The 105,201-nt window shown below is 47.1% G+C and overlaps 6 protein-coding genes and 1 long non-coding RNA gene across 11 annotated transcripts; 2 read left to right on the top strand and 5 right to left on the bottom strand.

Moving 5' to 3' along the window:
* Positions 1-2,381: 2,381 nt before the first annotated feature.
* SUMO2 (small ubiquitin like modifier 2) lies at positions 2,382-15,593 on the bottom strand. Its single transcript, XM_036269494.1, has 4 exons — positions 15,426-15,593; positions 13,721-13,852; positions 6,533-6,604; positions 2,382-3,048 (listed from the first exon to the last, which is right to left on the bottom strand). The coding sequence occupies exons 1-4, from the start codon at positions 15,444-15,446 to the stop codon at positions 2,986-2,988; spliced, it is 288 nt and encodes a 95-aa protein (XP_036125387.1). The 5' UTR covers positions 15,447-15,593; the 3' UTR covers positions 2,382-2,985.
* An 11,987-nt stretch (positions 15,594-27,580) lies between these two features.
* Positions 27,581-56,789, top strand: NUP85 (nucleoporin 85). The gene is made up of 19 exons (XM_036269452.1): positions 27,581-27,687; positions 31,929-32,022; positions 32,563-32,725; positions 34,354-34,424; positions 35,237-35,280; positions 38,189-38,258; positions 40,032-40,153; positions 41,805-41,939; positions 42,041-42,163; positions 42,366-42,497; positions 42,740-42,846; positions 51,915-51,998; positions 52,144-52,209; positions 52,410-52,561; positions 53,694-53,811; positions 53,915-54,015; positions 55,643-55,794; positions 56,122-56,223; positions 56,602-56,789. Exons 1-19 carry the CDS (start codon positions 27,655-27,657, stop codon positions 56,701-56,703), a joined length of 1,971 nt encoding a protein of 656 aa, XP_036125345.1. The 5' UTR covers positions 27,581-27,654; the 3' UTR covers positions 56,704-56,789.
* Positions 41,366-43,842, bottom strand: LOC118634725. The gene is made up of 4 exons (XR_004960393.1): positions 43,652-43,842; positions 42,146-42,271; positions 41,693-41,912; positions 41,366-41,447 (listed from the first exon to the last, which is right to left on the bottom strand). It is a non-coding gene; the product is annotated as an uncharacterized LOC118634725 (long non-coding RNA).
* On the bottom strand, positions 55,717-72,525 carry GGA3 (golgi associated, gamma adaptin ear containing, ARF binding protein 3). Of its 3 annotated transcripts, none has more exons than XM_036269451.1 (17): positions 72,427-72,525; positions 65,782-65,866; positions 65,582-65,657; positions 64,237-64,335; positions 63,400-63,523; positions 63,016-63,119; positions 62,801-62,881; positions 62,354-62,491; positions 61,731-61,812; positions 61,511-61,627; positions 60,959-61,201; positions 60,539-60,609; positions 59,998-60,314; positions 59,608-59,831; positions 59,152-59,321; positions 58,890-59,000; positions 55,717-55,776 (listed from the first exon to the last, which is right to left on the bottom strand). In XM_036269451.1, the coding sequence occupies exons 1-17, from the start codon at positions 72,464-72,466 to the stop codon at positions 55,771-55,773; spliced, it is 2,088 nt and encodes a 695-aa protein (XP_036125344.1). In that variant the 5' UTR covers positions 72,467-72,525; the 3' UTR covers positions 55,717-55,770. The 3 variants fall into 3 exon arrangements, with proteins under 3 accessions (XP_036125344.1, XP_036125342.1, XP_036125343.1); XM_036269449.1 differs by lacking the exon at positions 55,717-55,776 and adding an exon at positions 57,073-58,674; XM_036269450.1 differs by lacking the exons at positions 55,717-55,776; positions 64,237-64,335 and adding an exon at positions 57,073-58,674.
* Positions 72,526-72,573: 48 nt separating this feature from the next.
* MRPS7 (mitochondrial ribosomal protein S7) lies at positions 72,574-75,710 on the top strand. Its single transcript, XM_036269456.1, has 5 exons — positions 72,574-72,867; positions 73,371-73,562; positions 73,647-73,710; positions 74,111-74,278; positions 75,087-75,710. Exons 1-5 carry the CDS (start codon positions 72,785-72,787, stop codon positions 75,306-75,308), a joined length of 729 nt encoding a protein of 242 aa, XP_036125349.1. The 5' UTR covers positions 72,574-72,784; the 3' UTR covers positions 75,309-75,710.
* Positions 75,627-78,559, bottom strand: MIF4GD (MIF4G domain containing). Its single transcript, XM_036269457.1, has 5 exons — positions 78,452-78,559; positions 77,479-77,588; positions 77,126-77,281; positions 76,943-77,035; positions 75,627-76,378 (listed from the first exon to the last, which is right to left on the bottom strand). The coding sequence occupies exons 1-5, from the start codon at positions 78,531-78,533 to the stop codon at positions 76,151-76,153; spliced, it is 669 nt and encodes a 222-aa protein (XP_036125350.1). The 5' UTR covers positions 78,534-78,559; the 3' UTR covers positions 75,627-76,150.
* Positions 78,560-82,042: 3,483 nt separating this feature from the next.
* On the bottom strand, positions 82,043-93,358 carry SLC25A19 (solute carrier family 25 member 19). 3 transcript variants are annotated; one of them, XM_036269454.1, is made up of 8 exons: positions 92,948-93,358; positions 92,709-92,800; positions 90,706-90,875; positions 90,360-90,515; positions 88,896-89,066; positions 83,855-84,038; positions 82,867-82,997; positions 82,043-82,258 (listed from the first exon to the last, which is right to left on the bottom strand). In XM_036269454.1, the coding sequence occupies exons 3-8, from the start codon at positions 90,835-90,837 to the stop codon at positions 82,070-82,072; spliced, it is 963 nt and encodes a 320-aa protein (XP_036125347.1). In that variant the 5' UTR covers positions 90,838-90,875; positions 92,709-92,800; positions 92,948-93,358; the 3' UTR covers positions 82,043-82,069. The 3 variants fall into 3 exon arrangements, with proteins under 3 accessions (XP_036125347.1, XP_036125346.1, XP_036125348.1); XM_036269453.1 differs by having other exon boundaries at positions 92,749-92,800; XM_036269455.1 differs by having other exon boundaries at positions 82,867-82,969; positions 92,749-92,800.
* Between the last annotated feature and the right edge of the window lie 11,843 nt (positions 93,359-105,201).

Here is a 105,201-nt window from a genome sequence, read left to right as displayed (position 1 = left end):
ACCTCCTACATGCTCCCCACTGGCGATTTGGCCCACAACCTGGGCATGTGCCCTGACCAGGAATTGAACTAGTGACCTCTTGGTGCATGGGTCAATGCTCAACCACTGGGCCACACCAGCCAAGCAATAAAAACATATTAAAAAAATAATAAGCTGGTGTGGCTCAATGGTTAGGGTTGACCCGTGCACCAAGAGGTCACCAGTTTGATTCCTGGTCAAGGCACATGCCCAGATTGTGGGCCCGATCACCAGTGGAGGGGCATGTAGGAGGCAGCCAATCAATGTTGTTTCATTGATGTGTCTATCTCTCTCTTTCCCCCTCTCCCTTCCTCTAAGAAAGAAAAAAAAATTTTAATAATAAAACAAAAGTAGCATCATCCTAACTCTAAATAACCCTCAGCAGCACAGCTGGCCCTCCAATACACCATACACCCCACACACAAAGACCTTGGAAATCTTTCCAATAGGCCACCTTAATTTCCTGGGATTTCACTGTCCACCTGCTGGTGTCAAAATCCCCAACATAATTCTACACTTTCCCCCCAAGTCTCCCATTTCTCCTCAAAATGTTTATTCATTCCCATCTTCTATTCATTCTCATTAAATTAATGTGAGGGCAGCCAGAGTTTACCTAAATTGTTAGAACAGTTAATCAAAATAGCATCACAAGTCCCATCATTTTAATGTCCCCTGCCAAGCCAAAAAATATGCAAAAATTACTTTTAACAACTCAAACAATTTTACTTATGTTAAATGGGCAAGAGCAACAATCAAGAAAAGTTCATTTAAGAACAAAAATATGGGGTAAACACTGACCCAAATATGAATAAACTACAACATACTACATTTCCCTCTGGCTTCTATGTTTTAAATGTTTTTATTGACTTTTTTTTAGAGCGAGCGAAAGGGAGAAATAGAAACATTGATTGGCTGCCACCTGCACGCCCCCTACTACTGGGGATCAAGCCCACAACCCAGGCATGTACCCTGACCAGGAACTGAACCAGGACCTCTCCATGGGACAATGCTCAATCCACTGAGCCACACAGGCCAGGCTCCCTCCCTCTGGCTCTTTTAATTCTACCAAGTTTTTCTACTATGAAGGAATTCATTTTAAACTTTATCTTCCCCTAACAGGGCAAAAACTTATAGTATTTGTTAATAAATTCCTCCAACTGAAGAACCCAGTTCAAGACCCCTTCCATAATAAAGTTCTCTGACTTAAATTTAAATTCTAACTTTAGTTTTAGGACACCACAAAATTCCACTATTTAATAGTACCTAGAACAGCAAGTCGAAAGAATTGTACTTACCTGATCCCTTCTAAGAATTCTTGGGGGCAGGCTTCCTACAGTCTCACAATATAAATTATAAAAATAGGTAGGTAGCAAAATAAAAGTTGCTGATTCAAGATTAACTCATATACATAATAGAGCCAAAAATCTACAGAATTCCTATTTCTGGGAAAGCTCATTCACCATGGACATGGGGAATGTAAAAAAAAAAAAAAATATATATATATATATATATATTGCAAGTACAGTGAATTAAGTGAATAACAAGGCATTATATATATAGCACATAGGGACTTGATCCAAAAAAACCACATTGATGGATGAGAATTTGGTTTCTTGAGAACCAGTACTGAAGAATTCAATTGTAATTTAATTGGAATTAACAGGTAGCAGGAAAACCTGTATCTCTAGTTAGTTTTCTAACCATCTAGCTGTGTGACAACCCTTTGGATCTGTTTCCTCATCTATAAAAACGAGTTAGAATTAGATAATCTTTTGTATCTATAATTGCCTTAGGTAGCAATTATAGAAAAAAAATACTTCAGAGTAATTCTACACATCATAACCTTTTTTTTTTTTTGCTGGTAAAGTTGCGTATTTGGAATTACCTAAGCTTTTTGAACAAAGAGGAGGCTGAAACATCTGTTGTTAGCCATTTATATAACTTTGTCACTCTGTTTTACACAAGTCTGTCAGAAATAAAAAGTAGCTTTCGATAATAAAGATTAAAAAAGTAAAATAGCCTAGCTGGTGTGGCTCAGGGGATTGAGCGTTGTACCATGGACTGAGAGGTTCTGGTTCAATTCCTGGTCAGGACACATGCTTGGGTTGTGGGCTCGATCCCCACTAGGGGGCATGCAGGAAGCAGCCGACAGATGTTTCTAACTCTCTCTCTAAAAAAATCAATAAAAACATATTTTAAAAATAAATATATAAAGTAAAATTAGAAAAAAAGAATTAAAAGAAAATAAAACAAAAAGCTCTATTTCTTTCTTGAAATGTTAGTTCTAGGAAACCTATTGGTGTCATGCTTTTTCCTAAATTTCAATTTTCTTATTTAATACTCCTCAGAATAAAGAAAACAGCTCATTTTAAACAAGAAGTTTATTTAAACAACAAGACGCTTGACTTGAAGGGAAAACTATCTAGGATTCATTTCTTTTAGAGTAATTTACCCCTACTTAAAGACAGATTGCCCTACATGTAACAGCTACGTACAAAAAAGTTATAAAATTGTCCTTGGTTTTACAATGATAAATGAAAAACATTAAAATTCTCCAATCAAACAAGGTATGCAAGGATTTTTATGTTGTTCTTTTTTTTGTTAAACAGTGAGAGCAAAATAACTTACTGGAATATAAAGATAAGAGCTGAATGAGCATGCCACTAATGGAGAAAGGGGGTATTTTCACAGAACCAGTATTTTCCCCCGTCCCATCTCCATTTGATGTCGATCAAAACATACCATTGGCCATTTAGTTAAAAAAAAAAAAAAAAAAATGCAAATGTTTGTGCACATACATCAGTTACTTTATGTACAATAAAGGAATGGGGAAGGGGAAAATGAAAGAATAGAGAAAACTATACTGTAGTAGTCAGATGTGTTGAAACCAAATTGCAGTTTTCTAATTGAGAATGTCTTCTTGGTCTGGAGGAACAGAGTTCTGGAGTAAAGTAGCAGGTTCCCTTTTTAGTAGACACCTCCTGTCTGCTGCTGGAACACATCAATTGTATCTTCATCCTCCATTTCCAACTAGCATAAAGGAGAAAAAAACAAATTAAAAGCCACTGATTATTCAGCTCTTAAAATTTGTAACTATCAGACCACAATATCCTGAAAAACTGCACAAGTTTCACCTAATCCCAATGTTGACTATTTTAGATATCCCAGAGACTTATTTAGCTCATCAGCCTTAGGTTTAAGTAATTTTTCACTTGTTCTTTTTTAAGGATTATAGAAAACAGGTTTTAAGTTAAAAGCTGAATGTGTCTGAGTTAAACCATCTCTTTCACTACGGTGAAAAGGATCTCATTGCTATATTGTTTAGATGCGCAAAAGACTGGAAATAACCTAAATGTCAATACAAACCCAGAGAAATATGATGCATTCATAATGAAATATCACATAGCTGTTATGCATGTGTAGAAATAGAAATGTCTCTAGGATACTACTATTAGGCTAAAATCAAAATTTAAGCCTGGCCAGTATGGCTCAGTGGATTAAGCATCATCCCATAAATTGAGAGGTTGCAGTTCGATTCCTGGTTGCCAGCTAGATCCCCAATAGGGGGTAGGAGGCAGCCGATCGATGCTTCTCTCTCACATCAATGTTTCTATCTTTCTCCCTCTTCCTTTCTGTCTAAAAAAATCAGTAAAAAAAAAAAAAAATTTAAGTCTGGCCGGTATGGCTCACTGGCTGAGCATCGACCCCATGCACCAAGAGGTCGCTGATTTGATTCCTGGTCAGGGCACATGCCCAGGTTGTGGGCCCGATCCCCAGTGGGGAGCAAGCAGGAGGCGGCCAATCAATGTTCTCTCTCATCGATGTTTCTACCTCTCTCCTAAATCAATAAGAAAAAATAAAAACAAAACAAAAACATTTTTTAAAAATTAAAAAAAGCCTGGCCAGTGTGGCTCAGTGGATAGAGCATCATCCCATGAACTGAGAGATCCTACTTCGATTCCCAGTCAGGGCATATGCCTAGGTTGCAGGCTCAATCCCCAGTAGGGGGCATACAGGAGGCAGCCGATTGATGTTCCTCTCACTTAAAAAAAAAAAAAATCAATAAAAATGTAAAAAAGGTAAATAAGAGTGTGTGTGTGTATCTATAACATAAATATACCCTTACCTATGCACAAAACAGTGGCTACCTCTATGCAGTAAGGGAATGGGCAAGAAGAAACTTGTTTGCTTTGTAAGACCTTATTATGCTGACAATTACCAATGAGAATTTCTTTCTAAAATTGGTAGTTTGGGTCCAGCTGGTGTCACTCAGTGGTTGAGCATCAACCCATGCACCAAAAGGTCACTGATTTGATTCCTGGTCAGGACACATGCCCAGGTGTGGGCCAGATCCCCAGTGGGGAGCATATAGGAGGTGGCCAATTGATGTTCTCTCTCATCAATGTCTTTCTCTCTCCCTCTCACTTCCTCTCTCTCTAAAACCAATAAAGAGCCCTGGCTGGTTTGGCTCAGTGGTTGGAGCGTCGGCCTGCGGTCTGGAGAGACCCGGGTTCGGTTCCCACTAAGGAAGCATACCTCGGTTGCAGTTTGTCCCGGCCCTGTTTGGGTCGTGTGGGTGGCAGCCACTTGATGTGTCCCTTTCGCATCGATGTTTCTCTCTCTCTCTCTCTCTCTCTCTCTCTCTCTCTCTCTCTCTCCCTCCCTCCCTCCCTCCCTCCCTCCCACTCTATCTGAGCAAAATATCAAAAAATGTCCTCAGGTGAGGATAAAAATAAATAAATAAATAAAACCAATAAAGAAAAAGATAAATAAAAATGGGTAATTTTTAAGATAAAACAACCTTGAGCATCTAAAGACAAGGAAATTGTTTCTAATGAAGTTCAAATATACTCTAAGTAGAGCTAAGGCATTAAAATTGGCTGATAAGATTTTCAAATTACAATTCTTCTATTTACTATTGGGAAAACAATTCTAAAACAAATCAATTTCATTCTAAAATGAATTCAATTATAAATTCAATAATGCAGTTCTGAAAAAATTCCTCCTCACAGTTTAATATTTGCACCTAGCATGGCAGACAAGCCTCAGAACTATTTTCTGGTGGAAGGTGAGGGCTTCATAAGACAGAAAATACATTTTAATCATCAGAGTTTAGCATAATGGATTCTTTTAAAACCATCAAAACAGGACTTCAGCCCTGGCCAGTTTGGCTCAGTGGTTGAGCGTCAGCCTGAGAACCAGAGTCCTGGGTTCGGTTTCCAAGAGGGGCAAACAGCACCAAAACAAACAAACAAACAAAAAAACAGGATTTCAGCCTATCTTACTGAAATAAAACTACTGGAATGTTAAATTTTATAGTGAAACTTTAAATGCCTTCAAAGGAGCCCTGGCCAGTTTGGCTCAGCGATTAGAGCGTCGGCCTGAAGTCCTGAGAAACCCGGGTTCGGTTCCCGCTAAGAGCATGTACCTATCGGTTGCAGTTTGTTCCCGGCCCTGGTTGGGTCCTGCAGGTGGCAGCCACTCGATGTGTCCCTTTCACATCGATGTTTCTCCATCTCTCCCTCCCACTCTATCTGAACAAAAAAATGGAAAAATGTCCGCAGGTGAGGATAAAAAAAAAAAAAAAAAAAGAATAAATGCCTCCAAAGGAGAAAAGAACCTTTTCTCTTTCATCAAGAGAATTCAACTCCTCCTTGTGGTAATGGACTGTAATTGCCTCTTAGAGACTCACCAATGAAATTTCTTCAGAATATTCTTCACTCAAGTATAACTCATAAAGTATTTCAAAATTTTGAAGATTATCAACAAAACCACAATCTTGATGTGCTGTTTCACTCGTACCATATTTATCACTTTCTGGTTTTAATGGGATGATAGGAAATTTCAAAAATACATAGGCTCTAATTTAAATTTCTAAACTGCAAGTCTTAATTGGATCTTGAAAAGGTAAAAAGAGCTTCTGCAATAGAAGACAGCCCTGGAGATCTCTTAAAAAATGACACAACAAATGACGTGACAGTTAAAGAGATAAAGGGATCATACAGCTTCACCTTTTGCAGTGAGGGTCTGGAAAGCCACCTATTGTCAAGAGCCCTCCCTCTCAAACTAAGCTACCAGGAGACTTGTAGTGACAGCCATTAATTCTCTTTAGTTCACAAGGATGGATAAAAGAATTCAGCATGTGAGTTAAAATGGTCAGGATCAAAAGCCAACTACTGGTTCACAGAACCTAGGTATGATCAAGAGCTACAGCAACCAAAACAAGGAAAACATTCTGAAGAAATGGACAATAGGAAAAGAATGGATTAAAGTAACTAAATGACCTATTAGTTTTACTGAATGATAACCAGATATTTTAAAACCACTGGCATTTACTCAATCTATTTCTATGTTTTTCTTTCTGTTCCCATTTGATCATTTTTTACAAGCTTTGAATTGTGGTAAAGAACTATAGATCAACAACTAAAAGTTCACAAATAAACAAAGCGGTTGAGAAAATTACAAAAAAAACCCAAACACATTTTTTCTCTAGTTCACACAAAGAGATTCTTACCTGTGCAGGTGTGTCTGTTTCATTGATTGGCTGCCCGTCAAATCGGAATCTGATCTGCCTCATCGACAAACCCTGAACAAGAGTTTAAAAGCAGTAAGAATGCAAAGAAACAATAATAAAACTGTATGCATATTTAGCTACGGATGTATTAAGAGATCTAAATAAATGATCATCAATATGCTACTAACATTCCTATGTGGGTAAAAAGATTTGGGATGACTCATTTTCTTTAAACTATGTTTGATTTTCTTTGGAAAAAATGTTTCTAAAAGGTCCTCTTTAAAAAACCTGTATTGCTCTTGAGACCATGTATTTCAAGCTTGAATAGATCATACCTTGAGTCAAACAAGGCATTAAAATGAGTAAGATACTGAAAGGAAATTTGAAGTAACAAATCCACACATCCAATAGTCCTCAATGCATGTTAAAGAGATCAAGCATTACCTTCCCGACACAGGGGTAAGAAAAAGGGGAAAGGAACAAAGCAGTGAAGCTGTTGGTAACTGCAGCCAAATGAAGACAAGATAGAAAAATAAAGTATCTTTCAAAGTATGCTGTAAGTATATTAACTTGAAAGATAGCTTTCTAGAAAGCATCTTACAGTTACTCCTTTATCACACTCATGTATTATAATTGTTACACAAACTCCATACTTCAATAAATATTTTTTTAAATCCTCACCAGAGGACAAATGGATATATATAGACAGATTTTTTTGAGGGTGAGGAGGGAGAGAGACACATGGATCTACGGCCTCCGGCACACTCTGACCCACCCCAACATGGGATGGAACCTGTGACCTTTCAGTATAAGGGACAACACTCCAGTTTACTGAGCCCCATTAGCCAGGGCTCCATTGATATTTAAGAGAAAAATTAAACTGAGTTCACCTGATTCCCTTAAAAAAGATTTGCTGAAAATGTCTTTAAAACTACCTGTAACATGAAGATCCTATTACTTTCCTTTAAAACGCTAACCTTTGACACATACCACTTTCAGACAGCCCTTGCCTGTTTTGAGGAATGCAAGCAATCCTCCACCAGGTAGGTGACATCCACAACCTTAATTCCTCATCACTTTCCATTTTAATTAGCGATTACACAGACCTAGAATTCGATGCCAAGCATCAATTACCAAGTATATATTTACACTCTATTGAAGACTTCTTGTTTGAACAAAATACTACGCACCTTGTATATGCTGGTTTCTTCCTTTACTACAATCAGTGGGTAAGGCCATAAAGTCAATGGTGCAGCCATTGAAAATAGGTGTGTGTGGGGGGCAGGGCCAGAACATAAGCAGACTGTATTCCTTTATATTTTTAATCTTTCACTCTAGCATGTTTTTGTTTTGTTTTGTTTAACTCTCAACCAAGAATATTATTCTACCAACTTTTAGATAGAGTAGAAGGGATGGAGGGAGAGACACATCAGCTGCTTGCCTCCTGCATGACCCCGCCCAGGACTGAGGATATAACCTACAACTCATTGATCCAAGACATTGCTGAATCAAACCATCCAGGGCCCAAGCATGTTTTTTTTTTATTGATTTGAGAAACATTAATGTGAGAAACATCTGTATGCACCCCAACTGGGGATCAAATCTGCAACCTTTTGGTGTATGGGACGATGCTTTAACAAACTGAGCCACCCAGCCAGGGCTGTATTCCTTTATTAGCACCTGTTTATACACTTTTCCTCACTAATAAAAGATTTTGCTACAGAGTGAAAGTCCACAATTCAGAAAACTTGTAAAGACTCCATAAACCATGTAAATTCAAACCAGGAATTTACATTAAACCAGTATTTCAGCTCTTCTAAATAAATCCCACCCCTGAGCTTTAGAGTTGTGCGAGCTCATTGATCTCTTTGGGTCCACTTTCTCATTTCACAAAAATGAATTCAAATAAACCAATAAACCTATGCTGAAACCAACTGACATTCCAGGAAATGATGTTAGGTAAAGCCACACTAGAATGGAAAAGTATGCTTTCGATATGTTACCTAAAGGCTATGTGGCTGACTTAAAGTAGGCAAACCCTAATTCTGCATGTGAATGAAAAATTTATTTATGAACAATCTCTGGAGATATTAGTTTGAATGTTCTCTATCATTGCACAAGCTTTATTGAACATGCTCAATATGCCAGGTACTGGTCTAGGCTCTAGACTCTAGAGAAACAGTGAACAAAAAGGCCCTATGCTCATGGAGTTTACATTTTAGTCAAGAGACAAATACAGACAGTGCTCAATGAAAAGGGGGTGGGGGGACCGAATGAGAAGATTGCGGGAGAAGGAGCTCTCTGAATTAACCAGAGAAGTCTCCAAGGTACTAACTTAGCAGGAATGGAAAAAAAGGGTTGAGGGCTCAGCAATATCCAATAGAAATATAATGTGAGCCACATATGCATTTTAAATGTTCTAATTGCCACATAAAAAGTAAAACTTTAATATTTTAATTCAGCCTATTCAAAATATAATTTCACCATGTAATCAACATTTCAAAAATTGAGATTTTTTTCTTTTCATATTGAGTTTTCAAAATCTACTGGATGTTACATTTTACAGTACATCTCAATTTGGATTGGCCACATTTCAAGTAGTAAATAGTCACATGTGGTTTGTGGCTACTATGCTGGACAGCACAGGTTTAAGAGAACAGAATTCATTCACGGCTTATATGAGTTAGGAAGCATAACCAAGGATGACTCCAAGGTTTTGACCTCACCACTGGATGTCCAACAGTGCTATTTACAGAGTGGGGACACCAGAGAAAGAGACTTCTAGGAGTAAAATCAAGAGTTCTCTCTTGTATGTTTAGTTTGAGATGCCTGTTAGACATCCACTGAAACTCCAGACATAGAATACCAAGTGAGTTCATTACAAAGTAAATATGAGCTTTCAATTAATCTTGATAGGAAATCCTTGATCAAGAATTCTCAACTGCCGCCCTGGCCGGTTTGGCTCAGCGGTTGGAGCATCAGCCTGCAGACCAGAGAGTCCCGGGTTCGGTTCCCGCTAGGGTCACATAGCAAAAAAAAAAAAAAAAAAAAAAATCTCAATTGCCAAAAAACTTAAACTATGCAAATTAGATTGGGTAAGTATTTTAGTCTTTTGATAGCCTGTACCTACAATTTAAAAGCAAGGATTCAGCACAATTAGGTGATACTTCAATTCCCTCTTCCTTAGAATGCAAGTTCATTTGAAACAGAAACAGGGATATTGTTTCACTCAAAACTCCAAAGTTATTCCCAATTTAAGAAAATGGATACATCTATACAAACCCTTTCTGAACCTTATCTTCAAACTATATTTGCATTCCCCGATACTCAGTGGAATTATTTCTTTATGGATTACCAGTGCTTATTTTTCCTCTAGTGCAAATTAAGAGTGATCCTAAGAAGTGTAGTCAAATATAAGCCCAATAATTGAAAAACAATCAAGGAAAACTACTGCTCCGGGCACATGCCCTAATTATGGGCTCAATCCCCAGTAGAAGGCGTGCTGGAGGCAGCCTTATCAATGTTTCTCTCTCATCAATGTTTCTATTTCTCTCCCTCACCCTTCCTCTTTTTGGAATCAATAACAATACTAACAAAAAAAATTGACTGACCCACTAACTTGATCCTACAGGATAATCTCCCATAAAGATAATCTGGAATATAGATATGCTTTGTGTTGTTTTTTCCTGGCACACAGTATAATGTCCCAGCACATGGTAGGCACCTGGCAATTATCAGATAAATAAAAAGCTCCTTCCAGGGTCCCTACAAAAAATATGGGAAGTCTTAATTTGTTTAAGTGTTAGAAAAATGTGACCGTTTTATCTTCCTTTATTGAAGTGAGAGAGGAATAGGGAGAGAGAGAAACATTGAGAACATTGTTGGCTGTCTCCTGCATGCCCTCCAGTGGGGATCGGGCCCACAACCTGGGCATGCCCTGATCGGGAATTGAACCGGCCACCTCTTGGTGCATGGGTCAATGCTCAACCACTGAGCCACACTGGCCGGCTCAATTTTAGCTTTTAAATGGTCACATACGGCCCAGTGGGTGTGGCTCAGTTGAGTGTGGACCCATGTACCAAGAGGTCGTCAGTTCAGTTCCCGGTCAGGACACATGCCCAGGTCGTGGGCCTGATCCCCAGTGGGGGGCCATGCAGGAGGCTGCCAATCAATGTTCTTTCTAATCAATGTTTCTATCTCTTTCTCCCTCTCCTTTCCTCTCTCTAAAAATTAATAGACAAAAAAAATTTTTTTTGGTACATGCCCTTAGTGGGAACTGAAACCGGGACTCTCCGGTCTGAAGGCCAACGCTCCAAGCGCTGAGCCAAACCAGCCAGGGCAAGACAAAAAAATTTAAATGGTCACATCCGGCTGGTGTGGCTCAGTGGTTAAGCGTCGACCCATATACCAAGAGGTCGCCAGTTTGATTCCTGGTCAGGGCACATGCCCAGGTTGTGGGCCTAGTCCCCAGTAGGGGGCATGCAGGAGGCGGCCGGTCAATGTTCTAAAATTAATAAAGAAAAAGATTCCCCCATAACCTGAAGGGAAACTCATGTTCAAATACGAAGGATGCCATTACAAAAAAAAAAAAATCTTTGGCACAATTAACAAGTACATGTTCACTAACCGTTAGAAGGATTTCACCAAAACTCTTCAAATAGGAGTATAGTGAGCCCTGGCCAGTTTGGTTCAGTGTCGGCCTGTGGTCCAGAGACCCAGGTTCGGTTCCCACTAAGGGCATGTACCTCGGTTGCAGTTTGTCCCCGGCCCTGGTTAGGTCATACGGGTGGTGGCCACTCGAAGTGTCCCTTTCATGTCAATGTTTCTCTCTCTCCCTCTCCCACTCTGAAAAAAGAATGGAAAAATGTCCTCGGGTGAGGATAAAAGAGCATAGTGAAGCCCTGGCCGGGTAACTCAGTTGGTCAGAGTATAGTCCTCATATGCCAAGGAGGCAGGTTCGATCCCCAGTCAGGGCACACACAAGAACCAACCAAGGAATGCATAAATAAGTGGAACAACAAATCGATGTTTCTCTCTCTCTCAAATCAATAAAAAGAAAATTTTTTTTAAAAAAAGAGTGTACTGAAGATACTATCTTTGTAAGGATCTGTAAGTTCACACATAAAGATAAAGAATTACAAGCACAGTATTCTCTTATTATAAGTACATTAGTCATAAGGTTTCAAACTCAAAAAAAGAATTTTTACCTTCAGTTTCTTTCAAATGCCCTTATATCTCATGGAGGAAACGTTAATTTTCAACTCAAACTCAATTTCCCAATCTCTATAGGTTTAAGCCTTATTCTTTTTTGAGCCTATTTTTAGGACAATTTGCAATGTAAGAAGTTTTTTTAGTCTAAAAGAAACTATTTTTCTCAATGTTTATATATTATATATTCAGGGTTGAACAATAAAAATACTTCAGCCCTGGCCAGGTAGCTCAGTTGGTTAGAACGTCACCCTGATACGCCAAAGTTGTGGGTTTGATCCTCAGTCAGGGCACACAAAAGAATCAACCAATTAATGCATCAATAAGTGGAACAAATCTATGCTTCTCTCTCCCTCCCCCTTCCTGTCTCTCTAAAAATCAATAAATACAAATTTAAAAAAGAGCCCCGGACACACCCTGGCCAGTTTGGCTCAGCAGTTAGAGTGTCAGCCCAAGAACCAAAGAGTCTTAGGTTCCATTCCAATCAAGGGCACATACCTCAGTTTGGTGGGGTCGTGTAGGAGGCAGCCAGTTGATGTGTGTGTCTCACATTAATGTTTCTCTCTCTCTCTCTCCTTCCCTCCTTCCCACTCTATATAAAAATCAATGGGCCCTGGCCAGTTTGGTTCAGCGGTTGAGTGTCAGCCTGCAGACCAGAGTCCTGGGTTTGGTTCCCGCTAGGGGCACACACCACCAAAAAAAAAAAAAAAAATCAATGGAAAAATATCCTAGAGTGAGGATGAAGAGATGCCTGGCTGGTGTGGCTCAGTGGCTGAGTCAACCCCGTGCACTCAGAGATCGCTGGTTCAGTTCCCGGTCAGGGCACGTATCCAGGTTGTGGGCCAAATCCCAAGTGGGGGATAAGCAGGGGACAGCCAGTCAATGTTCTCTCTCATTGATGTTTCTCTCTCTCTCTCTAAAATCAATGAAGAAAAAAAAAGAAAAGAAAAGTACTTCTGCCAGGTTATTGTTGTATTTAACTGATCTAGGTACCTGAACTTTTATTATGCTTGGCTCAGGTTAAATTTCTTGACCTCCACTATTAGTGTAAAAAGAAAATACCGAAATTATACATGCTTCAAGAAAACTGCAACGTCCACAAACTCACAATTGTATTTCAAAAGTGGTTAAAACACTCAAAATAGTTTTAACATAAATTTTAAATGGCCTGGCTGGTGTGGTTCAATGGATTGAGCATCGTCCCATGGACTGAGAGGTCCCGGTTTGATTCTGGTCAGGGCACATGCCGGGGTTTCGGGCTCGATGACCAGTAGGGGGCATGCAGGAGGCAGCTGACTGATGTTTTTCTCTCATTGATGTTTCTATCTATCTCTCTAAAAATAAAAATCAATAAAAACCTTTTTTTAAAAAAAAACGAAATTTTAGTCCAGCCGGTGTGTCTCAGTGGTTGAGCCCCAACCCATGCACCAAGAGGTCGCTGGTTTGATTCCAGGTCAGGGCACATGCCCAGGGTCTGGGCCCGATCCCCAGTGGGGGGCATGCAGGAGGCGGCCAATCAATGTTCTTTCATTGACATCTCTATTTCTCTCTCCCTCTCCCTTCTTCTAAAAATAGGAACTTTAAACAGATAAAAAATGAGCCTGACAAGTAATTTTACCATGTTCACTCTTATTTTCTTATGTCACACCTATGCACCCAGAGGTCGCTGGTTTGGTCCACGGTCAGGGCACATACCCAGGTTGTGGACCAAATCTTAGAAACAACCATGTGTTGTGAGTATAATTTGATGCATTTGTGGCATAAGACTAGAATCATACATTAACCAACCCACCCTAAGGGTTTTCATGAAGAATCAACATACTAAGTGTATGATAAAACTGATGTCAAGTAAGTGCAGATTCATTCCACCAAAGTCAATCTATTTATTATGCTAGTCTAGTTTCTATTCTCATGAAAATAAGGTTTGTTTTTTATTTAAATAAGTTTTATTCAGTGAAAGTTCACATGTCAGTTCCTCACCTGTCGTTCACAATAGGCTTTCATTAGTTTACTAAGTGGTGTATGCCTCTTAATCTTAAACTGCACCACAGAACCATCCTGCCCCGCCACCTTCAAATTAATATGATCGTTGTTCTCAGTCTTGACTCCTTCCTGTTGAAAGAAAAATAAAAGTATAATTTGGAAAATGTGAAAAACACCTTTTAAAGCAGCCACAGCCCAAGTTGCTTTAGAAATCAACAGGTTTCTCATTCTGTGTGATAAAAGAGCATATAGCTGTTTTCAGCTGCTTAAATCAATATGAAAAAATGAGAAATTCTAAAGAGACGATATTAAATAGCTGCCACAGACACAGAAAAGAAGCCTCATGCAATACTATCAGTGGCAACAACAGATTTTTAAAGACGGGTCCCACTCAAATTATACAGTGCTCTCCTGAATTGTCTGAAATGGCATATTTTATGCCACTTTCAAAATCCATCTTTTCCCTAAAAAATTTAAAAACAAGCATCCTTTCTCTTATCAAAGTGCTTGCTTTAAGTACAGAATGCAGGGGAACAAAATCTAGAGCTTGCAATACAAAACTCATTACAATTCTCTTGTTAAAGTTACCAAACTCGGTTTTCTAACTTAAATCTCAAGCTACACTAACAAAACCTAATTGAGGAAAATCCGATTGTCTCTGCAGCAGCGGTAGTAACTCAGACCCACTCTTAACGTTCGCCTACATCAGCGGCTTCATTTTGTTTATTTTTAGTTAAGAGCTCCTATTCTCCCCTCCCCTTTGCTGACATGAGTCAAATACAGTTTATTCCAGGTCTTCTTGCAGATTTCAACCCAATCTGAAGTTCACCAAAGTCAAATGTAGAAAGAACGCTGTAGTCCCTAAAGCACCCCGGAAAGGACGGGGAGGGTGTCACAAAACCAACCAAGAAAAGTGCCGTGTGCCCCAGTCCTCACGGGAAAAGCCTCCTGGCGCCTCAAAACCTCGTTGAAAAGTTAAGCCCTACGAAGTCTCTCTGCTGTACGTCTGCCCCCAACTTCTCGAAACCACATGGTCTCCGCAGGGTAGAGGTTATTTGACACCCAAGGAAAAGCCCCTGCCCATCCCCCCCGGGACCTGAGGCCATTAAAGTGGGAAATACTCCCCGGGAATCCCCGGCCCCTCACGACCGCCCGAGGGGCATCCGGCTCCCTAGCCTTCGGCAGCCCATTGATTCGCCCCGAACCCTCACCGGGCCACGGCCGCCTGGGGCAGGGGTCCCCGGACGCCCGCGGTCCCCATCCCTGAGGGGGGAAGTCCCGGACGAAGGGAACTCCCCGCCACCGCGGAGGCGGCAACAGCCGCCGCAGGTCGCACGGGGTCCGCGGAGGGTGGGGACACCGCGCGCCCCAACGCCCCTCCTCATGCGCGCCCGCCCGGCCGGGCCCGAGAAGCCCCGCTCGCAGCCGTTGGCCTGCGGGAGTCCGCGATCCGCCCGCCCAACTCGCGCCCGGCGCGCACTCCGAGGCGGCCGGGGGCGGGGGAGGGCCGCGGAGCCTCCTCCGGCGCGGGAGGGAGGAAGAGGGGAGGGAGGAAAATGGCGCGGAACGCCCGGGCCTGAGCCGCGGCCGGCCCGTGAGGGGCCCGGGAAGGCGCGGGGAGTCCGCGGTGGCGCGGGCCGGTCTCCGGCCCGTGCCGTGACTCCGCCGCGAGGCGAGGCGAGGCGGCCGGCGCCGAACTCACCTTGGGCTTTTCGTCGGCCATGGCGAGCGCCGGAGTCTCCTCAGCTGCCGCTTCACAAAAGAGGTACCAGGTCCGCACCAAACGAGCACACAAGCAGCTCCAGGAGCGGCAGAAGAAGGAGGCGGCAGCGGTGGAGGAGGGAGAGGGCGCGCGCACGTTGTGCGCTCCCTCCCCCCACCCTGCGTGCGCGAGCACGAGCCACCGGGGCTTCCTATTGGCTGCCGCCTCGCGGGAGCGCGCAACGCTTACATAACCACCCCCGCCCCCCCGCCCCGCGCTGCCCCGGCCTGGGCCCGGCGCCTGCCAGGCCGGCGGGAAGAGGCGCGGACACGCGCACCCGGCCCGCCGCGGGGGCGCGCCTGCTCTGGGCGGGGCTGTATTGTCCTTCTGTGGTGGAGCTTAATCAAAATGGCTTCCAGCTGGTCCTCGTTGAGGACGAGGCGGCTTAAGGCCTGGACGTGAGACACACGCCGGGGAAGGCAGACTGGACGAGGAAGGGGGAGCCTATATCACAACCCCAGCACGAGGTTCTGGGGGGAGAGGAAAAAAAATACAAACCTTTGTTCATTGGCCCAAATGCAGTTTTCCCCATGGTTAGGGGAACATCACACTTCCTCTCAGTCAGCTTCTCATCCTTCCAGTTTTAAAACTTCAGCCTCAACCCCCTTCCCACCAAGTCCTGCTCAGTGCGGCGATCACCAACGCGTGCTGGGAATCCCACACTTGGGCTGGCAGGAAAACGTTCATCCTACCAGCTCCTTCCTCGTGGCCTGGCTCCCGGCCTCCGAGGAAACAGGATCCTCAGAGAACTACCCAGTATCGAGTTTCCAGTCCGGTCGATCATTTCCTCTTCCGTCCGGTTAAAAGAGAGAAGTAGGTCCCTCCTGTTTTAAGAACAGATCCTGGCATCTGGGCAGTGGGTTCCCCGCAACCTCGGCAGGCTTGATTATTCCCTTTGTCCCCGTATGTTCTTCCACTCCAACGTCAGCAAGAAAATGACTCAATTCTATTTCCATCAGAAGTTACCACCATCTCTCTACCCATTCCTGGCCAAACATCTTTAAAAACGTCCATGCCAGCTGTCTCACTCCCTCGCCTCCCACTCACTCCTCGGCCCACTGCAAGCTGGCGCTGTCCCCGCGCCCCGCGAACGCGGCTCACAGGTCGCGCAGGCTGGGGATCCGTGTGCCTGCCAGTCATCGCTCTTGCTCCCTCCCTGCGGCTGGACTGTGGCTCTGGTCTGTCCATCATTCCTTTGCATTTTTTTCCTTCCTCAGCCTTCCCCTTACATGTTGCTTGGGTTGTGTTCTAGACCCGTTCTCTTACCATTCTAGTCTCTATCCTGGGATGGTTTCACCCTCTCCTATTACCATCTATTTGTTAATGATGCTCAAATCTGTTATTTCTAGCCTAGATCTTTCTCTAAGCTTCCAACCTATAAATCCAACTGACTTCTGAACATGTCCACTTGGATGTCCCAGAGGCACCTCAAACTCAGCCAAATCTCAACTAAAATTTCTCACTCGACCTTCCCTGACCTGCCACTCTCCATCATTCCTGATTTGGCCAATGGCACAGCATTAAAACAGTGCTCCAAGCCAGAAGGGGGGCATCCTTGACTCCTCCCTGCTTTCACACACTCACCATACAATCCGCCTCCAAGTCTTGTCTATTCTGCCTTCTGATACCTACCAAACATGTCTCCTTTTCTTTAGCCTTTGTCCAGTCTCTGGGTTAGGCAATATTTGCTGGGCTTCCAGCTGGTCCTCCATGGGAAAGCGGAGGCTTAAAGCCAGTAATATAGACTGAGGAAGGCAGAATCATCAGGGGAGCAGGGAAAGCCTAAGTTCAAGTCAGCTCTCCCCAGGGTTACCGCATTCCTCTCCTAACTGGTCTTTTTGTTTTAAGGTAAGTCCCACTTGTACTTGAATATTTAAGTGAATCAGAATCAACTAGGATGTTGATTTAAATACATGGTTTGGGGCCCTGGCCAGTTTGGCTCAGTGGTTAAACATCAGCCTTTGGATTGAAGGGTCATGGGTTGGATTCTGGTTGAGGGCATGAACCTGAGTTGCAGGTTTGAACACCAATCCTGGCCAGGGTCATGCAAGAGGCAACCAATCAATGTGTCTCTCTTACATGGATGTTTCTCTCTCTCTCTCTCCCTCCCTCACTCCCTTCCACTGTCTCTAGAAATCAATGAAAAAATATCTTTGGGTGAGGATTAATAACAACAAAAAATAAATAAATAAAATGCATGTTCTTGGGCACTGTGGTTCTGGGATCCCTCCTGTTTAACAAACTTCCCTGGTGATGCTTAAGCACACTCAAGTCTGAGAACCACAAACCATTCTAAAATAAAAACAAAATAAGTTTCTGCCACTTTCTGGTTCAGTGGCAATCATCTGCCTTATAGGACAAATTCAAAAATTTTTATAAGACCTACAAAGCCCTTTAAGAGCTAATCCAACCCTGGCCAGTTTGGCTCAGTGGCTGGAGCCTCGGCCTGCGGACCAGAGAGTCCCGGGTTCGGATCCCGCTAGGGGCACATACCAAAAAAAAAGAAAAAAATTTTTTTTAAAAAAGAGCTAATCCAGCCCTGGCCAGGTAGATCAGTTAATTAGAGTGTTGTCCCTGATACACCAAGTTTTGGAGGTCAATCCTTGGTCAGAGTACATATAGGAATCAACCAATGAATGCATAAATAAGTGGAACAACAAACTGGTTGGTCTCTCTCTCTCTTTTTCTCTCTCCCTTCCTTCCTTTTTTCCTTCCTTCCTCTCTTTCTCTCTCTCTCAAAAAAAAACAAACAAACTGAAAAGTAATCTAGGTCAAATATTCTAGCTCTTTCTCATCATTTCTTCCTGGAAGTCTCTGCTTCTTTGGTCATAGTCAATTAGATGGATTCTTTTTTTTTTTTTAATCCTTACCCGAGGGCATTTTTCCATTTTTTGTTCAGATAGAGTGGGAGGGAGAGAGAGGGAGAGAGAGAGAGAGAGAAACATCGACGTGAAAGGGACACATTGAGTGGCCACCCGCATGACCAACCAGGGCCAGGGACAAACTACAACCGAGGTACGCGCCCTTAGCGGGCACAGAAACCGGGTCTCTCTGGACCGCAGGCCGATGCTCTAAGCACTGAGCCAAAGAGAAACATTGATGTGAAGGGACACATCGAGTGGCTGCCACCCGCATGACCAACCAGGGCCGGGGACAAACTGCAACCGAGGTGCCCTTAGCGGGAACCGAACCCAGGTCTCTCTGTACCGCAGGCAGACGCTCCAACCGCTGAGCCAAACCCGCCAGGGCTGGATTCTTAAATGTACCCGCTCTCTCTCAACTCTGAGCTTTTGTCCGTTGCAGGTGCTCAAAGGTTCAGTGAATGCATGAATAAACTGAAACTGTCACTATGTGAAGTTCCTGTCTAGGCATTGAGCAGACAAAGTCCCTGACTCAAATAACAGTTTGGTGGGGTTAGGTAGGAAATACACAAGAAGTGAAAGGGGAAGAAAATAAATTGCCATGTGTCAGGCACTGCATGGGGATTTAACTAACATTAGCTCATTTTCTCCTTAAACAAACCCTTGTATGCTAATGTAGTATTTATGTGCTACTGAGTCTCAAAGGAATTAAGTGACTGCATCACACAGCTGGCATGTAGTGTTGATTGAGCTCCTACTGTGTGCCAGGGAATGAACATACTGGGTGCTGTGCCAGGTACTGTAGAGAAAGAAAAAGTCCTGAATCTAGGTCTTCTGTTGCCATCATACACCTTCCCAGTCTTTTTTTTTGTGGTACGTGCCCCTAGCAGGAACCGAACCCGGGACTCTCTGGTCCGCAGGCTGACGCTCAACTGCTGAGCCAAACTGGCCAGGGATCTTCCCAGTCTTGTAGGACTGCAGAACCATTGAAGAGGAATGACCATCATTAATATGTGGGGACTTTCAGTAATCAAATGCTTGTTTTAGTTGTTAACTGTGAGCTTCTGGGTGATGGGTGTGTCCTACAATATCCTCCCTCTGCAAAGTTAGGCTAAATTACCTTCAGGCAATGGAGGAGTTCCTATAAAAAGTAGTAAAACATATTCAAATATGTGAGCAATACATATTCCAATGGCAAACTGGAATTCTGTGAGCTGAGCCTAGGGGATCTAGTAAAATCATATACTGGGAGTCTCCAATTTCCAGGAGAAAAAAAAATGTGTGAAAAGACAGAAATTTTCCAACATTAAGTTTCTCCCTCCATCATTTTTTTTTTTTTGGTACGTGCCCAAAGCGGGAACCGAACCCAGGACTCTCTGGTCCGCAGGCCAATGCTCCAACTGCTGAGCCAAACTGGCCAGGGCTACCTCCATCATTTTTAAAAACTGGCTTTAGAGAGAGAAATATCATTGATTTGTTGTTGTTCCACTCATTTATTTATTTTAAATCCTCACCCAAGGACATGTTTATTGATTTTTAGAGAGAGAGGAAGGGAGAGAAGCATTGATATGAGAGAGTACATCGATTAGTTGCCTTCTGTACATGCCCCGACTGGGGATCAAACCCAAAACCTAGGTATGTGCCCTGACTGGAAATTGAACCTGCAACCTTTGGGTGCATGGGACAAAACTCCAAGTAACTGAGCCACACTGGCCAGGGCTATTGTTTAGCTCATTTATGCATTCACTGGTTGCTTCCTGTGTGTGTCCTGATCAGAGACTGAACCCGCAACCCTGACCTATCTGGACAACATTCCAACCAACTGAGCTACCTTGCCAGGGCTCCCTCCATCATTTTTATAGGGGTGAGAAAGGGGATGGCTGTGCACTGGGAAAGGGTGCTTTGGGAAAAAAGTGCAAGCAGTACTATATACAGAAAAGAGTGGTGGCAGATATTGAGAAGTAGTACATATTAATTAACTATTATGTGGAGATTTTGCATCCAGCCCTTAATCCTCAGAAAAGCATGTGTTATTATTATCCCCATTTTACAGATGAAGAAAGTGAGACACAGAGAGCTTGGACAACTTGCTCACCCAGCTTAAAGTGGCAGAGCCAGTATCACAATGAACTCAGGATTTCTGACTCTGAGCCCAGCACCTAGTTATTGTAGCACTGCATACAGGCCCCTGAGAGAGAAGACAGACAGACAGACAAACAAAATATCTCAGAATAGTGTCAGGAACACCAGTCAAGCTGTTTTGACTTAAATTTTTCTGCATTTATCTTCAGATAGAGCAGGAGGGAGGGAGGGAGGGAGGAAGAGTGAGAGAGAAACACCGATGTAAGGATGTGAGAGAGACACATCGAGTGGTTGCCACCCACATGACCCCAACCGGGGCCCGGGGACAAACTGCAACCGAGGTACATGCCCTTAGTGGGAACCGAACCTGGGACTCTCTGATCTGTGGGCCAGTGCTCTAACCGCTGAGCCAAACCAGCCCAAGCTTGACTTAAATTTTTGTTTGGATTTTTCTCTCAGCAGAATGGAACTTCCAAAGGAAGCTGAGACCTGTCTGTCTTGTTTACAGTTTTATTTCCAGCACTTTGTATCAGTTCCTGGATCCTAATGGGCCAGTAAAGGAATGAATGAGGAAAGAGTTGTGCAATGAGCAGTTTTCACCATGAGGGTTTAACCAAGAACTTAGGCAAGAAAGGCCTAGTTTTTCTAGAACTCTAATTAAATGCCAATAACTGGTGTTAGAAGTAGAGGGTAAGAATAGGTGAATCATCCAGAATGTACTCCTCTGGGTCAGATGCCAAAGAAAAAAACAACATTCCACCTGGCTGGTGTGGCTTACGGGTTGAGCATCAACCCATGCACCAAGAGGTCCCAGGTTTGATTCCTGGTCAGGGCACATGCCCAGGTTGTGAGCCAAATCCCCAGTGGGAGGCATGCAGGAGGCAGCCAATCGATGTTCTCTCTCATCGATGTTTCTCTCACTCTCCTTTCCTCTATCTCTAAAATCAAGAAAGAAAAAAAATATATATTTTTTATCCTCACCCAAGGATATTTTTCCATTTTTTGTTCAGATAGAGTGGGAGAGAAGAGAGGAAAAGAGAGAGAGAAAAAAAAACATCGACGTGAAAGGGACACATAGAGTGGCTGCCACCTGCACGACCAACCATGGCCGGGGACAAACTGCAACCGAGGTACGTGCCCTTAGCAGGAACTGAACCTGGGTCTCTCTGGACCACTGGCCGACGCTCTAACCACTGAACCAAACCGGCCAGGGCAAGAAAAAAAATTTTTGTTTTCATTTTTTTTTTTCTGTCTTTCAAATCTCAGAGCAGCTGCTGGACAGGGCGGGTAATTAGAAATCCTTATTTATTTATTTATTTATTTATTTTTATCCTCCCCGAGGACCTTTAAGTCCATCCCAGTCCCAGGACAGGGTCTCTCTTTTTTTTTTTCTTTTTCTTTTTTGGTACGTGCCCCTAGCGGGAACCGAAGCCGGGGCTCTCTGGTCCCCAGGCCGACGCTCCAAACGCTGAGCCACACCGGCCAGGGCAAGAAAAAATATTTTTAAAAAACATTCCTAGCCCTGGCCAGTTTGGCTCAGCGGTTAGATCGTCGGCCTGCGGTCCGGAGAGACCCGGGTTCGGTTCCTGCTAAGGGCACGTACCTCGGTTGCAGTTTGTCCCCGGCCCTGGTTGGTCGTGTGGGTGGCAGCCACTCAATGTGTCCCTTTCGCGTCGATGTTTCTCTCTCTCTCTCTCTTCCTCTCTCCTTCCCACTCTATCTGAACAAAAAAGTGGAAGAGGTGTCCACAGATGAGGATTAAAAAAACAAAACAAAAAAACCCAACATTCCTAGTTCAGGAAAACAAGAAGCACAGTCTGTTTAGAGCTTTAAATCCTTGCCAAAACCCTTAAGAAACACATAACCAGCCCTGGCCAGTTTGGCTCAGCAGTTGAGCGTCAGCCTGCGGACCAGAGAGTCCCGGGTTCGGTTCCCGCTAGGGACACGTACCACAAAAAAGAAACAAAAGAAACACATAACTGAATTTATAATGGAGATGACTAATGAGTAATTTGTGTCACCAAATTTCCTTCAGGTTCTAAGGTTAGTTCAGTACTTGAGCTTACTGTGAAGACTTCTGAGACAGGCTAGTAAGCCAGGACAAGTAGAATAGGGAAACAGACAAATAAACAGCAGTTTGCAACCATCTAGAAAATCTAGATGATAAGCAGGTTACAGCCACCTAGTAAATCCTATCTTCCCTAAAACAAGAACACTTAAGAGTAAATGGTTTGCACTTCTCCCCAACCAGAGAGTAAATAGCTTAAAGCACCCTAGTCAGGGAGACAGAAGAAATTCAATTAGTGCCATTTGCCAACCACACCCAAGGACAGATGAAGAGAAGAGAATAAACCTCATTTTGGTACACCAGCATAAAGTTGATGAATATTCTATTGAAATCCTCCCCTAAGGACTCAGTCTTTAAAACTCCTTAAAACAAAGGTCCCAGCACACGCCCAGGAGCATGGCTGGGCCTGTCCCCACCATCTTTCCCCACAGCCGTGCACCTCCTAAACTCTAAGGAACCCCACAAGGCTTGCAACCAGGGCAGCAATGGGCAGTGGCAGTTCAGCCCAAGCAAACCCCCTGAACCTGTCCTCAAGGCTTCCTTTTCTCTGACTTCTCAGTGAGCCAAAGCAGACCAGCCTAGACTCACCACCCCAGCCCTTCCTTGTAGCATTGTCACCAGCTTTAATAAATGTCCTCTGAGCCCTGGCTGGTTTGGCTTAAAGGTCAGAGCATCAGCCTACAGTCTGGAGAGACCCGGGTTTGGTTCCCGTGAAGGGCAAGTACCTCGGTTGCAGTTTGTCCCCGGCCCTGGTTGGGTCATGGGGTGGCAACCACTTGACGTGTCCCTTTCGTGTCTTTTGTGTCGATGTTTCTCTCTCCCCCCCCCCCCACTCTATCTGAACAAAATACCGAAAAATGTCCTCGGGTGAGGATAAAATAATAAAAATAAATGTTCTCTAAAATTCACCTGGATTTGTGTTGTGAAACTTCCTGCAGGAAGAACCCATACACTACCAGCTGGCCCTGTGCAGACCCATTCAGGGCCAGGTCCCCTTTGCAGTAACCCTGCAGGAACACTGAATAATGGGGAGAGGGAGAAGAATACTGAATACTGAATTCCTGAATACTTCAGGAAATCTGGAGGCAGAATGCTAATGTAAAAACTTGCCAGTTTTCTCTCCTTGAATCATGGCAAAATGGGACCCAAGATTTGCACCAGCAGTCATACCAAGAACCTGGTATAAGTGTCAGCTGGGGTATAAAAGGTAGGGAAAGCCCTGGCCAGTTTTGCTCAGCGGTTAGAGCGTAGGCCTGCGGTCCGGAGAGACCCGGGTTCGGTTTCCGCTAAGGGTGTGTACCTCGGTTGCAGTTTGTACCGGCCCTGGTTGGGTTGTGTGGGTGGCAGCCACTTGATGTGTCCCTTTCACGTCGATGTTTTTTTTTTTTCTCTCTCTCTCCCTCCCATCCCACTCTATCTGAACAGAAAATGGAAAAATGTCCTTGGGTGAGGATAAAAAAAAAAGTATGGAAATAGTGTTCTATTTCCTAACAACATACATACACTGAATATTAACATATATGTCGTACAAATATACTTAGAGAATGGTCCTGTAACCTTTTTTTTTAATCCTCATCCGAGGACATTTTTGCATTTATCTTCAGTTAGAGCAGGAGGGAGAGAGGGAGGAGAGAGAGACACACATTGAGTGGCTGCCACCCACACGACCCCAACCGGGGCTGAGGACAAATTGCAACCAAGGCACGTGCCCTTAGCAGAACCGAATCTGGGCCTCTCTGGTCCTTGGGCCGACACTCTAACCGCTGAGCCAAACCGGCCAGGGTGAAAAAATTTATTTTTAAATAAATTTTTCTGATTATAAGAATAATGCTCCTCATTTCTGCTAGTCTTTTTTTTCTAAATATTTAAAAATGCCTTTTTTTTTTAACAAAATCGGTAACTGTAAACAAAATTTTATAAAATTTTGCAAGTTATTTTTTTCTTTTTCTTTCTTGTTTTTTACAGTTACCTTTTAATGATTACATAAGCCTCTCTAGCTGTTTCCTTTCTTTGGTGATTATTTAAAATGTCCCTCTTGATTATTTCCTGGAAGAACAATTATGGGTACAAAAGGTGAACATTTTATTTTATTTTTAGTTTTTTTAATATATGTTTTTATTATTGATTTTTTTTAGAGAGGGATGAAGGGAGAGAAAGAAACATCAATGTGAGAGAGAAACAGCTGCCTCCTGCACCCTCCTGAGCCCAAAACCTGGGCATGTGTCTTTGGACCAAGAATCAAACTGGGAACTCTCAAGACCATGGGAAGATGCTCAATCCACTAAGCCACACTGGCCGGGCCAAAACTTCTTGACATTTTAAAACTTCTTGACTTTCCCATATTCTTATCAGTCTTAATAGTTCTTCAAAATAGGTAAATAATATCTCACTGATACTATATTTACTTGTCCATTCCTCTATTCCACTATGGTTGAACGTCTATGCAAGTAGCTCTTAACAGGGTTGATCTTGCCCCCTAGGGGACATTAAGAATATCTGAGACATTTTTGTTTGTCACAGTTGTTGAGGGGTATTACACATAGAATTATCAGGCCCAAAATGTCAACAGTGTGGGGGCTGAGAAATTTTGGTTGTTTTATATATATTATATATACATATATATAGGTTATATATGATATGATATAAATCACTTATCAAAATTCACATACCTTCTGTGTTTTGAAATTATTTGAAATAAAATTTCAAGAGAGGACTTACTGGGTCAAAGTATATAAATATTTCCATGCCTCTTGATAATCAACTACCTTGTTTTCCAAAATTATTATATCTCTTGAAATGATTATGTATTTATTTTTCTGCAGCATCGGTTTTACTAGAATGCATTAAATGCATCCACTTAGCCCTGGCCAGTTTGGCTCAGCGGTTGGAGCGTTGGCCTGTGGATCAGAGAGTGCTGGGTTTGGTTCCTGCTAGGGGCATGTACCAAAAAAAAAAAAAAAAACCAAACAAATAAATAAATAAATGCATCCACTCAGCCCTTTACAAAAAACACATCTCTAGTATAGTTCCTATAGCTTGATCTGAGAATAATTGTAAGTTTGGCTTGGGAGTGACAGTGATTTCTGGTTTGACTCATGCAATAGGTTGTTTTGTCTTAGGTGATTTTTATTTGATTCCAGAAATATTTTACTCTTTTTGTCTTCCTGGAGTTCTGATATACCTCAAGTTCAAGTGTCTCCTGCATAACTGAAGACTCTCCAGAGTAGATACAGGAATTCCAGAGTTAAACAACCAATCTGGGGAGAGGAGGAGCTTGTGAAGTGGTGAGAAAAAAAGATTTGTATGCTGATTGTTTGTTTTCCCAAATTATTCCTTTAGGATTCTCTCTCTCTCTCTTTTTTTTTTCAAGAGAGGGGTGGAGGTGAAAGAGGGTACATGGGGGATAAATGGTGATGGAAAAAAATTATAAAATAAAGGGGGGGGGGGAGAGGATACAAGTCCTGGCCAGGTGCTCACTTGGTGAGAGTGTCTTCCAGATAAGCCAAGGTTGCTGGTTCAATCCTCGGTCAGGGCACATACAAGAATCAACCAATGAATGAATGAATGCAGAAATAAGTGGAAAACAAATCAATGGTCTTCTCTCTCCAAAAATCAATCAATTAAAAACAAATATTTTAAAGGAACATGAATGCATAATTTCTTATACTTCATAGCCCCACCATTGGTGTCAGAAACACTCAGATCAATGAGACTCTTAAACATTTAGAAAATGCAGCAAGACGGATGGCAGAAGCGTGGAGTTTTGTGCAAAATTACATTAAATTTCACCCTAGGGATGGCTGTCTTAAGAGAGAGGGATTTGGATGAAATTGTGATAACCACAAGATTTTCCTTTACTTAACAATTTGTACCTCAAAAGAACTATCTGGTTGACAAGATCTTCCTACCACTCTAAGTCATCTTATTTTCACCAGTTCAAATAGGTCGTTCAGAGTAACCTCAGGGAAAGAACCGTTTCCCCAACTAAAATACTGAAAATTTGTCGTTTTCAGATCAAATTTTTCTTAACGAAGCTGCTACATTTTCAGGTCCAGTTTCCCAAGGCTTACTTTCAAATTCCGAATTATCCTCAGTTAGTTAAAAAAGTTGTTTATTTGGCTCTGGCAGGTTTGGCTCAGCGGTTAGAGCGACGGCCTGCGTCCAGAGACCCCAGGGTGGGTTCCCGCTAAGGGCGTGTGCCTAGGTTGCGGTTTGTCCCGGCCCTCGTTGGTCGTGGGGGTGGCGGCCACTCGATGTGTCCCTTTCACATCGATGTTTCTCTCTCCCTCCCTCTCTGAACAAAAAAATGTCCTCAGGTGATAAAAAAAAAAGTTGCTTATTTGGAACCCGTACTACTCTCTCCCTTATATTTGTAAATATGGCATTTACACAATAAATTCCTTTAACTTAATGGGGGCACTTACTGTGTTCCATTAACAAGACCCAGTATTCTCTGATTGCTTTTTTTTTCTGCTTTTCTTTGTTGAACAAACCAGTATTTTAATTTAAGCAAACCCAGCTGTCTCGATTTCACAGTTGTTTTAGCTGCATCAATTTTGTCCGCTTGCTTCTGGAGCGTTTTGGGGTGGGAGTTGGCAGCGACTGCCTTCGTACACAAGCTTGATGGGCCGACGGGGCCCGGGGAAGGGACTCCCTTGCCCTGGACACCACTCGGAGAAGCCGCTATGACGACGGTAACCTGCAGACCAACAAGGCGCGAGAAAAGCCAGCGTGAAGACAAGTCATGACCTCGTCCAAGCCCGGAGCAGACCCAGCCCTCGCCCCACAGCGGCAAGCGCGCGCAGGCGCAGCCGCGCCACCACCGCTCCCGCCGTCTCCTGGGGCCTTCTCCCTGACCGGCGCCGGGCTGTCCGCGGCGGCGCCTGAGCAGGCGGGAGGGTTTCTCCGAGGACAGACCGCCTCTGGCGTTGTTTATCCTGAAGTGTTGTGGATGCCAGGAAGGAAGGAATCGTGTAGCGTGCCACAGAGGGGTGGTCGTAGCTGAGAAGAGAGTTCCCTGCAGCGTTGGGGATTTGGAGTTGCAGGCAGTGCAAGAGGTGCTCGGGCGGGGTCCTCTGTCTCAGTGGGCTCAGAGCGGGAGGCCGGAGCCGGGAGCTTTGCTGGCCCTGCGAGTTCCAGGCACCTGAGTTGCGGCGCTATGGAGGAGCTCGATGGCGAGCCGATAGTCACTGTAAGGGCGTCCTCAAGAGTCTTGCTTCGTCCTTGCGGTCCAAGGATTTAGGTTGCTTCGTCACTGCAGGCTTGTCTCCCTCCTGCCGCTCGCAAGGCACCTGTCCCTTTCTTTAAGCTCAATTTGCACTGTCCGGAGGTCACATTAACTGGGTGGTCGAGTTAGGGTCACAGTGGTCGCTGGGTTTTTGCTACCAGGTATATTTAGAATACCTGGCCCCACAGGCCTCACTCCGTCCCTCTCTGTCCCTTGACTCCCCGCCTTCCTGCTTCCCTCGTTTTCCCCGTTGGGCTAATGCTCCTACTGAGCGCGCTTGGACTAAGCAGAGTAATTGGGGCTTTTTTCTTCCAGTCGAGCTAAGCTTCACATCGCAGCGCCTTAAGCTTGGTTTTGTGCTTGTAGTGCTGTATGTGCCCAAGGTTTACTCAACGTATTTATTCTCTCGGGAGACTATTTCTGTTTTTATTGCTCTGTTTGCTTTCAGTTTGATCTGAACTCTTAAGAGAGTATGTCAAGTGTTGCTGATCTGTGATGTTTTAGATACGAATACTTACCATTCCCCCAACCTGGAATGCTCTTCTCTTATCTCCTGCTCATTTTTCAAATGCAAGCTCCAGCGGCCTCTGCCTTAAAAAAGCCTTCTCTGACCTCCCTGACTAGGTCAAATAGCTCTGCCCGCTATAGGCTTGTTCGGCATCTCTTTGCTCTTGGTAACCTATTAACCCCACGAAACTGCAGGCTGCCTGACCGTTTGTTTTTGCTTTTTAGAAATTTGAGGTGCTTTCAGTTTTTAGCTAAAGCCATCAGATTGCAAAGCAGTGTCTGACAAAACAAAAAATTGAAAATCAGGGTAATTTCAAAGCTAAGTGGACAAAAGGAGGCATGAGATTTTAAGTAGCAGTTAATATGGGTTGTTATGCTCTATAAAACTTACTTCTCTCTTTTTAAGTTAAAAAAAATTTTTTTTTGCCTTTTTTGATTTTAGAGAGAAAGGAAGGGAGAGGGAGAGAGGTAGAAACATGGGAGAAAGATGGGAGAAAACATCCTGCATGCCCCCCACTGGGGATTTGGTTCACAACCTGGGCATGTGCCCTGACCGGGAATTGAACCTGCCGACCTCCCTCTTGGTGCAGGGTCGACGCTCAACCACTGAGCCACACCAGCTGGGCTATAAAGTACTTTAAATATGAAATATCCATTAAGGACTATGTCAGTGTTTGCGGGGAGAAAATTCAGATTATTAGAATCACTGGAACTTTTCAAACTTTCCCTCTGCTATGTCAGAATTTTTGGATGGGTGAACCTTCCCAGTGCCTTGTGCTACCCTGGAGGGCCACTACTTTGCATTTGAGCCATGATAATGAGCCATGCATTTACAAATGGAGTTAAGATTATCTAAACTTTATTTTGATTCTGGTAGTGACAACTGACTTGCAATAACCCAACTTTATATTGGTAGGAAAGTGGTTGGCTTTGTAGGCACAGTCTCACATAGGGGTATTTCCTTGGTGTAACTCCTCAGTCTAGAGTCTGAACCTCAACTCTAAGTTCAAACTCAGTCATGTCTGTATTTTAGGGTTAAACTGCATTTTGGGCTTACTGTAAATATACTCAAAAGACTGATGAAAAATCCTGAATACTATTAAGTCAATCTTCATGGGAGTTGTGCCTGCTGTTCATAGCTGCTTCCTATTATCAGGGAACATGAGGCCAACTAGTAATTAGCAGATTTAAGGACATTTATCTGTAGATTCAAAGTAGAAATAATATTCTCGAGTAATTTTTCTAGACTAGTGGTCTCCTTTTGGTTCAAGGGCTCTTAAGAAATGTAAGTTTTAGTTTTTGTTGTCTTTTTTGTTTGTTTGTTTCCAGTTAAATACCTAAAAGTAGAATTGCTGGTTTATAGAACAGATAGAAACATATTTGCTAAAATGAACTGTCAAGCCCTGGCTGTTTTGGCTTGGTAGTTAGAGCATCAGCCCTTGGACCAAGTGGGTTCGATTCTGGCCAGGGCATGTACCTGGGTTTCGGTTCATCCCCGGCCCTGGTTGGGTCATTAGGAGGTAACCAGTCGATGTGGCTCTATCATATCGATGTTTCTCTCTGTCTCTCTCTCTCCTGCTCTATCTGATTATAAATAAAAAAGTATCCTCATGTGAGGAATAAAAAATTAAAATGAACTGTCAATTCTCCAAAGTGCTTATACCATTTTTTTTTTAATCCTCACCTGAGGACATTTTTTGCATTTATCTTCAGATAGAGGGGGAGGAAGAGAGAGACACATCGAGCGGTTGCCATTCACGTGACCCCAACCAGTGCCGGGGACAAACTGCAACCGAGATACGTGCCCTTAGCGGGAACTGAACCTGGGCCTCTAGTCCACAGGCCAACGCTCTAACCGCTGAGCCAAACCAGCCAGGGCTTATACCATTTTTTTAATACCAGCAAAGTGTGAGAGTTCTAGTTTTTCCATATCCTCAACTCTGTGTGGTGTCTTTAATTTTACCTGTTTCCATTCTAGTGGGTATATGAAAGGTAACTCAGTTTGATTTGTATTTCTTAATGATAAAAGATATTGAACATATATTTTTTGTGCTTGTATATTGTTTTACAGCTTTGGTGAAGTATGTGTTAAAATCTTTTGCCCTTTTGGCTACTGGGTTGTCACTTTTATTAACGAATTGTAAGAGTTCTTTATATATCTGGATATCAAATATGTTTTGCAGATATTTCCTCCCAGTCTTTGTCTTGCCTTTTCATTTTCTTAACAGTATCTTTGGAAGAGCAGAAGTTTTTAATTTTGGTGAAGTCCAATTTATAAATTTTTTGCTATGTTTTAAAAATACGTTTTTATTGATTTTTATTTTATTTTTTTAAAGAGAGAGGGATAGAGAAATAGAAACTTCGATGTGAGAGAAACATCAGTCTGCTGCCTCCTGCACGCCCCCTACTGGGTATTGAACCTGAAACCCTGGCCTATGCCCTGTGCCTGGTGCCTTATGTCCTGTGCCCCGTGCCCTGTGCCCCGTGCCCTGACTGGGAATCGAACCAGGACCTGTCAGTCCATGGGACAATGCTCAATCCACGGAGCCACACCAAGCCACACTGGCCAGGCTATAACTTTTTTTTTTTTATAGAGCGGGAGAGAGAGATAGAAACATCGATAAGAGAGAACATTGATGGACCGCCTCCTGCATGCCCCCCACCGGGGATTGGGCCCATAACCTGGGCATGTGCCCTGATAGGAAATCAAACCTATGACTTCTTGGTGCATGGGTCAGCGCTCAACCACTGAGCCACACCAGCAGGGCTATAAATTTTTTCTATAGTTTATAGTTAATGGTTTTTTAAAAATCTTCACCTGAGTTTCCGTTTATCTTTAGATAGATAGAATGGGAGGGATGGAGGGAGACTGAGAGAGCAAGAGAGAGAGAGACACACACACACACACACACACACACACCCCGACTGATCCTCTCCCACATGACCCCGACCAGGGCTGCACTCAGTTGTGCCCTTGACCTTAACCGAACCCACAACTCTTTTTTCCGAGGGCAGACACTGTAATCGCTGAGCCAAATGGGCCAGGGTATATAGTTTATGCTTTTTGTGTCCTATATACCTTTGCTTACTTTAAGGTCAGAAAGATTTTCCTACTATGCTTTTCAAGTTTAATAGACTTTTGCTCTACATTTGTGTCTGTGACTAATTTTTAGTGAATTTTTATTTGGTATGAGGTTCATTTTTGCATATGGAAACCCCTTTATTCCAGCACCATTATGTTTAATGCTTCCCCCTTGCCTGACCTACTCATTCATTAAGAGTCTGCTACCTTTGGCTTAGCATATCTTCATTTTTCTTACTGTTTGTGTATTGGTTTTCCTTGGTAGACCACTAGCTTTTGGAGGGCAGAGACTGTAGTACACATTGCTATATTCTTCAAACCCAGCATAGAAAAAGGTTTAGCTGTGGCCGGTTTGGCTCAGTGGTTGGAACACTGGCCCGTGGACCAGAGTGTCCCAGGTTCAGTTCCTGCTAAGGGCACGTACCTCGGTTGCATTTGTCCCTGGCCCCGGTTGGGGTCGTGTGGGTGGCAACCACTCGATGTGTCTCTCCCACATTGATGTTTCTTTCTCTCACTTCTTCTCTCCCTCCCACTTTATCTGAAGATAAATGCAAGAAGAGTGTTCCCAGGTGAGTATTAAAAAAGAATAACATTTCTGTGCCTTATTTTTCACTAGTTGATTCCAGGAGTGAATTCCAAGAAGAAACAAATGTGTTTTGACTGGGGTCCAGGGGAGATGCTTGTGTGTGAAACCTCCTTCAACAAAAAAGGTAGTTATTCTTATTTTTTTCTTCCAGATTATCTGTTTTGGTACATTAATTTTTTTTTTTCTTTCAGATTTCACTAGCTGAGGCATGATATAGTTGAACTTATTTTGGACCATTTTCATATTTGAAACTTTATCTGTTTAAGATTTTCATTGATTTATGAGACCTGGCATATGTTGAGTCCAAGGAAAAAAATTAACAGTAGTCTTCCTGGTGTTAAAGAAGGATTTTATTTAAAAAAAATTTTTTTTCCTTTATTGATTTTAGAGAGAGAGGAAGGGAGAGGGAGAGAGAGATAGAAACATCGATGAGAGAGAACATCGACCGGCCACCCCGTACATGCCCCCCACTGGGGGTTTGGCCCACAACCTGGGTATGTGCCCTGACTGGGAATTGAACTGGCGATCTCCTAGTGCATGGGTCAGTGCTCAGCTACTGAGCCACACTGGCTGGGCTAGAGACCTAAAAATTTTATAGTGGGTTCTTTTTGAGGGTGAAAGTGGTATTATTATTATTATTATTATTATTGCTATTTTGCTTCAGGAAAATCAGAGATGGTGCCAGGCTGCCCCTTTATCTATATCATCCAGAAAGATATAGATGTTTACTCTCAAATCTTGAGAAAACTCTTCAATGAATCCCATGGAATCTTTGTGGGCCTCCAGAGAATTGAAGAAGAATTGACTGGAAAATCCAGAAAAGCTCAGTAAGTAGGCTGCTAATAAGTGCTAAAGTACACAACTAATTTTTGAAAAGTCAGACGAAATGCATTTTTGATCTTTTGCGTGATGGATGGATCTCCTAGAGAAATAAGGCTGGTTCTACTCCAGCCTCTGCACTGGACAGCCTAAGTGGTCAAAGGTGGAAATGTCTTACAGGGAATGTGCAAATGGTGTTGATTGACTTGCTGCCTTGATAAGGTTTTTTTGTTTATATTCCCACTCATTTACTCTCAGAGAAAAAAATTTAGACCAAGTAAGCGCCTGAGTCATTGAATGCGGTCCCACTATTAATATAAAAATTAATTTTATTTTATCTTTATATTATTCTCAAGGCATGTTTTTGGCAAGAGACCAGAAATCTATTGCTGTTTATAGACTAGGATTGTTTGAGGTGTGATTCATGAGTTAACTGCATCAATGACAGGTACTTGATTTTGATGATCTGAGCCCCACCTCAGATCATCAAAATCAAAATTTCTGTGGCTGTATCCTGACATCTTCAGGTGAAGCTTAAGCACAGCAGAGTTTTAGAACCCCTGTTAGGTTTTAATTGGCATCCATTCATATGGTTAGGCATGGGCAGTGTTGGTATTTGTATTGAAAACACCAAAAAAAAAAAAAAAGAAAACACCCAGTTCTGCCCTGGCTGGTTTTGCTCAGCAGTTAGAGTGTAGGCCAGCCGACTGAAGGGTCGTGGGTTCAATTCCAGTCAATGGCATGTATCTGGGTTGCAAGTTTGATACATGGACCTGGTTGGGGTTGTGTAAGAGGCAACCAATCTGTGTGTCTCTCATGCATCGATGTTTTTCTCTCTCTCTCTCTCTTTCCTTCCCTCCCTCTCTTCCATTCTATCTGAAAATCAATGGGAAAATGTCCTCAGGCCCCCATCTCAGATTTTTAAAAAAGAAAGAAAACACCCAATGTTTTCCTTCTCCTGGGTGTCCTCTTTTTTAATCCTCACCTGAGGACATGCTTAGAGAGAGGAAGGGAGAGAGAGAAAGGGAGGTGGGTTGAGAGAGAAAGAAAGGAAAACATTGATGTGAGAAACATCTATCAGTTGGCTTTCTGTATGTGCCCCGACTGGGGGTGAAACCCGCAACCCATTTATTTGCCCTGACCAGAAATTGAACTGGCAACCTTTTCATGCATTGGACGTTGCTCAAGCAACTGAGCCACTCTGCTTTCTTTTTTTTTTCAATATTTTTTTTCCTGTATTGATTTTCCATAGAGAGGAAAGAGAGAGAGAGAGAGAGAGAGAGAGAGAGAGAGAGAAACATCGATGATGAGAGAGAACATCGATTGGCCGTCTCCCGCATGCCCCCCACTGGGGATTGTGTCCACAACCTGAGCATGTGTCCTGACTGGGAATCAAACAGGTGACCTCTTTATTGGTAATCATTTTAGAAATAAATCAGTATGGACTCATAGATACTTATTTTATTTCATGTGTTATATTTTACTTATTTTGTTGCTCAGCTTTTTCCCACTTTGGCCATTAGTAGCTCCTTCAACTTGTCTCCTGTCTTTTGACCAGCTCCTATCACCAATTCTGTCTTAATGTTATCATAAGATATTCCAGGCTCATCTTGTATGTCATGTAATTTTTTTCTAGGTTGGTTCGAGTGAGTAAAAATTACCGATCAGTCATAAGAGCATGCATGGAGGAAATGCACCAGGCTGCAAGTAAGGATTTTGTGTGTGTGTATGTGATAGTAATAGAAGTATTTATCTGGCTATAAATACTACAGGGAAAAATCTGATTGATATTCCAGTTCAAAACTCTTACTTTCCTGTCTTACTTAATTTGTTGTCAATCATCTTTAGTATATTTTTCAAGTTAGAACATACAGAATTGATAGGTATAAGGCTAAAGGGCCAAATTAAGTGGGGGTTTTTTTTCCTTCAAATTAAGGATTTTTGAAAATCGCATTCTCCGTTCTTTTACTTTGGTGATTTCAAGTCACCAGGTCCACGAGAGCTGCGTGACTCCTGGATGTCAGGTAGTTTGTATGACCTGGTGGTCTCAATGTTTGTTATGTTGTGATTGTGCTGCTGCCTCCTTTTTTTTTAAGGAGATCGTTTTTTGTTTTTGTTTTTTTTAATATGTTTTTATTGATTTTTTTGGAAGAGAGAGATAAACATCAATGTGAGAAACATTGATCAGCTGTCTCCAGCACGTCCCCCACAGGGGATCGACCCATAAAACTGGGCATGTGCCCTGACTGGGAATTGAACTGGTGACCTCTTGGTTCATGTGACACGCTTAGCCAGCTGAACTACGCCGGCTAGGTAAATGTGCTGCTCTAACTTCAGGGTCTTGGTTTGAGAATCATTGATCTACAACAAAAAGATATGAAGCATTTAAAAAAAATCTATAGTGAAAGTGGCGGTTATTAGAAAAAACAAAGGCACAAGCCACAGAACCTGGCATGTGAGGTTGTAGCAATAAGAATGAAAGTTCCATTGCTCACTTAAAATGTTTTGTGTTTTGTTAGTTGCTGCTAAAGATCCAGCCTACGGCCACCGGTTCAGTAGCCAGGTAAAAGCCCTGCCTTCGTTGTTGCTGGCATTATGTCTTTCTGCCTCCTTGTCACCCCTGGGTGGCTTTACAATCACCCTTTGTTGCGGAACTATTCTTTCCAGGTAGACAGGCACTCCTTGGGGTGGTGGGGATTGTCTTAAACTTCCTAGTGCCCCTTCAAGGCCTAGCACATTGAAACAAAGGATGTGCTTGATAAATACTGTGCTTGTTATGAGTTTTCAATTCTTATGGGAAATATAAATCCTAACCACGTGTCACCTGAGATTGCCGAGCTTTTGGAACCACTGCTAAGTGTCATAAACTGTACTCAACTTATGAAACCAGCATTTTACTGAGCTGCAAGTTCTTTTTTTTTAACTCTCACCCGAGGATATTTTTCATTGATTTTTAGATAGAGTGGAAGGGAGGGAGGGAGAGAGGGGAAAGAGAGAGAGAGAAAGAGACAAACATCGATGTGAGAGAGACACATCCATTGGTTGTCTGCTGCATGACCCGAAACCGAGGTATGTGCCCTTGACCCAGGAATCCAACCTGCGACCTTTTAGTCCACAGGCTGATGCTCTCATCGCTGAACCAAACCGGTCAGGGCTGAGCTTTAAGTTCTGATACTTTAGCTTAAGGAGCTGGAAGAGGGCTTAAAGAATTCTCTTTTTGCCCTGGCTGGTTTGGCTCAGCGGTTAGAGTGTCGGCCTGCAGTCCAGAGAGACCCGGGTTCAGTTCCCACTAAGGGCACATACCTCGGTTGCAGTTTGTCCCCAGCCCTGGTTAGGGTTGTGCGGGAGGCAGCCACTTGATGTGTCCTTTTCACGTTGATGTTTCTCTTTCTCTCTCTTCCTCTCTCTCCCTCCCACTCTATCTGAAAAAAAAGGAAAACTGTCCTTGGGTGAGGATGAAAAAAGAAAAAAAGAATTCTCTTTTTACCTGTCCTACCATGCACCCAACGGTCGCCGATTTGATTCTCGGTCAGGGCACATGCCCAGGTTGTGGGCCGATCCCCAGTGGGGGAGGCAAGAGGTGGCCAATCGATTTTCTCATCGATGTTTCTATCTGTCTCTCTCCCTTCTCTCTTTCAAATCAATGAAAAAGAAATTAAATAATTTTCTTTTTGTGGTAGTCTTTAAAAAAATATTTTTATTTTTTGATTACAGTTGACATTCAGTATTATTTTATATTAGTTTCAGGTATACAGCATGGTGGTAAGAAATTTATTTAATTTATGAAGTGATTCCTCCAATAAGTCTAGTACCCACCTGGCACCATACATAGTTATTACAATATTATTAAATACATTCCCTATGCTGTACTTTATGATAGGATCTAGATACTGTTCAAACCCAGTAGTTTATAGGGACTGATGCACTGTCTCTGAAGTCAGCAAAGCATTTATTTTTCCTTATGAATAAGCTATTCTGTGTTTGTGCACAGAAGGAAGGTGGGGAAGGGAAGAATGTATATTGTTCAGGGCAGGTTTATTTTTGGGTCTTATATTGGGTTGCTTTCTCATAGAATATTTCCTAAACTCCATTCCCTTGAATATCAACTTCATAATTTTTGCTTTATTTACATATATATATTTAAAAAATTTTTTTTCCTTTATTGATTTTTAGAGAGAAAAGGAGAGGGAAAGAGAGATGGAAACATCGATGGAATAGAACATCGCTTGGCTGCCTCCTACATGCCTCCCACTGGGGATTTGGCCCACAACTTGGGCATGTGCCCTGACCAGGAATTGAACCGGTGACCTCTTGGTGCATGGGTTAACACTCAACTACTGAGCCACACCAGCCAAGCTATATATATTTTTTTAATTAATTTTTTTAATTACAGATGTCCCTCCTTTTCCCCCCTTTGACACCTTCCTCCCCGATCCTGCCTCCCATGTATATATATATGTTTTTTCTCTTTCTTACATTTTTTATTGATTTTTTTTAGAAAGAGAGGAAGGGAGAGAGGTACAAACATCATTTGGCTGCGTCCTGCACGCCTCACACTGGGGATCAAGCCTGTAACCAGGGCATGTGCCCTCTCTGGGAATCGAACTAGGGCCTCTCAATCCATGGGACGATACTCAGTCCACTGAGCCACACTGGCCAGGCACATATATATGTTTCTCATAATATTATTTACTGAATATTTTTCTAATAATTGTCTTCTTTATTATATAAATAAAGCCTCTTCCTGAACCATACTATTCATCAGGATCATGTGTGTGATGAGCTAGTTATTTAAAAAAATTTTTTTTCCTTTATTGACTTCAGAGAAGAAGAGAGAGATAGAAACATCGATGAGGAAAAACATCGATTGGCTGCCTCCTACATGTCCCCCACTGGGGATCGGGGCCACAACATGGGCATGTGCCCTGATTAGGAATCAAACTGGCGACCTCTTGGTGCATGGGTCAATGCTAAACCATTGAGCCACACCGGCCAGGTTGTAATTTTTTAGATATGTTTTTATTGATTTTCGAGAGAGGGGAAGGGGTAGAGAGATAGGAAGGGGTAGAGAGAGAAACATTGATGTGAGAGAGAAACATCAATTGATTGCCTCCCATATGCACCCCGTCTGGGAACTGAACCCGAAACTTGGGCATGTATCCTGACCAGGAATTGAACTGGCAAGCTCTCGGTGAACAGGTGAAACTCAACCAACTGAGTCACTCAGGCCAGGGCAGTTATTTTTTTCTAGTGCACATTACACTAAGACCACGACCATTAAAGTAAAAAAAATGTTAGTTCATTTCCCGCCCCCTAAAATTCTGTTAGTGGCTGTGGGAAACCCTGCCATAGGAATACTCAGTAAATGTTGACCATCGTGTGATTCAAGTCTTGCTTTGTTCCCTTGCTCTACGAGTAGCCCCTAGGGATGTTCACAGTCAGTGAGCACTCTGTCTCCAATTCTTCCTTAGGTCTCCATCTTGTCGGCAATGGAGCTCATTTGGAACCTTTGTGAGATTCTTTTTATTGAAGTTGCCCCAGGTGAGCATGTACTCATTCTGTCAACATCATAGGTGTCCCCTGCCCTTTCCTCTGGTTTTTCTTGTGTTGTGATGAGTGTTTTGTTGCCTAGAATGCTTTTTTCATTAACACAGCTGTCAGAAAGCATTATGTGACAGCCAGACGCCTGTCGTTTTGTCAGGTGCTGCAGAAAGAATTAGATAGAGTGCCTGCCAGTAACCTCAGATGATAGGCAAATGACCCTTGAAAAACACCAAGAAAATAAACATTAAACTAGTGTGTGAAAGGGGTTGTTGTCGATAGTTTTATTCTGGACTGATCAGGCTTTAGAAAGTTCTCGGAGAAGCTAGGGGAGAGGCACAGGTGCTTCCTCATAGCCTGTAGAAGCAGCTAACCCTGCCAACACCTCGATGTCAGATTTCTAGCCTCCAGAAGTGTGAGACCAATTTCTGCTGTTAAAAGAAAAAAAAAGGGCCCTGACCTGTTAGGCTCAGCAGTTGGAGCGTTGGCTTGCAGACCAGAGAGTCCCAGGTTCGGTTCCCGCTAAGGGCACTTACCTCGGTTGCAGTTTGTCCCCGGCCCTGGTTGGGGTCGTGTGGGTGACAACCAGTCGATGTGTCTCTCTCACATCGATGTTTCTCTCTCTTACTCCCTCTCTTTCTCTCATTCTATCTGAAGATAAATGCAAAAGTGTCCTCGGGTGAGGATTTAAAAAAAAAAAAGGAAACGAAAAAGAAAGTTTTAGGGGTATAACGAGGGGTTAGGATGTGGGGGGCAGTCACTTTGAGAATTCTGTTACTAATGATTGGGGCAGGGACAACCCTGTGCAATTACTGTCTGCTTCGAATTCTGTTGACCTTGAGTTAAATTGTGGTCAGTACAGTTTCCTGGCTTCAGTGGATGCTCTGTGGAATTGTTACAGACTTTTTTTTGTTTCTTTTAATGGTCTATGTTTGCTCTTATTCTTGAATAAGTGTTAAAAATCTCTGTGTAGTCATAGCTATTTATTCATTCTCCTGCTAAAGGACAGAGCAACTTGAAAATAAAATTTGATTTTTTTTTTTTTTAATTATTATTTTTTATTTATTTTTATTTTTTATTTTTATTTTTTATCCTCACCTGAGGACATTTTTCCATTTTTTGTTCAGGTAGAGTGGGAGGGAGAGAGAGGAACAGAGAGAGAGGAGAGAAACATCGATGTGAAGGGACACATCGAGTGGCTGCCACCCGCACGACCAACCAGGGCCGGGGACAAACTACAACCGAGGTACATGCCCTTAGCGGGAACCGAACCCGGGTCTCTCCAGACCGCAGGCCGACGCTCTAACCGCTGAGCCAAACCGGCCAGGGCTAAAATTTGATTTTTGTATGCCTCTCTCCAGTAGATTTCTGAGGGCCATCAATATGTTTTTATTCTTTTTTTTATCCTCACCTGAGAACACTTTTCCATTTTTTGTTCAGATAGAGTGGGAGGGAGAGAGAGAAAGAGAGAGAGAGAGACATTGACATGAAAGGGGCACATCAAGTGGTTACCACCCAGACGACCCAACCAGGGCCGGGGACAAACTGCAACCATGGTACGTGCCCTTAGCGGGAACCGAACCTGGGACTCTCTGGTCTGCAGGTCGACCCTCTAACCGCTGGGCCAAACTGGCCAGGGCACCTTTGCTCATTTAAGAGGGGTCAATCATTTCCTACAAAGCTTGTCTGCCCTTCATTCTCTGCGTTATGGGAAAGCAGGATTTGCTGCTCATGAAGCTGAGGTCTTGTGCGTGACGAGATTCTCTCCCCCAGCTGGTCCCCTCCTCCTCCACCTCCTTGACTGGGTCCGACTGCACGTGTGCGAAGTGGACAGTATGATGGCAGATGTTCTGGGCAGTGAGAACCCAAGCAAACATGAGAGCTTCTGGAACTTGGTAAGGACCCAGTGCAGGCTGGGCCCCCCTTTCTCCCACTTCACGTCTGGTTTTCCTCAGTGCTCACAGGCGGGCTGGGGGCTGCTAACTGATCCTCGTGCGCTTGGCCTGGCTCCACGTGTCTGTGATCATCGCAACGCCCTTAGATCTGTTCTTCCCTGCTCCAGGGAGAGTTTAGAATTGTTATCAGTAATAAAGTAATGCTTTGTAGACCTTCCACTGAGAAGGGAAATTTGGCTTCTTTGTGCATCTAAGGGAGAGAAGACGTGAAGATGATACAAAGTCGATGATTGGGGCTGGGGCATCAACGTAAATGAGCTTGAAGGGTTGTTTTGAGATGATAGAATGTTCTAAAATGATTGTGATGGTGCCAAACTCTGCAAACTTACTAGAACTCATTGAATTATACACTTAAATAGGTGAATGTTCATAGTGTATAAATTATAACTCAATAAAGCTTTTACAAACTAAAAGACTGATGATCCCAAAGTTATTTTGGATTATCCATTTGGAAGTCATCATGTGTGCCAAAGGTGTGTGTACGTGTGTGCATGTATTCTCTGCCGGTGAGAGCAGTATTTTTTCCATTCACCTCCACTGATCTGTGACCCAGATGGGAGGGAGCAAGGAGGGGGTTGCCAGTTGACGCGAATAATGGAATATTGATTACATTTATAGAATCTGAAATTCAGGTCAAGAGTTGTTGCCTTTGATGCTGTTTGTGGGCCTTTTTGTCCAGGAGATCTGTGCAGCAAGGAGGGAGCCTTTGCTCAGGAGTATTGGGCCCAGGTTTTGAGTCTCTAATTCATTCTTTCACTGAGATGTTTATTTTTTTCTTTATTGACTTATTTTTTATTTTTTTAATCCTCATCTGAGGACATTTTTTCCATTTATCTTTAAATAGAGTGGAGGGAAGGGGGGGGGAGAGAGAGAGAGAAACATCAACATTAGAGAGACACATTGACTGGTTGCCTCCCTCACGACCCCGGACAAACCATAACTGAGGTCTGTGCCCTTGGCTGGAATCGAACCCGCAACCTTTTGGTGTATGGGAGGATGCTCAACCCACTGAGCCAGCTGGCCAGTCTTTAGTACTATGCTTGGGTGCCCAACAAAAAGCAAAAAATGCAAACAAAACCTTGGCACTGAACAGATTGTGAAAAAGACCCTTGTTTAGTGTGAGAGCTGATACAAGAAGGCAGAGCACTACCTTGTTTGTTCACCTGCAGATGTGCTTGTCAGGTGACTCAGATGATTTTGCTGCGCACTTGTTCACAAGTGATGGTGACAGCACCTTGAGGGGTTACAGGTAAATTTTAGCAAGTAGGCAAATTTACAGACAGAGACTTTGAATAAAGAGGATTGATTGCACTTGTGTCAAGGGTATGTATATATTCCTGTGTATATTTGAACTAAGACTTTTATGAGCCAATACTTTATTTGATGCACTGTGGTATTTTTTTTAAGTTGGTCACATCCTGTAATGGGTTGAAAAGCATGGTTCAGGTTAAAACCAAGAGACTGGATGAGCTAGATTACCTCTGGAGGGAAGAAATCATCATGCTTTCCCAAAGCTAAGAAGCCAAAGCTAGGCTGAGGGGATGGCTTCTGGGCCTCCCATGGATGCTCATATTCTTGGGTGTCCCTCCAGGTGACCATCTTGGTGCTGCAGGGCCGGCTGGACGAAGCCCGACAGATGCTCTCCAAGGAAGCTGACAGCAGCCCCACCTCTGCAGGCATGTGCCGAATCTTGGGGGACCTGATGAGGACAATGCCTGTTCTCAGTGTACGTGGGAGCAGCCCTGCTCTGTGGGTCATGGGATATGAGTTCATTATTGCGCATAAGGGGTTCATGTGATGATGGTGTCTGACTGCATCTCCCCTCAGCCTGGTAACACGCAGACCCTGACAGAGCTGGAGCTCAAGTGGCAGCACTGGCATGAGGAGTGTGAGCGGCACCTCCAGGACGGCACATTCGCCTCCAGCCCTCACCTGGAGTCTCTCTGCAAGGTGGGAGCTGGTCCAGTTCAGGGTCCACGATGTCTCCCCTTAAGGATTGTGGTATCCCGCCCAGTGCAGGCAGAAACGTGGTCCTCCCTGGCCGGGGCTCTCCATTCTCTGCAAAGGAAAGAGCTTTCAGACCCACTCTCGCTGAGATCAGGAGAGTTGTAGAGAGCTCCCCCGGAGCTCAGGGAAACGCCTCTCTCCTCAGATCATGTTGGGAGATGAAGCTGCCTTGTTGGAACAGAAGGAGCTTCTGAGTAACTGGTATCATTTCCTAGTGACCCGGCTCCTGTATTCTCATCCCACAGTAAAACCCATTGATCTGCACTTCTATGCCCAGGTGAGTCAGCTCCATCGGGTGGGGGTGGGGAGTAGGGGTCCTGGGGTTCTGCTCCCTGCTGGGTCATTTTCAGTGTGTGGCCTCTTTGAAGTGAGCCTCCCTGGAGAACCGGAAGGGGTTTTCCTTTGGCTTTTTTGAAGGACCCCATCACCCTTCCCCAGGGTTCCCTTCACAGCAGTCCTGCCAACCCCCTTGAGTCTCTGCTTCCATCCAGAGATTGAGTGGGTCACACCTTTCCACAGTCCAGCCTTGACCTGTTTCTGGGAGGTGAGAGCAGCCCAGAACCCCTGGACAACATCCTGATGGCAGCCTTCGAGTTTGACATCCACCAGGTGATCAAGGAGTGCAGGTAGGGCTGCTGCGCCACCAGCACTCTAACCGTCTCGGTGTGGGAATCACTGGCATTAAGTACAGTCACAGTGTTGTGCAGCTGTCACCACCATCCTTGTCTAGAGTGTCCTGTTCCTTGCTGGTGTCTTAATCTTCTTCCCGCAGACCTGCTTCCCTCCCAGCCACGTGTGGACAGATAATGGCTTCTCTCTGGACAAGCTTGGGGGACTTCCTGAAGCTTGAGGGCTGCCATGTTTATAACAATTTCCATGTTATTTACTTAAAATAACATGGCAGGGCCCTGGCTGGTTTTGCTCAGTGGTTAGCGCATCGGCCTGTGGACCAAAGAGTCTCAGGTTCGATTCTGGTCAAGGGCATGTACGTCGGTTGTGGTTCGGTCCCCGGCCCTGGTCAGGGTCGTGTGGGAGGCAACCAGTCGATGTGTCCCTCTCACATCGATGTTTTTCTCTCTGTCTCTCTCCCCCTCCCACACTATCTGAAAATAAATGGAAAAATATCTTCAAGTGAGGATTTAGGAAAAAAATAATAATAATAATGTGGCAGGAAATTACTTTGATATTTAAAAGCCAGCCTATTACATGGAACCCAGTGGACATGAAGCCACCTTGGAGGACAGTACTTCTCAACACTCTAATAAGCCAACCCTCCCGCACCACGGGGCTCCTGGCTGGTCTGTTCAGAGCAGATACTCTGCACCACCCTCTCCCCACAGGAGTCTCATCATTGTGATGAACCTTCAGTGAGGCAGGAAAGGGAGTGTCAAACAAGAATGAAGGTAAAGCTTTCCAGAAATTTCCATGTACCTTCTTTCTGTGCAGCCTGGACAAGTGGGTGTTGCACTCAAGACTCCCAGAGGGAGAAGGTGGGAACAGCAGCAAATGGCCTAGCTCAGGTGTCAGGTGGATTCTAGTCGACGTGGTCACTGAGACGGTCCCCTCCTGCTGCGTGCTTTCATGTTTTAGTCAAAAAGAAGCAGGGCTTCAAGAAATGATCCTAGATTTAGAGAAGTGGGTTTTGTGTCAATATATATATATTTTTATAGACCTGTAAACATAGGGACTTTAGTTGAGCTGAAAGATGACACACGGAGTTTGGCTGATGGCAGGTGTGGGGGGCACCTGCATGGGGGGGTTAGTGACAATAACTTAAGGCGCACACCTCATCATTTGGCCTTGTCAGGGTTTCTGCCTGTAATTTGAAATAATAGGCATTCCTAAACACATTGCCTGTTACCGCGGTGGATTATTCCACCAGGGCTTCCTTCATAGCCACATCTGGATTTTTAGGAACAAAATTGATTTGAGCCCTCACCGGTTTGGCTCAGCAGTAGAGGGTCAGCCCATGGACCAGAGTCTCAGGTTCAATTCCCGGTCAGTGGCACGTACCTGGGTTGCAGGTTCGATCACTGGCCTCGGTCGGGGATGTGTAGGAGGCAACCAATCCATGTGTCTCTCCCTCCGTCTCTTCCACTCTATCTGAAAATCAAAGGAGCCTGGCCAGTGTGGCTCAGAGGTTGAGCGTCGACCCATGCACCAAGAGGTTGCTGGTTCGATTCCAAAGTCAAGGCACATGCCCAGGTTGTGGGCTAAATTCCCAGTGAGGGCATGCAGGAGGCGGCCAATCGATCTCCTCTCTCATCATGTTTCTCTCTCTCTAGTATCAGTAAAGAAAAAAAGTTTTTAAATAAATAAAAATCAAAGGAAAAATAGTCTCAGGTGAGGATCGACAACAGATTTGAGCAGAACAAGGAGGAAAGACAATGAAAGGGAAAGCACCCGCTCTTTTCAGTGACAGAGGAAGAAAGAGAAGCGCCGGTCAGGAGGGGTGGCTTCTGTTTGTTTGTTTATTTTTTATCCTTACCCAAGGACATTTTTCCATTTTCTGTTCAGGTAGAGTGGGAGGGAGAGAGAGGGAGAGAGAGAGAGAGAAACATCGACGTGAAAGGGACACATCGAGTGGCCGCCACCCGCACGACCCAACCAGGGCCGGGGACAAACTGCAGCCAAGGTACATGCCCTTAGTGGGAACCGAACCCGGGTCTCTCAGGACCGCAGGCTGACGCTCTAACCACTGAGCCAAACTGGCCAGGGCAAGGGGTGGCTTTTATAAACTTCACAGGAAACGGCATCACCCTCATGCCACTTACACAGGGAAAAGGTCAGGCTCACAACCCCTCAGTCTGGGCACCTCTCTGCCCCTGGCAACAGGAGAGGACCTGAGGTTTTTCTGTTGGCTCTGAATCGTCGAGCTTGGGGTTTCTCTGATCAGGAAGCCGTTTCCTACCCTATTCCGAAAGAGGCCCAGAAAGCAAGTCCCAGGACCTCATCCGGGGAACTGGAAGAAGGGCCGCAGTATCTTCAGAAAGAGTAGCAGACTCTAGAAATGCGCCCTCCTGGACGGGAAGGGTTGGATTCGGCGTCTTGCGAGCACTTGGTTTCTCGTGGTTTGTACCAGTTAGACCCAGGATTGGTTCCTAGGGCGTGGAGTGCATCTGTCTGAAGTTAGGCCCAGTGGGCTGGTGGCCTAGGGAAGCCTTGCTGCTGTGTGTGAATTCAGCTGGGTTCATGACGATGCTGGGAAAGGGGAACCAGAGGAGTCCTTTCTAGCGGCACCAGAAAGGAGAGTTCTACAGGGGCACCTGCTCCCCCCCGTGTGTCAACTAGGCCAGACACGGAGGGGCAGAAAGGGCTGGAGGAATCCTACAATAGCATAAAGGCTCATGGAGGCCCCTGCTGAAGGGCCCCGTGTTTGCCTGTTATCTCCATGGATGAAAGGAGAAGTCGGGGTCTTCTAAGGGTTCATTTCCTCCCCTCTGGCCTGCAACTTCCCCTGAAAGCTAGTTCTTCTCACTCCAGCAAAAGAAAATAGGGAGGTGGGCAAGATGACAGCTTCCCGGTGCCTTTAAAGTCCGCCGCAGGAAAAGACTAAAACAAAAAACAGGTCTTCCTCCAAAAAGTAAGAGATCCAATTTATTATTATTTTTAAAAATTTATTTTTCCTTTATTGATTTTAGAGAGAGAGAAAGTGAGAGGGAGAGAGAGAGAGATAGAAACATCAGTGAGAAAGAACATGGATTGGCCGCCTCCTACACACCCCCACTGGAGATCGGGCCCACACCCCAGGCATGTGCCCTGACCAGCAATCAAACCTGGGACCTCTTGGTGCGTGGGTCGATGCTTAACCACTGAGCCACACCGCTGGACGAGATCCAATTTAATATGCACCTAATCAGAATCGCCTTGCCTGCAGGGAGCACAGACCCCACGCCCATTTATGGGAGGTTCGCAGCTGCAGAGCCACCCAAAGGAAGTTACAGGGGCTGGGGTAAGGGGACAGCAGCAGCCCCAGTGCAGGACAGTCCACTGGGGGGCTATAGTTGTTTCCTCTCGGTAGGGCCTTCACCATGGCTAGTCTTCCAGGCTCCAGAGTTCCTTTTCCAGCAGAGGCCACTCCATAGTTGTTAATTAAGCCTTCCTTGACCATCTTGGAACAACGAGGCTGTTTGCTTGTTCTGTGTAGAGGCTACTCAGAATTCTCCACTATAGTCCATCCAGTGTGGCTCAGTGGATTGAGCGCTTGTCCCATGGACTGAGAGGTCCCTGTTCAGTTTCTGGCCAGGGCACATGCTTGGGTTGTAGGCTTGATTCCCAGTGTGGGGTGTGCAGGAGGCAGCCGATCGATGTTTCTCAATCACATGGATGTTTCTATCTCTCTCTCCTTCCCTTTCTCTCTGAAAAATCAATAAAACCATATTTAAAAAAAAAAAAGAATTCTCCATTACATGTGTGTGATGATCCAAAATCTGTTGACTAGACTTGCCCAGCCTTGCAGGGAGACCTTTTAGCTATGTCCAGTCTGCATCTGTCCAGTCTCGGTCACTCCAGCTGTCGTAGTTCTGTGCCTTCCGTGGTTGATGCCATGCAGCCTGGGGAGACGCTCGGAGCTCTGCAGACGAGCATGTGGTGGTTCTCTCTGCTCTGGGTCCTCCGCAGCCACCTTGCTGGCTGTCTCACCACAGCCATAGTTAGATAGTTGGGTGACAGCAAGTGTTCTGGGGGCTGAGATGTCATTTCCCTTCCCCCAGTCCACTCCCTCCCATCTTTTTTTTTTTTAAAGTGTAATTCTTTCAACATTTATTGGGCATTTATTATGTGCTATACACTGTACCAAACTTACTTTGAGATTGCAGCACTTTTTTCTTGTGGGTAATTGACAATCTAGACCAGATGTTATTGGACCCTGTAAGGATTCTGTATTCCATTGGAAAGTCAGGGAAAGCTTTTTTAAGGAGTCTGTGCTCAAGCTGTGTCTTGAAAAGTCCAGTGAAGCACAGCAGAAAAGGATGCTCTTCAGGCAGAGAAAAGCATTGAGGAAAGCACGGGCAGGGAAGAAATGGCCTGTTACCTGCTTAAGAAACTGTAGATACCTTCTTCGATCCGAAAGGCTCAGGCGAGCGATGGGCTGAAGTGGCAGGTAGGAAAGGAGTCAGATTATCAAGGACTAAATATACTATTCCCGGTAGTTGTTTTTTTAATCTTTATCTGAGGGTTTTATTCCATTTATCATCAGAGTGGGAGGGGAGAGAGAAAAATACACATCGATTGGCTGTCTCCCACACGACCCCGGCCAGGGCCAGGGACTGAACCGCAACCAAGGTACATGCTCTTGACCAGAATCAAACGTGACTCTTTGGTCTACGGGCTGAGCCCCAACCGCTGAGCAAAACTGTCCAGGGCCAGGTAGTTTTGATTTTATCAAAATGGGGTCGCTAAGTATTTTCAGCAGGGTAATGCCATAAAATTTGTATTTGAGAACAAGAAATCTAGAGTATGGAGGACAGCAAGGTTGGTAGCTGGGAGACCAGTCCTAAGGCCCATACAGTCGTCCATGTGGAAAGTGGTGATAATAACAGTTAATATTTATTAGGCTAAGTGCTTTTATGGATTATTTCATTTTTTCTTGCAACAAACCTTTGAGGTAGGTGCTGTTATTTCATGCTTATCTTACAAATGTGGAAAGTGAGCCCTGGTAAAGTCACCCTGCCAGCTAACAAGGGGCATTATGGGTATTTGTACCCAAAGCCTTTTGCCAAATTCTATATTGTTTACTGACTTCTTAAGCACCAACCAGTCTGTCAAGATACCCTATTACTCAGTTTCAGAGCGAATTTCACAACCAGCTACTTCTCACTCCACAACTTCCCTGGCCCAGCCACAGTTATTATTACCTGAACTACATTACAGGTGGCTCCTCACTGGCTTCCCCCTTGTCACCTGTTTCTGTGTTGTCCATCCTCACAGAGTAATCTATTTTTTTAAAATATGTTTTTATTTTTTAGAGAGAGGAAGGGAGGGAGAAAGAGAAACATTGATCAGTTGCTTCCTGCACCCTGACCGGGGATTGAACCCGCAACCTGGACATGTACCCTGACCAGGAATCAGATCGGCAACCTTTCAGGGCACGGGGTGACATTCACCCAGCTGAGCCACACTAGCCAGGGCTGAGTAAACCCTGTCACTCCTGCGCACTGTCCCAGGCCTCCCATCACAGGGCCTGCGCGAGCTCCGTTCTGGAGCGGGAGTAGGACCAGCCCGTGCTCCATCCCGGAGCCTCTCACTGCTGTCTCCTCTGTCTCTGGGCTGATTCTCCCCCTTGTTCCCCGTGGCAGCTGCCCTGTCCTCAGCCCTCTGCGCACTGTCCCAGGCCTCCCGTCACAGGGCCTGCGTGAGCTCCGTTCTGGAGCGGGAGTAGGACCAGCCCGTGCTCCATCCCGGAGCTTCTCAGCTGCTTCCTCTGTCTCTGGGCTGACTCTCCCCTTGTTCCCCGTGGCAGCTGCCCTGTCCTCAGCCCTCTGCGCACTGACCACTCTCTTTCGACTGATTGCCTGTAGGAACTTTCTCCAGGGGGAGGGAATGTGCGTGCACCGTGTATGTGGGGAGGTGACTTGTGTGTACATCTTCTCATTTTACTCTTTCTCAGTTAGATGCTATTTTATTTTTCTTAGGACTGGTCATTATTGATTTTTATCTATTATTTTTGAGTTTTTCACAACTTAAATCTCTGAAAATAGCTTCAGAGTCTCCAAGCACTGCATTGACAGTTGTGATTCCTCCACTTTGACAGTAAAATGGAAGTTAAAAGAAATGAGTTGAGTGGTAGGCCTGGATTTGAGCCAGTTTCCAGTGCTTTCCCGTGGACAAGCCTGTCGATAGTGTAGTAAGCAGTTCTGTAGGGGACAGGTTTTGTGTTAATTTCAAGCTCAGATTTACTGATTGATTGATTGATTGATTGATAGATATTTATAAAACACTACTCAAAAGTAGTGTTATAAAACACTACTCAAAAGAATCTTTTTAAAGCAAGTTGTTATCTATTTTCCCATTTTTTTTCTTAAAACATTGTAAGTAGGCAGGAGGTAAAATTACCTCCATTTTATAGGTGAAAGGGACATAGGGTGAGTAACTGAAATGGTGGTCTTGAGTTCCAGTTGTAATATTTTTTCCATTAAACTGCTGTCTAGTTGACCAGATGATACTCAATTAAAGTTCCGATACACAAAGGAGCTGTGATGAAGTAGAGAGTGAAGAGCAGAGCCTGGCCGGTGTGGCTCAGGGGATTGAGCATTGGCCCGTGGACTGAGAGCTTCTGCTTTGATTCCCGTCAGGCACATGCCTGGGCCTTGGGCTCGATCCCCAGTGTGGGGCGTGCAGGAGGCAGCTGATCTGTTTCTCTCTCACATTGATGTTTCTATCTCTCCCTTCCTCTCTCTCTCAGAAAATCAGTATAAACATTAAAAAAAAACCCCAGAAAGTGAAGAGCACAGCTTTATCAAATGAATTGGTTTTTTTTAGGGGCTTGTCATAAAGAGATAGCATATTCACCGGGATTCTTGGCTAACGAGGACAAGGTCAAGAATGACAGTGGAAGTATGAAAGCCATGGCTAAAGGAAAACTGAGGAAGCACATTTTCAAAATTAGAGCACGGTAGTACTTTGTATAGCTTGTAATAATTTTATACCACTTAGTATTCGAGGATGGTAGTAGAAATAGAGGTGTTTTGCCTGGCCGGTGTGGCTCAGTGGTTGAGCGTCAAGCCAGGCACCAAGAGGTCACTGGTCAGGGCACATGTCCAGGTTCTGGGCCAAATCCCAAGTGGGGGGCATGCAGGAGGCAGGCAGTTGATGTTCTCTCTCATCAATGTTTCTCTCTCTCTCTCCCTTTCTCTCTCAAAAATCAATAAAGAAAAAAAACTTTTTAAAAAGAAATACAGGTATTTAAAAAAATTGGCATATATGATATTTTGAATGTTAGAAGCATAGCTATTAATAAAGTTGGAATACGTATGATCAACATGACAGTCTATAATGATGGAATTCTGGAACAGGTGGAGTGTCTGAGTATCCATGTCCCTCAGATCAAGGCAGAAGTTTTAAACATCCAGTAATTTAGTGTAAACCGTCCCTATTCTTTTTATATCCTGAAAACATATTTTTTCACATTAATGAATGATTACACTTAGGAAACTGCACCTGCCTTAGTAGTCGGCGCCATCCACTTCACTTGGGTTGGCTTTGCCTTACAGAAAGAAACCATTGAAGGTTCTTTTCTCTCTCCCAAGACTTAGAAAATAGGCAAGCATTATCTACAAATACAGAAAGGCCTGTGCTAAGTAACAAATGAAAATGTACCAAAAAATGATGTGTGCACTCTGACAGTAAGTGCATTAGTGTGCTCTGTACAAGATGGTGCTAGAGAGTTAACAAACAGGTGATGATGTAACAGTGGTCTCCAACAAACTTGATTCTTTTTTTTTTTAATCCTCACCCAAGGACATTTTGCATTTGTCTTCAGATAGAGCAGGAGGGAGAAAGGGAGGAAGAGAGAGAGAGAAACATCGAGTGGTTGCCACCCACACGACCCCAACCGGGGCCAGGGACAAACTTTAACTGAGGTACATGCCCCTAGCGGGAACCGAACCCGGGACTCTTAAGCACTGAGCCAGGGCCTTAATTAGTTCTTTAGAAGGCTTTAGAAACGTTCATTTTTTTTCTTTCTTTTTTTTTTTTTATCCTCACCCGAGGATATTTTTCCATTTTTTGTACAGATAGAGTGGGAGGGAGAGAGAGGAAGAGAGAGAGAGAAACATTGACGTGAAAGGGACACATCGAGTGGCTGCCATCCGCACGACCAACTAGGGCCGGGGACAAACTGCAACCGAGGTACATGCCCTTAGCGGGGACCGAACCCGGGTCTCTCCAGACCGCAGGCCGACGCTCTAACCGCTGAGCCAAATTGGCCAGGGCTCATTTTTTTTCTGTATTGATTTTTTAGAGAGGAAAGGAGAGGGAGAGATAGAAACATTGATGAGAAAGAACATAGATTGGCTCCCTCCTGCATGCCCCCCACTGGGGATCAGGCCCACAATCTGGGCTTGTGTTCTGACTGGGAATCAAACCGGCGACCTCTTGGTGTGTGGGTCGCCGCTCAACCACTGAGCCACACCGGCTGGAACACAAGATGGTTTCCAAAATGAAGTCACATGTGTATGGTTGTATTCATAAAACATACTAATCAACAGCTTCACAACGAGAAACATCAGCATGTCCAAATGCAGATGAAGACATTCCTCTGAATTCTATGTCTCATCGAGCATCAGAAACCACCAATCTTTATTTATCTTTTCTAAAAATATATGGAACGCTTCATAAATTTGCGTGTCATCCTTGTGCAGAAACCACCAATCTTTTAGTCCTTTTCTTGTACATTTTGTGCCCACATTCTTCGCATCTGATTGGATGTCTGGATTTTCTCTCGTTGTGTGACGCTCCCCATAGATATGTATCCCTCCCTGGCTGCTGCTTTGGTGATGGAACACTTGGTGTCTCTTGTTAGCCCCACATAGCCAGGAGAAACTGTTCATCTGCTCCCGGACAGATTCCAGCTCATCACTGTCCCTCCCATTCTTTTTAAGCAAAGGACATGTGGGGTTCCTGCTCCTGCCCCACTCCATGTGGGCCATGGCTTCTCACCTTGACTTTCCTTCTTGCCTTGGTGTTTGCCCTGTAGCATCGCCCTGAGCAACTGGTGGTTTGTGGCCCATCTGACTGACCTGCTGGATCACTGCAAACTCCTCCAGTCACACAACCTCTAGTAAGTGTGCGTGACCATGCCCACCCTTTTCTTCCCCCCCCCCCCAGGCCCTCAAGGGGTGAGCTGAAGGCCTAGAAGGGACGTGGAAGGGGGCCCTGAATGGAGAAGACCAGGAGTCTTGGTCTCATGTTATGTTTTATTCCAGCTTCGGATCCAACATGAGAGAGTTCCTTCTGCTAGAATATGCCTCGGGGCTGTTTGCTCATCACAGGTAGGAATTCCCCTAAGGGGTGACAGCAGGGTGCTCTTCAGCATGTGGGTGCCATCGGAGCTTCGACTGTGTTCTCCAGTCTGGTTCCTTGAAGGCTACAATGCTCTGGAGATGAGTCATCCTGCGTTCCAATCCCAGAGTTCCGTGGCAGCACCTAGACTTGCTAGGCCCTCATGCCTGTTCTCCTTGGACCTTCGCAGCCTGTGGCAGTTGGGGGTGGATTACTTTGACTACTGCCCTGAGCTGGGCCGAGTTTCCTTGGAGCTGCACATTGAGCGCATCCCCCTGAGCACCGAGCAGAAAGCCCTCAAGGTGCTGCGGATTTGTGAGCAGCGGCAGATGACTGAGCAAGGTGGGTCGTCCCTCCTCCAGCACAGCCCTGTGTTTACGCCATGCCAGCTAGACTGCAGAGAGGCCAGGTACTGGGTGCCAAGAAGTAAACCAAAACAGCAACATTGCTGGGGAGGGACAAAGAGCTAGGGATCCTTTGGGACCTGGAAGCAATAGAGCACGTCACCTTTTTTTTTTTGGATTGATTTTTTAGAGAAAAAGGAGAGAGAGAGAGAAACATCGATCAGCTGCCTCCTGCACTGTGCCCTACTGGGGAGTGAGCCTGCAACCCAGGCATCAGACTGGGAGCTCTCAGTCCATGGGACAGTGCTCAGTCCACCGAGCCACACCAGCCGGGCTGGAGCACGTCACCTTTTTATTTTTTTATTTATTGACTTTAGAGCGAGAGGGAGAGATAGAAACATCGATGAGAGAGAACATCGATTGGCTGCCTCCTGCATGCCCCCCACCGGGGATTTGGCCCACAACCTGGGGCTTAGCATGTGCTCTGACCAAGAATCAACTGGTGACCTCGTGGTGCATGGGTTGATGCTCAGTCACTGAGCCACACCGGCCGGGTGAGCACATCACCTTTTAAAAAATGTTCCCAACCCACTTCTCTCTTACTTACTTTAAGAGGTCGGAGCTGGGGTCACTTTGAGTTTACCTGTTCAAGTGGGTTGCTCTTGCTAGCTAAGGCTGGCTCTGAGGAAGCAGGACCAGAGGTGGCTTTGGAGGAACAGGGAGGGAATGAGGTTTGCCTCTTCTGACTGCTGAGTGATAAAAACCTAAGTTATTCTTCCCAGAGGCACTTGCATGTGTATGACTGTGAAAGCAGATGGCATTCAAGACCCAAGGGATGATAGGATTTTTGGCACCTGGAACAGTAGTGGAAGAGCTGATCTGGAGGGAGCAATAAAATACTTTATTGCCACCCCTGAAATCAAAGCTCACGAAGCCAGTTCTGTCAGGGTGGGTCACACTGTTAACAGGCAGCAGGCCCCTTCTAACCCGAGTTCCCAGTTCTGCTGACCAAGCTGCGTTTGGGTCCTGTGGAGGCGGCTGTGGAAGGCTGCGAGGAGGTGGGCAGGCTGCAGGGTTTAGGAATGATTCGTAGGGTGAAAGGTTTGCCTTTTCTCTTTTTGCCTGTGAAGTGCGAAGCATTTGTAAGATCTTAGCTATGAAAGCTGTCCGGAACAATCGCCTGGGCTCCGCCCTCTCTTGGAGCATTCGAGCCAAAGATGCCGCCTTTGCCACACTGGTGTCGGACAGGTGGGTTCAACAAGTGTCAGCCTCCTGGGAACTGCCTGGGACGTTGGGAGGCTGAGGAGGTGGGCCTGGGACTGCTGCCCTAATCTCAGGCCTGGCCTTGCAGGTTCCTCAGGGATTACTGTGAGCGAGGCTGCTTTTCCGACTTGGATCTCATCGACAACCTGGGGCCAGCCATGATGCTCAGTGATCGACTGACATTCTTGGGTGAGTGTCTCTGGGCTATGTCCCCTAGACTGTTGGCACAAATGGACAGTTGTGGTGATTGGAGAAAGTGTTCTAGACTTCTCCATTGTTTCCTTCCTGTTAAGCCCAAACTCCAAACCACACAGAACCCTGTGTGCCAGACTGCAAAATATATCTTTTGGTAATATTTTATTTTCCAGTAATTTCAAACTTTGAGAAAAGTTGCAAAAGTAGTGTAAGGAATAAGAAACTCTCATGTATACTTTATCCACATTTTTTATACTTTGCCTCATTTGTTTTATTCTTTCAATTGGGTTTTTTGAAATAATCTGAAAATAAATTGGAGACATTGTTGTTCCCCTTTCTTCATAAGTACTTGAGCATGTATTTCTTAAGAACATGCTCTTATCCGGCCAGTGTGGCTCAGTGGATTGAGCGCTGTCCCGTGGACTGAGAGGTCCCAGTTCAATTTCTGGTCAGGACACATGCCTGGATTGTGGGCTCGATCCCCAGTGGGGAGAATGCAGGAGGCAGCTGATCGATGTTTCTCTCTCATCGTTTCTGCCTCTCTCTCTAAAAAGTCAATAAACACACTGTTAAAAAAAGAACATGCTCTTGTATAATCACACCTATCAAAATCTGATTTCACTTGATACAATACTCTCACATAATCCATAGTTCATATTTTTGTTGTTGTTAATCCTCACCAAAGGATATTGTTTTCATTGATTTTTAGAGTTGGGGGCAAGGGGGTGGGTGGGGAGAAACACCCATGTGAGAGACACATCAATTGGTTGCCTCTGGAACTGGGGATCGAACCTGCAAGCCCAGTGTGTGCCCTTGACCAGGAATCAAAACCTGCAACCCTTTGGTGTAAGAGCTGATGCTCTGAACACTGAACCACACCAACCAGGCCACAGTTCTGGTTCTGATTACACCGTTGTCTCAGTGATGCCCTTGATCATGTGCAAGTTCACGGATTTAATTTTAATACCTCTTTTGGGTGCCTCTGCTTTTCTTAACCATAGCATTTTGCAGAGTCAATTCAGCCCTCTTGTAGAATGTCTTCAGTTTGGGTTTATCTGATATTTCCTCGTGATCAGATTTAGATGTATTTGGGGCAGGAATGCCACCAAAGTGATGTGTCCTCAGTGCTGTGTGTCCCCTTGTTGAAGTTTGCTTTGGTCATTGATTAAAGTGACATCCACCAGCTGTCTCTGTGCAGCACTGACTTCCCCTTTGATTTACTAATTATTTAAATGTCTTATTCCTCACCAAACTTTCACCCCCTAATTTTAGTGGCTACTATGCTTTTTCCGACTTCCATTCCTTGTTTTAATTGGCATCCCAGCATGTGGAAGGCTTTCCCTTTGTCCCTGTTTATTCTTTTATTTACATTAGTAATGGATTCCTGGTTTATTTTGTTCAATCTGTTATAACCCATGACTTTATTTTAATGCTTACATTCTCCCAGGTTTGGCTGGTTTGAGCCCCGTCACAGCGTGTGTTTTGAATTCTTTTCTGGTCTCACTGGTCCCTGAGCTTGGACACCACTTTGGAAGAATCTCTCTGCTCTGTGGAATGGCTGGCCTGGGTGTGTCTTCTCTTGTTTAGAGCCAAAGGTGACCTAGTGCTCTTTCCTCAATAGGAAAGTATCGTGAATTCCATCGGTTATACGGGGACAAGCGTTTTGTTGATGCGGCTTCTCTTCTTCTGTCACTGATGACTTCTCAGATTGCCCCGCGGTCTTTCTGGATGACACTCCTAACGGATGCCCTACCCCTTTTGGAACAGAAACAGGTACAGGTTGAGGTTGAGCCCACAATTTTTGTAGTCTCGACAGTGCTTCATTCTGTAGCTGGTGCAGATGAGTAAACATACATCATCTCCTAGGTAGGTGTACCCGATAGCACCCACTCTGGAAATCTAATATCCACACAAGAAAATATACTTAACTTGAAATGAGGCAGTTGCCTAGTGATCATACCCAGCCCAGGGCTGCATCTACAAAGTGCACCCCTCCCAAGGGCATGTAAGAAAGGCCATGTCTGAGCTTGGGCCCAGGCCTACATCATGTAGTAGGCCTCAGCTGTAAGGAGCTAAGCGAAGCAGCTTCTCTCTTCCTAGGTGATTTTTTCAGCAGATCAAACATACGAGCTGCTACGATGTCTGGAGGACTTGACCTCAGGACGACCAGTGCATGGAGAGCCTGATGCCCAGCAACTCCAGGTCATTTTAGCTTTCTGGGTTGGTTTCACAAGGGAGATAAGAAAAGGCTCCCTCTATCTCTGGCTTCTCCCACTTCCTTCCGCAAACGCTGGCCCCTTACAAACTCTTGTGCCTCTTAAATTACCTCTTAACCTATTACTGTGACATACCAACTTCTTTTGGGAAAAAAGGGGGTGATTCTAGCATTTTGATCTCTTGTATTTCTCTTTCCTGTCAATCAGTTGCAGTGGTCCTTTGCATTCAGCTCTTTCATTGAGAACTTGTTGGACGCTATTGCTGAATGTCAAATGACCTGTTTTTGGATTAGATAGAGCCCTTGGGAGCTTTAAAGAATGATCACTTCCTGCTGTGCCTCATACTGGCTCTTTTTGCTCTTAGGATGATGACATAGAGACCACCAAGGTGGAAATGCTGAGACTTTCTCTTGCACGAAATCTGGCTCGGGCAATTATAAAGGAAGGCTCGTTGGAAGGTTCCTGAGGCTAGCTGAGAGCTGCTCCAGCATGATATCTTTGTAAGGCAATGTATATACAGTTTTTAAAAAATAAATGGTTTTTTTTGCAAATATAAGGCAAGTTCCTACAGGATTCAGCTAGGGAGGTTTTATCTACGTCCCCTGTGAACGCATCAGTGTTTCTGTCTCCCTCCCTTCTACTGTGTCTAAAGATAAATGGAAAAAGTATCCTTGGGATACTAAAAAAAAAAAAAAGGTCCAGGAACCTGTACTTTTTAACAAAAATCTAGGTGACGGCTATATCTGGAATTTGTGCGTGGTGCTGCCCCACCCGCCCCGCCGCCCTCGGCAGGATAAATGGTGTCTGTGTTAGAAGGATTCCAAGTAGGGTGGAAATGGTTTTATTTAACATGCAGCAAAATAAGGGCAGCAGAGTTGATATATCCAGCATAGCTGTTTGTCACGAAAGTGTGACCTCAACAGTAACACTCATAAATAATTTTAATGTCTAAAGCTTATTATAAAGGTACATTTCCATGTAGTAACCCCACAGACTTTCCCAGGGCTGCAACAGCCAGTCTTATGGAAATCTTGGATTTATTCCTTAAGTACTGAAATGAGTTCACTTTTGACCTACCCTAACGAAGCAGTGCGACCTGCCTGCTGAGATGTGAGGGAAGTGGGCCCTGAGCCTTTCCAGCTGAGTTCAGGTGAGCTGCGTGCTCTTGCCCCAGCTGGTGGCTCGCTCTTGCCCCAGCTGGTGGCTCGCTCTTGCCCGTTGCCCGGTGAGGCAGCTGGGGCTGAGCACTGTTGAAGCAATAGGGTCTGGTGACTCGATTCAAGCACGGCCCCCAATCTCACCACCTCCAGACCCAACATCTCGCTGACAGTACCCCTCAGCAGCTGACAGTTTCTGGGCAGCGGGTAAGGCTAGTGCAGTGTGCCCGACCCTGAGGCCTTCTGTTCCAAACGGTATCCTATACCACAGGCCATCTTGGGGAGGAAGGGTAGGTCAAGGCAGGGAACACAGGTGGGGGGCAGTTGTCCTCCCTTCAGAGACTCGAAGGGCAAGACAGCAGTTCGTTTCATGGCAAGCAAGAGGTAGTGAGTAGGCTGGCCTGTTCCCGTGGTAGGAGGCACACTTTTCACAGAAAGCTCTGAGTACCTGCTTCTGGAGAAGGGGAAACACTGGTTCTCTTCCACTTTCTCTACCTTAGTTTAGGCTGCCTTGGGACCAAGTTCTGTTTCTAATAGGCTGAGTGCCAGTGTCCTGTGGAGATGTCCATAGGACACAGCCTGCCACCACCGAGGACAAGCACACACTTTTCCAGTGGCCATTCCAGGCTGACGCCGCCCGTGGAAGGCAGCACACCCGCTCCTTTCTCTGAGCACAGGCTCATTTGGGACCACGGGACTTTGCCCACCGCTCTGGAGGTAGGAGCAGGAGGAGCCTGCCAGCAAGGGAAGCACACAGTAGCATGGCGGGAGTGGGGTGGCGGCGAGGACCTGGTCCTTGAGGGAGGGCCCCCAGTCTCTTTAGAGACATCCTCCCTTGTGGCATCAGGGGATGCCAACATGAGGGGAAAACCTACTCCAGCCTTTGGTCTGTGTTCCCAGGGCGACAGTGCAGTCTGGGGCCATATCTCACCCAACAGTACATGGCCACTTCAAGTCACAGGTAGATAAAAGCAGGTCCTTTTAAGGGGCCAAAGGAGGAGAGACTGTCATAGCAGTAGCTCAGTTCCTGGCAGCAACCCCAGAGGCCCATTCCATACCAAAGCTCCAAGCACTGTGGTCAGGACATGGAAAACGGCTGGACCTGGAGAGCCCTCCTGTCTCGGCAGCCTGCTTGGGCCTCAGAGTGGAGATGACAGCATCCTCTGGGGTCATAGGCTCCCCCACTGCTCCACAGGAGGGAACTGGTCCACCTCACCCACCTCCGTGCTCAGTTGCTCCCCCAGGGCGAAGGTCAGCCTATACCGAAGCCTTGCCTTCTCCTGTGACAGGGGAGCAGTATGTGAGGCTCCATTACCCTGAAGTTTTCTGTTCTAACAGGCCTTGTTCCCACCACCCCGTCCTTGCTCAGCCACTGGACCAGGGTAGGGAAGGGACAGGGTAAATGCTATGGTACCACGACACTTCTGGTTGGGAGGTGGCCTGGGGCAAGGGCTTGGAGGTAGGAGGTGGTCCTGATCTGGGGCTTCCAGCTCACCTTCAGCGGATTAGCCAGCAGCATGACCTGGGTGATGGCTGCAGGTGGCTGGATGGGGCTAAACGGAGAGAGCTCTGTCCCAGAGGGTGGCTGTAACTTTACTTTCATTGACTAAAGAGGAAGAGAAAGTTCCTTTGAAGAGAGACAGCAGGTGCCAAGATGGAACCAAGTGTGGTCACTATGGTCGTGTGCTAGCCACTGAGACCCTCAACACAGTGGGTTCATGATAAGGTAATTTGTCTCTAGAGGCCATAGGAAATACCTTGGGTACTGCAGCCTGCAGCATGATGCTCTTGATGGGTAAGGGAGCTGTATTCAGCATGGACACAACCACCACTAGCACGTCAGGCCGACCTGGCGGACACTCCTTGGCAAAGTGGAAGAGGATGCGGAAGCCGTTTTTATCATAGGCTGTCACAGGAAGGGCGCTGCCTGTAAGAAGGTCGCGGGTGGGTGTGGAAGGAGAGAGAAGGTCAACAACCCCCCACGGGTAGCTGCTGCAGGCAAGCGGGGAGAGTAGTGCTCCCTGAAGGAGTCTGGGAAAGAACCTGTCAGAACTTCACACGAGTGTGCAGCAGCCAGAACAAGAAGTGAGTTGGTCACATTCAACTCTAAGGGACCCCAGCAAGGAGAGCCTGTACTGACCCACCCATCTCCCCACAGGGCTTACAAAGTGGGGGCCCCACTTCCCCTCCCACCCCAAGCTTCCAACACTTACTAGGCTTGATAGATTCCAGGGGGACATGGACACTGGCCAGGGAAAGCTCAGGCCCCCTCACTGGGCTCCCCGGGGGTGGGAAGACCGGTGGCTGGAAGAGAGGGCTGCCAGGCCCCGCGGAGAACGGCAGGAGAGGCCTAGCTGTGGTGCTGGTGGGGATCAGAGGGGAGGTTGTGGCCCCAGGAACCAAGCTGGAGGAAATGGGTTTCACCAGGCCTGAGGTCCTAGGGGGCAGGAAGGACAAAGCAAATCAGAGACCAAGGAAACTAGGCCAACCCCTCACAAAGTATCCCCCTACCCCCAGGGGAGCTGGCTCTTACCCCCCTCCCTAGCTTCCTTTCCAGTGTCAGATCAAAAGACCTCCCCAACCCCTCCTCTCCCACTCATTACGCTTTGGCTTCTTCTAGAAGCTGATCGAGGGCATCCAGCTGGTGCAGGGTGCTGTCGCCCAAAGCTGAGCCATGGTACCCAGGGGCTGAGGGCTCAGCCTTTGGGGCTGAAGCTGGAGCCAGTCCAGTGGGGAACAAAAAGCCTGCTTTTGGAGCAGAAACGCTGGCTAGGACCACAGGAGCTGGGAAGGGTGGCGGCAGTGGAGTCTGGGAGTTGTCTGCAGGGGTTGCTGAGGGCTGGAGGACAGGCCCGTCTGTGGGGCTACAAGCAGCAGTCCCGGGTTTGGGGCTGAAGAAGTCTAGATCCGACTGTTCATTCTATTGGGAATGGAAAGTATGGGTGAGCAAGGGGTGCCGAGGGTTTCGGCTTTCCACCCCTGGCTCCTTTGTAACCCCGCTGAACTAGCAGCCCTCCAAGGACAGGGCCCCAGGAGCTAAAGATAGTGGGGCTGCGGCTAACTACAGCTGAGGACTAGCTGGGAAAGAGAATACTAACAAGTCAAGGTTGTCCAGTGCTTCAGTGATGTCACCTGTGTACCTACCTGGAACAGGGGCCACTGGCCATTTCCAGCTGACTCTTTGGGAGGAGCCCTAGGGGCTGGATCAGTAAGGCCTGAGAACAAAGATGTCTGTGATGAGCAGAAGCACTGGGCTAGGGCAGCTTCAGCCCTAGGGTCACACAACAAAAACAGTAATATATTCTCCAGGCAACCTCCAGGGGGGGCTTCTGGGAGGCGGAAGCGGAGGAGGAAGACACTGGAGCTACCTTTTCCACCCGAGTCTGCTAGACTGCCCTGGTAGCCTGAGGGACATGGAAATCCCTTTCCCTACAACTGAGCCTTCCCCGCCCTTGCTAAGCACATGGGAAACCCTGGAGACCTCCCAATTCCGCACCCCTTTCTTCTCTACCAGGTCTGTCAGAGGCAGCCCTTTACAGCCTCCCTCCTCCCTCCAGGACGCACCCAAACAGAGCAGCTCCTCATCCAGCAAGCAGAGGGCATTGTTTGTGTTGGACCCTGAGGGGGCCTCAGCCTGGCTGGATGAGCGGCTGCGCCCAGGTCCTGAGGTCTGGGGGGGTGGGGGGAGGATAGGGATGCCCGAGGAAGGTGGGGTGGGGGCTGGAGCCAGCACTGGGGACGAGCTGCTTGGTGCATCCACCTCCGCAAGGTCGATGAGAGTGCCTTGGTTACTGGAGTGGTGGTTTCCTGGATGAATGAATGGGTGGGAACAGGAATAATTAGGGGCCGCTGCAGTGGCTACACAGCAGGAGGCCTAAATCCTGAGCACAGGCGATGGCCTAATCCAAGGGCATTTGTGCCAACTAGACAGAAAAGTGAAGGTAGGTGGGGAGAGCCCTATCCAATCCCCTGGCCTCTGGGAAGCTGAAGAACCATTTGGAATGGCTTAGAATCCCTTTGGGCCCCATGGGCTGACAGACTGGTCAACCTAGGGCTTGGTGATAGGGATTTCGGCTGGTCTGAAGGGGTCCAGAATGAGGAACCAAAACATTTTACCTTCAAAGTCAGACATGGTTGAGGTGGCCACCTCACCATTGATAACCTGCCCTTCAACAATTGTTTTGTATGAGTTGATGACCCGGGAGAGGTTGTCACTGGCCTGCAGGATATCCCCTAGAGCAGAAAAGAGACCTCTCATTCCTAGCCATGACAACTCCCCCCACCACACACAAATCCAGTTCCTGGGTCATCCTTGTTAATTGGTCTTTTCACTCACCCAAACTATTGTCATTGTCCTCTGTCTCACTGGCTAGTTTGAATAACGTCCGCCTCTTATTCTCACACCGATCAAACAGCTCCTGAAAGAGACCCACACATAAAAATCAGGCCTACAAGGCCCTTGGAGATCATGCGAGAAAATCACAGGCTCTCCTGGCACCATGGTCAGTTACTGGCAGAGCTGGGCGCAGAGCACAAGTCCTCTGCTGCCAGCCTGGACCACACTGTGTCATCCTACCTGCTCAGGCGGAGGAGTCACCAGGATGGACAGGGAAAGTACATCCCCTCCGCCTCTCAGCTGGCACATGCTCACAATTCAGAGTACCAATGTGACCAAGAACTGAGGTGCCACACTGGGGGCACAGGGGCCTCTCTGCAGGAGGCAAGGCTGAGAACAAGGTCTCAGAGTCACAGAGACTCGCTTATGCACACAGCTCTTTCTGCCCAGGGCAAGTCAATCATGGCTCGTGTCAAATGGGGGCGCAATCCCCTCCACCCGGCTGCCATGTCGATTCATAAGGTAGGGATCACCAGATGTGTAGCAACATCTTCAAAAGAGCAGGCACTCAGAAAGGCTGGCTCCCTTGCCCAGAGCCCAGCTCTTCTGGGGGTGGAGGCTACCTTCATGAGCTCTTTGTCTGCCTCTGACGAATCCTCTTTGCTGTAATGAAGCAGCATCTCACTGAGCAGCTTCACGTTGTTATTAACCTCCTCTAAAGTGTGCAGACGCTTGGTCACCTTCTGGATCCGTGCCTCGTCCTGCAAAGAGGATGAAGGAGAAAGAGCTCAACTAGACTAGTCCCACTGAACCACAGAATCCTGCAAAGCACGGGTCACAGCAGAGAACACAAGAGGGAGGCTGGTCCCCCTGAAGGCTCCTCTCAATGCACAGTTCTTGGGAACCATGGGCCTCAGACCCAGTTTACAGTTTTTATTTTTAAAATAATAGTCCTCCTCCCACCCCCAAACTTGGCCCCATCCACTCTTGCTACAGCAGGCCTACTGCCAAGGGAAAGGACTTCCGCTCTGTCACCGGCTCCTCCATCCCAAGGCCCAGGGCCCACTTACTTCCTTCACCATGGACTTGATGAGCTTGTTGGCCTCTTGGAGGTCATCTGGGTTTTTGCTTTTCAACAACTTGGCTAAAAGCTGGACAAGAAGGGTAGCAAAGGTGAAGGCAACGATAGCACCCACTTGGGGAGACCCCGGAGAAAACGGAGCTTCCCACAGCACGAGTGAGACTACATCTTGCCTGAGGACTCTGCAGGCTCGATGCATTTTACCTTGGATTTCTCCTCATCATCAAAGACAGGATTTTTGGGACGAGGTGGTGGAGAGGGGATCAGTGTCCGGTCCACAGGGATCAGTGGGTCAGACTGCACTATGCCTGAAAGGTGACACAAGGCAGAGTGTTCGCTCAGGCTGAGGCCACCTTGCTGCCCTTCCTCACACGGCAAGGGCACATCCCTATGACCGGGAGAACCTGCAGGGGCAGGGACAGAGCAGGCTACACACACCTCATCTCATCAAACCCTAGCCAAGCTTGTCCCATTGTCTTCGGGAGGGAGGAAGAGATATAGCCTGGGGACAGCAGACACCCCCTCGTCCTTCCTGGTACCGGTCAGCCTTTGGGGCGGCGTGGAGACTGAGGTGAGGTAGGCACATACCTTGCCTCTTCAGCATGTGGTAGGCATCCTTGATCTTCGATTCTTCAGGCAGGGCCAATGTCCAGCTATAAAGCAGCTCAATAACCTTGGTCTTCACTTTCTCAGACACCCTGTCCCCCAGGTACTAAAGCAAAAGGAAATGGGAAAACTAGGAACTGCAGTCTGGGGGCAGAGACAGTGGGAGGCTCTCTTCACAGCAGTGAAACGGTCACTAATAAGTTAGAGTCCTCAGCAGCAGGGATCAGGTGTGTGAGACCGCACCGGAGCAGGAGGAGAGAATGCTATTTGTGGCAGAGCCCTATCCATCTGGGGTGGTCTGTGGGTAGGCAGGGGGCTGGGAACTCGTCCCTGAATTTCCACGCACAATCTGCCAGAAACACAACTGCACTTCATCTCAAAGGGGTTAACGTCTTTAGCATAAACAAGCAGTCCCTCTGCTGTAAGCGGGTGCCCAGAGCTTAGGCAATACAACTGGGCAAATGAACCTGAGTGGCTGAGTAATGAGGGAGCTAGCTCCTTGTATCCATGTGAGACCGGCCAGACGAAGGGCTGCTGTTCCTAGGAACCCGGGGGCCTGCGCTATGCAGGCCCACCCTGGATACACACACAGCTGCTGCCACGCTATGTCACGTTTAGGCTGGGAGCCCTTCAGAGAGGTCTGTCTGTCCCCATGGCCTGTATGGTCATCCTGCTACCCTCAGAGCCCAGCTCTCTAAGGGCAGGACATGGAGAATTCAGATCCATGGAGATGCTGGCTGTGCAGTGAAAACCAGTCGGATGGGTGAGGGGGAGAAATGAAGGAAGCTCCGAGAAATGAGGAAACTGCCACTGACTCACCTTTGGAGAGACAACTTTGATTAACTCATTCAAAAATCGGAACTTTCCCACTTCATTATGAAATCTCCTCCCACAGTTCTTCATACATGCCTCCAGCACCTGCAGCCACACAAAGGAGAGGCACTGGGTCTGGGTGGGACTGCACTCAGCCAAGCACTGAATAAATATTCACCCAAGGAAGGAACTAATCAGGAAGGGTTGTGAGCACAGACCCAGGGACATCCCATGTTCCTCAAATTGCAAATCTCTTCTGGGGAAGCTCAAGAAACCCGGATAACAAGACGATGGAACTCGAGTTCTAGTAGGTGCCTTCCCGCGATATTCTGTTTTCAGATGAAAAAAATGAGACCCGGAGCAAGTTTCTGACTCAAGGTCCAGGGTTCTTTCCACAAGCTGATCAACATTTTGGGGAGTTGGGAGATACAGTTTTCATTGTTTTCTCCATTTTAGGTGACACAATACGTTCCCTCCCTCTGCTTCCATCTACTTTCCTTCTGGGGCCATAAAACTATCGTAAGTTTTCAGTATCTGCAGTTTATGCCAAGGGCCAGGCCAAGGCTCCCTTTCTTGGCTTCTGTCTTTGTAAAGGTGGGTTTTTCACCTTTACAATCACTGACATCTTGGGCTGGTCGTTCCTTGCTGTGGAACCTGCGCTGTGCATTGCAGGATGTTTAGCAGCATCCCTGGCCTCTACCCACCTGAGGCCAGTAGCACCCCGACATGAGACAACCAAAAGTGTCTCTATATATTGCCAAATGTCCCTTGGGGGACAGAACCACCCTGGTTGAGAACCACTGTTTGAAAGCCTTTGCAACACAGGTGTGCGTGTGGGCGGTCCAGCACCCTTCCCATCACCGTTTCCCCTCTCCCACCTTCCCAGCCCCTCAGTGAAGTCAGGAGGACCCTAGGACTTCTCATTTGGCTTAGGGGAGAGCCTGGAGGCGCCCAGGTGCTGCACACAGCTCCACGGCTCAAATCCTCAGTCTGAATAAACACTAAGAGCTGCCTGTTGGTGTGATGCCTCCAACAGTAACTGGCATTATTTTCGCTACAGAATGAATTATACTCACCTCCACTTTTCTTCTTGGCCAACCCCTAACTGGTAGGACAGCTCTGTCAGCATCTCTTCCAGAAGCCTTCTCTGAGCCCCACCCTGGGCTCAGGGCCCTGCCTCTGGTTTCCTCCCTTAGCCTGTCTGCTTCTCCCACTAACCACAAGGCCATGCAGTCAGCTTTGAAGCCTCAGTGCCCAGCACAAGGGCACACACATCTGTAAAACAGCCGACTGCACACGCTTCAGAACAGGCCTGGTCTCATGAAGATCACCCTCAGGATGAAAAACCTACCGTCAGGGCCTGGACCGCCTCCCATTCCTGCGGAGACTGGATCTTATGGGCCAGCAGTCGGACAGCTATCTGTGGCCTGGGAGATAAGCAGACCACACTTTCAAGACACTGACACTGAGGCCACCTGGCTAGCCCTCCTTGGCCTCAGTATTTTACTTTCCCAAATATGTCACCTGCCCCCTAACAGCTCTGAGACTCACCCTTCAAGCTCTTTGTTGATCTGATCACAGAAGCCAATTATGTATTCCCAGTCCTCCTGGCGGTTGGAAGGATTGGTGGCTTTATCTTGGGACAGAACCAAGAATAGGACAACTGTTATAAAGAGCACGGAGGATACAACAGAAGGTTTTTTTCATACTTTTCAGGCACTGATGCGAAGGTAAGCTTTGTTTCCAAATTTCTTCTCTAACAGAAGCCTCAAGAGTTCAGTCAGGCAGCAAGTCACATACAAATACCACCTGCTGTCCGAAGGAGAAAACAATCCTCAGCTCATGGAGCTTAGAGTAGATCATGATCATCAGAACAAACACAAATCCGGTGTTGCTCAGTGGCTAGAGCATCGTCCCCTGAACCAAAGGTCTCAGGTTTGATTCCCGGTCAGGGCACATGTCCCGGTTGCAGGTTGGACTCCTGGTCAGATCACGTACGGGAGGCAACTGATCAATGTTTCTCTCTCCCTCTCCCTTTCTCTCTTTGTAGAATCAATGAAGGAAGCATATCCTCGGGTGAGGGAAAGAAAACAACACACAAATAATTATAAACACACACACACTCTCTCCCTTCCTCTCTAAAAAAAAAATCAATGAAGACATATTAAAAAATCAATAAATAAAATATTCAAGTATATGCCTATATAAAATATTTACTATAACAAATAAATATGGATAACTCCAGCTACATAAAAATAAGTTTAAGTGTTAACCAAGTAGGGGTGATCAAGAATTGTTTCCTGGTATAGAATAGGAAATATAGTCAATAATAATGTAATATACCTGAAACCTGTATAATTTTGTTAACCAGTGTCACCACAATAAATTCAATAAGAAGGAAAAAATTTATCACATATCTTTAATAAATTTATCAATTAGTAATTAAAAGTAATTGTGTAATAACTAGATATGGTGCCAGGTGGGTACTGGAACTATCAGGTGGTTCACTTTGCTAAGTATATGATTGTCTAACCATTGTGCAATCCTGAAACTAACACAAAACAATACCGAATGTAAGCTGTAATTGAAAAAATTTTTTAATAAAAAAATTAATAATTACAAAAGAAAAGTTTTTCCTGGAGAAGGTGAAGAAGGGGATACTTGATAAAAAATACATACTCAGAAAATATGCTTCCTACATACCCTTCAAAAACTTTTTTCAAAGACCTAACCTCTTTAATACTTTAAATGTTTTTTATTTATTTTTATTTTTTAATCTTATTATTTTTTCATCCTCACCCAAGGACATTCCTCTATCTTTTGTTCAGACAGAGTGGGAGGGAGAGAGATGGAGAGAGAGAGAGAAACATCAACGTGAAAGGGACACATCGAGTGGCTGCCTCCCGCACGACCAACCAGGGCACCACTGGTTGTGCTATGTGTCCCTGGGCTCACAGAAACAGAATTTAAGATTGAGTAGTCAGTGCCCACAGGACTGAATGGTCTCCCGTTATCAAGGACTAAGACTAACACCAGAGAGTCCTCAGAGGGTCACTGAGGGTTTAAAATCCAGTGCTAAATGCCAAGTCTCCTAATATTCGTATGGGTCCTTTTCCCTGTTAGCCCCAGAACCTGTGCTTGCAGAGAAGGGCCCCAGCGGAGGGTGGCTGAATGTGTTCCCATCTCTTGGTCATTACCGAGGTTGTTAGAATGCAGTTTCTCATTTGCCCACTAGGTTTTCTTTCTGCTACATTTTTTTTAAAAAACATGTTCCCATCGCCAAGTTAAATCTTGGGAGTTTACCTCTTCTAGAAAGCAGTCTCAAGCTGTTTGCTAAATTTAAGGCTTCACATTCAGAAGACAAATGGAAGGCTGACCCTTTTTAAACAAGAACTCTCCTGCAGATTCCCACCAGGGCCAACAACAGAGAGACAGGGGCTTGGAAAAGCCCCTCCCAACAAGGGGTGTTGTAAGAAGTTCCTGAATTCTGATTTCTCAGGTCAGTTTTCTTAACATTAAAAACCACTTGCTCCACAATCAATCCCTAACGACTCTGTGCCACTCCCCCATCTGTCCCTGCACAGGGCTCTGAGCCACAAGAGGTCAGCAGACGCCACGCAGCGGCAGAGCCGGGGCTGCAGCACTGTGAAAGCTGCACCTGCCTGGCAGTGTTTCTGCTCTGGCTGCAAGAAGACTCCGATGGTGCCCTGGCCGGTTTGGCTCAGCAGTCAGAGCGTTGGCCCACAGACAGAAGGGTTGGGTTTGAGTCCGGTCATGGGCACGTACCGGGGTTGCAGGTTCCATCCCAGCCCTGGGTTGTGCGGGAGGCAAACCATTCAATGCATCTCTCTCATGCTGATATTTCTCTTTTTCTCTCTCGCCCCCTTCCTCTCTCTCTAAAAATCAATGGAAAAATACCCTAAGGTGAGGATTAACAACAACAACAAAAAGAAGATTTGAAAGGTTCAGGTTCATATTTGGAAGAAAAAAGAGATGTGTGTCCTCAATCTTGAAAAGGGAATGAACAGGCACTTCAAAATGTCAAGCTTGAAGGAAAGAGATTAATTCTATCAACAGTGGCTATTAACTGCCATAATGACCTACTAGCTGTCACCTTCCAGAGAAGCCCCGAGTCTCTCCCACCAGTTATCTTAAATCTTCTCAGGTGTTAGCATGGCTTTGTTACTAATCCCTATCATTTGAGATGTTTAAAGTTCTCAAATGACACCAAGAGGCTGTAGGAATACAAAAATAAAATGGTCTGAGAAGCCATACCCACCCCATCACTATTAGTTTGGGAGTAGTCACATACTTGTGGTATAAGAAAAAGCAGCCCACCCACTCTCATTGTTCACAATTGGAAAAGCATCTTCCAAATGCATAGTCTGATGTGGACCCCCCTTCTCCCTGCTACACACACACACACACACACACACACTCACACTCACACACTCACACAGACAGCAAGCATTCACCAAACGCCATATTTTTCCCAGACCTGCTAGAATTCCAACAGCATTTCTGCTTCCAAGAATATGCCTGCTTATTTTTCACTGTGTTCAACTTCTCTGGAATCACACTTCCTTTTATCTTGGTAGAACTTTCTACTGCAAATCTTCAGGGAGCATTGTGCCTACACAGGAGCACAGAAAGCCCTGGTTTCAGCAATGGTCAGCCCACTTCCGAGAGTCTCCTGCAGCTCCCCAGCCAGCTCAGAAAGCAAACCTCAATTGCCCACAGGACTGGGGAAACCTCTGGGGATCATTCTGGGTGACTGGATCTCTCCATGTGCCCACTGCCTCCCCAGCAGATGTACATTTTCTTCTACCCACTCAACAGTCACCATCACCTGGCACAGGGGTGACATCAGGGCTTCTGTTGCAGACCCTGACTTCTAGAACCGCCCCTCTGACTCAAGGTTTCTATTTTCAGATCGCAGTGGAAAGCCTTCCTCTCTTCTGTCTGTGCCTCTAGAATCCCTGCTCCCATTTTCATCTTAATTCCATCATCAGCCTTGACCATCGTGAAACCTCATAAAGTCAAGTAGGGATGGAAACAGCAGCATTGGCTACTCCATCCCCTCAGAGCCCAGACATTCCAGAGACAAGTTCTATGTAGCAAATAACCCAGAAATAAGCAGAGGCAAGAACAAGAGATGAAAAGAGTAGAGAGTCAACCTTCATTGCCAGCGTCTTGAATCAAGAGACTGAGTCAATCGCCAAGTGTTTGTTAAGGACCCAGAGAAGATTAAGTACTGCATGCCAGGCCCTGGAGGGACTTTAGAAAAAGTACAAGACTCGGATCCACCCTGGGCCCAGCAGAGGCTTCTGCAGTAACTCTGGCAGGCCATGGAGTGACAAGGACTCAGAATAAGATGCACTGGAGCCCAATCACTGGCTTGTTCACTTGATCTAGTTCACAACATTAAGTCATAAGACTTATAATGGGGTTACATCCAGATAAATTCTTCATAAGGTGAAAATATCAAAAGTCATAAATGCATTTAATACATCTAACCTACTGAACATCATAGCTTAGCCTAGAATACAATATCCAAGGAAGTTTTCTCTTTCTGATGCAACGCATGAGACAGAACCAGAGCAAAAAACAAGAATGTGTAAGTGTAAGTGCTTCTTTGGTACAGAAATGAATCTAAAAACAAACTTAACACTTCTCCTTCCTGACTTCCCTATTTCTATAAAAAAGCTCTCTCAGGCCCACTGAGTGTGACTCAGTGGATTGAAGTTGTCTCATGGACTGAGAGGTCAGGGCACATGGCCAGGTTGTGGGCTCGATCCCCAGAAGGGGGCATGCAGGAGGCGGCCAATCAGCCAATCGATGTCTCTCTCTCACATTGATGTTTCTAGCTCTCCCTTCCTCCCTCTCTAAAAAAATCAATAAAATATACTTTAAAAAAACTGTATTTTAGCATTTCTGACTCTTGCCCTATATTTTAATTTTATTTTTTTAAATTTAAGAATGCTTTATCCACTCCAGCATCACCTTCATCAAGCTGAAGGCAAAGACTGCTTGAACGTAGTTTTCACAATACCTCCCATAGCAGGTATTCATTAAATATTGCTTGACTGTGTTTAATGAGAGGACTTTAGAGAAGGCTGATGTTATCAAGATATGGTTCATGAGGAAGGAAAATCTGGGGTGGGTTTTAAAGCATTTAGTGAGCAAAGGGGACCAGGGCTTCCAGGTAAGAGGGTAATGTGTGTTTGTGGGACATGAACATGGACTGACCGAAGCAAGCAAGAGTATCAGGAGGCCACACAGAGGAGGCAGGAGGTATGCGGCAGTGGAACGACTTGATTACACAGAAGTGCTCTTCTGGGAGAATTTGGAATGGACTGAGGGGAGGTGGGGAGAGACTGGAGATACTGGACTCAGAAGGGGCTTCTGTAATTCTGGCAAAATACTGAGTGACAAAGACCTAGAATAAGATGCTGCTAAAGCCCAAACACTGGTTCGTTCACTTGCTTTAGTTTGTACCATTAAATCGTAAGGCTTACGATGTAGTTATATACAGATAAATTCTTCATAAGTTGAAAATACCGTTAAGTTGAAAATGCATTTAATACATGTAACCTACTGAATATCATTGCTTAGCCTTAGAACACAATATCCAAAACCACTGGCAACACAGTACAGCGGAGACCATCGGTTGTTGAGCTGCGATTGCTGGCGCTGCCCAGCATCATGGGAGAGTATCCTACCGCATACCGCTAGCCTGAGAAAAGTTCAAAGTTCAAAATCTGAAGTATGGTTTCTACTGAATGTTCATTGCTTTTGCACCATCATAAAGTCAAAAAATTATGTTCAAACAATGGTTAAGTCAGAGACATCTGTAATGGCTACAGATACCATCCCATTCCCTTCTCATCATCTCCACTCTCCCTCAAAAACAGGTCGGTACCTCTCCTATTTCAAAATAACTCTAAACCTATTAACTCAGCTTAGGTCACTTAAAACTATTCCAATGTCCCCATTAATATCTGTGAATCAAACCTATTCCAGTGTGGTTATATCTGGTTGGGTGGCTCTGGACAAATGGTTTGATTAGTCAGGGTGTCCTCTTTTTGTGAAATTGTGACAGTAATATCAGCTTCACTAGAATACTTGATAAATAAATTAAATGAATGTCTTTAGAGTACTTTGAGCTTCCTGGAGAACAGTTCCACATATACAGAAGGCGTGGTGACCTGCCCGTAACTGAAGATTTTGCCAATGTAAGGTAGGTTCAACCACCTGAAGGGAGTTTCTTACTAAAAAGTTCAAGCAATTGGGAGGAAACAGCCATCACCTCCAAGAACCTGGGGGCTCTAGTAAATAAGAGATCTCTGCAAAAGGTAACATCTACACATCCCTTTGTGCCTTGTCACCGTGTCCAGTTTCTGTTTCCTCTTAGACGTCTCCAGGAGCCTCCTATCACCCATGGGAAAGTTCAGTTACTAACCATTCAGCACAGTGCTACCAGCTAACAAGGGGAACCCGTATTTCCTTACTAGCAACCTGAATTAGCAATTGTAGCAATAGGCCGCTCAACTACAGCATCAGGCGAGGCTCCTCAGCTATGCTCCGAGGTTACCAAAAAATGACTCAAGATGTTCCAGGTGCGCGCGCGGGGGGCGCGGGGGGCCGCGGGGGGCAGGGCTCTGTTCCTTCTGTTTGGATTAGTCCCACTTCAAACGTTCTGCCTGCGCGAGCAGTCACTTCTCCACGAATGCAATCACAATTCGGAAGCTGTGTGTGTGAACACGCAGCAGCACCCCCCGCTCCCGGAGTTCGAGCCCAAATGCAGAGCTCTGCCCCTCGCCAGGCACGGAGCCGCAGGGGCCCCGGAGCCAGCCGCCCGCAGCCCCACCACAGTCTCCCCAAAGCCGCGGTGCCGGTCAGTAGGAGGCACTTGGTTGTCACTCTCCCGAGTGCGCGAGGCCGGGACAGGACCCGAGCTCGCGCCGACGCGCACGGAGCGGGAGGAGGCGCCGCGGCCCGGGGAGCAGGAGCGGGGCGGGGGCCAGGCGCCCAGCTGGGGAAGGGGCGTGATCGCGGAACGCTCGCGGCGGCGGCGGGCCCTGGCGCAGGCTGCCAGGCGGCGCCGCCGCGGGGCCGCGGAAGGGGCGTAGCGGTGCGGGGACAGGCGGCTCCGTGGTGGCTCGAGAGCGTGCAAAAGCGGCGGCGGATACTCACTCAGCCAGGATTCCAGGCTCTCTCCTTCCGCCTCCGCCATATTGCAGCCGCCCGGGCCGGGCCCGCGGCCTCAAACCTCGCGACAACCTGCCAGAGAGGGGCCGGGGCGGGGCCTGCATGGGGGCCTGAGAGGAGCGAGCGCCGCCACCGAGGGTCGCGCCAGACTGCGACGGATGATGGGAGGGCGAGTGTTTCCTTTTTGATTCGTCCGTTTGGGCCGCGGAACGAGATGCTCTCAACGCCCAGACTGATGCGGTGATGCACAGATTTAGGACCCTAGGGAGCCTTTTCCCCGTCTTCCGTCACCCGCTCAGGCACGCCGAGGGCAGTTCTTGTGGGGTCCTCGTGGCAAACCAAGATGGCTGCCCCCTTGGTGAAGGCAGTGCGAGGGCTGTCGGACCTCGCGCTGGGCGTGCGGAGCGCTGTCCTGCGGTGTCCAGGGTGAGGGGCGGCGGACAACTGGGAGGCCGCTTGGGTCTTCACGGAGAGACCTGCGGGGAAGGAAAGGGGCCAAAGGCAAGCCGCGCGGGGACCTGGAGAGAGCCTAGGGGCCGGTATACCAGGGGCCAAGCCTCTTAACTTTGACTGGCAGCGTGACGGGGGGCAGTCTGAAGGCTTGGTAACTGCCCCCTGCCCGAGGGTGTTCCAACTCGGAGTTGAGAGTGCGGTCTTGCTAAAGAGCTCAGAGTTGGGGTTTTATGTGTTGGGAGTTCAGGAGCCTGCCCTTGTCGTGGGCCCTGGACGAGGAGGCGACTTTCCTGGCCAGTTTAGGGGAGGGTCTCCTACCTTTTGGGAAAAGAACCAGAATTATTGCGGTTCAGGTTTGGCTAGCAGTCTGCGTGCCGCTCATTAGTCGGTGGGTTGGTAAACATGCCCATTATTAAGTCAAGCCTTTTCACTTGTGGGGTCAGCTTTACCCACCTCCTCCTCTTCCCGCCTCCCAGGCTAACCCAGGTGAGGTGGAGCCGCTATGGCCCTGAGTACAAGGATCCCCAGATTGACAAGGAATATTACCGCAAGCCCTTGGAAGAGCTGACTGAGGAGGAGAAGTTTGAGCAGGAGCTCAGGAAGACTCAGCGTATCAAAGCTGCCCCAGCAACGAAAACAAGCTCTGTGTTTGAAGACCCATTGATCAGGTTAGATGGAAATGCTTTTGCTCCACTGGGACAATACCAGGGAGGATCTACAATAAGCTAAACATGTTGCTTTTCTCCTTGAAGTAAATTCACCAACATGATGATGAAAGGAGGAAACAAAGTACTGGCCAGATCCCTCATGACACAGGTAAATAGTACCTCTCTCCTTTCATCTTTCTTTTCCCTATAGCTTTGTACTTGACTCTTTCAGTTTAGTATGAAAAAGAATAGCTTCATATACCTGTCATTAAAATTAACTTTTCTGTATATATGTGTTGGGGTGGGGGCTTTATTTAAGTCGTTTAGGAGTCAACAACTGCCATCCCCCACACTCCCTGAAATCTTAGCCAACTCTTTCTGTTCTAATGGAAGAAAGAGGGAGGCACTTAAGAACTTTATCTTAGAAGTGCTGGAGAAGCTTAGAAGTGGGGGAGGAGCTACACTGCTATAGAAGAAACAAATGATGGGAGTGAAGGGCAAGGTATTAGCTCAGCTGGGCAAACTGTTCACGAAGCCAGGGCAGCCTCTTTTTCTATATCCCTTTGCAGACTCTGGAAGCTGTGAAAAGGAAGCAGTTTGAAAAATACCATGCTGCTTCTTCAGAGGAACAGGCCACCATTGAACGCAACCCCTACATCATCTTCCACCAAGCACTGAAAAACTGTGAGCCTGTTATTGGGCTGGTACCCATCCTCAAGGGTGGCCATTTCTACCAGGTAAGTGATCAGGGCAGGGAAAGCATGGCTGGCCACATTTGTAACAAGACGGGGAGAAGAGTTCTTGTGGGTGGGAGGGTCCAGAATTGCATTAAGATTGATAGCTTTCTAGAGACCAGAGACTGTCAGGATTTGATTATCTGAGTCCCATAGTGTTAAAATGGAAGAGAACCAAGAAGTATCCAAGTGACCTCTTCTGGAGTGCCCCGCCCCTGCATCTTGTGTTCTATCAGGCTTTAGCACCAGTGTCTAGCATAGCATTTGACTTGTTAACTAATGCTTCATCACCAACTGCTGAACTGAGCTAGGGGTCTCCATGATAGTATTTAATTATATTTCATTGTTATAAGTGGGTGTTCTCATATTTTTTCAGCGTACCTTTCATAAAGGTAGAGACTTTCTCATTCATGTCTGTGTCCCTAGGGTCTAGTGTGATACCTGGCACATAGTGGGGGCTTGGGAAATGATCCTTGGACAAGAGGGTCTTATTTTAGGTATCCATCATCTGAGTTGGCTAAGTCACCCCAGCTGATAGGGCTTTTCCTAACTGGTGCTTGTATCAACTTGGCTGAGCTTCCATTTACAGTGAAAGAGGTCAGTGTTTAATGAGAATTTGCTCAGTAAATGCCTCTGGTGTCTGCTAGAGTCACCAACAGTGGGAGAAGCTCAAAGAGGAAAAGACAGGCCCCTTGCTAGGAGCTTTGCTAGGGCTGACCCAGAGGGAGCCTGTGGCCACTCCGTAGAGCTTGTAGAGGCTGCAGCCTTGGCAGATTCTTGGACTAACTTGCCCATGTGCTGTGTCGCCCAGGTTCCCGTACCACTAGCTGACCGGCGGCGGCGTTTCCTGGCCATGAAGTGGATGATCAGTGAGTGCAGGGAGAAGAAGCACCGGCGAATGCTGATGCCAGAGAAGCTGTCACAGGAACTGCTGCAGGCTTTTCATAACCAGGGCCCTGTGGTCAAGAGGAAGCACGACATGCACAAGATGGCTGAGGCCAACCGTGCCCTGGCCCATTACCGCTGGTGGTAGGGGAGGGTAGACACTCCAGGAGCCCAGGGCTCTCTGCTGCAAGAAACAATGTGAACCGCTGCTACATTGAAAAATATCTGTGGCTTAAGGATGTAGTTCCTTTTTAAGGGCGGACAGTCCTCACAGGAAGGATGGAGCAGCATGTTTATGCTTTAGTCTTTCGTTTGTGGGCTAGAACTTGCTCTCCCTGCCCCATCTCCTTGCAAAGACGCAATACGTGGACTTGATTTCCCCCAAGTAGTAGGGCCCATCCAGCCCTTTCTTCCCTCTGCTTGGGGTGGACCTTTGGGTGATGAAAGGAGGCGTTTTAGTGTCAGAAAGGTTTATTAGAAAATTCTCACCCTAAACTGTGTAGCACGTGCTGCAGGACTGCCACTCTATTAAAACCAATTGGAAGAAATACACCTGTTTCCAATGTGGTCCTTATACAAAATGTATAAAAGTTTCTGGTGTGATGTGCGCTCTGCACCTCTGCCCCTTGACATTCCAAAGCATCCCACTAATGGCCATGGGTACTCATTTTACAGATGGGAAACTGAGGCACCAAGACACTGGTGTACCAGTGGTTACATGTGCAGTGGTTAGAAATTGCCCTTCTCTGCCCAGCCCAGGTGGAAGGTGATGGGAGGGCCTGGAGGGGCAGATCTGTGTGGTGTCTTCCCCAATCCCTGGAGGTGGGAAGGTGCTCAGCGCCACACTAGCAGGTAAGTGGGAAACCTCTCGGGAGCTGCTTAAAGTGTAGAAGGGGCAAAGTCTTTGGGGGAGGCAAAGCTGCACTGCCAGGTTGGGAGCTGGGTAGAAGAAAGGCCAGTGCTGCTGGTGAGGAAGCCCGATCTGCAGGCCTAGTCTGAGACCTCGCTATAGTAATACTTGTGGGCAGCTGGGGTCGTCTTCCAGCCGGCTGCCCGGAACTCAATGATCTCCAGCAGCAGCAGCTGGGCCAGGGAGCTGAGGCCGGTCAGGAGCAGGAAGCCATCCCGAATCAGGACAAAGAGCTCATCCATTCGCTGCCTGTTCATCTTCTCCAGCTGCTCCCCAACACGGTGCAGCTGCAGCACCAGGCAGTCCACCTGCAGAGGACAGCGAGAGGTGAGCCGCCTGTCACACAGAGCAGCCATTTACTGAGCCTTGCTGTGTGCCAGGCACCATGCTTGGCCCCAGACACACATTTTCCCATTTCATCCTCGCTACCCAGTGGCTATTATCCACATCTTACATGAGAAGAAGCAAGTTCAGGTACTTGCCTAAGGTTTTTCATCTGGGCCAAGCTGGACAAAGGCCCTGTTTCCAAACTGCTGCCTAACCCCACTTTCAACCCCCCACCCCCACTCCCTGACCCTGGTTTGGTTTCTGGCCATCTGGATCCACTGCTGGCCAAGGCTCTCGCCAGTCCTTTTATAAGTTGGCTGTCCTGCTGGGAAGGAAGCCTCTGAGCCAGTAGGCTTTGGCTGCTCGCTCTTTTGGATAAATTCCAGACCTGGCAGCGTGTTCTGTAACTATGATAGGCCTTAACGGCCCCCACCAGGCTCCTGCCCCAGGAAGTGATGCCCTCAAGGCCTCCATGGACAGTGGGCTGGTATTCTGAGCTAAGCTCAAGACTGTCCATCACAGCTTTCTGTGCCAGGGCCACCTACCTCCTCCTCCTTGCTCAGACTGTCCGGCTGGGCCAGCCGGAAGAGGCAGTCATAGACAGGGTTCACCAGGGCCATCATGGGCATGTTGTTCACCTGTGGGGGAGAGCAGGGGTCAAAGCACTGGCTTAGTGGCGTCAGGAGCCAGGCTGTCTCTGCTGCACACGGTGGCTGCAGCGGCCTCACCCTCAAGTAGTCAAAGATGTTGCAGATAAAGGTGACATAGCAGACCCAGCCCTGTGGGGAGCGGGCCCGAAGCTGCTCCCGAGCCTGGTACTCCTGCTGCAGCCGGTTGAGGAGGCCACGCCGGAAGACACTCAGGCCTGCTTGCTTGCTCTCTGCCTGTGAACCAGAGGAAGGATGGTGAGTGTGTGTGTGTGTGTGTGTGTGTGGTGGGGGAGGGTGCTGTCGTACCCCCACCTAAGCTTCCAAGGCTGAGAACCCTCTTAGCCCACTCTCTCCGCCTCTGAGGGAAGTCCTTTGCATCTCTGCCCACTCCTGAAGGAGAGCGTCTCCCCTCTTCACCAACCCTACCCAACCTGAATAATGGCATAGCACATGCGTCCTGCTTCCTTGCTGAACACACGGTCCTGCAGAGAATGGTCCACAATCACATTGGCCACTTTGTCCAAGTCCACGGCACCTGGATCTGGGGTAAAGATAGGCAGGCAGTCTCAGGCTGCTTAATTACCATATCGCCTTCACCCGCTCCTGAGGAGGATTGCAGTTGTTCACAAAAGAACACTCCCATTGTATGCTTGCATTTACTTGTTTAGGGACCAGAAAACAGAGAAGTAACCACACACAGGAGCAGCTCCAGCTGTGAGCCTCCGGTGGCCCGACCAGAGGCACAGTTACGTGGCTGCGAGACTAATCAAAGAATGCCAATTTTCTAGGACACTTCTTGTGGCACTAGGTTGAGGAAGGAGCACTGAATACTAGTGTCTTTGACAACAATTTTACAGAAGAAAGTGTTCTTATAACACACACACGGACCCCTGCCATGAGCAGAACGGGCAGGGCCTCCCCCACCGGCTTAGCTTGGCATGTGATTGGCACTGCTAATTGTTGGCCGAGTCAAACTTCTGTCCTGAGTGCTGTGGGAAGGCCTTGGTCCAGGACAGTTACTCTATCTCCTCTGCCAAGCAGAACACTCCATCCTCTGTCCCAACTCAGGCAGCTCTGCACATTCAAGAGAGCTGGCAGAAACCAGGTCCAACTGCAGGACTCACAGGGCAGGAACTGTGTTCTCTGGGCCCCCCTCCTTTCATGGGTACTTAAATAAAAAGGCTTTACAGTCTGAGAGGTGACTCTATGATTGACACTCCCGAGTATTGGCCTGAATGTAGCTTGTCTTTCGGTGTGAGAGTTATGTTGCTGACTCCTAGCCACAGAAATTGAAGGGGGAGAGAGCTGACGATTCCCAGGCCAAGGCTCAGTCCTCCAGCCCTGTCCTGGTGATGCCTTGTCTGCAGCTCCAGACCCAAACTCAGGAGGGCTCCCCTTGCTCACCTTTGAGTGCTGTCTTCAGCAGCTGCTGGGTCTCTGCGTCAAAAGACTGGATTTTATACTCCTCTCTGCCAGGCTCCCCCATGACCACCCAGCCCCAGCAGCTCTTTACTGGGGTGGGACTAGTGAAAGCACCTGGCGGGAGGAAAGGCAAAGCAGGAGGCTTAGGTGTGGAGAGTGGGGCTGGGGTTTCCAGACTGCAGGCCCTGGGTGGCACTGGCCAGCACTTGGGACAAGTACTCCCGGGAAGTCCTTGGCATCTGGTGGTTGGCTGAGTGCCCACCAAGACTGGCTTCTGGTGGAGCCTGGGCAGCAGCCCAGCACCTGCTGCTTAGTTTAGGAACCCCTGTAGCTCCTGGGATTACATAAGAGCAAAGAGATGAAGGGTGAAAGCTCCTACCCTCCACTCCCAGCAGGAGGCAGAGTTATTCTCAGCTGATACCTGGGGTGGGCTGGGGGTGTGGGTAGGTGGATATTAGACACTTGCCTACCCATATACTCCGGCCTGGAAGCTGCTGGCCCAGCAAGATTCTGGGCGAGTGCGAGCTGGGGGCTCCAAGCTGCGCACAGCTGTCCCAGCAGGATTCAAGTCCCTCTCTACAACCCTCTCCCTCTGCGCTCGGCAGAGCCCCTCAGTCCACAGAACCACCCCGCCTGCCCTCGCTTTGGGACCGGCCCGGGTGGGCGGGTGGAGGACACTGCCGCCCTGACGGTTGGGAGCCCAGCCTCTGTCCTGGCCAGCGTCTCCCCGGGATGAACTGGTTAAACTGGCCTCCGGAGTGGCAGAAAACCACCCTCCCTACTCCGGACTCCCAAATCCTGAGCTCCATCCTAGATCCTTCCCCTTCAGGAGGGGAGCGGGAAGACGCGTGCTCAGAGGCAGCCCCGACGGGAGCCCCCGCCCTGGACTCGGTGCCTCCCCACTGGTCAGAGGAGACGACCACAGGGGTCTCCAGACCTGGGCAGCTTCCCGAAGCCCGGAACGCCCCTCCCGGCGATGCAGGACCGGCAGCAGAACCCGCCGTCCAGTGTCCGCGGGAGGGAGAGGCGGCGTGAGCGCCAGGACCCACCTGCCGGGCCGGTGCCGCGCCCGCGAGCCCGGAGGCCGTTCGGCGGGCATGGTGCGCGCGACCCACGTCCGCGGCACCGCTGGCGAGAGCAACCCGCCTGCCGCGGCTTAGGTCATTTCCTACCGCGGCGCCGGGGCGGGGCCGGCCGGCCGGGCGGGGCGGGGCGGGGCCTGCCGGTGCTGAGGGGCGGGGCCTGGGCGGGCAGGGGCCGTTGGGTCCGAGGTGAACTCGCCTCGTCAGCGCCATCTGCCGGAGCCCCGGGACTCTGCTGTCATATCCTGCCCTGAGGTCCCCGGCGTGGAACTGGGACGGGGGCGGGCCGCGCGGGACCTCTGTGACTGCTCCCACTGCCCCTGCCCTCTCCTCACCCGGTTCACCCCTGGCCGGTCTGGGACCAGAACGGCTCGTGGGCGCGGGGCAGGTCCTGCTGCTCCACCCGCATGAAGCCTTAGGTCTTAATCGGTGGCATCCACCCCACCCTGCCCCAAGCCAGGGCTCAGCTTAAATCCAGGTCAGGAGGCGGCTGGGCCACGCGGGGTGGGGGAGCCACGGGGGGCGTGGCACGTACCCGGGAGGGAGCAAGGGGGCAGAGCAGAGATAGCTGGAGGGGTAGGACTTTACAGGGGGTGGCCACATTTCCCCCTAGCCCCCAAGGTAGAAGGGGCATGGGTGTAAGGGCTGGACCAAATTCCACTGACCCCCTCCTCTCCACTCCGGAAGATACTAGTAAAGTAAGTTGAAAATCAAGGGGGAAAGGGTCCTCCTAGTTGCCAACTTGTGACCTGGAGGTGCTGGAGGGACCCTGAAATTGAGTAAGTCCCTGGCTCCATTTTTCTTGGCTGGGGCTGGGACTAGGGGAGAGGAGCGTTCGCAGGAGCCCAAACAGGCCATCCCTGAGGTCGGCCCTGGGGTGCAGAAGGGCATGCAGAAGGGGTAGTAAACGGCCTGCCTCTTCCCTGGGCTTAGACAAGAAAGGTGTTGATGGCAGTCTCCTGGTGCCCAAGTTCTCACCAGAGTTGTTACCAGATAATGGATGAGGAAGAGAACCTTCAGCTGCCGCAAAGGAAACCAGTGAGCAGAAGAGATGAAGAAAATAGAGTTTACTTCAATGGAATTTCATAGAAAATACATTCAGGCAGCTACCTCCCCACAGCCCCAAGCCCAGGCCTTAAGTGCCAGAAACCCTGGGGTATGGGAGTGTCCTCCAGCCACAGCCTGGACCTTCAGAATCAGCAGCAAAGAGCAGGCAAGCTTCAGGACTCCAGGTTCCGGACATATCACAAAGCCCCCGATGAGAGATGAAATAGTAACGGGGCGAAGGGGCCCAGTCCACTGGGAGCCCATACCCGGCCTGCTCCCAGCTGGTGCCTTCATAAGTCAGAGAGGTCTGGAGCCAGAGCCCAGAGAGCAAGGCAAGTGGGAGTTCTAGGTGGGATTCTGGTGCTCCCGGCCAGGTGCCCTCGGTGCTGGGGAGATCTGGAGGAGGATGCTGGCTGCTCTGTAGGTTTTCCCCTCACACCCTGCCTGGTTTCTCTCAGTGCCTAAACGTGTATCTGCTGGGTTCCTGTGCTCTGGCATCTCCCCTGGGCACCAACTGCATCCTCACCAGGCTGTCTGTCCACCCCTTCCTTCGGCCACCCCATTCACTGCGCTGCATCCCAGTGTGGCCCTTCTGGGTTACAGAGACCCCGAGAAGGCAGCTGATGCCAAATGGGGTGAGCTCTACCCACCCAGAAGGTCGGCCCCAGTCCCAAAGGGGCGCCATCCCAGGCAGATGGGAAAATGACCGCTGCCTTTTCCCACGCTTGCCCTCAGCACAGCCCCCCACTTCCTGCGGTGCTGCAATACCTGCTTCCCTGGAGCCCTGGACTGACCAGTCCTGCCCAGGAGGGAAAGCCGCAGTGGGACATTTAGACGCGAAGCTCTGAACACGGGGTTAGAAAGTGACCATGCAGCTTGGGTTCCTCCCCCAGAACTGGCAGCAAAGCTGCCTGAGGGCAACGACTACTGAGACATGGAACCTGGGAAAGGCTGGGCACTGCTGGTGCCGAGATGGGACCTGGGAGAGAAGGCGGAGGGGTAAGGTAAGGAATGTGCTTTTAGCCTTCATGTCTATTAAGCAAGTCAGTGGGGACCAGAGCCCAGGTGTGGGGCCTAGACCCCTGGCCGAGTCCCAGCCCTCACTTTAAGCTGTGGCCCCAGCCAGGGCCAGCGGAGCTCCTGGCAGAAGGGCTAAGAAGTGCGGGACGGCAGGCAGCTGTTGCCCTTAGATGGCGGGGAGACCAAGCTCCTTGGCTGGCGTGGCTGGGATCCCACAGACCAAGTGCTCCGTCCTCCCCAAGCTCGCACAGGGAGAAAGCCCGCGGCCTTCTGGTGGCATCCAGCTGGCGGATCAAGGCTGCGGCCTGCTCCCAGCAGCTCTGCATGTTCAGGACAGCTGGCTGGAGGCCCAGACCACGCAGCGCCTCTCAGTGCAACACAAGATTGTAGTCAAGTCTTACTTCTTTCAGGAGGTTGCCTCCGGTGACAGACCTCAGGCCAGCTTCCGGCCTCAAGGCTCGCTGTCTGCCTTCTTCATGTGGTGGAAGAGGTTGCAGAAGAACTCATACCAGAAGAACACGAAGCCGGTGGACAAGGCGGCCTTCAGCAGGCTGGGGGACAGGCCCTTGAAGAAGCCCGGCACGCCTTCCTCCCGAAGCACCTGCCTGGCGCAATCCAGGAGGCCCTGGTAGCTTCGGACCTGGGGAGAGGAAGGTTACTTCAGATGAGGGGAGAGGTGATTACCACACAGCTGTGGCTCTATTCTTCTGTCAACACAAACGCCTGCACATCATAGCTCCCAATAAATGCCCGCTGGATGAAGGAATGGGTGCAAAAAAGGAGAAAAAGTTAATCTCGTTCTTTCTCTCCCAGCTGACGCGCCTGGAAATCAGCGCTGGACAGAGCTCCTTCCTGCCCAGGCGGCTCCCACGGGCTGTGGCTCCTACGGACCCAGTGAGACCGCTGGACCCTCTTCCCAGAGGCACCTCTGACCCTCCACCCCAAGCCACCCGGTCCCCCTTGGGCAGTTTATCCGAACCTGGCCTTCATTAGCTCTCAGCCTGACCAGTGCCACCCTTCCAGCCTGGCCTTCTCCAGGTGACCACACACCCTGCTCCCCTCCAAAGGCTCCAGTAACTCTCGATGATGATGACAACAGTGACATTATGTAGAACAAAGTCCAAGCTCAGAGGCCTGGTGTTTGTTTGAAACTCAACTTCCCTCCCTACCCTGCCCTTCTCCTGCCCAGGCTCCTCCCACCTCCAGTGAGGGACAAGGATCAGAGCTGTGAGCAGGGGGACAGCTCACCTGGCCGAAGGTGACGCGGGCCTGCTCAAACCCTCCAACCTGCAGCCGTTTCTTGAAGAGGTCCAGGGGGTACGTAAGGGTCTTGCTGATGACTCCAGCCCCGCTGCCGCAAAGCAGGTTTTTAAGGTTCTCTGAACCAGAAGGGTGGGATTGAGCAGGGAAATGAGAAAAGTGCAATTTAGGGTAGACAACTTCAAGGTCATGAGCTCTACCTTCCATCATATAACAAAAACCCACCGCCTGGCTGGTGTGGCTCAGTGATTGAGCATCGACCCATCCACCAAGAGGTCGCCGGTTCGATTCCCGGTCAGGACACATGCCCAGGTTGTGGGCCCGATCCCCAGTGGGGGCATGCAGGAAGCGGCCAATCGATGTTCTCTCTCATCGATGTTTCTATCTCTCCCTCTCCCTCTCCCTTCCTCTTTCTCAAAAATTAATAAAGAAAAAATATTAAAAAAACAACAACCCACAGGCATCCTTGCTCTCAGAGGAATTTAATGAGAGAGAACCAGACACAGCTGCTTTGGCAATGACAAGGGACTGTAGACTGGACAGGCCGGTAGCAGGATGGGTGTGAGCTGTTGCTAGTGCTCGCTCCCCAGCTGGAGGCTATAAGAGCCTTGGGTTCTGCAATGTTGCCCAGTTCAGGCTCAAGAGGGTGTAGGATGCCCCTCCTCCTGCACATCCTTCCAAAACAAAAACCAAGCAAAACACACCACCACAAGCAGGCAGTCTGCGAGTTGGACCTCTGACCAAAATGAAAACCATGACCAGTAGTTGGAAATAAATGTCGATGATGCCACTGGTGGGTGTGACAAGAGCTGGGAGAAATCAAGGCTTCTGTGAGCGGCTGCATTTCAGAGCTGGGTTCAGAGACCTAAGCTTCTGACAGGAAAACTATTTCCTACGTGACTCAGGAAGAGACATGATGGCTTGGGAGTGGGGTGGAAGGGAGACCCCAGTTCCCTTTCGTGTGGGGCTGTCTCACCGTTTTTCCTTCCTTCGGCTGGCGTGACCCACTCGTACATGTGCTTCAGGGAGTTGTAGAAGGAAAACTGGAAGCCGGCATAGGGGAAGATGGCAATCAAGGTGGGGGTCAAGCCTTTGTAGAAGACCAAGGGGCCTTCGGTCCTGTACATGGTGGCCACAGCGTCCCGCAGGGTTTTATACACCTGGATAGCACACATGCAACTCGCTGAGTGCAGATGGCTTTGGCTTGAGAACACAGCCCCCCACATGTATGCCCCCACACCTACAAACCCAGCTAGCAGGAGCACTACTCCTGCCAAGAGGACAAAGAACAAGCTGGACGAAAGTTCTGAGGGTGGGCTTTTCCAGTGACTCCCCTTCGAGCTCTTTACACATCCGAATGAGTGCACAAAGCTCGTGTCCTTTGGGACAGCAGAAGACACACCCGCCCTCAGGTGACTGGTACATAAATTATGACACACCCACTGGAAAGAACATGGGAACTTGGGGTAACTGCTGAAACAGGAGGCAATGCGTGAGAATGACAGGGACTAATCCCCCAAAGACCACAGCCAAGCACAGAGGAGCAGGCAGCGTTTGTGGAGGCAACACAGGCAGAGACAGCAACACCACCTCCCTCTCCCCCTGGCCCCGCCCCTTTTCTGCCCCTTTTCCACCCCGAAGGTCATGGTCCTGTTCCATTTCCTAAGTATCCCGGGTGGATGTTGCATCTTTTGCTGTTCTGCACTGTGTACGTAAGTTACACTTCGACAAACCTGACTAAAACCACAAAAGAGCTCTTGGGAACTAACATTTGCTAGCGAACATTTAAGAGTCACGTGAGGGCCCAGGTGATAAAGGTAAGGACACTGCCCAGAAAGGAGGACAGAGAGACAGAGCTGAACAGTGGCAGAGCAAAGCTCATCAGACGGTCAATCCAGGATGTCCTACTGACATGAATTCCAGAAAGGCAGAAAAGAGAAAAACAGGGCAGGCCGTTGTGAATAAATAATTCATGACCATTTCCCAGGCATGAAGAACACGAGTGTCCAGACTAAAGGGTCCAGGAAGTGCCTATCACAACGAATAAAAAAGACCCACCCCAGTGTACATTTCTAGAATGCCAGGGATCAAGCAAGACCCTGAGCACTCCCAAGGTGGGGGAGGGGCGGAGGGGAGCCGGCTTCATACAAAGGATCAGTAGTCAGCGTGGCTCTGACTTCTCTCTTCAGCAGCACCGAGTGATACCTGGAGTTCTATACCCAAGTCAGCAGCCAAGTGTAAGGGTAAAATAAAGGCATTTTCTATCAAGACTTCTCTCAGGAAGCTACACCAAAATGAAAGAGGAGACATGATCTCCAAGAGATTCCCGAGAGAGTAGCTGGCCATAGCCCTAGAGCAGTCCAGACTGAAGCCAGAGGGTCAAGGGTGCCAGAGCGGAGGACTCCAGGAGGGCTCCAAATAACGCGGGACTGATGACCGTGGGCTGACCCTACTGAGAGGCAGTCTGAGGGTGAATTCATCATGAGCATGTACAAAGCTAAACAAATAAAACACAAGACCTTTGTTAACTTCAGAAAAGACAAAGATATAAAAGAAAATGTAATCATAATGTATTTTAAGGCTCAGCAGTAATAAAATCTACATAATCATAATAGTATAAACACTAAGTATTGACTTAGCTGCAATCTACTATGAGTTGTACTGTAATCGGATGGGGGAGGAAACGCAAGCGTACACAAGGGCGATGACAAAAGAGCTGAACCCTTATCTTCCATAGTAGCAGTCTCAGTTAATGTCTATGAATAAGAAGGAAAGAAGGGAGGGAGGAAGGGAGGGAGGGAGGGAGGGAGGGAGAGGAAGAAGGAAGAGAAAAGAAAAACAGAAAAGAGAGAAACAGTGGTATAAGCATGTTACTTAGAACTAGAAAGTAAGCCTGGCCGGTGCGGCTCAGTGGTTGAGCATAGACCCATGCACCAAGAGGTCACCGGTTTGATTCCCAGTCAGGGCACATGCCCAGGGTGTGGGCCCAATCCTCAGTGTGGGGCATGCAGGAGGCAGCCAATTGATGTTCTCTCTCATCGATGTTTCTATCTTTCCCTCTCCATTCCTCTCTCTAAAATCAATAAAGAAAAAAAAATATATAAAAGAATTAGAAAGTGTCCTGGCCGGTTTGGCTCAGCAGTTAGAGAGTTGGCCTGCGGTCCAGAGAGACCCAGGTTCGGTTCCCACTAAGGGCATATACCTTGGTTGTAGTTTGTCCCCGGCCCTGGTTGGTTGTGTGAGTGGCAGCCACTCGATGTGTCCCTTTCACAACGATGTTTCTCTCTCTCTCTCTCTCTCTTCCTCTCTCTCCCTCTCTTCCTCTCTCTCCCTCCCACTCTATCTGAACAAAAGAATGGAAAAATGTCCTCGGGTGAGGATAAAAAAATTTTAAAAAAAGAATTAGAAAGTAAATAATGGAAGAAACAGCTACAAGTATTAAAAGTGGATGCCTTTGGGGATGGGAGTCAGGGGTGTAGCTGTGGTGTTTTTTTGTTATAATTCACAAAGAACTACCTGTCTTTTTCATCTTTATACACCTTATACATTGTTGATTTTTTTCAAAAATGTATTTATTTTATATTATTTTTTTGTTAATCCTCACCAGAGGATATTTTTCCATTAATTTTCAGATACAGTGGAAGAGAGCCCGGGGGGGGGGGGGGAGGCATCGATGTGAAAGAGATGCATTGATTGGTTGCCTCCTACACGACCCCATCCAGAACTGGGGATTGAACCTGCAACCCAGGTACGTGCCCCTGACTGGTAATCAAACCTGAGACTCCCCAGTCTGCAGGCTAACGCTCTAATTGCTAAGCCAAACTGGCCAGGGCATTTTTTGCAAAAATTTAAAGTTGAGGGTTTACAGTATTCTAAGGAAGGTGGAACTTTGCAGTTTTTAAACAGGTGTCTTCCCCTCACTTTTTGTGCATAATTTTCTGGTCATTCCAGAATCTAGAATCCAACATCTCAATCATGTAAGCCAGAGAGGTAATATGTAATTCTCTCTTTTTAAAAAAATTTTTTTTTTCTTTATTGATTTTGAGAGAGAGTGAGGGAGAGACAGAAACATCGATGAGAAATAACATCGATTAGACCACCTGCATGTCCCCCACTGGGAATCGGGCCCACAACCTGGGCATGTGCTCGACGGGGAATCGAACAGGCGACCTCTTGGTGCATGGGTCGATGTTCAACCGCTGAGCCACACTGGCCGGGCTCTCTATCTCTCTCTTTTTTTATCCTCACCCAAGGACATTTTTCCATTTTTTGTTCAGAAAGAGTGGGAGGGAGAGAGTGGAAGAGAGAGAGAGAAACATCAACGTGAAAGGGACACATCGAGTGGCTGCCACCCGCACGACCAACCAGGGCCAGGGACAAACTGCAACTGAGGTACGTGCCCTTGGTGGTAACCAAACCCGGGTCTCTCTCTTTTTTTAATCCTCACCCCAAGATACATTTTTATTAGTTTTTTTTTTAAAGAAAGAGAGACATCGATTGATTGCCTCCCAAATGCACCCCAACTGGGAACTGAACTGAACCCGCCACCTATGTTATGTGCCTTGTGACTGGGAATTAAACCCACAACCTTTTGGTGCACAGGATGATGTTCCAATCAGCTGAGCCACCTGACCAGGGCTCGCTCTCTCTCTTTTTTTCAACTGTCTTCTCTTTTTCCTTCTCACAGACTTTTACTAGTGTTGGGAAGTAAGAGGATTATAGCATTTCCAGATCAGAGACATTGAAGGACTGTCACTAGCCATCTCTCTTCATCCCAGCCACCATGTTGCTGAAGTTCATCTGTCCTCTCCCTCTATAAACACCCTTCGCCTCCACTTCTCCGCTCACTTCCTAGGAGCCCGCAGCTCATTTCTCCACGAGGGCGTGGCCCCAAACCTCTCCTTGCCACTGCAGTGTCATACAAAGTGACCTAGCTCTCGTGCATGCGTCAATCGTTTTCTCCCAGACTCCCAGGGGACTTTGCCCTTCTCAGCCAAAAAAGTCATCAGGATGTCTCCTAGACAAAAGGACTCCCCTGACCCAGGATCGCCACCCCAGGCAACATAAAGAACCAACAGAACTGAAACCAGTTATTCTTAACTGGTCCCAGAATGAGTATTTTTTTTAAATACGTTTTTATAGATTTTTTGAGAGAGAGAGAGGAAGAGAGAGACACAGAAACATCGATCAGCTGTCTCCTGTACGCTCCCTACTGGTGAACAAGCCTGCAACTCGGGCATGTGCCCTGGCTAGGAATCAAACCAGGACCTCTCAATTCATGGAATGACATTCAACCTACTGAGCCACACCAGCCAGGCACAGACTGAATTTTTAAGCAAAGCATCATTCTCCATCAACAATATCCTAAAGCAGCCTGGCTGGTGTGGCTCAGTGGATTGAGGGTCACCCCATGGACTGATTCTTGGTCAGGGCACATGCCAGGTCACAGGCTCGATCACCAGTAGGGGGCGTGCAGGAGACAGCTGATCAATGTTTCTGTGTCTCTATTTAAAAAAAAAAATCAATAAAAACATATTTACAAAACCAATATCCTAAAGCAGAAGGGAGACAGCAGAAACACTCTTCTTTCTTGCTTGAGAAGACACGCACACGATGCTACTGTATATCCAGGAAACAGATTATGGTGGGGAGGTCTACTTCAGGATTTAATCCCTTGCTTTCACTCAGTAAGTTCTTCCATAAGTCTGACTCAATTATCCCATTTTCTCCAACCCATTTCTTTGTAGAAAACAAAAACAGTCTCACAATAATACAGCAATCTGATCTCAAGTCTCACGTTCCCAGGTGCCTTCCCTGTCCAGCCCACTGTTGGGTATTTGTTCGGATTCTCACCTGGAGGTTCTGGCTCCCCTGAGGCTGTGAGCGAAGTGCTGAGCACGGTTCCAGGTTTCACAAATGGACTGACGGGTGGACTGAAACCCCGGCCTCTCCCAGTTTTGCTCCCTCTCAGGGCACCTCCTGTTACTCAGCACCCCTTCTCTGGCCAGGCCACTCACCCTGGGCTCACCCTGAGCTGCAAAGCGGGTGCGCAGGACGTCCACAGGATGCACGGCAAGGGTGGCCACGCAGGCAGACAGGCCGCCACACACAAAGTGCACCGAAGAGTCGCGGGCATCGTGCACACTGGCTCTGTGCACCAGCTCGGTCAGCATTTCAAATGACAAAAACTGCAAGAGCGTGTGACAAGGTCATTGACAAGCACCCAAACCTACCACCTATAACCCATGACCCAGTCCTAGAGACAAGGAAATAGTCCTCCTGAGCAGTGACAGAATACAACAAACTTAGTTTTATGCAGCTTAGATGCCATCGTACACTCTATTGGAGTTAAACTAAATACTCAAAGGGCTAAGAAAATATACGAGAAAAAATTTATATCAGAAAATTCTACTCATTAGCTTAGTTTGCTGAGACCTGGGAAAAGGTGGCCATTATCTGATCCTCGGCAGGGGACCCCTCCATTGCAGCCCGCAGTGACCCTGAGAAGCATTCTGCCCGGAGCAGGGGTTCTGTCGGGAGAATTCCCCGGTGTTACCCCCCCTTAAGCTCAGATCTTTCTCCTGCCAACTCAAGACAGCTCGGGGTCCTGAAAGCACAAGTCACCATCCTTGTTCAGCACGCTGCAGTACCTGTGCGCCAGGTGCAGAGACAGGACAGCAGGGGCACGTGGACCTGGTGTGCACCTGACCTGGGCAATGGCTGTGATGTCGGAGGAGGAGCAGGCAGGGACTACTCGGGCACTAGCTATCCAGAGGGGGTCCTGGCTCTGCCACTTTCTACCTAGGGACTTTGGTTGGGTTAATTACTTAAGCTTTCTCTGCCTCTGTCTTCTCGACTGTAAAACAGGATGTGATGACAGAACCTGTCTCAAAGGACTGCTGTGAGGTGACAGATGCAAAATGCTTAGAACAGGGCCTGGCCCGCAGTCAGCACTGGACAAGGGTTCTACCCCAAGGGTCGCACACCCTGACATAAACCAGCGCTTAGCTGAAGAATGAACCAATGAGTGAAGAAGTTGGATTCTGATCCTAGCCCCACCACTTACAGGCTGTGTGGCCTCTGGCAGCTCACTTCACCTCTCTGATTCACATAACACTTGCTCGACCTTCCTTACAATGCCTCTGGGAAGTTCAAAGGAAACACAGGTGTGAAAATGCTATTTTGAACAGTGAAAAGTATTGTGTCACCATTTGCCAAGTCACATTATGGCTGAGGTGTCAAGATAGTCTCTCAGCAACACCTAATACTCTGTCAGTGCTCAGTCCCTGAGTGGGGGTTGGGGGGAAGGGAGTGCCTATGGTACAGCTCAGTCTGACCCAGTCATCTGCCAGGTAGGTTCCCAGTTACGACATGTGAGAAGTGTGATGACCGCCTCCAGCTACCTGACCCCTGACAGCATCCCTGTGCTGCTCCATTGAGCAACCCAACCCCAGGGACCTGGCGGTGCCCCTGCCACCTACCTGGACAGCTCCATAGCCTATGGAGAGAAGCTGGGCTGGAATGTGTCCCTTCCAGAATGCTGTTGGGCCCTCCTCCTGCAGAATCTGTCTCCCGGCCTGTAGGATCCCATGATACTTTGCATTGGGGTCACTGCGAGACAGGTGCTCAATCTGAAGCTAGACATGAAAACAGAAAGGTCAGGACAATAGGGGCAGGGCTGGATGAGGAGAGATTTCAGTAAAGGTAACAAAGGCAACAAAGTGCTTCTCCTTGACAAAATTTCAAGCTCTTAGGAACTGTTTTGGCAAAAAAGGGTGACCCTGCCCTCCAGTCTGTCCATCACATGGAAAAAGGGGAAAAGGGTACCTGGAAACGGATCTTGATGACGTCCAAGGGGCTGATCAATGCCCGAGTGACAAATCCAGACAAAGACCCAGACAGTGCCACCTCGAATTTGGAGATATTCCTGCCATCTGCTTTGGGGTCATAGCCGACCATTCCTGCCTCTGGGCCATACAATGTCCATCAGCTTCAAGCTAAATGCAAAAAATAGGAGTAAACACCAGAGCAAGTTCTCAGGGTTTCTGCTCACACATCACCTCCTCAGAGCAGCCAATGAAAAACAATGCCTGCCTTGGACTCAGCATTGAACAGAGACAATATCTTTATAGGACTGGCTTTCTGCCCCACTTAGATTTTACAAGTACCAGCATGGACTGTCAATTCCATTGGATGCAAACAAAACTTTGTATACATTACAAAGGGTGGGGCAAAACTGTCCCTGGTTGAGAAGCATTGTTATAGAGGGGCTTTACACACTAGCATGATGTAAAATGGTATGCACTGCATCACTATTTGTAAAACTGGATATGATGCAAACGCTTATCAATGGAGGATAGATAAATACACTAAGTCACATCCATGTGATGGTATATTATGCAGTCATTAAAAGAATGAACCAATGCTATACACACTTGAAAAGATATCTACAATAGATTGAAACATAGGGGAAAAAAAGCAGGTTTCAGAATATTATGTCTAGTATAACCCCATTTTTTACAAAAGAAAAAAACAGCAAAACCTCGATATACTCTGTACAGTTATAAAATGTATAGGGGAAATGCCTGTCACAACACACACACACTGGTTAATAAGGTTTCCTTTGGGGAAGGGTTGGCAAGGGAAGAGGGAAGGTAGATCTCCCCCTTTTTCTTAATACAATTCTGTATTGTTTGGATTTGCTGTGACCCTCCCTCCCTTTCCAAATAAAACTAAATATAAAATGATTTTAGAAGGGACCTCAGAATTAACCTAGGTGTTTAACACCTTTAGTAACAGGGAAGTCAGTGACCACACGGTGACAACCTTCATCCCATCGATTCTTTTAGTTTTTAATAGATTTTTAGAGCGAAAGAGGGAGAGAGAGAGAAACATTGATATGAGAGCAAAACACTGATCGGCTGCCTCCTGCATCCCCCCACCAGGGATCAAGCCTGAAACCCGGGCATGTGCCCTGACCGGGAATCAAAACGCAACCTTTCAGTGCCTGAGACAACACCCAATTAACTGAGCCACACCAGCCAAGGTCCACCATTGATCCTTTTTATTCTCTCACCCACCCTGGAACTCTCTCCACACCACTTTCTCAGCCCCAAACCCTCACTTTTCTGTAAACACCAAAGTTGTGATCCAGTCCACCCTCAAAACCAACAGGAGATTTCCATGGGGCTCTATCAGCAAAGTACTCTAAAATGACATTCAAGCCCTGGCCAGTTTGGCTCAGCGGTTGAGTGTCAGCCTGCGGAACAGAGAGTCTTGGGTTCCGTTCCCGCTAGGGGCACGTACCAAAAAAATAAAATAAAGTAAAATAAAACAAAAGTACTTAAAAAAAAATTTTTTAATCGTGTGAAATTCCCCCAACCCCTGCTAGGAATGTGCCCATTTCTTGGTACTTTCTCTGATTCGCTCAAAGGAGGACACCTGGCTTTCCCATCAACTTCTCTGTGATATTAACTCAAGCTGCTTTTCCCCGGCCACCTGTGAGGAGCAGTTTAAACATAGGGTAGGAGACCGATAGGGAGAGCCCCACCCCAGGTTCCCCAGGGACTGCTCAGGTCACAAAGCTGTGGGGGGAAAAGGTATTTCTATAAATAAGCAGCTCTGCATAGCTGGACATAACCTTAGATCTCAGATCAAGAAGCCTGAATTCAAGCTCCCATGTACCTTGGGCAGATTTATTTCACCTGGGCTCAGTTTTCTCTTCAGGAAAGTGGGAATGATGTCTGCCCTGCCTAGCCCAGATTGCTGCCAGGCTCATGCAAGATACCATATGTGATAAGCTCAGTAAAAATGGTACAAGTCTTACACACGTGAACGGGCTGGTTAAATATAGTCCAGTGGTGGTCTTACTTTTTCTGCTGTTCGAAATTTCCTTCTTGTACCAATAAGCCTTGATATTTATCTAAAGAGACAAGTATGAAATATGATTATATGTTAGATATTTGTAATACAGCACTCAGAAGACGGGGGTGGGAGGGCGGCGTCCGCGGGTGTGAGTAGCAGGGCGGGTGGGGTGGGAAAATTTGCGTTAGCCACACCCTTCTCTTACTGCGGAAGCCGCAGGTGTTCCAGTCTTCAGGTGCCCCGCCGTGAGCGTGTGCTCGTCTGCCCACGTGTTCAGCGCAGAGTCTCTGCAGACGTGCCCACTGGTGTCTAGGTGTGTCTCCGAGAGTGTTTTTGCTCCCCGAGTCCGAGAAGATGCCTGCGAGGCGGGCACCCGCGTGTACAGGTGCAGAGCGCGTGCGGGGTTTTGCCTCCAGCGTTCCTTAAGAGGCTGCTCAGGTCAGCCGTGTCACCCGTGCACACAGTCCCCGCCCCCGCGTCAATACCTGAGCATGTGTGCTCCCTTAGGGTAATGAGGGTGCAGTTCCCGGAGCAGACGCCGAGGAGGGCGGAGGTAGAGGTCACTCACTCTGCTCTGAGGGCACCGCCAAGCCTCCCCACCTCTGCTCTCCCTCCCTCCTGACACAGGCCAACAGCAAAACTCAACTGCTTCCGGCAGTAACTGACAGACGCTTGGGCCAATCACCGCGCAGCTTCCGACAGACGTTGGACCAATGGTTGTACAGTCGCATACGGCCAACACCACCCGCAAGATGTCACTGGGTAATGTAGTCCTTCGCTACCAACCAAGGCTGTTCCCCTGCGAGGCGCAGAGCCTCCTGGGAGATGTAGTCCTGTTGAGCGCGCGTGCGCAGATGTTACCCATGCATCACGAGGAAGCGGGTCCTGAAGTCAGACGTCCAAAGTGAGACCTCCGAAGTCGCTGCGCTAAGTAACGCGCGGCTCAGTGAGCCTGCGGGCTGGTGGAAGGGTAGGGAGCTTGAACTTGACCCGCTTTCCTCAAAACCCTTGTAGCCCCTGAACTCGGATAATATAAACTTGGAAGAGATGATGGGAAGCTTAGCAAAAACCTGGAGGACCTGGGGGAAAGAATAGATGGGTTTTTAAGACCAGGAAGAGGACGGCAAAAATAGAGTTTTTGTTTCCCCCGAGGGTTTTTTACGAGTATTTTCTCATAAATAAATGCATAGACACAATACAGAATATGTAGAAATGAAGGGGGAAATGACTCATGCACCGCTCTCAAGTAACGTCAGGGTTTTGCAAGATAGTATTTCTTCTCGAATTTTAAATTGCATTTTTCATACTAGTGCAATCATTTTGACGCACAATTTTCAAGTATTTTGTACATATACAAAAGTAAAGAAAATACCCCTATGAACCACCATATAGTTGCCCAACAATTAACCAACTCATAGTCAATCTTGTTTCCTCTATCCTTGAACCTACCTCACCTTTCCCCTCTGACATTATTTTGAAGTAAATACCAGACATTCTATGATTTCACCAGTAAACATTTAAGAATGTATCTTTAAAAGACAAGCATTTCCCTTTTAAAACATACCCACCAAACTATCACCCCCCCAAAAAAAATATATATCAATAATTTTCTAATATTAAATTAGTAGTTACATTTTCCTGATTGGCCTACTCATTTAAAAAAAAAAAAACACTGTCTGAATTGAGATCCAGACCATACATTGTAACTGGTTAATATAGTTGTCTTTTTAAATCTATGTTTTTCCTCTTCCTCTTTTTCCATTGCAATTTCCTTCATTTACATCTCACGTTTTTCTTTTCCTTTCTCTCTTTATATTGTTTTTGTTTTTTAAGAAAATAGGTAGTTTGTCTTGTAGAGTTTTCCTCAGTCTAGATCTTGCAAGTGGCATCTCCATGGTGTTTTAACATCTTCCTCTTCCTTCTTGTGTTCTCTGCATGTTGGTAGTTACATCTAAAAGGTCTAATCAGATCAGGTTTGATTTTCTTTTTTACAAGACTACTTATGTGATATTGTCTGCTTCCATGAGGAGAAGAATGATGCCTGTATGTTTCTCATGTGATGTTTTCAGCCATTGATGCTCATTGCATTGGTAATGGGTTGTAAACGATGATACCATTTCAGCTTTATTGGCTGGAATACCTGTGAAGAGGAACATCCCTTCATTGGCTAATTGATTATATTAAGTAATATAAGAAAGCCATGGTAAGTGCGTAATTCTTCACCTTTAGCAATTTCAAAATAATTGGGTCCTTAGTATCCAATGGTTATTGACCAATAAGGTTTATTAATATTGTCATTAAGAACACAAATGGAGCCCTGGCCGCTCAGCCGGTGTGGCTCAGTGGTTGAGTGTTGACCCTGCACCAAGAGGTCGCTGGTTCCATTCCTGATCAGGGCACATACCCAGGTTGTGGGCCAAGTCCCTGGTAGGGGACATGCAGGAAGCAGCCAATCTATGTTCTCTCTCCTTGATGTTTCTATCTCTCTTTCTCTCTCCCTTCCTCTCTCTCTAAAATCAATAAAGATAAAACATTAAAAACAAACAAACCACAAATGGATTTGAACATATTTGTTCTTATTCAATCCACCCATTTTCCTGTCTTTGGCTGGTGGGTCCAATTCAACTTGGCACCTGAATCCTTTTGACAAAATGACTAATTTCCTTGCTTTCTGATCTGGCAAGGTGTTCTAGGATCATCGCAATTTTTTAAACAGGTTTGTTGAGGTATAATTGACATACAGTTGACTACATGTATTCAGAGTGAGCAGTTTTATGTTTTGAGGTGTGGTGTACATCACCACAAGATAGTGAGCATATATCCATGCCCTCAAAAGATTTCACATGCCCCTTTTCTATCCCTTCCTCTTGCCCTCTCTTCTCCCTCCCCCTTTCCCAAGTCTCTGATCTGCTCTCAGTCCTTATGGGCTAGTTTATATTTTATAGAATTTTATATAAATGGAATCATAGGTGATGTCCTTTATGTCTGGCTTCTTTCCCTCAGCATAACTATCTTGAGATTTGTCCATGTTGCATGTATCATTGGTTGATTCCTTTTTATAGCTGGGAAGTATTCCATTGTATGGACATACAACCATCGGTTCATCTGTTTGCTTGTTGATGGACATTTGCATTCTAGTTTTAGGCTATTACAAATAAAGCTGCTGCCCTGGCCGGTTTGGCTCAGCGGTTAGAGCGTTGGACTGCGGTCCTGAGAGACGCGGGTTCGGTTCCCGCTACGGGCGCGTGCCTCGATTGCAGTTTGTCCCCGGCCCTGGTCGATTGTGCGGGTGGCAGCCACTCGATGTGTTCCTTTCACATCGATGTTTCTCTCTCTCTCTCTGTTCCTCTCTCTCCCTCCCACTCTACCTGAACAAAAAATGGAAAAATGTCCTCTGGTGAGGATAAAAACACACAAACAAAAAACAAATAAAGCTGCTATAAACATTTCAAATTTAAGTTTTTAAAAAATTTTTATTGATTGATTTTTAGAGAGGGAGGAGGGGGAGAGAGAGAACGAGACATCAATTTGTTGTTCTACTTATTTATGCATTCATTGGTTGATTCTTGCATGTGCCCTGATGGGGATTGAACCCACAACCTTGGCATATTGGACCGTGCTCTTACCTTGGTTGCAGTTTGTCCCCGGCCCCAGTTGGGGTCCTTTGGGGTCCCATGGGGTCGTGTGGGTGGCAACCACTCATTGTGTCTTTCTCACATAGATGTTTTTCTCTCTCTCTCTTCCTCCTTCTCTCCCTCCCTTCTCCCTCCCCCTCTATCTCAAGATTAATGAAAAAAAAAATGATTTGGTGTGGTCACCTGTGCTAATTTTTCTTGTACAGACCTAGGAGTGCAATGCCTAGATCATATGGTCAGTATATATTTAACTTTTTTGTTTGTTTTTTGTACGTGCCGCTAGTGGGAACCGAACCCAGGACTCTGTTCCACAGACCAAGGCTACAACCATTGAGCCAAACTGGCCAGGGCATAACTTTTTAAGATATTGCCAAACTATTTTCCAAAGTGATTGTATTATTTTACTTTCCCACCAGCAGTAAGACACATCCCTGGTAAGGCCATTCATGATAAATTTAATCATTTTAATAGGTATGTAGTGATATCTCACTGTGTTTTTTTTATTTTATTATTATTTTTTTAATTCTCACCTGAGGATATTTTATCATGTATCTTCAGATAGAGTGCGAGGGAGAGAGAAACACATGGATGAGTTGCCTTCCACATGACCCTGACCAGGGCTGGGGATAAAATTGCAACTGAGGTACATGCCCTTGATTGGCATCGAACCTGTGACTTTTTGGTCCGCAGGTCGACACTCTAACCACTGAGCCAAACCAGCCAGAGCGTTTCCCTGATGAGTAATGTGAAGTATCTGTTCATGTACTTACTTGCTATCTGTATATCTTCTCAGTGGGGTACATGTGCAGATCTTTTGCCCATTTTTAATTGTATTGTTTTTGTTTGTTATCATTGAGTTTTGAGAGTTTTTACTTTCTGGACATAAGCCTGAAAGGCTTGTCATTTCACTCTTGTGTCTGTCAAACAGCAGAAGTTCTTAATTTTAATGAAGTCCAGTTTATTGATTTTTCTTCCTTTTATTGATCATGTGTTTGGTATCATACCTAAGAATTTCTTGTCTAGTCAGAAGCCATCTTTATGGCTTTTTCCCTGTGCTTTCTAACAGAAATGTGATAGTTTTAGGTGTTGCATCTAGGTCTCTGGCCCATTTGGGGTTAATTTTTGTGGATGACGTGAGATAGGGATCGAAGGTCTCTTTTGTTTTCTCTTTTGCTGTTAGGTATTAACTGCTGCAGCACTGGGAACACTGCTTTTGTTGAAAAGTTGATCCTTTTCCCACTGGGTGCCTTTTGCACCTTTGTTGAAAATCAGTTGTTCGTATGTACACGAAATGTCGCCTTCTGCTTTTTTTCACTTAACGCAAGTGCTGGTAAGTAAGCATTGTCCACACAGGAAAAGAGAAACTTAAAAATGTTAAGGTGGCCCTGGCCGGGTTGCCCAGTTGGTTGGAATGTTGTCCGGATGATACTCCAAGGTTGCGGATTCCATCCCCAGTCAGGGCACACACAAGAATCAACCAATGAATGCATGAATAAGTGGAACAAAAATTGATGTTTCTCTCTCTTTCTCTCCCTTCCTCTCCCTTCCTCTCTCTCTCTCTCTCTCCAATCAATCAATTTAAAAAAAAAGGTGACCCACAGTGAGCAGACCTGGTACAGAGTTTAACTTCCTAGAAAATGTCTCCCATAGTGCCCATCAGGGCTACCTTTGTTCTCGTAACTTCTTCTGCCTCCTTGCTTAAAGATTGCCTTATTTTCCCTCGAAGCCCCAGCCTTTGTGTTAGGTCTCTAGTTTCCATCAATTTTGTGGGCTGACCGCTAACCTCTCTCTTCAGCTACAGAAATCTTTGGGTTGTTTTGTTCTCCTGGACTAGAACAAGCCCACTTTAAAAAAAAAAATTTTTTTTCTTTATTGATTTTAGAGAGAGAGGAAGGGAGGGGGAGAGAGAGATAGAATCATCGATGAGAGAGAACATTGATTGGCTGCCTCCTGCATGCCCCACACTGGGGATCGAGCCCACAACCTGGGCATGTGCCCTGACCAGGAATCAAACTGATGACCTCTTGGTGCATGGGTCAACTGAGCCATACTGGCTGGGCCAAGCCCGCATTTATTTTTATCCTCACCCAAGGACATTTTTGCATTTATCTTCAGATAAAGCGGGAGGAAGAGAGGGGGGAAGAGAGAGAGAGAAACATTGATGTGAGAGAGACACATCGACTAGTTGCCACTTGCATGACCCCAAGCAGGGCCGGGGACAAACTGCAACCGAGGTACGTGCCCTTAGCAGGAACTGAACCCAGGTCTCTCTGGTCTGCTGGCCGATGATCTAACTCTGAGCCAAACCGCCCAGGGCAAGCCCGCATTTTTTAATAAGCTTTCCAATGGTCATTCAACAGAAGAGCCAGCAGGACTTTCGGAGGCAGGCAACTTGTAGAGTGAGTTAGACTCAGAGGACCGCAGGCCCTCAGGACTGGGAAGACTCATGTCCAGGGGCCAGGGCACAGAGGGACTAGGTGATGTACCCAAGGTCCCCCACACTCAGATGGCCAATTGGTGGCCGCGCCGAGAGGAGATTAGTGGCAGGTGCGTTTTCCTGGGCTTACACCTGGTTCTAGTTTTTGCATATTTGAAATCCGGCCATTTCATTTTTAAGTTAAATATTCTAAGCAAATCATGTCATGTGAAAAGAGACCGGTTCCCGTCAGGTTAGGGAAGTGAAGCCTTCTGTGACCTCATCAGCATTTACCCTAAACAGACCTATTAAAAGCTCCTCCGGACTTCCCCCACCCCCACCTCCCTGGTGGGTGTAACCGCCTCCTTGGCCTTCACAAATGGCCTACATCAGCTGCCTCAGGTGATGATCTTTTCCGGCAGAGGCAGAAGAATCTCTTGCTGCCTGAGTGGGCAGTCAGCCAGGCCCCGGGGAGGAGCCCGAGAGCCAGGGGGTGACTAGCTGTGTCCCTTTGGCACCGTGTCTCTGGGCTGCAGTTCTCCATCTCTACAGATAAGGGGGTTGAACTACAGGGTGTCCACGCCTTGCCACCTCTGTACCTTCACAGGTCTAAATATAAAATTTGCATCTTTAGTAAGCATCACAAGGGTTCTCGACTTCAACTGACACAAGAATCAGCTGGGATGTTTATGAAAAGGCAGATCACCCCTGCCGCGGGGCTCGCGTCCTGACCCAGCAGTTCTGGCATGTAGCCTGAGATGGAGAATTTTGGTTGGTGGCCCACATTTGGAGAGACACTGAATTGGGGACACACACCTCAGTCGATCATCCTAGATTGCCCTTGCTTCTTTCTCCTTTCTTAGGACTTGGGATGAGATGAAGGACCTCTATTTCCTATCATTTTTCTCCCCATCAAATATTTATTGAGGGTCTGTATGTCCAGCACTGTTTTAGATGCTGGGAATATAGCAATGAACAAATTAGAATTTCATTCCTGTTGGAGCTGACTTCCTTTCGCTTAGTAATATGTATCAAAGCTTCCTCCATAGCTTTTCGTGGCTCGATAGCTCATTTCTTTTTAGCGCTGAGTAATAGTCCGCTGTCTGGATGTGCCGCACTGTTTTTTATCCATTCACCTATTGGACATCTTGGTTGCTCCCACATTTTAGCAATGATGAATAAAGCTGCTATAACTATCCATGTGTAGGTTTTTGTGTGGATATAGTTTCCATCATTCTTATTTATTCATATTTTTAAACTTTAGGGCTTTAAATTAGAGAGAACCATGAAAAACCAGCAACTGTTGGCGGATTCTGGAGAACTTCTGACAGCCTGCGGGCGCCAGAGATAGAGGCACTTGTGATCTGATTCCTTTTTTCGTCCTTTCAGATTCACTCAGCAAATGACTCAAACACCAGTACACTAACCAAGAAAAAAGAGAGAGAGGATTTACTGTCCAGTAATTTTCAAGAGCTGATTTCTCGTGCATTTCAACTTTCTCCCGTTGCTCTTCCGCAGCGCCAAAGGCCAGGAGGCTACAGAGTGTCAACATCAGCCCAAAGAGAAAGGCTTCCAAGTTTGCTGGAGGGGTCTCCGGGCTCCCAGCTTCCTGGCTTTCAGCCTTTGGTTCTCTCTGACCAGATCATCCACCTCACCCATCACCCGCCTCTGCGCTTCCTCGAGAAGGCGTCTCCTGCGTGTCCGAGGGAAGCCAAGTGCGCAGAGGGCCAGAGTGGCTGCAGCTGCTTTGTGAAGGAAGGGTTGGCGTGCCCCCTTGTCAACCACGGACCACGTCTTCCCCACGACTTCTGGTCCTACCAGAGTCGAGGGTGACTGCTTCTGAGAACCTCAAACCTGGGTGTTAAGTTGAACAAAAAGAAGACGAACAACACAATAAATAAATTAGGTGAGAGATTGGAACAAACATTTCACAAAGAAAGACGCAGATGTACAATAAGCAACTGAACATTATTAGAAGAAATGCAAATGAAAACCATGAAGAGCTACCACCACACACCCACCAGAATGGCTACATTCAAAAGACCGGTGACACCAACATGGCAGCAGAGCTGTGGAACTCACACAGCGCGGGGGAGTGTCAGTGGTGTGAACGCGTGGGAAAAGGTCAGGCTGTCTCCTACGAAGTTCAGCATCGATACACCTATGACCCAGCAATTCCACTCCTAAGTGTTTATCCAGGAGGAACGAACACGGGTTTACAAACAGATTAGAATAAGAATGTCCATTGCAGCCCACACGGGAAAGAGCTTAGCTGTCCATCAGCAGAGCCCCGTGTGACCTAGTATATCCACACGACTGACTACAACTCGGTGATGAGAGTCAAGAACTCGAACCTGCCCCAACTTGGATGTCTCAAAAACGTCTTTTGCCACGTTCCGTCCTGCTCTAGTCATCTGGGCCTCTGAGAGCGGAATTAGGTCGTCCAGGGCTTGGAGTTGAACAGGATAAAGTGGTGATAGAAGCCGCAGTGGGGACCTGCACAGGACTGATCTTCTGAGAGAAAATCCATGTGCTCCTGCACCCCAGGCCCTCCAGCCTCAGCATCGGCCGTTCCCCTAGAATTCCCTGGCCGCGGTCCTGTGCTCATGTTTGTTCCTTCTAGAATTCAGCATGCGGGAGCACGTGTGCTGTGTGTGTGTGTGTGTGTGTGTGTGTGTGTGTGTGTGTGTGTGTGTAAAAATATCCTCGGGTGAGGATAAAAAAAATAAATTAATTACTTAAAAAAAAAAAACAGCCCAGCTGGTGTGGCTCAGTGGTTGAGTGTCAACCCAGGCACCCAGAGGTCGCCCGTTCAATTCCCGGTCAGGACACATACCCAGGTTGTGGGCCCGATCCCCAGTGGGAGGCATGCAGGAAGCAGTCGGTCGATGTTCTCCCTCATTGATGTTTCTCTCTCTCTCTCTCTCCCTTCCTCTCTCTCTAAAAGTCAATAAAGAAAAAATATATTAAAAAGAAAAAGAAAAACGAGTATTGACGAGGATGCGGAGACATTAGAACCCTCATACATCGCTGTTGCAAATGTAAAATTGCTGTGCAGACCGGTTCAATGATTCCTCAAAAAGCTAAACAGAATTACGATATCAGCCAATGAGTCCATTCCCAGGCAGACACCTGAGAGAACTGAAAGACGACTTTAAGCAGATGCTTGCATGCCCGTCTGCTGCAGACTATTCACAACAGCTGGAAGGCCAAGAGCACCCCAGCGCCCATCAAGAGGTGAATGCATAGCAAAACGCAGCCTGTACGTGGACTATTATTCAGCCATGAAAAGGAGTGCAGTTCTGATACATGCTACCATGTGGCAGACAGAACCTTGAGGACATTATGCGCAGTGAAACAAACCAGACACAGAAGAGCAGATATTGTGTGGTTCCACTTACGTGAAACATCTACAATATGAAAATCCATAGAGACAGAAAGTAGACTGGAGGTTACCAGGGGTCAGGAAGAGGAGGGAACAGGAAATTATTGCTTACCACGTAAAAGAGTTTCTCTCTGGCTTAATGAAACGGTTTTAGAAACAGGCAGCATGATGGTTGCTGAACATTGTAAATGGAATTAATGGCACTGAATTGTACACTTAAAAATGGTAGAAACCGCAAATTATATATATTATTATTGTTGTTGTTTATTTATTTTTTAATCCTCACCTGAGGACACCTTTTTCCATTTTTTGTTCAGATAGAGTGGAAGAGAGAGAGAGAGAGAGAAACATCGACGTGAATGGGACACATCAAGTGGTTGCCACCCACACAACCCAACCAGGGCCGGGGACAAACTGCAACCGAGGTACATGCCCTTAGCGGGAACCGAACCCGGGTCTCTCCGGACCGCAGGCCGCCGCTCTAACCGCTGAGCCAAACTGGCCAGGGCTGCCTTTTTTTTTTTTTTAATACCATGTGCTTTTGCATATATAATGTTCCCTTCTTTCCCCGGCATTTCTACCCAAGTCTGGTGCTCCCCCCTGCACCCGTCCTGGGAGAGGATCATGGCTCAGCATCCTTCCTGTCCACATGTCTTGAGCTCCAGGAAGGTTGGTTTGGGAAATTTCTGGTTCATCTCTCCATCCAGCTCCTGGCACAGGCCCATGTTCAGCATGCTCAGTAGACCCTGTGGTGTGCAGGGATGGAAGAATCAGTACCCTGCTCTGCACAGAGAGGATTTCCCTCTCCCACATCTGCCTCCACCCCTCTGGAGGTGTTTACAGACAGAGACACCTGGGCGTGAAGGGAATTACACTCCCAGGAGCGCTGAGTAGAGAAAGGGGCTGGGGCATCTCTGGATGTCTTTGCTCGCCTTTCAGGGAGATGCACTGGCTTCCGAGGCCCCCTGAGTTCTGGAGAGGGAGATGTCGGAGTGTGGGGACTGGCCACTTGGTAGACAGGCACGAACAGCAGGGTGTCAGGATTAGATTCAGCTGCCAGGAAAGTGACAGAGCCCCACAATGATAGCGGCTGAAATCCATCAAAGCCCAGAGGAAGCGCACGCAGGGCTGGTTTGGCAGCTGTGTCCACAAACTTCCTGGGGCACAGACTCCCTTCAGTTCACCAGGCCACCATCCTAGGGTGTGGGCCTCACGGTCTGACCCAAACCGGCGGCTGGAATTCCATGAACAGTGGAGGAAGGATTGAAGGAGAAAGGGGTTCTGGGGAGGTACCTGAGCTGCCCCATGAGACTTGCTTGGATCCCCTTGGCCAGAACTTAGTCACATGGCCACACTAGAGTGGCTGAGACAAATGGTCTTTATCTGGGTAGCCATGTGCAGGCTAAAAAGTGAGCATTCTACTGTTAGAGAGGAAGAAGAGGAGGGAGAAAATGGCAGGCAGCCTGTCTGCCACGCACGGACGGACGGACAGATGAAGAGAAACACGTTTTGAGTAAGTACCATACTTCCTGCATTGTGCTTGATATTTTAATGTATTAGTCACTTCTCCTCCAAACCCTTGGAGGCAGGCAGACCTTGTAACCCATCGTGATGATGTGGGAACAAGCTCAGAACTTTGGTTATATAACTAGTGGGGTCTGGAGCTGGGAAGCCAAACTTGGCCGTGGACTGAATGTTGTGCCCCCCACCTGAGTTTCTATGTTGAAGCCCTAACCCCCAGTGTGATGGTATTAGGAGAGGGCCTTTGGGAAGCCGTTAGCCGTAGATGAGTCATGAGGGTGGGGCCCTCGTGGTGGATGAGTGTCCTTGCGAGGACACAGGAGAGGTGGTCTCCAGCCAGGGCGGGAGCCTGCACTAAGAACAGAATCTGACAGCACCTTGATCTTGGACTTTCCCATCGATGGTATTTTGTTATAGCAGCCCAAGCTGGCTGAGACAGACTTCAAAGCTTTTGCCAACCACACCCACTGCCTTGGGAGTCTCAGGGGGGGAGTTCTGCCATCTTTTTCTTATGCTCAAACTAGCTGTCCAGGCCAGAAAGGTCTGGAGGAAAAACAACTGGTAATGTTTTTATTTTTTAATTAATCCTCACTCGAGGATATATCTTTTCAAATTGATTTTAGAGAGAGGAAGGAAGAGAGAGAGAGAGAGAAATATCAATGTGAGAGAAATATCAATGTGAGAGAGACACACTGATCAGTTGCCTCCCATATGCACCCCAAATGGGAATCAAACCCACAACCTTTTGGTGTGTGGGACGATGCTCCAACTAACTGAGCCACCCAGCCAGGGCAGGAATTTTATTTTTTATCCTCACCCTAGGACATTTTTGCATTTTATCTTCAGATAAAGGGAGAGGGAGAGAGGGAGAAACATCAATGTGAGAGAGACACATTGAGTGGTTGCCACCCACACTACCCCAACCAGGGCCGGGGACAAACTGCAGCTGAGGTACGTGCCCTTAGTGGGAACCAAACCCAGGACTCTCCGGTCCTTGGGCTGACACTCCAACCGCTGAGCCAAACTGGCTGGGGCAGGAATGTTTTATATTTTATTATTTTTATTTTTTACTTTATTGATTTTAGAGAGAGGAAGGGAGAGGGAGAGAGAGCGAGAAACATCGATGAGAGAGAACATCGATTGGCCACCTCCTGCATGCCCCCCACTGGGGATGGGGCCCACAACCTGGGCATGTGCCCTGACCGGGAATTGAACCTGCAACCTCTCGGTGAAGGGGTTGATGCTCAACCACTGAGCCACACTGGCCAGGCACAGGAATGTTTTAAAATATGCAATTGCCCCCTCTTGTTTTCAACGCTTAGGCTGAGGGGTGCAGATGGAGAGCAGGAAGACAACATTCTGGCTGGTCTGGTCCACACCAGCGCTGAGGACAGGGCGATTGTGCAAGGGAGACGTGAGGTTCTGGGGCATGAGCAAGCCCTGGTCACTGCCTCTGGGCCTCTGTTCTCCCGCCCATCCTGTCAGAGGAGGAGGACGGGCTG

This window comes from Molossus molossus, unplaced genomic scaffold, assembly GCF_014108415.1.
Source record: "Molossus molossus isolate mMolMol1 unplaced genomic scaffold, mMolMol1.p scaffold_m16_p_19, whole genome shotgun sequence".
NCBI lineage: Eukaryota > Metazoa > Chordata > Mammalia > Chiroptera > Molossidae > Molossus > Molossus molossus.
This window is presented reverse-complemented; position numbering and strand designations above follow the sequence as displayed.

Bases quoted from the DNA above. Each gene is read 5' to 3' on its own strand.
- SUMO2 (XM_036269494.1), bottom strand. From the start codon at position 15,446: ATGGCCGACGAAAAGCCCAAG. The intron at 13,853-15,425 runs GTGAGTTCGGCG...TTCTTTCAACAG, and splicing joins TGGCCGACGAAAAGCCCAAG to GAAGGAGTCAAGACTGAGAA. The intron at 3,049-6,532 runs GTAAGAATCTCT...CCTTTATGCTAG, and splicing joins AAACAGACACACCTGCACAG to TTGGAAATGGAGGATGAAGA.
- NUP85 (XM_036269452.1), top strand. From the start codon at position 27,655: ATGGAGGAGCTCGATGGCGAGCCGATAGTCACT. The intron at 38,259-40,031 runs GTGAGCATGTAC...TCTCTCCCCCAG, and splicing joins TTTTATTGAAGTTGCCCCAG to CTGGTCCCCTCCTCCTCCAC. The intron at 42,164-42,365 runs GTGGGAGCTGGT...CTCTCTCCTCAG, and splicing joins ACCTGGAGTCTCTCTGCAAG to ATCATGTTGGGAGATGAAGC.
- GGA3 (XM_036269449.1), bottom strand. From the start codon at position 72,466: ATGGCGGAGGCGGAAGGAGAGAGCCTGGAATCCTGGCTGA. The intron at 60,610-60,958 runs GTGCGTCCTGGA...CTTTGTTCTCAG, and splicing joins TGAGGAGCTGCTCTGTTTGG to GCCTTACTGATCCAGCCCCT. The intron at 59,832-59,997 runs GTAATGAGTGGG...CCTGCCCCCTAG, and splicing joins CTTCTAGAAGAAGCCAAAGC to GACCTCAGGCCTGGTGAAAC.
- MRPS7 (XM_036269456.1), top strand. From the start codon at position 72,785: ATGGCTGCCCCCTTGGTGAAGGCAGTGCGAGGGCTGTCGGACCTCGCG. The intron at 73,711-74,110 runs GTAAATAGTACC...ATCCCTTTGCAG, and splicing joins CCAGATCCCTCATGACACAG to ACTCTGGAAGCTGTGAAAAG. The intron at 74,279-75,086 runs GTAAGTGATCAG...TGTGTCGCCCAG, and splicing joins AGGGTGGCCATTTCTACCAG to GTTCCCGTACCACTAGCTGA.
- MIF4GD (XM_036269457.1), bottom strand. From the start codon at position 78,533: ATGGGGGAGCCTGGCAGAGAGGAGTATAAAATCCAGTCTTTTGACGCA. The intron at 77,589-78,451 runs GTGAGCAAGGGG...TCTTTACCCCAG, and splicing joins GCTGAAGACAGCACTCAAAG to ATCCAGGTGCCGTGGACTTG. The intron at 77,282-77,478 runs GTTGGGTAGGGT...TCTGGTTCACAG, and splicing joins TGTGCTATGCCATTATTCAG to GCAGAGAGCAAGCAAGCAGG.
- SLC25A19 (XM_036269454.1), bottom strand. From the start codon at position 90,837: ATGGTCGGCTATGACCCCAAAGCAGATGGCAGGAATATCTCCAAATTC. The intron at 84,039-88,895 runs GTGAGTGGCCTG...TGTGCTATCCAG, and splicing joins CAGCTCAGGGTGAGCCCAGG to GTGTATAAAACCCTGCGGGA. The intron at 82,998-83,854 runs GTGAGACAGCCC...CTTCTGGTTCAG, and splicing joins AGCCGAAGGAAGGAAAAACG to AGAACCTTAAAAACCTGCTT.